The 131,043-nt window shown below is 42.3% G+C and overlaps 5 protein-coding genes and 1 long non-coding RNA gene across 14 annotated transcripts in view; 1 reads left to right on the top strand and 5 right to left on the bottom strand.

Annotated features, from left to right (window-relative positions):
* The window catches only part of arhgef1 (Rho guanine nucleotide exchange factor (GEF) 1), a 42,239-nt gene extending 33,625 nt beyond the window's left edge, over positions 1 to 8,614 (bottom strand). For all 6 annotated transcript variants that reach the window (XM_079344535.1, XM_079344537.1, XM_079344536.1 and 3 more), the window contains exon 1: positions 8,277 to 8,614. The gene's annotated coding sequence lies outside the window, so the exon portion shown is untranslated. The remainder of the gene's footprint in view (positions 1 to 8,276) is intronic.
* A 1,360-nt stretch (positions 8,615 to 9,974) lies between these two features.
* erfl1 (Ets2 repressor factor like 1) lies at positions 9,975 to 96,822 on the bottom strand. Of its 4 annotated transcripts, XM_079344551.1 has the most exons (13): positions 96,601 to 96,822; positions 96,025 to 96,108; positions 95,665 to 95,765; positions 95,251 to 95,365; positions 94,861 to 94,997; positions 77,606 to 77,656; positions 45,319 to 45,476; positions 23,672 to 23,720; positions 19,417 to 19,490; positions 18,709 to 18,943; positions 16,807 to 16,984; positions 14,250 to 14,379; positions 9,975 to 12,624 (listed from the first exon to the last, which is right to left on the bottom strand). In XM_079344551.1, exons 8-13 carry the CDS (start codon positions 23,689 to 23,691, stop codon positions 11,810 to 11,812), a joined length of 1,452 nt encoding a protein of 483 aa, XP_079200677.1. In that variant the 5' UTR covers positions 23,692 to 23,720; positions 45,319 to 45,476; positions 77,606 to 77,656; positions 94,861 to 94,997; positions 95,251 to 95,365; positions 95,665 to 95,765; positions 96,025 to 96,108; positions 96,601 to 96,822; the 3' UTR covers positions 9,975 to 11,809. The 4 variants fall into 4 exon arrangements, with proteins under 4 accessions (XP_079200677.1, XP_079200676.1, XP_079200678.1 ...); XM_079344550.1 differs by lacking the exons at positions 77,606 to 77,656; positions 94,861 to 94,997; positions 95,251 to 95,365; ... (1 more) ...; positions 96,025 to 96,108; positions 96,601 to 96,822 and adding an exon at positions 49,256 to 49,340; XM_079344552.1 differs by lacking the exons at positions 77,606 to 77,656; positions 94,861 to 94,997; positions 95,251 to 95,365; ... (1 more) ...; positions 96,025 to 96,108; positions 96,601 to 96,822 and adding an exon at positions 49,256 to 49,340 and having other exon boundaries at positions 18,709 to 18,928.
* Positions 96,823 to 97,672: 850 nt separating this feature from the next.
* LOC306823454 lies at positions 97,673 to 99,025 on the top strand. The gene is made up of 2 exons (XR_013779004.1): positions 97,673 to 97,944; positions 98,759 to 99,025. It is a non-coding gene; the product is annotated as an uncharacterized lncRNA (long non-coding RNA).
* Positions 98,775 to 102,013, bottom strand: LOC306823453 (uncharacterized protein). Its single transcript, XM_079342997.1, has 3 exons — positions 101,865 to 102,013; positions 101,142 to 101,602; positions 98,775 to 100,694 (listed from the first exon to the last, which is right to left on the bottom strand). Exons 2-3 carry the CDS (start codon positions 101,551 to 101,553, stop codon positions 99,310 to 99,312), a joined length of 1,797 nt encoding a protein of 598 aa, XP_079199123.1. The 5' UTR covers positions 101,554 to 101,602; positions 101,865 to 102,013; the 3' UTR covers positions 98,775 to 99,309.
* Positions 102,014 to 102,808: 795 nt separating this feature from the next.
* On the bottom strand, positions 102,809 to 123,604 carry megf8 (multiple EGF-like-domains 8). The gene is made up of 44 exons (XM_079344758.1): positions 123,084 to 123,604; positions 121,799 to 121,988; positions 121,531 to 121,694; positions 121,220 to 121,429; positions 120,915 to 121,095; positions 120,503 to 120,591; positions 119,449 to 119,662; positions 119,170 to 119,353; positions 118,499 to 118,644; positions 118,298 to 118,408; positions 118,029 to 118,180; positions 117,797 to 117,898; positions 117,539 to 117,686; positions 117,026 to 117,189; positions 116,510 to 116,713; positions 116,041 to 116,238; positions 115,643 to 115,903; positions 115,428 to 115,546; positions 115,179 to 115,310; positions 114,835 to 114,948; positions 114,586 to 114,669; positions 113,879 to 114,118; positions 113,088 to 113,272; positions 112,739 to 112,952; positions 112,374 to 112,614; positions 112,109 to 112,241; positions 111,554 to 111,804; positions 111,154 to 111,264; positions 110,935 to 111,053; positions 110,616 to 110,853; positions 110,334 to 110,505; positions 109,968 to 110,131; positions 109,707 to 109,842; positions 109,383 to 109,614; positions 109,176 to 109,302; positions 108,877 to 109,087; positions 108,553 to 108,767; positions 108,258 to 108,453; positions 108,007 to 108,175; positions 107,687 to 107,879; positions 107,426 to 107,596; positions 107,119 to 107,249; positions 105,984 to 106,116; positions 102,809 to 105,899 (listed from the first exon to the last, which is right to left on the bottom strand). Exons 1-44 carry the CDS (start codon positions 123,105 to 123,107, stop codon positions 104,400 to 104,402), a joined length of 8,673 nt encoding a protein of 2,890 aa, XP_079200884.1. The 5' UTR covers positions 123,108 to 123,604; the 3' UTR covers positions 102,809 to 104,399.
* A 309-nt stretch (positions 123,605 to 123,913) lies between these two features.
* trim35-28 (tripartite motif containing 35-28) lies at positions 123,914 to 127,438 on the bottom strand. The gene is made up of 6 exons (XM_079344759.1): positions 126,988 to 127,438; positions 126,131 to 126,226; positions 125,793 to 126,023; positions 125,679 to 125,701; positions 125,377 to 125,495; positions 123,914 to 125,206 (listed from the first exon to the last, which is right to left on the bottom strand). Exons 1-6 carry the CDS (start codon positions 127,405 to 127,407, stop codon positions 124,671 to 124,673), a joined length of 1,425 nt encoding a protein of 474 aa, XP_079200885.1. The 5' UTR covers positions 127,408 to 127,438; the 3' UTR covers positions 123,914 to 124,670.
* Positions 127,439 to 131,043: the final 3,605 nt, after the last annotated feature.

The following is a 131,043-nucleotide window of genomic DNA, read 5'->3' as shown; positions in this document are numbered from 1 at the left end:
AATGGAGCAAGTTTCCTCACAATAATGCTCTTACATGATCACATGATCTGTGCTGCACCAGACTGAGCAGAGCCAAGAGGGCAGCTCAGAGTGGGACACCACACACACACACACACACCACACCACACACACACCACACACACACACACACACACACACACACACACACACACACACACACACACACACACACACACACACACACACACACACACACACACACACACACACACACACACACACACACACACCCACACACACCACACACACACACACACACACACACACACACACACACACACACACACACACACACACACACACACACACACACACACACACACACACACACACACACACACACACTGTTTAAGACAGACCTGTTACCCGTCTCTTACAGCTCGTGTTTAAAAGGTAAAGAAGTGGGATGAGGTTGTTCCCTCTCTGATTGTTGGAGAAGAAGTATAGACCTGCACTGAGCGAGTGTGTGGACATCAGTATTACAGCCCTGTCTGATCCAGTGGAGTTTTGTTACCACCGTTTCTAAATCCCAGTGTAGAAAGGGCCAATAGAATGAATGATGATTTCACAGAAACTGTTCAAACGTTGCTGCCGTCTCTTCTTATTGTTTTTGCACCGCAGAGTTTGAGTAGAAATGTTCGGGAGATCTTCAATACGATGTACGACATCTCTGGTGCTTTTGGTAACTACTGTGGTGAGCTACCAAATCATGACAGCAGGCAACAGTCACACATGTAGTTACAGTACATGTTCCTGTACTGAACACTAAAGCTCCTCTCATTCATTGTGCTGAATGCACCTGGCCACAGTGTCTATTGTCTGCACACAGGTCACTGTTCTCTTCTTACGCTCAGTCACAATAGGCCGTGTCCTGTCCTCCGTATGCCATGAGGGCAGTGTCCATAAATAGCAGAGCAGCTAATGGCCTATAGCTGGCTGTGTTTGTGCTGCTGTTTATCTCTTTATCAGAGCCCGGCCTCATTAGCAGTGACAGAGGGAACCAGCAGCAGATCCCTAAAGGCTCCTGAGCACAGAACAAGGAAAAGAAGGAGGAAAAAACTGGGGGGAGTGAAAGGTGGCAAATGGGGAGGCACACAGACAGGAAGAGGGTGTAATTTCCTCAGGAAGCTATTAGAGGCATTTCTTGTATGACCTATCAGATGAAAAGAACAGGGGGGGGAGAAAGAGAAAGCGAGACAGGGAGAGGCTGAGAGAGACTGAGAGAATGGGGAAATTGTGAAAAAAAAAAAAAAAAAAAAGTATCAGAGAAAAAAACCGGTGAAGGCTTGTGTTTAAGATCACACAAGAAGCAGAAAAGGAAGTGCACGACATGAAACGTGATCAAAAAAAAGGAACACGTTGAACAGGAAAAGACAGCATGAAACACAGGAGTTCATATGCAGATTTTGATTGGGTTTTTCAGAGGGCATAAAGATGTCATTTTGGCAGCAAGATCACTTTGATGTGGAAACGAGAAAACACACATTTATTTTGGTGGGGGGCTAATTCTGATCGACAGTCCCTTCGCCAGATGTTCTTTGTCATTTTACACATTTATATTCATTCAACAGTGAAAGAAAACGACAGATATAAATGACACTTTGAATAAGGAGAACAGATCATACACACAGGACGAGCTACAGACATATTAGTCAGATTTGTCGATGTTTTAGGATCACAACATTTAGTAATGCATGTTCTCCTTCAGGGCTCACCTACATTTTGCAAAGCAGAAACTTCTAGAACAAACTAAAGGTGGTAAACATGCAAGTGTTGGCCTATATGAACAAAACAGACTCCACAGAGAGAAGAAAAAACAAGGGGCCCACGTCGAGGGAAGGAGGAGGAGGAGGAGGAGGAGGAGAGGGAGCGTGGACAAGAAATTAAAAGAGGGGACACGGTGCGGCAGGAAATGAACAAGGCAGCAAGGCAGTGGGGGAAAAAAAAAAGAAAAACAGGTTATTGAAAGGTATGTGTGAGAAAGTTTGGAAAGTCCGAGTCACACAGAGTCACCTGAAAACCGTGTTCAAACACAGACTTTCAGTTAAAAGGTTACAACCTCGACTCAATGGTTCTGAGACAACAATGACTATAATGTCACAACCTTCAGAATCCCGAGTTCAAATCCAACATGGCTGCTGTCAGAAGTCATCTTTAAGCTGTAACTGTCGTGTTTCTTATCAGCTTTTCATGTATTTACATCAATCACAACGGGGGTTTAATGCCATGTTTTTTTTTTTTGTGTGTGGACATGATGTCATGCTGTGTTTGCACACACACTATCACATGGTGCGTTGTTATCGCCTGGTATTAGCTAACAAAACACAAGAACTCCTGGATGTTTTCATCTTTCTCGTCCGACTTGTTGCCAACTTGTAACTGGAACGCGCTCAACCCGGGCGTGACATCATTCCCAGCTCTGAGTTCTGAGGGAAATGGAAACCTCTCTCTGCAGTCACTGTATGAGCCAGCTTTACTCATTCACCACACTGAGTGTTGTAAAGGGTCAGACATCTTAAAGTTGACTCAGACGGTTCTTTAAAAACTCGACTTCACGAAGAGTGTAAAGAACAACCTTCAGACGCTGTGACTTCTGGGCACATTATTCCGAGCGTCTTCAATTATTCCACAAACAAGACTCTTGATTAAAGATAAGAAGCTTTTCACTTCACCGAGATAAGATGCTTCAAGATAAAGAAAAACTTGATCAAATATTCAGCGCTGTGAAAGGGACAGAACAGTGGTCTGAACATCACTGAGGGCAAACTTATCCCAGAGATCTTGTCACAGCTCAGACAGTAAGCAAACAAGTTTGAGATACAGAAGATAGCAGGGTGTGTAGTACAAGGGAAATGACATCAGTGTGCACACGGTGGAGAATATGCTCGCTTTTTTTTTTTTTAACCGCCTGTTTTCAGCTACCACATCCTTTCTTCTTCTTCTTCTTGAAAATGATGCATCTTCTTCACTCAGTCAGCGTTTCTCTCTCTCTCTCTCTCTCTCTCTCTCTCTCTCTCTCTCTCCCTGCGTCTCCTTCTTCTTCTCCTCCTCCACCTTTAGCTTGAAATAAAACGCTCCCTTTGTACGATCGCTCCAAGACAGCCAGTGCATTCATGGCCGGCAGACAAGGCCCAATTATGTCATTTAACGACCATTACGTAGTGGCTAAAATAAGATTATGTCCAATGGCGCGGGGAGAGCACAGGCAGGTCTTTTCATTGCTTGACAGGATCCTACCTTACATGTTGTTCTTTAAAAAAAAAGAAAAAAAAAAAAAGAAAAAAAAGAAGAAGGAATCGTATCATCTCACAATTTTAAAAGGACTCTCAGCACCACATGTCCTCGGAGAGTTTTACTGCCGTGACCTTTTTCTTGAAGCTTTTATTTGGACACAGTCGCTGCAGAGAATCGTTGACCTTCTCTACATATGATCTCAGTTGAGTAGACGTTGCTCTCAGAGGTTGTTTTTTTTTTTTAATGATGCTGAAGGACCCCCTTCTCCCCCTCCCCCACTCTCAGCAGCGTTTTGATGATGATGATGATGATGATGATGTTCAACAAGCACCCGGCTGTTCTTACGCGCACGGCCGTGCATATTCGCCCGGGCTCTGCACACCTTCTCTTCATTTTCCATCGTCTCTCCTTGGAGCCAAAGTACACTTCACTTTCCTGCTCCAACAAACTGCCATCGCCACCCCCACCCCAACCCAACCAACGCCTTCCAACCTCCACTTCCCTCCCCCCCTCCCTCTCTCTCTCTCTCTCTCTCTCTCTCTGCATGTCCCCATATAGAGGTCATTCGCATCATGGAAACATTTGATAGGCTAGGGCCAATCGACTGGCATGGATCTGCAGCTCACAGTAAACCTCCAGCTTGGCCTAACTGCTTCCATGTGTGTGTGTGTGTGTGTGTGTGTGTGTGTGTGTGTGTGTGTGTGTGTGTGTGTGTGTGTGTGTGTGTGTGTGTGTGTGTGTGTGTGTGTGTGTGAGATTGGAGCAGTGATTGCCGAGGCCAAACAGAGACTTCTGATTCTGGACCAGTAAACTACGACTCCATCATCCATTGGTCCGTCGTGCTTTTTAATTGGCTGACAGTGATGATGCCCAACAAAAACATCTGATGAATTCCCCCCCCCCCCCCCCCCCCCCGTTGAATTTTATTGGACTTTAACATCCGCATAATTCCTCTCTACATTGCTTCTTCCTACTTCACACAAGAACACCATTCATGATAACGACAAGCTCATGCCAACAACAGTGAGCTATCCAGACCTACAACATTCTTACCTCTCTCAGGATGGGACGACCCAAAACGTACAGAGGGGGCACTTCTCCCTGCTGCTCAAAGTTTATTGATGTTTCAAATTTAAAATCAGTATTTTCAATTGAACGTGTGACAGGAATCGACAGCCAATACAACTTCACCATGGACGCTTCATGCGGAGACTCGGCTGTGTTATGCCATGTTGTTCCTACATCGCCTACTGCGGAGAAACTTGAATTGATCAACTGTTTCAAACTCCACACTGGACGATATCTCATTTTTATAAAACGTCTAAACGTCAGTCCAAACCGAAGCGGACTCAAGTGAGGTAACTCATCTCTGTTCATATAGCTCCCTAGAAGCAACAAAGCAAACAAATAAAACCCTTTGCTGCATGTTATCCTCACACTGTCTTCGGTTGTCCTGTTTAAGAAATGCAAAAAAGCCCCAAAAAAGATTTTAAAACATAGAAAATGTAAAAAAAAAAAAAAAAAAGAAAAGAAAAGAAATAAAAGTTAATTTTGATCTATGTCATTCTTTGCAGAAGGGTTATGATCATTATAGCAGTATGTCAGATACAAGTTCCTGAGTACTAACAAACAGTCTGCACACTCTCTGAAGGAGAGGGGAGAACCGTGCACCCCCCATCCTTCACTCCTCAAGAGTAAACATCTTCTATGGAGTCCAGTCTCGCTTTTTTCCACCCTGGCCCTCAAATGAAAGAGCTCATTCTCCGTTTCCTCCCTCGCTCTCTCTGTCACAGCAGCTTTCCAGCCATCTCTCTGTGACTCACTGACGGATGTAACTCTTTCCATTTTCTACCTTTTTTTTTTTTTCTCCCTCCGGAGTGAGAGGAACAAACTGCGGCAGCAGGGGTGACACTTGCCACCCAAAATCCTGTTATCAACAACAAGTGTGAGCGCACGTAAACACTCACACTGCGATTGGATGCAATTTGTCTTGGCCCCTGAGTGGCTGGTTCAGCTGTGGGCTTTATCCACACCTGAGTCACATGGCTCCACACACGTTGACAACACAAACGGCAAGCGTGATCTGGTGACTGAAGCGGCCCCGAGTGACAGCAGAGAGATGACGGGGATTGGCAGGTGAAGACGCTGACCTGCCTGTGGCCTACTTTCACTTTACACCACTGACCTGGGAACGAGCTGATAACACTGAATGCAGAACAGCGGCAGAAATGTTTCAGTTATGCAAAAAAAAAATTGGCTGAAAATAAATCAAGACAACAAAATGTATTTTCGAGCATATTTTGATATTTGAGAGCGTGAGCTTTTTAAACATGGCTCATTCATTTGAGAGTTTCATTCATAAAACAGAATTATACAAATGTTACCATTCACGAGACATTATTATAAATATCCTTCACGTGACAGACGCGTGACTTTGCATTTCAGAGATGGAGATGTGGTCGTGAGAGTCCCGACACCTGCTGACACTAAATGTTTGGACACTTCAACAGTGTCGTATTCAATCAATGAACAAGGACACGGCCTCGGGCCTTCATAGGTTGTTTTTTTTTAGACAGTTTGAGTTAGTGTTATACTGAAAGCACATTGTTAAACATCAACAAAGCCTCTGTTTTGTTTCAGCGTAGTGTGATGAAGCATGAGCACTCTGAACGCGCCGTGCTCTGTTCTTGTTCTGTCTTTATACGCAGCTGCCTTCAGTGGATTCTCTGAAAAGTCAGTTAAGGAGCAAATGATCGATGAAGCCGCCACGTGGTAATCTGTGTTTGTCACTTCGCCAGTCATCAATGACCTAATTGCCTCACAAAACGTTTTCTAAAGGCAACAACAGATGTAAAAAAAAATAGAAAAGGTGTAAGAAAATGTGAACAATGTGCATGTTACGATGCGTTTCGCACAGAATAACATGCTCTGTGTGTACTCGTGATCCACGCACTGAACTGCTCCACCGACAGTGTCACCTTTCTTGCTGCTGAGATTAGCTGTGTGGTTGTGCCAAGGGCACTGTGCAACATAACCATCTTCCCATGCACTATACTGAACACACACACACGCACACACACAGTTGTATCTTCAACCCACATCATCCACTGAGCTCATTCAGGAGGAATCAGTAGATTTCTCTGCTGACCCGAGGAGAGAAGCAGAGCCTGGCCGTCCTCTCTGTCTCTCATTATCTGCAGACTGTGCGTCAATCTGACTGAAGCCAGAGAAGAATACCTGTGTTCCCTTTGAAGTCAGCCCTGACTACAGTAAATTATTAGCTCTCCTGCACACAGCTCCAGGCCCTGAGGACACCCTCTGGCTGTTCCAGAGGTGGGTGCCATTACCTGTCATCACAGTTGTTGGGATTCTCTTTTAGAGGGCTAATAAAGACGGCTGTGTCTTATTGTATCTTCATCAGAGTTTATCTTCCAACCCTTACAAGGGGCTGCACATGTGGGTGAGTTAAGGTAGGCCTGTAACAACAGAGAGAAAGAGAGGAAGGGGGAGGGAGAGAGAGAGAGAGAGAGAGAGAGAGAGAAATACAGCAACTCTGATTAAATAGCCAACATTCCTTTAAAAGGAAGAGAAGGTAGCCCTTGGGCTCCACACAAGCCTGCACTCGTAAACTGTAGAGAGAGAGAGAGAGAGAGAGAGAGAGAGAGAGAGAGAGAGAGAGAGAGAGAGAGAAAGAGGGGACAAGTGCAGGGCTCCTCTCGTCTAGCAGAGCGTAACAGGAAGTGGCAGGGCCTGCTTCACATGGGGCCTCTGGGGTGAAGCGGCTGGCTGGCGAACACGTCACAGTCTCTGAAAACGGCCGCCTGAAACACCCTTTACACATTTGCAATGACAAGGAAACCTGATTGTTATGAGCATTAACCAGAAATATGGGTTTGCTTAGACAAAACTCCTATTTAAAACCTTCAGGAAAGTGAAAGTCATAAATGCAGATATAGGACAAACTGGACTGGCAACCTGGCGGCAAAACGGTTGCTTAAATAAATAGAATAGACAAACTAAAATGGGACAAATAATTGTCAACCCGCACAGTTCCTGGCTGCTTAAGTCTGTAGTTACTGACTGCAGAGTGATAATGAAGCCACATGGTAGATGTACAGTCATTTGCAGTTTCCCAAGCAGGAGAGTGTCGCCTATTCTTCACGTCCTTTGTTTCACAAGGCAATACCATCAGGGCTAATCAATTATATGTAGATACTAATTACCGAGCACTGTCTGCACTCTCAAACCCCCCCCTCACTCTATACAGGCTGATCAGATGAGTGAGGGCTATAGGGGAGAGGAGGGGAAGCTGGAAGGGTCAAACTGTGCAGCAGCCTCTGTTCATGTGTTGCAGAAACAAAGTTGATAAATAAATTGCAGAAAACCGATTACATTAATCCCTGATCACGTTGCTGAGAGTCATTGTTTAGTAAAACTACCAAAACAATTATTTAACATAAACATAAAAAACGGTATTTTCTTTAAAAGAAACGAGCACAGAGCCTCCCTGATAGATGACCAGGTGGATGCTTTCGAGTGAGGACATCAAATTCACAAGGTCACCAGCTATAAACTCCCAAAGACACAGCATAACTTCATTTGAGAATATTACAGTGATTTGCAGCTCAATATCAGACCTAAACAAGACAAATCGGGCATGACCCCCCCCCCCCAAAAAAAAATACACAGTCAAACTTTCTCTCATCTATCGGCCTCTGACACACACACAGTCACCGAACACACTTCCAGTGCTACATGTATAAGAGACAATGTCACTGAGAGTTGTTTTAATACACAGGAGGAGGTATGTATGCAGACAGCAGAGCACAGCATTCCTCTCTGTGGACTCGACCGTCTGCAGCTCGCTCAGGGGAGGGTAAAGAGGGTAAAGAGAGAGGGGGTGAGCTGTTTCTCTCGGTAAAACAAACATACTTATTAAGTTTAATTTCACCGCATAGAGAAATGGAAAGTTCAAGCTGTTAATAGTGCTCTCAGATATAGTGTTCGTATAATAGACTCACCAGTAAATACAGGAGGAACGTCAGTCGAAGCGTATGATAGATTTCCTGCTCGAAAGTTGTCGTGTGTCAGTGGGGAAAAAAACATTGTACGCGGAAGTACAGCTGCAAGCAAAAAAAAAAAAAAAAAAAAAAAAAACACACACACACACACACACACACACACACACACACACACACACACACACACACACACACACAGAGGGTTACTCGAACCTGAAACTAACCAACTAAAGATTTGACTTTCACAATTACCAACCCTTTTAACATACTAATACACTTTATTTTCTTCTGTAAAGTATATCCGTGTTTTTTTAACAGTTCGAGTGACAATATTTTTAAAAAAAGTTAAGTGTTTTAACAGCTTGTTTCCGCACTGTGTTACATTGTAATCCTTCCCCCCTCACTGACTCCTCACTCGTTTAGGTTCGGAACATTTTTTAAGCGAAATATCAACTTTTTCCCGGTTTGTGTTTTGTGCATGCAACATTAGTCTTCATGTAATATTTAGAGGAGTCATTGAAGTTTTTATTTTTTAACATTTTACAGAACCACATTACTGTGTGTCCAATATGTTGGATTATTTCTATGATGTCCTTATATCATACTTAACTGTGCATGTAACATTATCTTTTATGAAGCATAAATGTCTGCAGGGGCCCAACTACCTACTTTCCGTCCCTCTTAAAAACCAGATCTTCCGTATTAGGCATCAATTATTTTACTTCGCTGCTACAGCTCACCAGCTGTATTGTGTATTTTATTTTTTCAGTGAATAATCTGCAAACTATCAAAACAAACAGATTACAAATCTTAGAGCAACACTTAAAAAAAATGTCTATTGTTAAATCAAAGCCACTGTTTACATGGTTGATACTAAAATCAAACTTCCACTCCCCGAGTGCCTTACTGCTGCTCTCTGTCCAGCCTCCTTGCGCCACCTTGTGGAGAAACATTAACACGACACGGTTGACTCCAAGTCGCCTTTGAACTGTACTGACCAGAAAATTTGACCTGAAATAAATTTGAGCAATACCACCTCAAGATCACTTTCAAGTCCCATGATTATATGGAAATTAGTTTAAATGGATTTCAAGGTGTTCATGCTTTTTTCCAATGTTTTTAAGTCTATGTTACATTGAATTTAAGTATAGTCAAGTCAATATCAGAATTACAATTTTCATGTAGTAGTCTACATGTTTACCTGTTATCACTTCATTTAAACCCAAGCATTTTAAATTTTGCTTAAAAAAAATCTGATAACTGCAATATTGTAAAAATAGTTTGGAGGGAAACTGAAACACAATATCAATATAAAAATACACCAAATAAGGAAGTTGCAAATTTAGACTGCACAATTTAACGGAGGTTTTCAGTGATCATTTTTGCCAGCTTGCAAAATAAACAGTCTATTGTTTTTTGGTTTTCATCAAACAGCAGAAATCAAGAACAGTGACCACAATACTATGTAACCTGGTGATAGTGGTCACATATTATTTGTATTAAAATGTACTTACTACTTGTGCAGCAATCTGATGGAAAGATATAGTTTAATTCACTGAATGTACATAAAGCAAAGATTTTCAACCATGATATCTTAGTAAAAGAAAATGAGGGGAACCCTGCTCTAAATTTGACAGAAACATAATGCATCGCTGTCTGTTCAACAAACTCAGAGTCAACAACAGTCCACTATCCAGAATAATGTTTATTGCTTTGAAGATATTCATCTTTTTCTTCTTTTTTGCCACTTTCCATTTTTCCTCTTTACAGCAAAACAAAGAGATGACAGGTGAAAGCACTGCATTGTGGATTTTGGATGTGTACACACACATATACACAGAGGAAACAGTATTTACAGCTGTTGGTAAGTAAACTCCACATGAACATGACTGGAGGCCTTTTTCCTGAAGCAACTCAACAAACATAGAGCTTTACATTAACTTTACAATAGAGCTTTCACAACGATTCGTATATGGGCACTGTTTGACAAACCATCAGATATAAAGGCTATGAAGCTGTACAATATGGTTTAGTGTGCACTGTGTGCTGAGAAAGCTGTGCCGAAAAAAAGGTTGTTTCATCAGACCTGTTAGAGCAGAAAGGGAACTGTTTTTGAATAATTTTTTCGACACTGTTTAATGTCCTCAAGCAAACCAAATTGCTGTGCTGCTGGCCTGGACAAAAAGCACTGATTGAAAACTAATCAAACACACATTTAAAGGGGAGGATTTCAAAAAGAAAATGCAAAGACCAATATTATTCACATTAGACTAATTACATTACAGTTACACTTGGTGAATGCTAACTATAAAAATAAGTCTACCAGCATATTTTTGAACCCAAAGGGTTTGTACATTATTGGGCATCTGGCAAAAATGACCAAAGGGCACAATTAATTGGGGATAGAGACAATTCCCAGTGTGAACTCTGTCCTCATCATAGAAAAACATCTTCAGAGTGCAGATCTTCTGCCGTCAATAATTTAAACTTTGATACACCTAAGCTTATAATTTATCCAACATGTTTAAATACGGAATTAAATCACAACAATACAGCTAAATCTTATCATAGTGAATTATAATTAAATGTAATTTACAACATAATAAAATATATACACAGAAATATTCATACAAATTTCTAGATTGGTCCAGCTCCCTCTGCTTTCTTTTTCTTTCCTTTAAAAAAAAAAAAATAGAAAATGTGCAGAAATTACTTGAACCACAGGACAAAATAAATGTTCACACACTATCACAGTTATCACTATTAAAAATTAGGGTTTTTTTAAATGTAAATAAACCTGCAAGAAAACAATATATTTTAAAAGTAAGTGCAAATGAGACCCACAGGCAATAGATTCTACATCCACATCATAACTTCCTCTCCAAGGATTATTAGGGAGACAAGATATTTCCATTAAAGAAAAAGTTGACTAAAACGACCACAAGGTGGCAATATTGTACTATATCTCAGAGCTAGGGGTGAGTCCATATATATATGTTCCAAATCTGAAGAATTACAGGACAAATGTGTAAAATTGGATCGATCTGAGCATCATTTGTTGTTCTGTTCTGTTAGTATAGGGATGTTGTTTGTTAATGTTTGTCAGGGTAGGTGTTGCTGTGCTGTAATTTACCCCCTTGCTGCCTTCCATCACAGCTCGAGCGCAGACAGCAAATTGTTGAGACCGGCTGGCAACGCGCTTAACAAGTCAACAAAGTGTGGAGCGATCATTTGGTGTGAGAGATCAAAACAGAAAGGACAAGGTGGTGATATGGACAGCCGATACCTTAAAAACTGTACGCACAAGGCGGACACGTCTGCAGTGTAATGGTCTATGGGTGAGTTAAAAACTTGCTCAACAAACATGGAAACAGCAATTCTAGAAGTAAAGAACATAACTGCCTTTCCTTGAAAAAGGGTCCATCAAGAGTTGACAATTTAAAGCAGGAAAGTGTCTCCTTGAAAAGAAAGGAAAGAAAAAGAGAGTTATCAGAGCATAGACTGGCAAGATGGTGGACGCAGGAGAGAAAGTATTAGCTCTGGATCATTTTGAGAGTCTCTGTCTCCCTGTGTCTGTCATGCAGCGCCACGGACGGCGAGAGCGAGGGGGGCAGGGACGGGGGTGGAGGATTGAGGGGCATCAGGCTCTTTGGAGGATGTGGGGACACAGGCGGAGGGAGAGAGGAGACTGGTGGCAGCGCGCTCCCTTTTTTCCCATCCAGCAGTATCTGTGATCTGCTCGCCAGGCTGGACTCCTTCCTGATGCCGAACTCGTGCTCGTTCTCGTTGTCCGAGCTGCAGTCGCTCAGATCTGTGATCTCCAAGTCTGAGTCTGACTCCGGGTCCTGCTTTACCCCTCCTCCTCCTCCTCTCCTCTCTGTGGGACTCTGCTGGCCTGTCACAGTTCCAGCTCCCAGTCCAACCGCTCCAAGAGTCAGACCCACTCCTGTGCCTGGAGTAATTGCCTCCACCCTCTCCCCCAACACTGCCCCAATGTCCGTCCGCCCCAACGACAGGCTCCCCGGGTACGGTGGCAGGCACAGTCTGACTGGTTGACCACCCGCAGTGCCGTTTGTGCCTCCGGTTTGCCCCGCTGCCCCCCTCTCACCTCCACCTGCCTCCCCTGGGGGGAGCAGGGAAGAGAAGGGGTGAGGCAGCTGGGAAATGCTGCTCTGTAAAGGGTTGGGGTAAAACTGGGAGGGGTAAAGTGAACCAGGAGGCAGTTTTGGGCAGTTATTGAGAGAGAAGGCCCCTGGGAGGTAGGGGTTGAAGCCCCACGGGTAGTCAAAGGGTGGGTTGCGCTGGTACGGGCCCAGCAGGGACGGGGGTTTGGAGTAGCATGGGGCACCTGGGATGGAGAAAAATCCAAAGATGGAGGTTAGTGCTCAAGAGGACCAAAGGTTTCTTGACATACAACATCCAAGAATGTTCACTAATTATGCTCAGCGGTATTAGCAAGTCTAATGAGGAGCCACAGGGGCCAAATCTGGCACGGCTGCTTTCAACAAAAAGACCTGATGGTTCATTTATGCATGCCAGTACTGAGCAGTACAAACACCTCACTGTTGGAAACCCCACATGAACATCCTGATTCTACACTGAACTTAACACTGAAAATCAAACAAATACTGTATAACTACTGATCACACAGTTTTCCTGCATGTTTTTTTTATTCCTGCATGTCCAAATGGAAATATTAAAACCACTGTTCTTCACCACGGTGACAGCCACCATGATGAATAATCCAGACTTAATGAAGAATGCATTAGAGGGACAGTCCCTGCACATCCAGAGGTTAAGTGACTGACAGAAAAGAAAAAAGAAAAAACTTTGCAAATCTTTCCCCCCGAAAAGGTTCGGACTTTTCACCACATTGTTTCAGATTAAGAGCAAATTAAATATTGTATTTGAATTCAGCTCCTTGTTAGCGTTATGATAACAGAGAAAGGAGGTAAACTCGAGGTGATGTTTGAATCCAATTTTAATGAACAAACAAAAGCATTGCCGCTCGACCTACTGTACTTCCTTCCAACTGACAACCATCTCAAAGATTCTCTCCCTCCGCCTCACCCTCCACCTCTCCCCTATCTCTCTCTCTCTTTCACTCTGTTATTTACTATGCAGGGCTAATTTGACAGTGCAGAAGTCTCTGCGTGCTGGGCCAGGAGTAGCTGGCAGACACATGAATATTGAATCAGTCAGGCAGGCCTCACTTGCTTATGAAAACACAGTAATGGGCGCCCACAGGCCACAAACTGAAGCCTGCACCCTCAATTAGGGCCTTCCTGCCTGGGAAGGGATTAGGACAGCGGGGACACATGGGAGGGAGAGGAGGGTGAGAAGGGAAGAAGGGGGGGGAAAAGGACCTGAGGACAAACAGAGTGGGGAGGGAGAAAAAGGGGGAGGGAGGCCGTGTGATTAAGAAAGCATGTGCGTGTGTGTGTGTGTGTGTGCAGGGTACATCTGTTTACACGCTATCTCTGTGGCACATTGAAACACATTCTGATGCACGGATAGAGGGTGCAGGATTACAAACAAAAGCAGATGCGTTGGCGCGCACGAACAAAAATCAACACTGCATTTCCTGAGATTTTAGTGGGAAGAGACGATGAACGTGAACCACCGCATTAAAAAAAAGAGAATGATTTCTTCAGCCTTCAACTTGTTTTGTACCACCGCTGAAATGCATAATTCACAAGCTGACCTGGACTCTCTCACCTGAAGCACAGCCTCACTTCGGGCTGCAATGGGACAGCCATCTCTTTTATTTCCTTTAACAATAAATGTTCATGCCTCTCCATATCCTCATTCCTCTCCCTGCTCTCCCCTTTTCCCTCCACCATCTCTTCCTTCCTTTTTTCTGTGTATACACTGCCTATATGCCCTCTATACAAGTTGTTTTTCCCTCTCTAAGAAGCTTTTGTCCCTGGGATACTAAAAGATTCCTGCTTTCTGACTGAGTTTTCTCCTCACCTGAACTGAGGAAGGGGAAGGCGTCCAGTCTCAGCTTGTCTCCTTCAGGCCCCGGTGCCGTGGTGCCACGATCAAACAGAGAAGTCCCCCTGCCGGTGTCTGGCAAACGAGGAAACAGGGACTGTATGGCCTGAGCGACAAAAAAGATAGACAAAAGACAGAGGAAATATTAAAATCTTTTTTTTTTTTTTTTTTAAATAACTCCCAAATTGAAATAATGTCTTGCTATGTGTCTGCTCTGATGCTGCTGCTGTGTTGTGAAGCCCAAAGTCATACGTCGAGCATCGTGCAGTGTGATGCAAACAGTGACAGAGTCGCTGCAAGGACAGGATAAAAAGAAGTGTCATGGGATCCGGAGGAGAAAAAGACGCAGAGGCTCAAACACTCAAAGGCAGGAAGAGTTCAGAGTCAATTGGAGACCAGCGATTAAGATGGTGGGCGCAAAGGATAAATGACGAAGAGAGAGAAGAAGGGACACAGGACGAATAGGACTGAGATCTTAGAAAGTGAAATGCATTCAGGATGTAGAGCAGCTGTGTGTGTGTGTGTGTGTGTGTGTGTCTGACGTGAAGGAGGCAAAGGTAAAATAAATGGATCCGATGAATCTCAGGAATGAAGGGGACAAAGGGGGGATTTTTTGTTCCCAAGCAGGACTTTTGGATCAATAGTATCTGTCACCTCGCAGCCCCGCAAGTTTGAAAGGCGAGACTGTACTCCCAAGCTGCGTGATCCACGTTGCTTAACAAACCGCATTAATGACCCGCCATTGATCTGATCTGACGCGACCCCTCTGCTTTCAATTTCTTTCATTTTCAATCGATGACAGATGGATACGCCATCGGAGACGGGGATGAGAGCAGGAGGGGATAACGTCTTCTTTTGTTTTAAGGACAAGTTTAAACCGTCCCTCCTCCACCACCCTCTTCAGACTCGGTGTCGCCTTATCCCGTCTTAAGAGGAGCACAGACACATGACGGATGATTCTCTCTTACTATACTTTCAAGTTAGGAGCACTTTCTAGGACGTGGGATGTTAATTAGAAAACCATCATTAGACTGGCACTTGCATCAAAGTAAAAAAACACAATCTTTTCCAAAAGCTTCTACAAGCATCCATAATGCAGTGATGGACTTAAAACTTTGAAATTGATTTGCCCATGGTTTCCTTTTCTTCCACACATAACCTTAATAAGCAATCAGTGAAAACATCTCATTATGTTTTAACTAAATTAGGACACATTTGCTCTTTTTTTACTATCTTTCAGGATAAACAATAAGCATTCTATTATCTCACTATAAGGAAATAACAGATGGACATAATAAACACCGCCCTATTCTCTAGTAAAAAAGCAAAATAAGACACAGCAGGGGCCTGAAAATACAAGAGCAAAATCACTGCTCTGAAATAGATTTCAGCTACCTGAATTAATTCCTACGAATAAAAAACATGGAATAGAAAGCTGTGTTCCTCGTTCGCCTTCTTTTTAATTTTTTTTTTTGAAAACTCCTCTTTAAATCTACACTTGCACCAACAAAATTCTATATTGGTATGATTAACATTATTCTCTGTTTAGTGAGTCTTATTTTCTCAGATGTGTCGGACTTTACATTTTACATTTCTCTCTCTACATGTCGCTTTTTTCATTTGAGATTTTTGTTTATTTGACCTTGAAACCAAAATATCTCCTCCTCGTCTTCTTTGTCATTTATTCATTGTCTTCTCTAAAGCCCAGAGAGAGAACCTATCCGACCCCTTGCTTTAAGCCTGCACGATGTGACAGAACAGTATGGTGTCAAAATGGACAATGATTTTGAATTGGATAAATTCTGTTGCTAAATCTTGTTTCAAAAAAATCTGAGGCTTTTATCAAAGATGAATCTTGCTTTCATCTATAAATGATTTTGAGTGAATGATTCATTCTTTCATCTCAACCTCTTTGGACTACTGTAATGCTGGCATTAACCAGGCCACCCTCACATGCCTACTGAGTCCAAAATGCTGCTGCTTGTCTTTAAACAGGTGCTCCTAAGCGAGAACACATTACCCTCATCCTGGCCTCTGCCCACTGGCTCCCTGTTCATTTTAGAATTCATTTGACGATTGAGTTTGTTTTTAAATCTTTAAATGGGATGGCACGTCTGTACGTCTCAGACCTCTTGCAAGCTTTTACCCCCCTGAGGTCTTTAGTTCTGCACACCAGCTTTTTCTTTTTGTTCCAATGACCACAGCTGAAAACAAAGGCTGACTGTGACTTTTCAGCAGCATGTTGTGTTATTGTGACTATGTGTCTTCAGTTTCTTTTTGTATGTGTTGTGTTTTTCTCCATCTATTGTGTAAAATTTCTGCAGAAAACTGGTAAACTAATGATTGGTTTTTCAACACGGTATACACATACAGTGGATTGGATGGGATTTGTAACTCGCAATTACAGTACATTGTTCGGTACTGCCATGACGATGTGACGTTTGTTAATGCTTTAACATTAAGTTTAAGCCATGAGATGACTGTTTCGCCCGTACTTTATGTAAAGACTGTCCCTCCATTCTGTCTGTCGTACCTCAGGGCTGCAGTCCGGTGTTGTGGAGCCCCCGTTGAAGTGGTTCTGGGCCAGAAAGAAAGGAGAGTTTGCCATGTCGAGGATGGGGTAGTTCACCAACACCACCTTACTGAAGTTAAACTTGTAGGTGAACCGTTTTCCTTTGGTTTTGTGCAAAATGCGCTTGTTGTAGTAATACCTGTAAAGGAGGAGAGGTAGAGGGAATCAGAGGAGGGATAGGGTGAGGGGATAAAGGATAAGGAGAAGAGGAAAAGGAAGAGGAAAAGAGGAGGGAAGGATTAATATAATGCTCAAATCAAGGTTTTTGTTTTTCATCGCTAACAGAGAAGAATAAGTAAACAATATCAGCGCTGTCGGGCGAGAGCTATGCTGATTTCCCACTGTTTTTATTTATTTCCTCCCACCTCCAATCAATTCATGTCTGCCTGCCTTGATTCAATACAAGATGCTTATTCAAAGGGAAATTATATTCAGCTGTTAACAGAAAAAAAAGTCAAAAAGATGAATCCCTTCCAGCCACAGGGCCCATTTACATACAGTCAATGTTACACAACAGTAAGCAACAACCGAACAAGAGGAAATACTGTTTTCATTCTGAGCAGACCGATTTTTTATACAGTCAGAAATTATATCAGTATTATCTTAAGGTATCTATTGTGTGATTAGAAAAGATACTATTAAGACTCTGAAACTAAGCCGAAAAAAATCTAAACACTTATTTATTGGTAATTGATTACATTGATATATTAGCTGTTGTTTAAAAAGGCTTATATTCAATTTATAATATTTCATTTGAAAAATCAGATGCTGTTTCTACTCGGAAACATAATCCATGACATATGAATGTAAGCCACACAGAAAAGCTGTCAATGCTTCCACCGAGCAAAGCACATTCACAGAAGGGTGAGAAAGGCATGGCAAGTCTCCATGGCAACGACCTCAGGTGTCTCCCACTGGGCATGTCGAGCCACTGTCATGCCAGCTTCCTGTGCCACCCAGTGAGGTGTCACAGTGTACAGGAAAACATGCAGCCATCTGGTTACCAAGGTAAAGGAGCTCCGGTAGGGGGGAGAGAAGAGGAAGTTGCTGCCAATTGAAAAACTTTAAATATGGTCTGCAATTGTTTTTGTTTTCTTTAAAGGGCGCCAAATAAAGAATGCATTAGACAACCTCAGCATTAAATACTGTTGAGCAACGCCTCATTATGCAGACGCACAATATCAACACACACGATAGCATATACGGATCAGCATGTAGCTACGGTGGCTGCGCCCTGTGCAATGTTGTGTACGTGTTTTGCTTTGCGTGGCAATTGTGCCGTGGCCCTTAATTGAGCAATTAAGTGAGGCTAATTAAGAAGGCTAATTGTGGCCCCAGCCAATTCATAACAATTAGACTCTGACGACAGCCCCCATTAACAAGAGGCCAAAGGAAAGCAACGAGAGGGAGAAGGGGTGGGGGGGGGGGGGGGGGGGGGATAAGTCGGGGTAGTGTGTATTTGCATAAGAAAACTGTGTATGCAGTTTGGGGGGATGTGAACTGCTGAAGGTGTGGAGTGTGAATTGTTTAAATCACCTTTGGCAGATTCGGTACCGAAGCAGTTTCTGCACTCAGAGAGAGAAGAAGTCCAGGCAATTTTGACCCGCAGCTTTAATTTTGAAATCCCTATTGAATTTTTCATTTGGCAGCTCAATGGTGAACTTTCCATTAGGATGTCCACAGATAAGGAGAAATTGAGGGTATTGACGTTCCCAAGGAAAAAGCTCCACCTTTATCTTTCCATTAAACTGGCATTAAAAAAAAGTCAGAAGTCAGTCTGACAACAGTAAACAGTTTATGTTAACTCTGCTGTGACAACCATCTTGCTGTGTGACATCAAACACACCGTGCACTAACATTTACCTCAGTGCCCGACTCAGTTTGTCATAGTTCATGTGAGGTTTGCACTTCCTTATCCCCCACAGACGGGCCACCTCGTCTGGATCCTTGATGACGAACTCTCCATAGTCCCCCTGCCAGGCGATCACCCCATGATACTCCTCTTTCTGCAGCAGCTCCAGGATGAAGTGCCACAGCTGGATCTGCCTGGACCCGGGACTCGACTCAGGCTTGTAGGCCCAGTCTGGGAAAGCAAACCCTGGATATATAAAGCAGGAAAGACAGGAGGATGCGAGTCAGGGCCTGTCATTTGTCCCGCTGCTTGCCGAGGGGGATCGCTGTCTGAATGACTGATGAGCGATGGAGGTGAGGGATGATGTGTTTAATATCACAGCACGTGCCCTGAGCAATGTTAGTCTGCACTAATGCCCTCTAGCCTCAACAGATTGGTCAGCGGGATGATGACAGCTCGCTGGGAGAGATCTGATTGATGCAACTCAGGATTGAATTCTAAAAGGCAACTGTATGCACAACATGGACGTTGTTAAGGAGCTTTCTGACTCACCCAAAAGTAAATCTGGCAGTAACTAGCCTTGTAAACACATTAGAAATACACCCAATTACTGAATTTGTATACCAAAAAGCCAAAAAGAGTTTTGACTGAATTTCAACATGCGTTGCTGTAATTTTGATGATGATAGTTAGTTTAACTGAATCTGCTTGTTAACTGACCTGGCGTCCAGAGAGCAGGCACAGGGGGGATCAGTAGATCACTGACGCAGTTGCAGTCCATGCCTCCACAACACCTGGTATCACAGAGGGAATGGGATAATTCAGTTAACAGGGATTCACTTTAACGACTTTTCACACATAACTCCACAAGGAATATGAAGGAAAAAAAACAGAGGCAAGAAACTTCTCGGAAAATGATTTTCTACATTCAGACTTCTCTCCTCGGCAGGTTTACTTCAGCAAGTCAAAGTTGAAAAGGGTAAACTTTGTTGAAAAATTGAGGTATTGCATAAGGGTCTAAGGGCGCTGAATTAGTTCAAAATCGGACCTTAAATCGATGTGAAATATGGCAAGGTTATGTTTCATATGTCTGGAGAAGAGATCAGGTGTTTGATGGATGTGATCTTGTGTGGCCACCTGAGGCAGAGTCTGATGCAACATGGTGGACATCCCTAAAGTGCATTTATGAACAGGAGGAATTAAATAGACTGCTGAAAAATAAGTGAAAGTTGAGCCATATTGTACATTAAAGAAAAATCTGACTTTTTCCTAATATCTAATATGGCTGTTCATTGGTAGAGTTTTGGAAAACAAAAAGCTACACATGAAGTCAAAGAATTCTATGTGAAAAGTTAGACTCATGGGTGGGATCTTTAAGGATAGATTTATGGGATAAACCGGTTTATGAGATTAAGGTGATTGTTTCACCTTTTCATTTGATGATGAATGACTGAAGCTATCAATACTGACAACAACTACCGCTGCTGCTAATCATACTACTTTAATTCAAAAGGACCAGGTGGAAAATTTAGAAGTATCAGTAGCAGAAGAAGCAGATAAACTTATTGGAATATACAAAAAAACACACAGATTAAAAGCTGTAATAAAAGTTCGACTCTGGTGACTGAGGCTAAAATTTCAGTTCTCTGTTTTGATATCTCCATTGTCATTTTGCATACATGTTAAAGCAAACACAGGTGAGTGAATGCACCACAGGTGTGCACAAATGTCAAAAAACAAACAGTAGATTTTTCCATTCATTGCCAATTTAAATTTTGAGCAGGTAATCTGAGTTTATTAACAGTGTGCATGTGAAACAGAGTTGGGTTGCTCTATTAAAAAAAAAAAAAATCCCATATACTGTAGATACATGCCAACATTCTCCGACAGCAGAGAGTACAAAGATTCCAGGGTTTCCATGACGAGCGAGAGGACGAGATCTAGTTTGGGTATCACAGTTTGATCATGAGTTGTTCTACAAAGCTCAGATGGAAGAGATGCCCTGCTCGTACACTGCTATCTTTAATGCCGACCCCTCTGTCTCTCCCTTCACTCTCTGCCTCTATTTAATTATGCTCTGTGAATTTTGGATTTTCCCTCCAGCATTGAAATAGAACGTGAATTATTAAGGTGTGTTTGTATAAATTATTATTGCTAACTCCAGGCATTTCTCTCTCTCTTTCTCTCCCTCTCTATCTCTCGCTCACTCTCACCCTGCTCATAGCCTTTGGATCGTGGTCCCTTCTCTCTCTCCTCCCTCTCTTCATCTTTCTTGTTTTCAAGCAGCTCCATCTGTCTTCAAATACTGAGTGGACATTCATCCTATCTCGCTCATACGTTGTTGTTTTTTTTCCCCACATCATTCATGTTATCATTTCTTATTTTTCTCATCTTTTTCACACCCGTCTGGTGTGTCTCTGCCTACACTCACTTCCCCATGAGGAGTCAAAGTTATCACGCAGGTTCAAATAACAGTGGGAAGTTACATCTCCGCAATCACAGCACCATATTTTCACGCAGGGTTGTTCCACTAACTATAGTCTGTAACAGAGTATTCAGTAGGTTTTTCAAAACACACACTGACCGACCGAAAGGCCTCAGCAGGGAGAGCTTTGGGTCTTTAAAAAAATGAGATATTCTTTTTGTTGGAGGTAGTAATCTATAAGTTTCTTCTTCCCTGTGGGCTACAGGCCATCAGTAGTATATCATTTCTTTCATATGCAATATTCTCGTGGTGCACTGCGTGTATATGCTTGTGTCCTCTGAGGATTAGATACATATGCTCTCTTCACTGTCCGGGTTTCTCCAGTTACCTCTTATACCACCTACGCACCGCCTATATCTATATCCATCTTCTTTTTCTCAATCCGCTGTGTATGTATACAGGTGAATCCTCCTTTCCTCTTTCCCACCTCCTTTCTACTCACACACACCTATCCTCTGTCTCCTCACCCTCCCTTCCTTCCTTCCTACCACCCCACCCATCTCCTCTCTATCTCTCTCTTTTTCTCTCCTGCTCTGTGTGTTTTGCTTCGGCGCAGTAATTTTCCGTTTGATTTCGGAGGTAATGCATTTTTTACAAATCAAAGAGGAAGCAAGGCTGCCCCCCCTCCTCCTCTTCTTCTTCTTCCTCCTCCCCTCACGCTCTCCCTCCCTCTCCTCCTCCTCATCCTTCCCTCTCTCCCTCCCTAGCCTCCCGTTCTCGCCCCCCTCGGCCCCCCAGGCCAGAGAGGAGATAAAGGAGCCCCCATCATTTCCTTGTTAGTTTTGATTTGGGCAGCGCAGGGCTTTCAAGTTCCCCCCATCACCCCCAGAAACATTATAACTAGCAGCCCAGGGAATACTGTTCCTCGTACACACACACACACTCTCTGACACACAGACTGTCAGATACAGACACTCACAGATTGTAATGGACTGTACATACACAGTGAGCACACAGTCTTGAGCAGATATGCCACAAATACACAGGTATTCAGGTACCTGACGCACACACACACAAACACACACACACACACACACGCACACACACACACACACGCACACACACACACACACGCACACACACACACACACACACACACACACACACACACACAGTGAGAACAGCACACAGAATAAGACATGGAGCCCATAGATATTGACTCAATCAATATAGACACACAAACACACATCTCACTGAGCTGAAAGACAGAAAGCACTTTGTTTGCTAAAGACGCTGTGGTGCCGATAGAGCACAGAGATATACGCAGACAAAACAATCCAAATGCGTTTCATTTGAAAAGAGCAACTTTGGACCCAACAGTCGAAACAAAAGACCCTGCTCCCACAAAAGGCCACCAATAAATCCAAGGTTGGGTGATGGATCACACAGTTACCAGTGACAATGATAGAAACACACACACACACACACACACACACACACACACACACACACACACACACACACACACACACACAGAGAGAGGTAACATGTTCACACTCACATCTTGACAAAGGCACCTTCACTGTTCAAAGGAAATCTCAGCTTTGGTCCTGCACATGCTTTGGAGTGTAAGCAAACACTCGATTCATCTAACACACAGACCTACAGCTCATCCTCTGGTGTGTTGATGACTCATTGCCTTTGATAATTCAGTCAACAGTTTGAAAGAGTGTGCAGGTTTTTAGGGACACTACAATGATTGAACGACTCAAACACTTAGCACTCGATCAAAACTGAAAAAGTGCTTCTTCTGTTACCGCCTCTAAACTTTCAAACAACTTCCCACGAAGTTTCAGAGAGGCCAATTTGCTTTAAAAACTGCATTACGTGATTGTTTGGTCGCTTGGGAGCAACAGAAACAAGCTGTAAACACATCATGGAAATCTCATCACCAATAGGTTGATCTGGTGAACCAGTGAGCTCAGAGTTTCTTATTTACACGTCGGGAATACACAGAGCAGCATTAGCATTCACCATTTGGCCAATTTATGTCCAATATTTGCTCCCTTTTAACTCAGTTCTCTCAAAATCAACTCGTGGGGAAAGTTTATGACTATTTGGTGGCTAAATGTTCTACTTTCTATACAAGCTATACAGCGTCTCCATCGAATTTGTCTGCACTTTGTTGCCAGGTAGGTGTACAGATACTTTTTACGTCATAGGCACTAGTATATGGAGAGGGTGAAACAAAACAGTAAAAGACCATAGCACCAAAACAAGGAGCTGTGGATTCTGGTATTAATTCTGTTAATTTATACTACCAACTGCCATTTGACGTTTTCTCACCATAAAGAAACTGATTGTACCTTGCTTGTTTTTTCCTCCTTTTTTCCAGACTTTTTTTGGTTTACATTGTTCTCTTTGTTTTTGTGCATCTTTGTCATTTTGCTGCCTTGTTTCTCCCTTCTTTCCCCTGCAAAGCACTTGTGAATATGCCTGTTTTAAAAATGTGAAACATGAAAAGTTTGTTTTTATAAGAGTTATGCTTACATTTGTTTTCTTAGAGTCATGCTGCCCCTTTTTTCTGATTGGAATAAACCTGCAGAGATAATTGAATAACAAGAAAGGCTGGTTAAAATGTGATCATAATAAAGATTCAGCACATTGTGGAAAGTGGAAATGTTAAAAGTCAGATATATATTGAAGTCCATTTCTACAAACGTGATGCACTCCCTCAGGCTCTGCCCAATCTGCTGCTTTCATACACACATTACTTCGATTTAAAACAAATTAAAAGCTTATTTCAGTCGAATTCAAGACTAAGAATTGTATGATTTTAAGGTGTATTTGGAAAATAACATCTCCCCCTAAAACAGAAATGACTGATCCACACTGATGCAAGTTTGCAACGAGGCTGGTAATCATGTGGGCCAGGCCCTTCAGCAGAACTGTTGTGTGGATCCAGGGTTAGTGGGCCACTGACGGGAGTGAAAAGGAAACAGTGTGAGGAACATACTGTAGTAGTGACTGTGTTTTAAAATTCTGCAGAGTGACTGGGGAAGAGGGAGGAAGGGGGAGCAGGCTGACATTCAGGCAACATTATGTCTCCAGTGTTGTCTAAAGAAGGAAAGAGTGATGGGTCACGATATAAAAAGATAGAAAAATACGAGAGGCATGAAGAGTCTGGCCTCTCCCGCTTTCTTTTTCCACCAGATGAAACGGGCTCTGAACATCTGTCTCATCTTCCTTTTTTCGGTTGCCCCTGAAAAAGGCCCGACTGAACCCTCCTTCTCTCCCTTTCTCTTCACTCGCATCTCTGTCTCTCCCTCTCTCTCTGTTCCTCTCCCTGGTTAGCTCTGACACACTGGTCAGCCTCAGGGTGGAAGAACAGAGGGACTCTGCGATGGGTTTGTTAGAGGAGATGGAGAGAAGGAGAGAGGAGAAACGAGGAGGGGAGAGAGAGAAAGAGAGAGAGGAATGAAGGAGGAGGAGGGGAGAGCTGGTCAGAAAGAGGGAAAAATAATCTGTCCATCCAAATGTTAAAAAGAAAAGTCGATGCTAAATGCAATTTTACAACTGCACTAGCCTCCAAACTATCTGATTTAGCTAAACATTTTCAAACAAACGTCCAATAAGTCTTAATAAATAAATACATTAAGGATGATTAGTTCATTGGTTTATATATATAAACTGTATCTGGTTTCCACCTTCCCACAGAAAAGTCCTGTGTTTTACATAAACAAATACACATAGCACTCCCATATTAGCAGAGTGTAATTGGTCAGTTATAGGATTGTATGAAAATGTTTAGCTTTGTATACTTTCATTAAACTAAGAGATACAAGGACCAAATATCCAACCTCACATCCACCTTCAGCCAATGAATCGCCAATAAGTGTAAACAAAATTCAAAATTTCTTTAATTTCTTTTTTTTTTTTTTTAAAAAGCATGCCATACAGATATTTAAAGGGGAAATGGCAGATTAAAAATAAGATACTTTACACGTTTATAATTCAAAGATGTCATTGCATTTTCTGGACCATGTTTTTCTTTTTTTGCGTTGTAGAAATAAGTGGTCCCACTTTGTTAGCCTTTGAACTTTGTTTTGTAGATCCATTAATCAATCAAATGACTCAACGATACAGTGAAAAAAATATTGACACCATGAAAATTGTTAATTAGTCCTTTCAACAAAGAGCTGCTTTCATACAGAAACTATACTATAGCAGTCAAATTCCCACATTTCATTGTTAAACCTTCAACATTCAAATCAGAAATACGATCATCTGAAAGATTGGGAAACCAGTGTCCTCTCCAGACAGCACTGCAGGATGTGTAAGATGTATAGTTTCAAGTCTCTGTGACTCGGCTTACATGTGCTCACACAAAACAGCCAAGAGATACGCAGAGCTTCCAACAAGAATATCATTCAGTCTATCAGTGATATTCCATTTGTAGACCATTAGCTAGCATAATGAATGTGAGCTAAATGTTTCAAATGAGGAAAAGAAAGAAAGTATAAGGAGTCTGAAATTAAATTTCAAAACCTGCCATATTACAACAAAGAATTCTTCATTCCATGACTGACAATGTTGTAAAAACAACTTGTATTGTAACCTCAGGTTAACATTCTAAATGATAAGGCTGTAGTAATGTATTTCTCATATATAGCCTAACAGAAAAATGAATGCACACGACCCTACTTGAGATGGCAACTTTAATAATGGCTCATAATAACATAATTGAATAAATTAATCACAGAAAGTACTCTCACTATGCTATTTCTCCAACTGCTGAGAGCTATTCTTAGCAAACATTTCCCAGACAAAGGGAAATGCTGTATTTGCTGCGGACCATGCTACTTTTAGGTTAAGAGATTTACATAGGTGTTATACTGAAGCATATATTTATTACACACAATGTTGAGTCACAATTGAGACTTTGCTTCTTGGAAAAGCTTGATTTTGTGTAACATAACATAACTATAGTTTAGAAGGTCTCTGACTTCACAGAAGTTTCATGAGTTCAATGAGTTATTTGAGTATTTTTTGTGTATAATTTAAGGGGGCAACATTACAGCCTTGTTCTTTAAAGGCCACATTTTTAATGATTTCTACAGTCAGGTGAAGTTGAGTCGGTTCATAAATAGGATAGCCTACTGTATCTTTGATAAATGAATACACTTTTTTATGAAAGGTGGAGAACTCCAACAAGTTTGAGAAGAGGTAAGTGGAGATGAGGCTGTGAGCGCGTGAAACGGTATTAGTATGGTATGGTACGTCGGCCTTAAGAAAATAAGGAAAAGAAGGGGAAAGGGGTGAAGAAAAAAGTATCAATCGATAGGGTTAAATTATTCATCGTCATTAATTATCGATCGCTCTCCGCTGCCGGCTCGTCCGCCTCGCGCCAGAGTTGAAAGGAGGGAAAGCGCGCTTTATTAAAACCGGCTCGAGCCTCATTGTTTCATGTCCCGCGGCAAAGAAAAAGCTCGAGTTTGGCTCTGCCCGCGCCAGTAGAAAAATATACACACACGCGCGCGCACACACACATTGCTCAACCTCCCTCCTTTGCCTTCACTCCTGCTCGCTCTCGCTCTCTCTCTCTCTCTCTCTCTCTCTCTCTCCGGACGCGCGGGAGGAGCTTTGGGGAGCCTCGCGTGGTGTTCACGGGGCGGCTGTGTCTCGCGCGGATCGATGAGGGATCAATGGCTCGCGCTGACTAATAGCCAGAGAGCGCCTTTGATCTCGCGGCTGAGAGATCAAAACCTGCGCGAGAGGGAAGAGAAATAGGAAAAGAAACTGCGCCGGCGAGCTGACCTTTACACACGCACGCGCGTGGCTTTTAGGAATTTGACTGCAGGATATCCTACCAGCAAGCACCCTATGAGAGATGAATTAATAACGAAACTTCAGATGAATTTGCGTAGCAACCATTTGAATTGAAACCAATGTAGGATACAAAGATCCTCATCACTCATCTTCCTCGCGCCATAAATTGACGCCTTCACACACACATGCACGCGCGTGCAGTCCAAGTTGTTGCTCTTGATTTTGACTTCCTCAGACAAGGTGACAAGACGAAACCATCTGTTGTTTCAATGGAGCAGATGAGTGTCCTATGGGTTCAACTTCACGCCTATAAAGAAAATAGTGTGTGTGTGTCCCTAAAAGTGTATAGCCTCGTTTACGTGAATGATAGTGGAAAAAAAGGAAGGTGAGCTGGCTGAAGAAAAAAAAAGCTGTTCAAAATCGTCTTAAAAAGGAGCCTGTTTGTTTAGGTTATTGAAGCAGATCAGACTTTTGTTATGATCAGTCTTTCCTTTGAAGCAATGTTGTCACAGGTGAAGTCACTGTAACTTATACACCCTGTATGATCATTATATTAGATATTGTGTCCTGTGTTATCTCTTTTGGGGGCCCTGGTGGAGATGTGCACTACTTTTACAAGTGAAAAAAATCTATCATAAACTTTTTGAATACTTCAACTTGTCATTTTGGCTCCTGCACAGCCTGTCAAAAGTCCAAAGTGTGTCTCATAGATCCAAGGTGTAAAATAAAATTCACATTTTCTTTTCATATATGCAATATAATGCACAGGATTTTTTATTTTCTATGTTTTACTTTGACCCTAAAAAGTAAAAGATATTGCACATTTCTTTGTGAATGGCTTTCTGGCGAGAGTAGTACTAGCCTATTTGTACAAGCATACCCCATGATAAGGTCTGTATCTGCTCACATTTATGTGCAAGTCCGCGGAGGGGTCTAATATTGACAGTCTGTGTGACCCCCTTAAAACATTTCAACAAATTCAAGGGCTACTTCTATACAGCCCAAAAAACTTTTCCTTGCAAATTGTGCCTTTATTCCCACTTTTACTTGAGGAAATGCATCTCTGTCTTCTCTTTCATCCTCCTCACGCTCTCTCTATCTCTCTTTATCCTCTTACCACCACCCCCCCTCCTCCCCCCTCTGGTCAGTGAGTTACTCTCTCTATCGCTCTCACTTCCCGAATTAACCACTCAAGAAGTCACCACCGACTCAATCAATAGCTCATACATAAACCCTGCTATAATCGCTGCCCCTGCCTGTCTGTCTGCCCCCTCCCCTTTCTCTGCTCTCCTCACCCTTTACCCCCTATACTCAGTTTCCCAACTGACACTCCTCTTCCTCTCCTCTTGCGTCCCACCGTTTGTCTCTGCATTTTGTCCTTCAATAATTATCTAAAACACCGTTTTTTTCCTCCACTCAAGCACAAACCATCAAATCTCTGTCATAAAAACAAAGGAGGGCTATCAAGGTATCATTCTTTACAGAAAACTTGACCATTTAAAAAACAAACGTCTTCTCTTTTGTATATGTAAAGTTGCAGAAAACGTGAGTATGTTTTAAAGACATGGTTGTGATCTGAGCTTGGTAAATATTTCAACTTAAAAGCAGATAACTTAACAGTATTCATAGTTGTCTCGCTACTATAAAAATGTCATAAAATGTAAATATCTCCTGTTTTTAAGTACCATGAATTTTGAGTTTTTAGGAATTCTCAGTCTTTTAGCTTAATTTGATTGGTTAGTGTTTACGAATACAAGATATTTATGAATAACAACATTGAAGATCTCTGAAGAGTCTTAATAGTTTTATATGGTTTTGCAGTGCATCAATCATTATTAAGACTGAGGCAATGATAATCAAATCTAATCTGGACTTCTTGTGTGACTTGTGCAGCATACTCAGCCTAAAAGGCGACCTGATGCCACTTTAGTAGTATTTTTATCTCCTATGCTTTCACTGTATTCCTTCAGGGACTTAATATTTGTGTAGCATCCCTCTAAAATTTATTGCAGGATCACAGTAATTCTTTTAAGTGCGAGGGCACTATCGGCCCATGTTAGTGTGTCCAGCCAGAATGGGCCCAGGATTGCGTTATAGCAAAGACGAGGAGACATCAATATTGCATTATCTCATGTTTAACTGTGAGACACAGATAGTTGTTTTGGGGGCCTTAAAGATATTGTATTACCAAAGGAGATGCAGGCAGACATCCACACACACAAGGCGAGGGAGAAAAAGGAGAATAACACATAGAGAATTTTAAAATTATAAGGCCTCTACACACCCTCTGCTTGCACCCCTTCCCTCTATCTCTATCTCTCTCTCTCTCTCTCTTGCCTGACTTCTTCTCTGACTCTCTCTCCTCTCACCAAAGTCTTTGATTCGTCCGTACGGTTTGATCTGCGAGAGAGCGAGTTTTGTAAACACATTTTTCACGATCATATAGCCACGGGCAAGGGGAGCGTGAGGCGCGGAGGAAGAAGAAGAAGGAGAGGGAGAGAGACTCAGAGAGAGAGAAAGACTGTGTGCGTGTGTGTGTGTGTGTGTGTGTGTGTGTGTGTGTGTGTGTGAGGGACGTTTAATGAGCGTGCAGGAAGGAAAGACAGACTGACAGAGAATGCAAGGATGGAGCCTCACATATGACTTGCTGCTATACTGAACAGAGCAACAAAGATACACACACACACACACACACACACACACACACACACACACACACACACACTCTTGTGCCGGCTACACACACACACACACACACACATGTAGACGTGTGCATGGAGAGAGTCAAGTCTGATGGTTTTGGCACATGTAAAGCTTTACAGGGGTTGACGAAATGTGAAGCAACAATAAGAAAAAGGCAAGTTATTCAGTTTTCCTCATCATGCAGAGGGTGACACTTCAACACTGTGCTTCCCTTTATGACACTTCCTGACTGGTGCACAGAGTCAGGGACACACACAACCACACACACACACACACACACAGAAAGACAGGGGGAGAGTAAATGATGCATCTCGTTTGGGATGATGAACACAGAACACAGAGAGAAGCAACGTGTGAAAAACAGATTATAGAGCGAGCCAATAAAACGCAGAGCACAGACGGTGAACACACCGCGCTGTTAAAGCTGAACTAATAAAAGTGCGAGGCTCTCATTCCTTACATTTTTTTTTCTCTCTCTATCTGTTCGAACACTTTCTTTTTTTCCCATCTACCAGCTGCTAATCCAGTTAGCTTCGATTGGCTCCGGTAATGGCGCTAACCCGCCTCTATATACCGACTCGTCTCCACGGGACGCTGCGGGGAGGAGGCGACTCATGCTCGGTGTGATCAACAGACAAACACCGGCGGAGGAGAAGAAGAAGAACATATGTGACACATGCTCTATACTCTAGATTCATCTCATTTTCATCCAAAACTTACAAACTTTCTTTATCTGCAGGTGTAAGGATGAAGGGTATCTTCTATTTTTGACATAATAGGCCTATATGCAAATCATTATGCTACAGGGAAAAAAGACACACAAATCAATAACTGTTGTGGTTAGCCTACTTTTTGGGCGGAGGCTAATTGACGTTAAAAAAAATGGACAACTTCTTTTTTGCTTGATCTTTAAAAAACATTAAGAAAGACCAGCAATTCGGATTAATGCACGACTTAACTCATGCAATGGACGAAATTGAGTATAAGTGAAAATGCAATGTGGAGGTTTTTAGGAAAATATTTGAATAATTATGATTGGATAAATATTTGACATGTTTAAATGTGAAGAGCAATGATACATCTGCTCTTTGGACTTGATGCAGAGAAACGCAGACTGCAGGGGTTAGAAACAGGCCATCACATTTTAAGTGCGTTTCCACTCACTCGAGATTTGTTTGTTTTCCTAAAAGACGGGGAAACACTCAACAATTCTGCACAATTCCCTGGCGTCAGTCGTTAAAAAATGATTTTCTTTTCATTTTTCCTTTCCTTCCATTCTTTCTTTTTTGTACTTAGTCTGCTACTTTTAAGAAAGAAGAATAGCTGCAAGCAGTAAAGTCTGTTGTCAGAATGTACGTGTGTGTGTGTGGGTGTGTGTGTGTGTGTGTGTGTGTGTGTGTGTGTGTGTGCAGCCTATATAGTGCAGTGCAGTGTAGTGTAGCAGTTTCCTCTTCCTCTCTCTTTCTTCTCTCCGTCTTTTTCTGTCCGGGGAATTGTTCTCAACGTCCACAAACACATTGCAAATACCCGGCGGCCCAGCTGCATCGATTTCTAATTAGACGCCAGGATAATCGTTGGAGAGAGATGAAAAAAGGGAGAGAGTGATAGCGAGAGCTAGTAAATAAATATATAAACGAATTAGAGCCCAGATTAATTGAATGAATATGAGCATTAAAAAAAAGAAGAAACAAAGGTGATCTTGGCGGATAAACGTTGCGTGGAGTGAACGGGAAATGAGGCTTCTATACACAGAGGGAGACGCATGCATAGGAGTATAAGGATGGGGATTTTATTTGGAGAGGCGATAATGACTGGGAAATTAGGGCCTCCTTTTTGTATTTTATTGATCTCCAATTACTGATAGGTGCATATTAGTGGTGGAGCTATTGCTTCTGATAAATGTATGTTGAAATTATGTGACTTACTGGCTCGAGGAGACTTTCTTGGAATACAAGAGCGAGCGAAAAGTAATTAAAAAAAGAACGAATGGAACCTCTCAATATAAAACAGTCGAAGCATTAAGGCGTCTATGAACTTGCAGGCTAGACTGAGCGTAAAACGGTGACAGCGCTCAAACTTGAACTAAAGCCACAGCTGGATTACCCAACTTCTCTCCAGTTCAGTCAAATGTCCCCCATCCCCTCCTCCTCCTCCTCCGTGTCTTCCTCCCTCCCTCCTTCTGTTTCCTGACATAGTGTGACAGGAGGGTTAGCCGGGGAGCTCAGGTAGCTCGTTTACTTTAATTAACGTTTCATCATCCTCGGAGCGGGACCGCGCGCGCTGTATATGCCGCACTCTTTTCATGCTGCTCCGTCTCTCATCCCTGTTCTCTATCCATTCATCATCTCCCCTTCTCCCTCTCTTCCTCTCTCTTTCTTTCTCTCTCCTCCCCACCTTCGGGCTCACCTCTCATCTTTTTCTTCAACATCTCGCCCTCGCCTCCTCCTCCTCCCTCGTGCTCTCTGTCTCGTGTCCACTCAGGCATATACAGGATAATAATTCAAACACTTTCCTTCCTTCGTCTTCCTCCTGCTCCCTGTTTCTTTCAACTTCTTCCCCTCCCCTCAAATCTTTCCTCTCACCTACTCTGCCCAACCATTTTCTTCAACACTGTTTTTTTTTTAATATCAAATAATTAACTGCCTTGTTTAACTGACTGATCGAGAAGGAAATGCTTTTCAGTATAATTGGTTGTATAGAAATAAACTCGAAAGGCAACCTTCATGTACACAGCTATGGATCTTACATGTTCAGATTATTAAGGGGGTGTATGATAGGCCTTCAGGTTTGGAATGAATTAAGAGAATGAAGAAGGAATGAGGAGGGTTATTGATTGGTATTGACGCTCTCTGATCATATAATGGAAAATAAACCTCCAGCCGCGGAGATCATAATCAGGCAAGTATCCCCGCGATAGTATCGATTCGAGATCCCTTTCAGGAGACCTGAGAATCAATTAGTGAGCTAATGTTTGCAGTCATTTTTCTTAATGCACTCGTGTCTGTTTGTAATAATGCAACTAAATTAGGTCACTGATTTTCTATAAAGTGAAACAGTGTGACTCCCCTATCTGTCCTTGTGGTTTAGGCGATGAGTACACGCAAAGAAAAGGCAACAGCAGGTATTCAGACTGCAGAGATGAACGTGCCCGCACACTATTTCGGGTAATCAACATGTTCTCCTTTAAATTTGCAATAAATAAATGTAAACTGCAATTTAAAGGTTATTTAATTTTAAGTCCCCAAACATTATTTTCCAAAGTCGTATTTGTCTATTTCTCTACTGAGAGCTGATGGAAAAGTCGAAGGAGTTATCACGATATTTGAGAAAAAAGTATTTTTCTAAGATGACTCTGTTTTGGAAATGCAATGTAAAAGTAGAGTAAAGTTTTCACTTATGGAGTTTGGTGTCTTAGTCAGCCTGAAGATGCCTTTTTCTGTCAGGCATAAAATAATGGTATTAAACGTTTCACGAAATTCACATTTAAAACTTCCTTATGCTGATTGCAATTCTAGTTTTGTAATTATTACAGTCATCACATGTGTCATTGATGGGATTCTGATAGACAGAAAGTAATATTCGGCTTATACTCAGATCACATAAAAGTGTCTTATTCTGCCTGCTTGTTAATGAAAGAGAAAGTTAGAAATCAATCAATAAAGCAACAGTGAAAATGTGAGAGAAGCACTAACCAAATGCACTAAATCCCTTTGGAGTCAGTTCAGAGCTGGAGTGTGATAAAGCGTTCGAAATGGCAGGTGATGAAGCAAAAATGTAACAACAAGTAATGTCAAGTAAAAGCAGTTAGACTCACATGTGGTCAGGTTTTGACTTGTACGTGATCTGGGACTCAGCATAGAGCGTTCTGATAGTTTAAACAGTTTTTAACACTTACAGTGGTAACTGGATTTGGAGCCTGGTGGGGTTAAGAACATGATGAAATCCGCTGTGCCCATTGGGACCACAGAGGTGAGCGCTCTTGATAAAGAGAGAAGAGGAAGCCCCACCATCACAAACCTTAAATCCCAAAGATCCCAGACTGAAAAAAAAACACTCTTCTTCCCAGAGTGCAGTGCACCATCTGGGATACTGAGGAATGTGAGATTGATATCGCACCAAATTACTTTAGCCCTTTAATTGTTTACAACGGAGCCATTTATATTTTGACTATGGATCATCCGACACAAACATATGCAATTCATATTGTGTGGCGTGATATGTTGGAAAGTTTCAGCTATGTTGAACTCCAAACCTGCTAAATGGTGACCTTTCAAGGTGCAGAGCAGCAGGCAACTGGCACAACCGGAAGATGTCATCAATAATGGAGGTCAAACTACAAGCCTGTTAATCTAAAGGCACAATAAATATGTGGCATACAGCAGCCACAAAGAAAGCATTTCAACCCGTAAAATTAATCAAATAATCATGGTTACATTAAACAGGTATTAGGACTTAAGTATAACTCTCTGAGGCCAACAGTCCAATCTGCACGGCAACCACTAAATGTTTGTTTATATTTCTAAAAAAAAATACAATTCTGTCAAAAAATGTCTGTTCCATAGCTGAAGCTTCATCATCTAAACTGCACTTCATAATCTACTTTGAAATATTTCACGGACTTGTATACTTCAAAAAAAGCAACAAAACCCCTCCCAAACAATTCAATCAATCAATTTAATTGTGTTTATTTTTCATTAAAAGTATTGTGCACTTTCCCTGAAACACTCTCATCCCTCGAAACCAACAGTAATAGTAATATCATGTGTGTACGTGCAGGTTGTGGTATTAACAACAGCTGAAAAGAAATGTTGTCTTTTTGTGCTTTTCAATTTCATCAGAATTATGCTCTTTGGAGAAATTGATCTCAATTACGTCTGAATATTCTGTTTGTGATTCATATTCTGATCCAGTTCAAAATGTATTCGCTCTTCATTGGCTCGTCTTCCTATTGCTTCACTGAGCTTGTTACATTGTTACAGCAGTCTGCCATCCTGCTGACAGACAAACAAGCAACACCTTACACACAGTTTACATACCTGCATGTGTGTCCTTTAATGACAGGGAGATCTGATAATGTGCCTGGCCATTGTCAAATATCAAAGTGTGATCAAGACTGGATTTACAACTCAGTGTTTGAAAAGTGGATGGATTGAAATTGGAACTGTTCAAACAGTAATTTTATTCTATTTCGAATAGAAAACTGTTCACGATGACAGAAATAAATGACTGCTGCTCCTAATAGTAAGCATCGTGTTTGTCTGAGGCAGTGTGAATAACATCGGCTGGCCACATGCATATCTATCCAGCGCTATCTCATGAAACAGCTATTTTTTTAAGGTTTTCTTTTTGGGCTGATTATGCCTTTATTTTAGAGATAGAACAGTGGATGGAGTCAGAAATCGAGGAGAGAGATAATGGGGAATGGCATGGGGGAAAAGGAGCCACAGGTCAGATTCGAACAAGGACCACCGACTTGGAGGACTATAGTCTATGTACATGGGACAAGCACACTAACCACTAGACTACCAGTGCCACATCATCATTATCTAATCTAAGTCACTTCAGTTTGTTTATGTGAGAGACAAAGAAGGCTCAATATTTACAGCAACGATTCTCTCCAAACTTGAAGATCTCCTCTGCATTTCATATCTAAACATATAATCTTAAACGCAGTGAGAAGCTTTGTATTTAATGGGTGTATATGATGCTTCAGACCATAACTCTAAGGAATGCACTGGAGTACAGAAGTTGCAAGGAGCTCACCAAAGATCTCAGAGATTTCATTTTTGGACCGTGTTTGTAGATTTTGTTTTCAATACTGTGGGAAGAGTTGGAGATAATCTTGTAATGTTGTTGCTGGACCCTGATCACATGGTACACACAGACATCACAGCTTACACCTATCAAGTGACACCTCCTCTTACATGGCTTTTCTTACACAGTAAGTTTGAGTTGAGCAGTACATCTAAATGATTCCCCGTAAAGCGTCCATGTCTACATAAAGTACAGAGACTGTTGTTCCCATCTTAAGTTTGTGCCTTCAAAGATGACTACAGTGTCTTCCTTTTCCATACTTAGAAGGTTTTCCATTACCTATGTGTCTCTACTCATACTGCTCCGTCTCTTCCTATTACACACACCTCTTGGACTGAAGTATTTCTACTGAAGTCATACATCCATGTGCACACATACACACACCAAGAAATTCAATCTTTCTATCTGTATTTCCCTCTTTCTTACACACACACACACACACACACACACACACACACACACACAAATGTACAGTCCACACACTTGTGCACGCACAGCCGGCCCCCGTTGGCCCTCTCATCTGTGTGTGCGTGTCAAATCGAATCTCCACCTCAGCGCGTAGTACACCTGCTGTGGCGGCGTATAATGCGCTGCATACAGTGAGTGCACGATGACGGATTACAGAATTAGACCAATAATGACAAGTGACACTTCTGTTACCGCTCCCTGAGCCACTGCAGAGAGCAGGAGAGAGGTGTAAATAAAGAACGGAGACAGCGACAGAGCGAGGCCGAGAAACAGAGGGAGAGAGAGAGAGGGAAACAATAGAACAGAGATGGAGGAAGTCATGGAGATGGATTGGGAATTTTCAGCTTGTTCTTTGAAAATAAATAAGTTCTATTTCATTCGAGTGCAACTTCTTTGTCTGTTGTCTTGCTTTTCCCGTCTCTCTCGTCATGGACTCATGATCACAGCTCAAAATAGATTGAAGTCACGACGAAAATATCTTTTTCAGAGAATGTGTAAAAACCAAAACAGAGCTTGAAAAATAAATGCGGCTTTGCACCAAACTTGACTGGTTTGGCATCGAGAAGTCTTCTCTGAAGTTTTGCCGTGTTTTCTCGTTGAATATACATGAAATGTAGAGCAGGCTCATTTGTGAGTGTCCACCAGTGGTAGACCTGTGTGTAGTGTAACTGCAGGATGCCTTGGCCCCCCATGGACCTGGGGTCTCCGCAGGCCTGTGCTCAGGATACTAAACCATGCCAAATGAGGAAGAGGAGGTGCAATCCTCTGTGGGACCACATGAATAAATCAGCGTACCACCCGGTGCTTCTGTAGTTGGGGGAAAGACTGACTGGAGGAGTCAGAGGGAAGTGCACAAACACATGCATTCAATCATGCATGCAGAAGAGAAACTATGTATGTCTGACTATCTGTCTGCTTGTTTTGAGTGATTGGAGGCTGACTTTTTTCAGACCAACATCAATGAGAATATTTGTGTTGGCCGCCCGGTCAATGATGTCAATTTAGTTGCAATGCTCATCATCCTGCCTGCATTGTATCATCATGGCGAATCATTGGGGAACAGAAGCCAGCCAATGACCTGCAGACATTGTGCAAACATTCAAAGGCAAAAGCGACTTCCAAAACCCTCTATAGCTCCACCACCTTGATGGAGAAAACCCAAACAAAGAAGAAAAAGTGAGCACTTAACTGGGGCGAACACCCACCCAGAGAGGCAGAGGAAGCACAATTGGAGTGAGGGAGCAATAGGGGGGAGCACCGAGGAAGGAAGACAGAAAGAAATATTGACAAAGCCTAGATATACACATAAGTCACCCGACACGACCCGCCTGCTCCCTGTATTTTATAGAGCTGCTCTGCGCTGGCGGAACAGCATGACAGGCCAGTTCCTTCAACGGAAAATATGTTCCCTCTCTGCGCTCCCGCCTCTCGCTCCGCTATCACTCCTGTTTTCTGTCTATCCCACCTGATATCATTCTGTCACCTCCGTGCCACGCTCCTTTTTCCATCATCCTCCTATTTCTTTCCCTCCCCGCTCTCGTGCTTTTTTTAATTTTTTTATTGGTGCTCTACATTCCAGCCGACATGTTTCACTCCTCCGTTTCTATCCATCTTCATGTCGCTCTCTTAATCCCCTCTCATTTGCTCTCCTCGGCCCCTCATCCCTCCCCGTTTCTCTTCCTGCTCTGCTGGAACCGTTTCCGCGTGCTGTCCCATTTCCACCTACTCCTCTCTGTTTCCCTCATTCTTCCTGATTCATTTCCTCTCTGCTATCCTTTCCATTCATCCCTCTCCCCCTATTTGTGCCACATACAACCCAATCCCTCTCTTCACCCCAGGCTTTCCTGTCTCCATCTTACTCTTCTCCAACTATATTTCCTCTGACCTCGGTGGTTTTCCTCCACAGATCTGTCTATCTGTGTCTCTATCACTCCTTGAAACTCTATCCATCCACTTCTTTAAGCTTACCCTTTTACCCTTTTCTTTCCTCCAGCAGCTTTCTTTTACTTTTTTTTGTCGGCTTCTTTCTTTATAGAAGTAATGACAATGCATTCTGCACATGATACTCTATTTTCCCATTTTAACTGTTCTCTTGTTTCCCCTCTTCCTCCCCATATCCTTAATTTACTTTTTCATTGTTCTCTTTTGTCTTTCTTTGCTCTCTTTTCCCTTCCTTCTCCTCTCTCCCTCTGCATTCCAACCTGCCCTCCCTTTCTCATCCGCAGCCTGAGCACAGAGCCCCATGTGTCGGAATCAATTAGGGCTGAGAGCCGTCGCGGCCGCTCTTTCACGGAGGTAAATATTAAACTGCACCAAGCACCGAGGAGAGAGAGAGAGAGACAGAGACAGAGAGAGAGAGAGAGAGAGAGAGGAGGGGAGAGAAGGAGCCCTCCGTCCCTAATCCACCGCATCGATCAGGCGGGGATGAGGGTAATATATTATTTTGACAAGATACGATTCTCCGACGCGCACCGCTATCCCCGGCGATCGATTTCTTTTTTCTCTCCTTTTTTCTTTCCTTTTCTCCCCCTCAACGAGTGGGACATAGTTTGTGTGTTACTGTGTGTGTGTGTGTGTGTGTGAGTGTCTGACATAGGTTGATTGTGTGTGTGTGCATTTGTGTGCATGTGCACTGGAGTGTGGATGGGTGACAATAGGAACAGCATTAGGAAATGTGGAGAAGAGATGAGGATGGTGCTGCTAGTAGGTCTACGCTTTTACAAACAAGCTCCTGTCTAAACAGCTACATCACACATCCAAAGATGGATAGTTGAGAACAGAATCTGAGAATCGTATTTCGTGCTTATTTTTTCGGGGTGTATGCACAGTGTAGCACACAAGGCAGGATGTTACAGTAGTAATAGGCAGAGCTGACCTATTTGTAAAGTTAAATGTCCTCCCCTGCCTGGTCCCCTCTGCTCCTGTGACTCCCCTCCGTATCACTTTGTAAACTGTGTCTAAATGCTAAATTCCCGGATCAATTTTTTTTATTCAACCTCTCCCCCCCATCAACGCCCTCCCTGTGCCCCCGGCCTCTGTCCTCCTCACACAGCGTCACGTCTAACTGTCCTCCAGTGATGAAGGGTGTCCTACCTGCCTTGTGTGTTTATTAGGTTCTGCTTGTCTGAGCAAGACTTTCTATGTGCAACTTTTACTCCAAGTACAACAAAGACATTTGTAAATTTCTCCGCTCGTGAGATGAATAAAGGATTATCTTATCTTATCTTATTTGACAAAAACACCCAGTTTTCTGAGATTCAATTTTTTGCATAGGGTCAACTTTGCTATGTTAGTTTCATCAGAAAACTACAGAGCTGAATAAAATACCTGAAATTCTAGTGCAAAACGCACAAAATGATCAACTGTAAACTCTGCAGGGGTTCAGTCGCTTAATAAAGTAACAAGCTGTTATTTCCTTCTTGTATGTTTGGATAAGGTGAATATTTCAGTTCTAAATTCAACAAACCTTTAAAAGGAGACTTTCTCCACAACAGAAAGAATTCATAAAAAGATAATAAACACGAAACAAACAACACATGTACAACAGAAGGTACATGTGTTGTATGCAGAAAATAGAATGGCTACTCTGAAGGGTATTAAGATAAATGTTTGCTAACCTTTAAGCTGTAACAACTAGGAATGCTGCAGATATATCCAACCCAGTCATCACACAAGGTTGTTGATATTGTATCATTCAGAAAAGTCTCACGATTCATTTAGTGACATCACTTTTTTTTATGTCAAATGCCAACATCTTAATAATTCCAGATCTCTGTGGAAACCTGTGCTTTGGTAACAACAGTGGGACTAAATTTAGTGAAAAAAATCTTGTTCGTGAAGAAGCAAAAAAGCATTGCAAGTCACACCAACCCATCCCAGTGACTTCAGTAAAGTATAATGTTACATTTATAAAGTCTTTGCATAGAAAGCTGGATAGTAAACGGCTCAGAAAGCGCGACTGAGCGTACGTCACTTGGACATTCGCAGTGCTCGACACTCAACATGCAAGCACTTTTTGAGCTCAACCTCTGGAAAGCTGTTTTGATCGAATAGAGGCATGTCTCTGTCCTTAACAGGCACTCTATTGGGATTTTAGTGGGGATTGTTTTGAATCATTTCTAACCATCTAGTGTTCAGGAATGGCTTAATGCAGCATGCCTAGTTTAAATATTTTTATGAAGATAATTATGGTCAGAGTTAAGTAAATTGTCACATGCATGATGCAAATAAAACCAAAATACAAATTGTGATTGTGTGAGGAAACATTTCTCTATGCAGAAATACAGCCAAGAGGAAACTGCAGACTGCTGTAAAGCCAACCAATTCTAACTGTTATAGAGTGTATGAATGGAGTGTGTGATTTCATGTATGAATTTATATGTGAGAAGAACGTCTTTCTGTTACGATCTGCCCTTTTGTCAGCGTTGTGTTGAAACATGAGTCATGTCTTCATGCACAAATTCTGCCACCCAACCAGTTTCCTCTCCCAGAAAGCTACATCCAAACAAGCACCAAGACCCCCGCTGGTGTCTCCGACGACTCGACTCCTCTCTCTCTCTCCCTCTCTTACTTCTCGTCTCCCACTTTCTCCGTTTCTGCCCGCTGCGACTTAGTTTTCCTCTTTCTTTCTGTCCGCTCTTGCTTTTATTGTGCCATTTTCTGCCACTTTGGTCCAAGAAAGGGAGGCCGTAATGCAATCTCTCCCCCTCTCCGTCCCCTGCTGTGAGGGAGAGTAGCTTGGCCTGTGTGCTGGGCCGGGGAGAAGGGGGGAGAGACGGGGTCAAGGTGAGCTCTAATACACTATTGATCCGCCCCAATTGAAAACCTGATGGAAATTTTACCCCCCTCCTTTCTCTTCCCTTCCTCCTCATCCTTAGCCTGCACCCCTCTCTCTCTCTCTCTCTCTCTTTCTGTTTTTCTCCCCCCCCCTTCCTCTACCCCAACACCCCCCTTTTTCCTATCTCCCACTCTTCCCTTATGTCTTTTTTCCTTTCCTGTGTGTATCCTCCCTGGTGTCTGGAGTCTTCCTCCTTTTCTGTGTCTATCCCCGTTCACTCCAATCTGTTTCTCTCCCAGCTGAATGTCTCTTTCAACCGCTGACCACTTTCTCTCGCTTCTATCTTTGTGCCGGCCGCTCTCTGCTTCCATGTCTTTTAAACTGCGCCTCTAATCATTTCCTCTCGTCTCTTCTCCCCCTTTTGGTCTCGCCATCTCCCTGTTTTCAAGCTTGTTCCTCTCTCTTTCCTTTAAACCTCCCCCTCCCTGCTGTTTCTGCCTCTCTCACTCCTTTCCCCTCATCCCCCTCTCTGAGTGTGCATCAGATGGTCCATTTCTCTCTAACCCAGTGCATATTGATCCCTATGGCAGTAGCATGCAGGGTGAGAGCTGCGAGGACCACTGCTACAGTGTATTAAACGCCACAAACGCTTTGGACACGGGGCTCGAGACACGCCTCCACGGCAGGGCCCTGTCGATAGCTGCTGCCGCTTGTCAACAGCAGCCAAATGGCCTCTCAATCTGGGACCTGTGATTGGCTTCAGATTCATAGACAGAAACACAAGTGAAAAATAGACTTCATCGGAGACTGAACAGAAAAATAGAGCAGAAACGAGAAGACGTGTTTAAAGCAATTTTCACTGTAATGTTGAGCTGCTTTTGAATGACAAATATGCAACATTACAAGTCAATGAAGTCATGAAAAAAAAAAATCTTTCATTCAGAGGGAAAAGATGTTGCACAACAAAATCTATGACCTCTGCTTTCAATTTGCTCCATTCTTTCCCTTAACAGGCTTCATAATAACACAGTGTTGTCCTGTACAGCAATTATGGACGCAGCCGAGTGTGCTTTTTACTGTTTGAGCACATCAGACAAAAGAGCCACAGACACTAGAAAGGCCCGAACAATAGAGATGGCAACAACACAAGTGTAAACCTTTTTACGGCTCCCCATTAGTTTCCCACTTAACAAGACACACCACAACCTCTCTCTCTCTCTCTCTCTCTCTCTCTCTCTCTCTCTGTCTGACTCTATGCAGAGTTGGCTGCTATCACCGTGCTGCTTGAGTGGGAGATAAATGGAGTGAGCGTGCGTATGTGTGCGTTTGATTTATGTACTGTTATGTACGTGTCAGACGGCGGAGCTATCAGGACCAGTATCTCCCAATAGACACAGAAATGCAACAGCAGTGGAGGGACCCCTGTGTCGACCCGGAGACCTCTGATACACATCTGGAACAACAGAGCACAGCGAATGTGGGGCTACTTTCAGTCCTTTTTTTTTTTTTTTCATTCTTTACTTTGTCCCTCAGTCTCAGCCTCCCTCTACCTCTGTCTCTTGTCTCCGTTCTGCCGCTGCACTCTCACCTCACACTCAACTTTTACAACTTCTCCCCGCTCTCAGAGGAACGATCTTGCAGGTAGCAGAGTTCTAACACACACACACACACACACTGGAGGTCCTGGTTTATTTGCTTTCACATTAAGCTTCTGTCAACAGTGTCAGGAGTCACTTTGGGATGATCCTGATCTGAAGGGATAACCAAGAGTTTTATAGAAAAAGAAAGAAAAAAAAAAGCAGTTATTAAAAAGCTGGCAGCATGAAGGAAAAACATGAAGAGAACCTTCTATAGGATCTCTTCAGCTCTCGTCCTTACCTCTGTCTGACCTTTAACTGTGCATGAAGGTTGATCTAATTTTAACCTCTCATTTGTGCTTGTCCAAAAACAATTCAACCCCATGATTTTGACAACATCTTTAAACACTTACTGTATTGCATCGACTTCAATTTGTCCACAAAGGGGCCAACAGAGCTCGGACACCTGTTTTATTTTCCCGCTTTTCTCTTTCAATCACTCTTTTCTTCTCTGCCCTGCTGTCTCCTCTCTTTGTACCCCCCTCTCTTCACCTTCTCCATCTATTTCTTTCTCTCTAGGAAGGAATCAGTCTCACCTTAATTGCTCTTAAATCGGATTAATGACTGACCGGGGACAACTTGACTTAATCTCTCTTCTGGTAAATCTCTTCCTCTCCCCTCTTCTCGTACATCACTCTTAAACATGTTATCCTCTGTCTGCTCTCTCCTTCCCTCTCTCCTCCTCCTTCGGTTTCTCTCACCCTTTTCTTTTTCTTTACTCCCTGTCGCCTTCCTCTCCCTCATTCCCTCTCCATCGTTCCCCCCCTGCGAGTCAATCATTCTTTCATCTTTTTGGACGCACTCTGTCATGCTTCAGCTCTGCTCGCCATCCGGGTCCCTTCATCATTTTCCTTCTCTGCGTTTCACACTTTTTTTTGACTACTTTTTATCATCCTCTAACTTTGTCATCCTAAAAAAATTGTCAAAATCTTTTTTTTTTTTTGACTGGGCTGTCACTCTATCTCTCCATCCTCTACTTTCTCTTTCCTGCAAGGTTGGCCAGTCTCAGGGTGTGTGTGTGTGTGTGTGTGTGTGTGTGTGTGTTAGCGCGCGTCGATGTGGTCCTGTCATTGCCTCCTAAGTGCTTTGGCAATACTAGGGATCTGCTGTCATGCCAGTGCAACTAATCTCAATTGAATTACACTGAACTTGTATTGAGATGGAGATAAAGGACATGAGTGTGTGTGTGTGTGTGTGTGTGTGTGTGTGTGTGTGTGTGTGTGTGATCGCTCAAGCAGCTCTCTTGAAAAAACACGAGCACACATTGAAGAAATCAGTGCAACAACACCTCTTTGACACTTAAACGGAATCAAATGAATCTAAATAAAGCCACAGAAAGAGATAAAAGCTGCTTTACAGTACCATAGGGGAAAAACAGCCTCTGTGTCATACTGAGCTGATTCTTGTTAAGGGTATAGAGGCAAAAAAAATTGTGCCACCACACAAAACCCCTGCAGTTCAGAATAGCGAGAGAGAAAAAAGAAAGAGGCCAGCCTTGTGGACAAAAGCTCATTTTCCTCTTGGTTGCACACTGCTGCAGGCGGGCTAACATGCCACAGGAGAATTCAACCACTCATACACCTTTGTTTTCCTCAGGTTTTTCTCAACTTTACACATGGCAGCAGAGCCACAACTGTGGTTTCAATGTCAGCCCAGAAGGAACGTGCACAGCCTGTCCAGCTCGAGGCGAGTTCGATCATGTGAGAGCCAGAAAGTCGCCTGTTTTTCTTTTCCGACTGTGAAGAATCTATCATTTCCAAATGTTGCCACATTTGTTCACCTTCCAATTTGGCTTTGAGACACTTTTACATCCACTACTCTCATTCTTTACTTCTCTCCACTCACCAACTCCCCTTCTCAACCTTTGCATGCCCAGTGTCTGTCCCTCTCTCTCTCTCTCTCTCCGCCCTTCTCTGGCAGCGCAGTCAGGATTAAGCATTTATCTCGGTGGTCCTCCTTTCGGCCCTAAACGCCCGTGAGGATGATAAGAGTCGCTGGGATTTGTCAAATTGTGCGCCATTGATTAACTGACCTTTCACGCCTGCAAGTCTCTCAGCCACTCCACTAACTGCCGACAGGCTAGATCAAGAGATAGATGGATACATCTGGCTGTTATTATTGTGTACAAGTTTGTAGTTACCAGGTGTGGCAGCGAGAGACAACAGGGGTGTGAGAGAGGAGGGGGAGACGAGGGAAAGGAAGAAGGAGGGGGGGGGGGGGAGGCAGGACAGAAGCTTGGAGATGAGAGAGATACAGAGGAGTCCTTCAATTGCCCTATAAACCTGACAGTGTAACAGGTACAAGTGTATCTGCAACCAAACATTAATGAATAATGAATAATGAAACACACATTTTTAAGGTGTGCCGAGGGGCTAATATCAGACGGGAAGAATTAGGGAGGGGGAGCAGAGGATGCCGGAGGAAGCATATAGACATTGGCTGGCTGGAGGAGCGTGTTGCATGTGATCGGTATTGGCCAAAGGCGATTACATGGAGCATTGGACACTGTTGATTATTCACAGACAGGGCTGTTTTGCAAAGTAGAAACAAATTATCTGATTCCAAAGCGGATCAAAGAGAACATGCAATTTTTTAAACTAAAGCCACGTGATTTATGAGGATCAATATGCCTTCCATATCATGCCCCAGAATATAGGTAATTACATTTTGAAAATATATAAATTACTTTTCCATCCATAAGTGTTACAGTTTGTATCTCCAAGAGTTTAAGTTGTGGGCCCTTAATTAAAATAAAATAAAAACACATGATCCCTCCCATGGTAAAACATGGCCTTAAGGGACTTTCCTTTGAAACTATCAAAATGAGTTTTTTTTTTTTTTTTTGCACAACTCACATGGTTCAAAAGACAAATAAAGGCGAGTTTTAAACCAAAGCAGCAAGGAAAGCAAAGGGAGACTGAGATTTTTAAGAAGGTATAGTGTGATATGGGGGAGGGAGTTGAACCCACCTGAACTCCCGCGTCGCCCCGCCTCAGAGATGCACCTGAGGCCGAAGCCCGATCACCGTCTGCCGGCCTGGACTGGAGTTCGTTCGCTGTTGCGCTGGTTCCGACCCAAGAGTCAGAAGGTAGGGAGAGTGCCGCTGTCGCACTGCACAAAGACGTCACTATTGAAAACACAGATAGATAACACGTTTAAATATCAGACTGCAAAAAAAGCACATTTACAAAAAAAAAAAAAAACGAAGTTTGTTTAGAGTCCAAATGCACGAAATATTACGAAATAATCTGGAGGGCAACGAGACTCCCGCTGAGTAGAGCTGGTCTTGGTGATTGTGTTGTGTTGTTTTCCCGCAGGACAACTGCTCCACACAGACCGCAGATCAATCACCTTATGTATTCTTCACTGTCGTACAGTAACGGACACAGCGAGAGGGAGGAAGAGGTGCCAGCAGGAGTTAAATTACTCCAATACTCCTACAAAGACGGGAACTGACGCGTCTTTTAAGCACTTATTCCTGAATCCCTTCAACGAAATTGACTACAGTTAGAAAATCACTTGAAATTTAAGATTTTACGTTTTAACATTTACAATTTATGTATTGTTTGTATGAGGCTCAAGCTGTATTTTACGCACGGAATGCATCCGGGTTTCTCGGCGCACAGAGCGGATCCAGAGGCCCTGAACTCAGCTCAGCGCGAGGCTCTGTCTCCTTATCGATATGTCGAGGGAAGCTTGCTGGAAAGAATATTGACCGCACTAACTAGCCGCACTTTGATCATACGCAATTGCTTTCCAGATGACAACACATTAAGGATGAGAGCATTTTTTAAAAACCAAACGCGCCTCCCGCACCTGTCAGAAGTTTCTTTTTTCGAGTGAGATGAGATGAGATGAGATGAGAGGAGGTGAGTGAGCCCATAGGTCGACTGCCCTGATGAGAAAAAGAAAGGCAATAGTCTATTTCCAAAAGGAGGAAGTAAAAAAAAAAAAAAAACGAGGTAAGGAGGTTACATCCAAAACCTTCCTCACGAACATAGTCTGGAAAGTGAGCCAGACAAAAGAACATTTTAAATGATAACTGTGTTGAATTTTTACCTTTTTTTTCTTCCTCAAATTTAACACAAGATAACAATTCGAAAAAATATCCGAAAACAAAGTAAATAATTAATTAAAAAATAAATAATATCGATTCAAGTGACGCCAAGGGAAATACGCAAGGAAAAAGCCTAAATTACAAAATACTTTTTTTTCTTCAAGATGTCATTAAACATTAATACGCAAAAATTGAATGATAAAAAAATAGCATGACTCACATTTAATGTTAACGAAGAATAGAGGAAAAACAGAGTATCAATGATAATTCTCAATTTAGATTCATTTGATAACTCCTTAAATGCAGGTTGTTCGTTCGTAATAATAATAATCATCATAATAATAATAATAGTAATGATAATAATTTATTATATACAGTATATAGCCTATATATAGGCTCAAAGGTTGGAAGATCCGCTTTTATCCTGATTTATTAGAGCGTTCCTACTTAATGCAAACGATTGCTTTTCATGTTGTTACAATTGCAAATACAATTATTAGTATTCATGCTATAACTATGATGATAATTATGATTATTTTTATGCCTATAAATGAAGCAAAGTCTTCAGTAACCAGAGTTTATAAAGCCTGAAATCTGCCTGCAGTGTAGCCTTTACAGGTATAACCATCATCAGAGTTATTAAAGCGCTGATATAAAAACAAATGTAATTGGACGACTTCACGAGTTGAAAGGCGGCAGAGGTGAAGGATGGATGGAGGGAGGGGTTGGTGAGTGAAGTTGAGAGAAATTTCCCCGAATGCCATTTAATGTCGGAAATATTTCCACCAAGTATTGACAGCGCAGAGACGGATGAGACGGCCGGCGAGAAGACACACAAAAACAGGGAAATAATCCAATTAAACGGCCTGCACGAGCTGCGCGGAGGAGCCTGCTGAGGAGGCGTCCAACACGTTCATGGCCTTAAAGTTCACACGTAAAGACAAAAAGAAGGAAGATATCCCAGACAAGAGGCTGAAGCTGCTTAGGGTGTAGAATAACAAAACATCAAACAACCTTTTAAAGAAAAAGAAAAAAAAACCCAGCTACCAATAAATAAAAATAAAAATTTGGTATTAATTAATTCGTATGTCTATCGTCTCATCTTTTTGATCTACTTTAAAAATGTTGGTCCACTGAACAAAAATCGATACTGTTCTCATTATTATTAAAATATGTTATTATATGTCTGGTAAGTTGTTATTATTATTCTTTTTTAACTTGAAATATTTGTAAATCTTCGTTATGTTTAAGTCCAGTTTTACTGTCCGAGAAGCACACGCGCACAAGCTCAACAACTTTGCAGATGCAGGCTGCTGTTGTGTAAAGTTCCATATGAATAATTGACGACAGAAAAACAACATTGGTCGGGTTGGGGAGGATCCATTGATCGATCTCTTAATCTGCAATAGTTACATGCAAGTATTGATTTACAAACACTGTTTATCTGGAAATATACTGGCACAAATAATTGATGGAGTACACCCACGGTGCGCATAAATATGCATCAAAGTTGTGTGGGGGGTAAACACCTAAAAAGAGACGAAAAAAAAATATGAAGAGCAACCAGCGAATGCTCTTCGAAATTATTCCAAATAATATTTTTTTTTCAAGTTTGGCTCGCGCTGTATCGATGAGCTCACTTCTGAGAGAAACTCCTATGCCAGACTGAAAACATACATACACACACACATACACACAAATATCCCCGGCTACACTCCTTATGGATCCAACTTTGGTGTTTTCCTTGGATGAACACATTGATGGATGGTCAGAGAACGTTATAGCTGTCCTTTTTTTTTGGAAGTGTAAAGTTATTTTGTGAGAAACTGAAAACACAAGTTTAAAAAAAAAATAAAAGTTCATATGTTGCACCAGAGTAACCTTGGAGGTGGCTGAACTTGACACTTGCAAACTTCAAGACAATAGGCTAAACTAAAACAACTCGTTAATAATTGGGTAATCAATTAAAAATAAAGCTAAACCAACATTTTAGCACGTGGAATAAACTCCTACAGAGAGTGGAGAGAAAAAGAGAAGCATGACACGAAAGTAATCCAATCAATCCAGCTCATGTCTGTCATACACATGCTTGCTAACATATTCAGAAAGGTAAATTAAACGGGGTCAAACACACACACACACACACAGACGCGCGCGCTCGCACACGCACACACACTAGAGAGCGAGAGAGAAAGAGCGATGCACCGGCTGAGGTCTCGTGCTTCTCGCCGTGTGTGAGTGCCTGTTTAATTGACTGATTGATACAGCGGTGAAGAGGTGAGGGCTGGACGCGCTAACAAATAGAGACACTTAAAGGCTAATCCGGGCCAACGCCGACAGCTTAACGCATCAAAGTGCTCAAAGGGCTAGCCGAGACATTCACACCTGAACACGCGCCAAAAAAACAGAAAATGTACCTCTGTGCGTGTGTGTGTGTGTGTGTGTGTGTGTGTGTGTGTGTGTGTGTATGAGTGCAAAATATATACAAACTTTCAAAACGTTTACCGAAAGAATACGCGAAACAAAATCCAAAAATCCAAGCCTCCACATTAGGGTAAACTAAGAATAAGCATGCGTAAATTACGCACGGCTCAACTTTTTTTCCCCTTAAACTGATTCCAATACAAGCAAAACAGTTGTTCTTTTAAAAGCAAATAAAAGGCAATAAAATAGCTATCACACATGTAGCCTTTGTCATGACACATTTGAAACACACTTACTGGTGCAAAGCAATCGCAACTTTTGCAAGACAATTAAACAATTCACTTCTAAAATAACAATGACAACGTAAATAATAATACAAATAATAGTGTTATTTAATATCAAATTATGTAGAGAAGAAGACATACCGCCGGTTGTTCAGAAAGTGGTGTTAAAGCTCTCACTGGGTAAAGTGCGATCACTCTATCCACACGCATTCAATCTGACGGCGCACAGAGCCAGCGACCGGAGAGGCAGCACTACTACCAACCTGAACCCGGAGAGGAGAGCACAGGGAGGGAGGGAGAGTGGAGGGGGCGTGGGGGAGGAGGAGGGAGGCAGGAGAGGAGGTGTGCATCTCTCTCTCACTCTTTTGCTTGCTCTGTCTCTCCCTGTGTGTGTGCGCGTGTGTAAGTAGTTAATTAGTAAATCCCCACTCGCAGTGCCTCGGGTCGGTTTGTTTTCCCCGGTCGACAAGCCGAGAGGAAAGAGAATTTGAAGTAGGATTCGACCCGTTTCCGCTCCTGTGTCTCATATATGAGGTCTGTGTGTGCGTGTGCGTGTGTGTGTGTGTGTGTGTGTGTGCGTGTGTGTAGCGTAATGCTGGGTGTGTGGTTTGTCTTCCAGGACACCACAAAAAAGCCACTTCTCCCCTGGTTCACCTCCATGGCAAACAAGATGCCATCTACACCAAGATGTTGACCCAAGAAGTTGCTCAACTTGAATCGAGGAGCAACTCCCCAAACAGGCAATGGAAACTGTCACCAGATGCACGTTGCAAGTGTCAGACTTGAATAGTACCTCAGTGCCTGAAAACATCCACCTGAACACAAAGCTGGCCAAGACTGAAACCAGAGGGATCGTGGCAGTGTTCTGCATTTAGGTTCACTGCTACCCAAAGTCACAACAAAACACGTTTCCTTCATAAACAAAAGAAACATGAAACATTCATCCCCACAAGAGGAGCGCAACCAGTCGGTCTGGTTCAACAAATACAAAACACCATTTTTTAATCAGCTTTTTCTCCCTGCAGAACAATCAACATTAAGATGCCTTCAACTCAATAGCATCAAATCTACCATCCATCTCTATACATGCAATCCCACATACAAAGCCACCTTTGCACACACACACACACACACACACACACACACACACACACAGATAGTAGAGGAGAGCATGCCCTGCCTCTTGTGCCAGTAAATCGACCCTGCCCTTAACAAACTTTAATTATTTAATTGATCCCCAATCAGCAACTTAATAATCAATTAGGTAAACCTATGGAACCCACTGGAGTGCAGAGAGCTGGAATGTATGACAAGAGAATACAAGGAGAGGAGGAGGAGTAGATGAGGAGAGTAGGAGATGTGAGAGGAGAGAGGAGATGTGAGAGGAGAGGGGACTGAGGTTGAAGGAAGTAGAGGATGATGAAGTTACCCTGCTTTTAAAAGACTGTCAGTGGAGTAAGACCATTTTTTGAATTGCTAACATGAAAGTGCAGGAGTAGGATAAAGGGACAATTATAATTGGGACGGGATCTTTTTTGGGATGCTGACCAGGAACTAAGTAAATGACAATAAATCAATAATAAAAGCAAAAACTCATCATCTACTGGCTCCATCATATAACATGTAAAGAGCTACAGTTTTTTGGTGATACACTTGGAGGTTTGGGGGTTGCAATCTGTATTCTGCCATATTCTGTATGACCACACACGCAACCTGAATGTTTCCTTTATTTTTTACTTAAATACCACATTTATGGACAATTTATCAAACCAATGATCAACAGATTAACTGAAAATTAAAACAATAAACAGCTGCGACCCTCATTGAAAGAGAAAAGGCTAATTCATTCTTCAAGAAAATCCCATTATGTTGAGCGAAAAGGGCAATGTTGGTCCGATATGGCCATGGTCACAGCCATACATCACCACAGAGTCGGTAAGAACATGTACCTCTTTAACGCCCTCTAGTGTTGACTGCTGATCTCAGCCTTCCATCAACGCTTGTTAACTCCTCCAGCTGACATTTTTCTAACTCTGAGACCTGATTCTTGTACTTTTAGGCCCATAGCCGCACAAAGCTATACAGACAGAGAGGGTTTGTTTGCTATATGATTTTCTTTTTTTTTTTGCTTGCTGTTTGTCAAGTGTGTGTGTGTGTGTGTGTGTGTGTGTGTGTGTGTGTGTCTGGGAGTAGGGGGTTTCAGACACTCACACACTCAGCAGATGAAAGCTTTGCCAATACTTCAAGTCCCCTGAGGGTCATGGCAATATTGATGTGACCACTAGTCTGTATGTGTGTATGTAGGTGTGTGTGTGCGTGAGTATTTGTACATACATGAAGTGTCTGTTGCATTAGTCCATGTTGTCTCTAAATTTCAAAAAGGGCAAAAGCAGACGTACTGGAGCATGCCAGTAACCTCTAAACACTGGTCTCAGATCAGCTCTTAATATCGTTCACCGTCGGGTGTTTTTAGATTTTCCTCTGCTGGTCCCCGCACTCAGCAGCTGGAGCGCCTGAGCCTCTGACACCTGGGAGGTCTGTGTGACAGAGTGGGGAAGCGCTGGAAGAGGATGAATAACTGACCTATCACATCCACATTGACTGAGTTAATTAATATAAGTAGAGCAGGGGATTCTTAGCTCACTTTTCACTGTATGGATTTACTGTCTCCTCACATTTGGTATGTTTTATGTCTGTTCAATGCAAATCCAATGTCTTCTGTCCCGCGGCTCCCATCATGACAGCTAATTTTGGTATGTGAGCTGTTTTGATAGGGCCGATTTTAATTGTGGCACAACATGGGCGCTTGCTGTGACTGATTGATATAAAATCTCATGTGAATGGATGTCAAATTGCAGCAGAGTGAACTGTTAAAAGGCTCACATTGTTCCCATTGTATGTCTGCTTCAAGCTACGGCTGTATAGTTTTTGGTTCCTATTCATCCTTTATATATGATAGAAAAATGCAATATTTCAAGACAATAGGAGAAGCTGAATGAGGTGGTTGTTTGCGCAGAAATTAGGTGAGGGGAAGTAGCGAAAGCACAAGAGGACGGACAAGGAAATCCTCACAGACTATTTTACATGCAAACACTCTTTCTTCTTCTTTGTGGGTGTAAAAGACAAGAGAGGGGGGAGAGGGGGGATGACACAAGCAGGACAGACAGGAAGACAGGCAGAAGAAGGTGGGAAATGGAGAGAAAAGGAGGGGAAAGAGAGCAAGAAAGAGCTCCACTGCCTAGTCTTAATCTGAGCTGTTCTGATCAATAGCCCATTTCCCATTGTTGCCAGAGCTGTTCGATCGCTACACCACGGAATTAACACACCCACTTTAATCTAGGGGGAGAGGAGAGGGAGGAGGGGGGGGGGGAGAGGGGAAAAGGGGAAGAAGGGGGTTAAGGGGGTGAGTGGGGAGCAGCTGTGGAGGCATTCTCAAATGAAATCAAATCTAATTGTTATCACTGTAGCCGCTGCACTTATTACCACCACTGTTACAATTATCCACCCACCATATAGCTCTTTCTTCTCCAGCTCATACCTCTCGTCATGTGGTGTAAACTGGACGTAAATAATCCGAATTAGTGTTTATTTGTTTCATGTTGCCGGCTGTAGATTGGATTGGGTTTGGAGGTTGAGGGGGGAAGGGTGGGGGGAGTTGGTGTGTGAAAGGCCAGGCTCATTCCTTGGTGATGGGGAACAGGGACTGTGGTCGGGTGTATTGTACCCTCAAAACATCTGGATGTCTCAATTCAGCGTGGTTTCTTTGAGGCTGTTGCTGTATGGTTTAGTGAGATGATCCGGCTTTGTATCAAATATGTTTGCAGGATCCAACAGTTTCCTTAATCAACGTTAGAGGCTTTGTTTTGGTGGCAGCGAACCACCGTTACTTTCTGGTAGTCGTCTGAAATCGTGTGTTTTTATATTTTTCGAAACTAGAAAATATGACTTGACAACTCATACAGATAGTATTGGTTCAATATGGCCACAACTGAAGAAATCTGTTACTGACTTTTTCCCTTCTACCCCTTGACGGTGTACATAAATGGAAACTAAAGCCCTGGTTCTCACAGCAAAATAAATATTTGAGCTATAAAATTCAACCTTTCGGAAAAAAAAAGAAATTCTGGTTAATAAAAATAATAAACAACCCTCGCTGTGAATAGTATTCAGTCAAACTATTTTCCTTAGAAAGGAAGTGTAAAGAAAAGTGTTCATGGTGAGGAACTGGTTTTGGAAAATCTCAATGATTCCCTAACTTGTCCTCTAGTGCCACTAAAGGTTAATGAGGAAAGTGTGTGATTAACTAATGGATGGATTTCCAGTGTTAGTGTGTTTAAAGTCATATCCCCAACAGAATGACTCGTAATAATGACAGTCGTCCCTAATTTTTTTATCTATCATGCCGATCAGGTAACAATGAAATCAAAATAATCAAAATATAAATTAACATAAATAACTTTCCCATTAGGTTGACTTAAACTTGACGGGTGTGGAGGCAGCAATTTAGAACCTCAGCAAATGAAAACAGAACTATTTGCATTGCTAGGTTTTATTTTAATAGATAGTCATAGTTGCTACTGTAATGTTTCATCAGGGTAAACTGATCCATAAAATGTCTAGAATGTGTTGAAAAAATTCTGGTTACTTCAAACTAAAATATTTGTTCTACTGTGTGTGTTATGTCACAATTACAGCAGCGATGACATGCCTAAAATACATTATCCTCTAAGATGAGAACAGTGAGGACAATACAAGCAATTATAGTTGATACAGAGGAGCCATGAATTCAAATCTTTGAGCATGTAATCCGAGGTCACAGCAGCTAAAGGGACTTATATTTTTTCCAGTGTCGTCATAATGTACCATATATTCCTTTAGATAAGATACATGAGACGCCAATTCAGTTAAACTAACTTCATATTTTTAGATGCTATGAAAAAGAAGCGAGATTAGCTTCCATATAATTTCCCCTTTTGCAACAAAGCTTTACAGCATCCACTCTTCCATTACCAAAGTGAACACTCGTGCTTCCTCAGTACCAACACTTGAGTTTAGCTGTTGAATATTGTAGTCCACAGCTTTGGGTGATGCCGGTGGAGTCTTTGCTTACTGTCGTCCGCAGAGACAGCTCGGGGGGAAAGACAGCACAGAAGCTTCTTCCCTGCCACCCGGGGCTATACCCAACTTTTCCTCCAATCCATTCTACTTACTCTAGTCCTTTTGAAGTAATTTCATAACAGAGCAATTTTCTCGTTAGCGTTTGGCTTTAATTGTGGGTAATTAAGCGTGCTCCGGCAGTAGCGAGAGTGCTGTTCGGAAGACTGGGGGGAAATTAGCTGTAGTTCAGCTGTGAAATATGGGGTTAAGTGGGAGACGGGCTAGGGAGAGAAGAAAGGCGAGGGGGGTCAGCGACTTCAAAACAGGAGGGCACAATATCTGAAAGGAAAGCTGCTTTGGTTGCAGAAGATAGGGTGGTGCAGCTAAAAAATACAGTGAGACACAAAAAAAGGTGCTTTTAGCAAGAGACAAATCACACAGAAGCTCCACAAGGCCAAAAGAGGAGGCATTGTGAGAAGTACAAGAGAATAATGATGATTGGGAGAAGAAAGAGAGAGGAGCGGACACAAGCTTGGAAGCTTAAATTGGGCCAAGACATTGAAAAAGGAAATAAACGTGTATAGAAAGACAAATAGGGACAAGAGAAACTTCCCTTTTGACTGCAGTTGCATGTCATCAAACTGTAATCTTAACATTCTATGCATGTTTTTTTTTTTTTTACATTGGCAAGAATGCAAGTAAATAACATCACCTCACAAAGTAGTGCAGGAAGTCTGACTGTACAACGATTAGCATGCTTGTAGATCGAAAAGTGCATTGGGTCAACAGATGAAGGCTAAATGTATAATAATAAAATGCATAATTTTACACAATGAAGAACCTCAATTATGTCAAATCAAGAGTTGGGAGGAATTTACTGGCTGCCTCTCTTGAAGCAACAGTGTGTGTAACCCTGTGGTGGCACTAACTGTCACCAAGTGGATTATGGACTTTCACAGAGTGCCTGTTGATTAAATGCAGCACCCTGCTGAATAGGACCCTTGCCCTTTACATCCATTAATGCTTTTATTTTAACCCCATAACAGCTATAAATGTCGGTGTGGCCGTAAAGCAGATGAGAAATGATTGGAGCCATTGACTGTACTGTCAAACGCTTAGCGGATGGGGACATACTCCGTCGGGCCCTTTATGAGTGCTACAACCCTCCATGGAACCATCCAGACTGACAATAATGAAGCCGTAAAGCCTCTATAAATATCGGCTCTGCTGCTTAGTGATCGTTTGAATACCTCCAGAGTAGAGTGTCGTTTGTAAACTAGTGGCTGGGCGTCGGAGGTGGTGAAGCTAATACCTAATCAATGGAGGAACGCTCCCTTAGAGTTGGCCTGCAGATAGCTTTGATTCATGCAGTGTGGATATAATTTGGTTTAAAATAAGCAAAAAAAACCTATTGATTAACACATAATCAGTGTCAAAAGGAACATTTCTCACAGAAGGCGAAAAGAGATAGGGCAGTGGCATGGCCATGCAGAAAACAGCTAACAAGACTGCAGTGGGAACTAAACATTTTCACTCCAGCTCCATTGAGGAACTTAGATTTAGGAGGTTTCAGGCGGGGTCACTCTGCACAGGTAGGGTGCTGGTGTTACGGATTAGAGAAGAGTCCAGGTTCTGTGACCTCAGGAAATCCAAACATTCCCCAGCCAACAAAAGGAAGATCTCTTCACAATGAAAGGAGATATTCAGGTTTGGCTGGAGTTAACAAAGGCTACTCTGCTACATTTCAGTGAGCTAAAGGAGAACTACGCTGACTTTCAATGCGGAAGTGTCTTATTTCAGCATTTGGTCTTCTATAATATATCCAAACAAAACGTTTGTATGTTGGATTAGGTCCTTTTATCTCCTAGTGTCATTTTTGAAGTTTTGAGAAAAGGAAAAGATTGAAGAAAAAGTAAGTATGAATGTTTCTCTTTATATCATCACAAAAGGGAGGCACAATATTCAAAGAGTCTTCTCAACAAACACATTTTAAATGAGGGGAAAATATTTTTAAAAACCTTGGAAAGGTTACCTTTTAAGTAATGACCACATTTTAAACTCTGCAACTCATGCCACTTAATTCTCAATGTCATCCACACATGAGGTTTTGGAAAATATAATATTTCAGTTAAAGACAGACAATGTTTGTAGCAAATTCTCAATTTTTCACCGAGTGTTATCAAGTTAGAACGTATACTAACTCATGTGCAACTTCACTTTGTGCACAAGTTAGTATACATTCATAGACATCACGTTGGGTCTATGTGGTTAGAACGACTGTTTATTAATGTGCTTCGTTTTCTATGAGGGAAACAACTTGGTTGAGATCTTGATGTGTCTTATATTTTGTGCACTTTGCAACATATTTATCCTTTACTTACAAATCTGAACATTTAGCAACAGCAGTATCGTGTTTCAGTGTCACCACTTGACATGTTTTATCTGTGACTCCTTGGCTGGTACAAACACGTTTGTGCACATATATATCGAGTAGTTTGATTTCATGCAGTGCATTGGATTTTGATCTATAAATGAGGGAAACAGCTGGAGCCATCTCCTTTTTACAAGTGATGTGTTTGACCTTGTTTGACATGAACTTGACATCAATGAATAGGTCACACTGATGGAATAAGGAGGGGCTTTTTGGGATGCGTTGTATGTCCTGAAAGGAATAACAAGCAAGGGAGAGGATATGCTTTTTTTTAAAAATGCTTAAATAAATTAATAGTGAGCTCAGTTAGGACTTGATTAGTGCTGTCAAGGCAACATCTGAGATTTGTTTCTTTTAAAATGTGGAAAAGATGAAATAATTTTTATAGTTATAACCTATTTGACCTTTAAAAATTCGCCAGAATTAAACTGTAAATGTTAAGGTGCTTGATGGTGAAAATATCAAAAGAGAAGCCTCATTTTAAAGCTCTTATCCATACACACTGTGTGTGTGTGTGTGTGTGTGTGTGTGTGTGTGTGTGTGTGTGGGTGTGTGTGTGTGTGTGTGTGTGTGCACACAGTGATTTCATGTGCCCTTGACTTCTTAGCACTCATACTTGCTTCAAAAACCGAAACCAGGAGGAAAATCAAAACTTCTAAAGAGTGAAAACTCAGTCAAAGACAGAATGAGTTCACAAAGTCAGTCTCCCAGTCTGTATCAAAGCAGCATCACCACTGTGTGTACAGCAGGTGGACATCAAAGATTAGAGTCTCCCTTCTGTGTGTTTAGGAAAGAGTTCCTCATAACCACAAGAACTGAGCATCTAACAACATGATGCAGACATCTTAAGCTGAGAGAAATCTTCTTTCATCACATCATTCGCAACTTGAATTCTAACTACATCTGTTTTGCTTTGCAATAATAAAAAGTGACACAGGAGTTATAAAGCTGTAGTGTGCAACAGGAATCAGAATATACAACTCAGAAGATGACTTTTAGAGATTCATGAAAGTGAAATCATCTCAAGAGGTTACGAATAACTGTTCATGCTGAAGTCAGTGGAAGTGCAGACACATGTTCTGTGGTTGGTTATGGCCACATTCATAGGATATTATATTCAAAATGATTCCACTATATCTACATCATAAATAGCCATCAAGCAATACATATTTAGTTGCGTCTGCGCACAAGCATACTCAAACATTCCCGACTGTTTCGTTTTCACTTGGTTAACTTTTTTGAGTGAATAACCCAAGTCCTCAAGTTCGTATCCACCTTCCTCGGCCGCTTTCACGATCATCTCACATTTGTCCGGCATCAACGCGTATCCTCAAGCCGCTGCTAGGGGATTTTTGAATCACAAGTGTATCACACAAAACCTCTTTAATTGAAAGCAGAAACCTTTAAAGAGTTTTTTTGCCAACCAGTTTAGAAGAAAATGTATCGCGTTTGACAACTCCACGGCGCACGAGCGCACACAAGCAACATCAATCAATTTCTGCAGGAGGCGCGCATGTTTCCCCCTCAGCAAAGTGCATGATATTACTCAAGAGGATCTCATTTCTGACGCTCTTCTCAATTATTAATGCCACCCGTCACAACAGGGAAAGTATAGGATGCTTACCTTCACCGATGCACCTTCATTGACTTGTCCTGCAGCTCCCACTTTGGTTGTTGGGAATCCTGTCGACGTGCGCAGAGGACTGATGGTAATCTGGGCAGTTCAACAGATCGGACCGCGCCTCCTTCCTCCTGCATTAAACTACACTGATGAAGAGTAGCATGATCAATGGCAATGTAAGTGAAAGCTCCCGTAAGAGGGACATAAAAAAAGAGGATCAGTGAGATGGGGGAGCAGCGCGCAGGACTACAGCACAGGAGAAAAGTTGTCCTGCATTGGAGCAACAAAAAGTTGACAGGAAAAAAAAGGGGGACTCCACTGACTGCAAGCGGTTGCTGCCCGGATAAGATCTAGTTTACATGTAGGTTAAAACAAAAAAGGGAAGAAGATGCATGCAGGTGTTTGGACGGAGACAGCGCGCAGGGGGGAGAGATCCGGGCGCAGAGACGAGAACTAGAGGGAGAAAGAAGGAGAGGGGGAGGGAAAAAAAGAGAGAAGGTGCTGTGCCTGAACCCCCAACCTCCCATCAGCCTGACAGCATTTAAGTTTGTATCAGCTGCAGACTCTGTTCTGCACGTGTTCCCGTGGACGTGAGACTGAACAATTGACCTGCACAGTGAAGAGCCCGCACCAGGAAAATATATGTAGACGGGTGGTGGCCAGAAAGCGGATCGATCGGGTTATAATTTTGTCCAAAGTCGAGGGAAAATAAAGTTCATGGAGGAATGAAATTTGAAAACAGATGGCGAATCCCGTCGCCCCCTAAATAAGATTCGATCTTTGGGAATGGAGTGTAGATAATATTTGGTTGGACGTTTGATGAAAATGACGGATTTTTCATTTTGGACAGGTGGGGGTTGATGGAGTGAGGAGAGAAGGGGGCGATAGAGGAGGGTGTGTGTGTGTGTGTGTGTGTGTGTGGTGGGGGCGGGGGGGGGGGGCGCAGAGCGGAGGTGACAGAGGGTGGATATGATGTGTCTAGGGACAGAAACCAAACTTGGGAGAAGAGAACGTACGTTTTTTTTTTCTCCCTTTCAAATTTTCTCCTCATCCAAAGATCTCATCCTCCTTTCTCCACTTGCCCCACACAATACGCCCCCACCTCACCCCCGCAAAGAGGGGCGGCGGGTGAGAGGAGGAAAAGGAGAGAAAACAAGAATACCAAATAAATGAGAAATTTTCGTACAGGCCCCGCTTCCGTGCGTTCCATGCTAGCAATAACAATTAAATATCGACCGCTTTCCCGGCCGGAGAGAACCTGAGATACCCAGAGACTGCCAAGTACCGAGACCCCCCCCACCTCCCCTCCATTTCTCCCCATCTTCCACATATGCACTCCCTCACTCACTCACTCCCCTCCTCTTCTCGTCATCCCCTCCCTATACACCTCTTTTCCTTCTAATCCAAGTCCATCAAGCCAATCTCTTCTAATTTGGTGTATCTCATTTCTCTTGATTCCATCCCACTACCCATTTCAGCTCCACTTTTATCATTGCTGATTTGGGGGTGGCCCTTCGGACACACTTCCAATTTTCTCCCAATGCAAGAGGACTTCCTCACACCATGCATGGTAGTTTATCAAAATCAATTATGGGATTGAGATTCACATTGCCTTAAATCTGATGTTAGAGCACGGGCTCATTGGAGAAAATGACACTCTAAGCTTCATTTTGAGTGTTTTCAGCACATTTTCAACACAACATGCCTACGCTAGCTGACCCTGCATTGGAATTATTATCATTCACTGGGTTTCAAAAGGACACACATTGGTTGAAAATTACAGTGATATCAATTTTAATGGGTTAGGGTTTCAATGACACCCTTTTAATGACATACAAGATGGGTTACATGACTCTTTCACGTGACAAATATGGACTATAAGATAAAGGCTAATTGATAAAAGTTTCAAAAGAAGGTAACCAATGACCATGACAAATGTCATAGTTTTGTTGAATTGATGTAAAATGCTGTAAAATGAGCAAAGATATAAACGTGGCAGACTTCAGATAGATTAGTGACTTCTCTGAAAACCTCTAAGGACTCATTCCTGCATCCATTGTTGATTTTAGGTTCAACATTTCATTTCTGAATCGCACGTTTTCTGTAGAAAATGCTGATCTAGATTTGGGTAGACTGTCATTCAGAGGACACGACAGAGGCAAGACTCCTATAAGGTTCACTGATAACCATTACAGGAGCAAAAACCAAAGTCAAGCAATGACCATGACAACTTTAAGGTTTGTGGTCTTGAGTTGATAGCCTATGATGTAAAAAAAAAAAAGAACAATCATGTCAATAAGACAGGACAGCCGATAGACTGAGTCACTTTATGTTATGGGACAGTTTTCATTTAATGTGGTTGAATTTATATGTTTGCAGAGGATTTTTTTTGGCACAACCCTGAAGCCCCTACAATTCTAAAATTCAATCAGCAGACGCTTTTATCAAACGCGATGAAGATCAGAGAGTAGGTACAACACAAGCAATGATCTAGAGTGGAGGAAACAACTTCTGTGAGAGCAAACGAAGAGCTTTAAGTCAGATCCGACACAGATGCTGACAGGCAGTGCACAGAGGCTATCTGCACTCTGTTTCTCTGCTACTTCTGGGCAGGTAGCTGCAGACCGACAGAAGGTAAAACTACACTTGTGTGCAGCTAGCTTATTCAAATAGCAAGATGGCGGAGAGGACAGAATTTTCTTTTAGTGTAAATATCCCCTTTAACATAATCTTATATACTATGTTCAAGAGCCCTTGTTCTGTTGTTATCATCATGTGCCTCTGCTCAGGTAGCTGTCAGATTGTTAGTGTAATTAAGAGCAGTAGGTTATTCCATCTGTTATTCCGGTTGCCAGGCTGCACAGTTAGATCATGGGCTGTAGACTAGACTGTACAATAACGGTATAGAATCAGGACACTCAGAGGTAAATACTATGTGCTGTCTGGACAATATACTGGCTAAAAACACTAAAGCAATGAACACGACAGATGGCATGTTTCTGACTCGGATACATGAAATATGAAAGACATAAACATCAATTACTTTTGATTAACAATCACAGCAGAAGTTCTCACGACACCTGACATATCAAGCAGGTCTACATAGACGATTACATGGATGGACCCACCATTGACCTACAACTTGGCAACAGAGGCCTTCTTTTCCACATGCAGACCAAGAGAAGAACCAGACTCATTGGTGGACAGCCATCTGCTCCAACCATCTGTGCCAAAATAGGAGCGTTGGAGCAAGAGACAGAAAACAATCATGACAGATAAGATGTTGAGTGGACTCTCTGAAAACCTCTTCTTCTGTTGGTCTCCTTTTTTTTCAGCTAATGAATCGAGTTGCCTTTTGATTTTTGTAACCCATAAAGGTTCTTGTGAACTACACATGTCATGGACTTATTCAGAGGAAAAATTGACCACAAGACAAAACCACACAGATAAACATTACCAAAGCAATGCATAACTAGAGCATCACAAACGGTCATTGTTTTGGCCACATGTGAACTTGCACGACTGTGCAGTCTTAAAAATGGATTTTTGGGCATTTTATTACTGAAACCTTCAAGAATTGCCGTGTGCTGATCTTCAGTTGGTTGGGATAAAAGATGGTCTAAAAGTCCACGTCCATTAGCAGACTATCATTGTCCTTCTGGCTTCTGATTTTTTTTTTTTCTGTGTGGTAAGTGAATTCACATTTTTGTCATTTATTTGAAAAGCTATTCGGCTCCCTGTGCAAAACGATGACCTCTAATCTAGTGCTCTATATCCACAAGGGAAAAATGGAGTCTGGGGGTTTCAGACTTTCAGACCTCAAGACAAACAGGTAGACTCCATTCCTTTGCAACAACCTCCTTTTTGTTGATTGACAGGGCCCCTGGATTTGTGCAAACTCGTGACAAGACTGCCAGAGGAGTGGCATTATGTTGGACTTATAAGTCCTGAGCACGCCAATGCCAACTTTTCCAAACGAATTGCACAACTATCAAAAGTTTCTCCATCATTGTCGTTGTGTCTTCTCTCACTCCTCTTTATATTTTTTTCCGCCTCAGAACTTCTCTCTGCTCGCACCCAGGCCATTCAATTTCTATTTATTTCACCCCCCTCCTCCTCCTCGAGCTCACCCACCCCCGCCCCTCTACACCCCCTCATCCTCTTTCTCATCTCTCCTTTTCCACACCTCTCCTCGCTATTAAAACCCACTCTTCCCCCTGTTGTCGCCCTAATTCTACTCTCTCCTTCCATCCCGCCGTCTTTCCCCCTTTCCTCATAGTTCCCTCCACCTCGTTATCTCCCCCGTTTGACTTTAATTAGTTAATGCATTAATTATCTACGCCCCAATACCTGCACCATTAACATAGCCTCTCCTCCCCGTGGCTCTCTCACTGCCTCACCCTGAGGCCTCTGGGCTGGAGATGCTGCACGGACACATGCACGGCTGTAAGCGCGCACATGCTCAGACACACAAAACCGTCCTCTCTCTCTCTTCTTACCCCATGCCTCTTTTTCACTCTATTTCTCACTCTTCCACTCTTTGCCCCCTACCTATTTCCCCCCAAGTCATCTCTCTCCCCCCGTCTATCTTTCTTCTGCCCCCATATACTCTCCTCTTTTTCTCTCTGTGCCTTGCAGTCGCCTCTGCCGGCTGCTCTCTCTCCCCGGCGACGGAATTATGAAAAATGCGCCCATCGACAGAGCGCCTCAGCTTCGATTAGCCGAGATGGGACATGACAGGCCGCGATCAATACTTATACCGTCCTATAACGTGTCAACTAATGAATCAATCTCGGCTAAATTTTCCATTTTTCAAAAGCCGACGCGAGAGACTGGAATATCCTCTTTTGTAAAGATATTATTATCGATTTCGTCGGCAATTTGACATCGGGGGTAGTTAATTCCACTCTAGAATAAAATTGAAAACACTTGAGATTGAAGTGAGAGAGGGAGAGAGAGAGGGGAGGGGAGGGAGGCAAGGGCAGGCAGGAGGGGAGGGGGGAAGACGGCTGTTGACTTGATAAAAGAGAATGGGAAGACTGAAGGAAGGGAGAAAGGAGGAAAGGAAGAAGATACAGCCGACTACTGGTGGTGATGCAGAGACAGCAGCATGTGTGTGCCTATCTATCTATCTATCTATCTATCTATCTATCTATCTATCTATCTATCTATCTATCTATCTATCTATCTATCTATCTATCTATCTATCTATCTAAGAACAAACAACAAAAAGTGAAGATAGGGAAAAAATTCTATGAGCGAAATCACAAGACTGGAACATTTACTTAATGCTATGGTCTTGCAATAATATTTGGCACATTTGTGGCACTTGAGCTGCTCTATCTTTGTTGAAAATGTGTCATAAGGGGGTTAAACTGAGTCACTTTGCAGCTGTGGTTCCTTTTATTTGTTATTTTGTGGCACCACTGGATTTAGACTCACTCTTGATGAAGTGCAGACTGGATTTGTACCATTTTTACAGAGTTGAAGATTGTTGGCCAGTTTGAATGATAAAAGACATGCTTAAAAAATCTGCCTTAACCCCAAAGTTACCTAATAATAACTCAACCAATAAGAAGTTGATGAACTAGTCACAGCTTGATTGAACTTCTCGCGTGAACATGCGTCATGTTTACAAACTAGCATTTGAGTGTTCCTGTGCATGTACGTGCACGATGCAGAGAGAGAGAGAGAGAGAGAGAGAGAGAGAGAGAGAGAGAGAGAGAGAGAGAGAGAGAGGAGAGTCAGCATGTGTGTCAGAGTGAAATATAGATGGAGGAGGCCGGTGTGTGTGAGGGTCAGCGAGGTGCAGTGTAACTGTCGACAATCACAGCCTTATTTACCTGTCAAAAACACTATCATCCCACACAGCCCCAGCCAAGCAATTTCTCCTGTCTCTTCCTCCCTCCTCACCCGCTTTCTCTCCCCCTCTTTCTCTCTCTCTCTCTCTCTACCTCCAATTACAACCTAGAGGGCTATTTCTCTCCAGGACAAAAACACTCCCCGCAAGCCCTCCCTCTCTTTTCCGATGGCCCCTTCTCTCTCTTCCCATCGTTTCTGCCCTCCTCTCTCCTTTTTTCCCCCCGTTCTTTTTCCTCTGTTGAGAGTTGGAGAGTGGAAATGAACAAGCTGTAAACACACACCACTTATCGCAGTGTATGCTGTTGTGTATTTGTTGGTGGAGGCTGGACGGGGTGAAGGCTGTGGTATATGAGGCCAGAGGTGTGAGCTACTGTACCAGAGGGAGAGATGTGAAATGAAGATGCACGGTAGGTTGAAAGGCAGTTTGATCAATGCACTGCTGGTTGTTCGCTATAACCTCCCGCTCGAAAAAACTGCAACTCCTGAATTGTGCAGCGTTCTAAACCAGAGCTTTCTCTGATAAGGCTCGGTTGTTTGGTATTTAAAGAGATGGCTTTCAATATGCTGTATTATAAAATCTCAAAAACCATCAATGATTTAATCCCAGTCTGTTTAGTCAACGACAAATACGGCTTTCTCAAAAATCTCAATTGTTCCCCAAAAAATAAAAAGGCATTATACGGGTGACAAACACTGCTGCGCTGGCGGCAATTTCCTTATAAACTAAGAAAGAGCTGTTAACTTTAGGTTTATCCCACCTCACTATCAAACTAGAACAACTCAGTTAAAAAACAACTGTTCATCGATCTACAGCTAAAAACATGCAGCAAAGCCTTTTTTTCAGGCGCTTGACTTATGTATTAAAACTGGAGTTTATTACTGATCATTCTAATAAAGAAGACACTTTATTTGTGCTCTTAAACAGTTGATGTGCATCAGAATGAGAGCAGAGGCAGTAAGAAAGACAGAGTATTGAAATAAAACTTGTTATTAAGAACAATTTTGACTCCAGCTTCTCTTTTTTTAAAACCCCATTCCAAAACAATAAGACATTTTTAGGAGCGCTCACAGTGATCGGCATCTTTACACCAAATCTTCTGAAGATGTAGTCAAAATACAAAGTTATTCTGACGCTTTTTTAAAGACAGACATTATGGATAATGTTCTGAGATTTCACTATGAAAGTTGAGGACATACAGCAAGTTGTAATTTGAAAAAAGGGGATGACGCTTTTTTTCTTTAATGGAAAACACTAGAAAGTTGTTTCGGATACGTTTGATATATTATCTCTGTCCTAAAAGCAAAGTGCTGACGGTTTTGAGCATGGTGCTGTCCAAGCAGGAAGTACTGACAGGTTTTATCTCATAAAAAGAGAAAGTTACACATTGAAGTGTTCATGGTTTATAGAAGGGAATGTTTAAAGCAGACTTATGAAATATAATCAAGAGGTTAATACATAAATTACTCGTTTTGCAGTTATGATCTCTTTCAGACAGTCATTTGTCTATTCTCAAACTCCCACAGAAGGAAATGTTGATTCATGTTTACATTTGTCTCTACAGTGATATTTGAAGGTGGTAAAACAAACGCTGCGTAACAGTGAACGCTGCAGAGTTGAAGTCTGACGTATGAAATGTTTCTTCTTCAGTGTTTATCCCTTTAACTGTTACCTTTCAGGATTTTAGAAACGATCTGTTGTAAAATAACTCATCTGACAGGTTCCTATGATGGAGGCTGTATGACGGACAGTGACAGATTGGAACGTCTTCTCTGCTGCCTGACTGGAAGCCGCTCAGAGGATTTTCTGCTGATACATGACTGTAGTGGATAGTTGGGTGGCCTTTTATTTCCTGCACTGAGTCTTGATTCCTGGGACTGAAACATACACATGTACACACATGTACATACACACACACACACGCGCAGACTGATAGCAGTCCGCTGTCTGTCTTCCTGACTGGCTCTGTGAAAAGGCCATCTGACAAAGCCATTAACAGGCCGGTGTAATACCTGTGTCTGCAGTGAGCTGAGTGACACAAAAAGACATTTATGGGCACTGCCATGACAGGAGAAGCACTGTGACATCTGTCTGACGGACTGACTGACTGGATTTCAAGCTGGTTGACAGAAAAAGGCAGAGACACCAAGACACAGAGACAGTGATGGAGACAAGAGAAAGAACAGGAATAATGTCAGATATAGAGGGGATTCACATGTTCAACAAGCCTCCCTGATAGCTGCACACAAAACTATGTTAGCATAATTTCCCTGCCTGTACTGACGCTTTAGTGCCAAAGTTTTCTAAATCCACCAAAAAAAAAATAAAGATTTTACACTGCAGGGGTCAAAAAGTGCAGCTGATGGATCACTGAGTGTTGTGTTTTGAAATTTCTCCAAAAAATGAAATTTCATTATCGGTAAGTGTTGCACTCTTCTTTAAATTATGGGGAATTTAGGTGTCATTTTAGGGTATTCAGTCAAAGAATAGACGCACAACTGCAAAGAGCATGAAGAAAGAGTTATAGACTGTAAGACAAAAAGAAAGTCAGAGCATAAATGTTAAGTGGGAGACAGAGACTAGGCATGAGACCAGGAGGGAAAGAGAGGAATGATGTTGAATTGAGTGTGTGTGAGTGTGTTGTAGTAAGTGCAGCCGGGGCAGCAGGCAGAGGCAGCTAAGCAGAACCAGCCAGCCCTCACAAACCAATCAGGCCTTCATTAGGCTGGGCGGGAGGGATCGATGGCCAGCCCGCATCAATTAAACACCGCCCGCACCACACTATATATACACACACATGCACCTATTCTATACACTGCCATCACAACTGCATACATATACCGATCACACAGACAACTATTATTTTAGCGCAGCACAAAGAAAAAAATGCTAAATAACATTGAAAGGCATATCTTTTAAAACCAAAAAACACAATGTCATATCAATACCCAAAGTGAAAATAACGTGGAATAAATTCCTTTGCACCTCATCCTATAACAACTGGGTCTGTTAATAATATTTGTCAAAATTAGATGATTTTTATTCATATTTACATCATTAAACACTTTCTCTACTGCTTAAGAGTCATTCATAATTATCAAACGACTAAATAATGTAACTTAATGAGGACTTATTGAACTAATCAAGTCAATGACTCTGAAATCAAAACAAATTAAAAATCCATCATAAAGCATCCCTGCTTTGAAACCACACTAAATAAAAAAGAAAAAAAAGTGTGTACTTTTAAAAGCACTCTCCAAACTGCAATCAAACTGTAACCTGTCCGTTCTCTCTCTCAACCCTGACATACACTCACAACATCGATAACACCCAATTACACATAAGCTCACACATGGTGGGTCCTGAAAACACACAATTACATGCGCTCCGGACACACTTTTTATTAACACTCAATTACACACACGCATAAATCACTGACGAGCCGTGCGCCCACAAAAGCGTAACTGGGGGCTGCTGCGTGAGGGACGGGTCATTTTCTTTTGGCACTGCCCTACTAAAGACATAGTAAGCGGTAAGTCTTAAGACAGGTCAGGTAGGAAGGCCGGTCTCCTTTAGTTGATAGTAAAGGTATGACAGGTGTGAGTCTACACTTTTAAATGTGTAATTTTCACAGTATCTTCTGTTTTTCATGTTTTGAACAAAACCTGTGTGCAACACACGGAACCCAAAATAAATCAAAAAACTTTTGTTTCCACCACTACATAGGCAATCAATTCATCTCAGTGTAGCTAATGCCTAGCCTCGCTTCATTTAGCAACAAGCATGCGCTAAAAAACGGAGTAGCTAAATTTTCATCCTCAAAAATGAGTGCAGAGGAACATTCAGTCAGGTTTCGATTGACTTGGATTTTCAACCGTAACTATAAGAGCCCGTCTGAATGAAGAAATCTGTCTGAACATACTCTGACGTTTGCTGATATTGATCAATAGGATTTAGTCAAATATATGATGTAACATTTGTACTGTATGCAGAGCAGGCATCAGATCTGAGCGGTCTGAGCGGTACGCTTCATATATTTAAGTAACTGTGTGTCTGTATCTGCATCTTTCTGAAATATGAGTCCAGTTTCTTGTATGTGCCAATAACTTGGCCAGTGAGGTGGAATTATTTAAAGCCTATAATTGATCAGTCAAACAACAGCAAATGTGTTCTTTTATAATGCAAAGTTTACCGCTTTAACAGAAAGTCCAGAACCTATCCTGCCTTATTTACCTCCATTTGTATGATTTACAGACACATATGAATTAATTAAAAAGCCCATTCGAGAGCAGCTTTGATTTTATTGTAAAATTGAAAACTCCTGAGAAAAAGTGAAAGTATCATTTTTTATTTTAAAAACGGATTCATACTATCTAGTTATTCATTTGGTGTAATGTCTCTTTCCTGACTGATGAAGAGACTCAAGTTTCAACCAAAACAGCTGCTGCTGGTGGGGCAGAAGCTGTGTGGTGAAATTTATTCAACTCCAAAATAAATGTGTCTGTATTGGGCGATTACCGGGCCATGCTTCCTGAGCCCTGCGCGTCACCTGCTCGCCGTGGCATTGACACATCAGTCTCCCACGGCTAACGCAATGTGACAGTGTTGAGATTATAATATCTGGCCCGTATTACCGGGCATTAACGCCATTACTGCACCCCGTCCGCTCAGGTGGGCCACTCCAGGACTGAGAGGTCGGGAAATTGAGAGAAGGTAGTGTGGAAAAGGAGGTAGGTGGGATAGATGAATGAATTTGAAAAAAATGGTAGACGCAGTTTATCTCCAGTTACAGACCGGTGCAGTCGAAGAAAATTACACATTTGACAATCAAATAGGAAAGATGTGGCGTTTCTGTCTGATTTTATGGCATTTCAGGAGGATGCATTCAACGAGGCTGTGGCTTATTACGATGTTGCAAGTAAACCATTCACTGAATAATGATGATGAAATCTGCCATCTATCCAAATCACCAGAGCACAAGTGTGTGTGTGTGTGTGGCTGCGTTGTGATATAAACAAAGAAAAGGGGGTAAGAGGGGGCAGCACAATTGGATAAAGCTATTCTAATAATGAACAGCTGAACAAGCGCCATCACTTCACATGATTTACTGTTTACACCGTGCTACGCCTGGTTTCATATTCGTTTTCCAGGGCCTTCATTTGTTTCACCCAAAGAAAACACTTCTATTCCACAGCCTTGTTGTTTTAATGAGGAAAATTAATAAATAAGAATAAATTAATGTGGCCTCCTCGCCTTCTCCTGAACCCCCCTAGAAGAGTGGCTTGCCTCCCTGCTCGCTTGCCTGCATGGGATGTATTTGCGTGCCATAATTAACGCTTAATAAGTAAGTGATTCATTATGATTAGCGTGCGGATTCGCCGTAATGGCCCCTCTCTGTGCTAGCAATCAACCTCACTCTGTTTATCTGCACAGAAGCCCCCCTGATCCATCTCTGTCTGTGCCCCAAGATCTACATATCTGCCACTGTGCTCCATTCCTCTGGTCCTGATGTGGGGCCATTTGTTGGGCTGCTGTTGGAGGCCTCTCTATCAATCTGAGTGTCATTAGGGAAGTCGTGAGGATGGAAAGTAGGGGCCTCATTGTCATCAAAAAAAGGGGGGATTGTCACGAGAAAGGAGGATTGCTCATTTGGTGATGAGGTTGGGATGTAGTGAAAGATTTGTTTATCTGGAAAACGAATTGATAGGTTTGCCAAGAGCAATGATAAGTCTGTGCTTAGAAGGCTTCATGTGTCTAAGGATCACTCATTATCACCCATCAAATAAGAACATTGATGGGTACTTAGAACAAACCCCATGAGTGGAGAACATTCGTCATTACTGCTAGATTTTAAGGGTGGAGTAGGGGAATGCTTAAGTGCTGTGACTCTTGTAATGTAAGAGAAGCTCATTTAGTTAAGGCCTCCTGGGGGTAGTTTGTTTGTTGTTGTGCACTCACTCATACCCTCATGAGGTTGGTGTTTAATGCACCGTTGGTGGAGTTAGTTGAGAAGCAATGTTTGGGATGAGACAGAGGCCTCTATGTTAGGAACCATTGATGACAGATGGAGTGGAGTCAGAGTTTAAGGATTACAACCTTGTTCTATAGATGTTTGGGTTGAAATGCCTAATCGAGTGAAACCATGAGACTGTTTTGGAGATGAAGGAACTCAATGTCCATTTCTTTCATGTCAATCTTAAAAGAGTAATTCTCTTAATAAGCCATACGTACTTTATCATTCCTCTCATCCGAACAGCAGGCGAGGACTTTCTTTCCTAGCTTTGCTAAATGGCAGGGGCGTGCTGAAGTTCATGTGTTGTCCAACTAGTGTTTATAGCTTGCAACAAAAGACCTTATTGTTTGAGCCTTGCTGTCACAGAGAGGGAAAACAGTAATGGTTCTATTGTGAATATTAAGAGATCTTTTGAGATTATAACCTGTTCTTTTGTATGTGCTCATCTCTGCAGACTGACACAATCACTGTGTTACCTCAGTGTGTCAGGATTTGGGGCTTAGGTTTTGTTTTAGGTCCATGAAACATTAGATGTTAATAAGTTATTAATACAGTTTACTTCTTGAGTCGAACTCAACAGACTCAACACTTAAAGAAACTTGGTGGTATAGTGCTGCATACCTCCTTGGCTACCAAGTAGTAGCCAATATTATCTGTTGATGAGGTGAAACCACCACTTTTTGTATTACAGGTGAACTTTGTTTTTTGTTAGAGAAATGAGAAAGTTGGAGAAATGTTCCGATTCTGTGGTAAATAACTCGATAAAACAACTTCCCTCGGAGGAAAATGTGTTCCCTGTAACTGTGTGTGAAGATGAAATACTACACGAGAAGTGATGGTGGGAGCCCGCAACAGTTACTCTCCTGGTATAGCTTTTTAGATCCAGGCAGCGTTCCAGGAACCACATTTTTATTTGAGTAAATTCTCTGAATACAGTTCAGAGAATAAAGCATATATGCTCCAACTTTTATATTTCACTACCATATAGGGCTTCTTTAAGGTATAATCACCTATATGGGGAGCAAAGGAATGATTTTGAAAAGAAGACGGTAGTCACGAGATGACAGTGTAAAATGTAAAATCGCAAGATGGTTTTCACCTCAAAGAGCAATATTTTCTCCTTTTAATATTTTGAGATGTGGCACGAAGTCTTGTCACACATATTTTAACATCTTTTAATATCCTCAAAGTAAGGCATTTTTGTTTCTTTTTTCAGACACAAAGTATTAAGAGTAGATGTAGCTCTTTACCTGACAGTTTCGGCGGATGTCTCTCGCCTTCCTCAGAGTGTCTCACTGACATCGTGTGACGGGTGAGCTGGCAGATCTTGACAGCTGGCACCTGCGGCACACGCCCAGCAGGGCTGTCAGAGCCACCGGTCGGACCACGTCCCCGCCAAAACTGCGGGGTCGTGGTCAGCCGAATAGACCTGATCACCCCACCAGGCATGCCGCGGCCCCCCGCCAACAAGAAGACATGATGAACGTTTTTGAGTTATCCTCGAAGTAAAACGTGTAACAGACAGCACGATGATTTCTCAAAACATAACCAAGTAGTTTCTGTGTCTCAACCTTATGGTATTGCATCCTGTTTGGCAACAATAACCATATGTTTATTATCGCTCCCATGATAGAAAAGGTCTGTTAACATGCAGGAATGACATGAATACAGACGTATAAACCTATTCATGCACAAGGAGTCAGCCCGTTAGGCACGGATCTACCTGAGAATCAACTCAATGATCTTTCACCAACAACTCCACTTGACAGCAGTTTGCTTGAGCCATTTTGTACCCTGTGAGAAAGGTTTGCACTTTCTCTCAGCCCCCACCTCCCCCCATACCTCCTAGAATGTTCATTGCCCAGAAAATAATTTCTCTAGTCATTTCAGCGCCTTTGTGAGCGGCAATCAATTTCTCTTCTCTTCATGATGGTCCCGCGTGTGGGCACAGAAGTTTGACCTTCTCTAAAAGATCTATCAATTTATCCGTCCATCCTGCAACCTATCCATTAATGTTTCATCTTCCTCTTGTTGTCTTTTTTTCTCCTCTCTGGCTGCTGACTGTTAGGTGGTAAAGTGGGTTTAAGCTTATGTGCTCTTCAAGATCTAGCTGGTGTCTGCTCATGCAATTATACCTCAGTCTTAGAGCTGGACCAAAATCAGCTGGGGGTGAAAATGATGGTCATTTTGACTGACGAGAATATGCACTTGAGACAAAGGGAAGGGAAGCCCATTTTGAGCATGGTGACGGCTGTGAACCCTGTGAGGGGACGGGGTCGGCCTAAGGCTAAATGACATATCACATTACCAGCTAGGGGTCAGACAATTTCTACCAATCTACTACCAGCCATTCTGTGGACACAGCTCTGATAAAAGCTAACCTATTGTTTATCTGTCTACTTGTTTCTTACTCTCCTTCTGGCTTCTGCATCAATCTCCTGAGCTATGAAAAATAAAACCAAACTGAATGTATTTGTCTCTGTACAGTTATGTCATTGAAAATGGTGGTGACTTTCTATATAAAAATAACAAATCTGATATGACCTGTATTAATATTCATGGGGTATTCTTTTTTTTTTTTTTTAACTTTGAATCTTGTAATAGTTTTGTTAAATCCATGCGTTGACTGGCATTAATAATATCCTGCTACATATTGTTAGGTCTAAGAGATGAACATACATCATTATGTTAGTTGTTGTTTTTTGGGACTCTTTATGCTTTACTCTGTGACTCTGCAGGACACTTTATGTTGTTATTCCTATCAGGGACACGCACAATGAGTGCTACATAAATAGGAATACTCATTATGGTGGTTTAGTCATTTTGCATCTCCAAACATTGAGAAATTAAGGACCGAGTGCTTCTGCTTGCAAGAGTAACAACGTGAAATAACACAGAGAAAGGTAAGAACTTATGGGAATCAGTGCTTACATTTGAATGCAAAAGTTAACTCTTTTTTTATACATGGAAAACTATACTGAAAAATGTGTGGAAAGGATTTTGCACTGCATCTTCAGCCCGTTGCTTGCAATCTGTCTGCATGTGGGGTATGTGTATGCATGCATGCAACTGTTCCCATAATATCAACATGTAAAGCTGTTAAACAGGAGACAACGATGACACCTATAACTATACAGCCTAATGTTACATCAAAATCTGATAGGAATGATCTCTGCAGGGATGTTTCTAACTGTCTTAACAAGTTAGTGTGCTATAATTAAATCAACCTTTGAATCGACTTTTTAAAGGTTACATATTGTTGGTCATAAATATCTGCACAATACCTGGAGCATCCTTATCATCGTTCAAATATCAAACATGTAAGGCTTTCTCTGGCTGAGGATCCACTTCCACATAGAATTAAGGACGACTCTATCAAGGATGCCCGTCACCTATGAGCACATAGAGAAGGAGCCTGAAAGACTGCGCCTTGCTTTCTGTGTCAGTCCCAAAGGGAGAGAGCTGGCTGTCTAAGGTGGATCCAGGCTCTGCGAGAGGGGTCGTGGCACTAGGAAGATAAACCAGGTAATGAAATAGTGACAACTGCCTCCTTTCTTCCTGTCAGATACATAGAATCAGAGGCAAAGGCTTTTTGGAACTTCTTTAGACCCTCATAGAGAGATTTGTTCTAGCTTAATCTGTGTGAGGTTCAAAAAGGGACAAATTGTGTTAATTGTTAAAGTCTATTTCTCTTTATAATAACAGCAAAATCCGTTCCAACTGATGCTGTTTAATCTTTGCTTTTAGTCTCTTTTGGACTGTCAGCTAAAAAGAACTTTGTCTCTGCAGGGCGTCTCTCTATGGGCCTATTCTCGTGTATCCTCTACATCTCACTGATCCCTTTCTCTCTCTTTCCCCCGGCTAACCCTCCTCTCCTCTCACCCCCCGAACCTACCCAGAGCCTTTCCATTCTCATCTCTCTTCCTCACTTGTTTTCTCTTTCCCTCATTCACACTCCTCTCTCTGTCCCTTCCAATCTCTCTCCTCCTCTGGCTCCCCTCTCTCCAGCTCACAGGACAGTATTATATATTCCAGTCTCATGCTTTGCATGATTTGGGCAATAGATGAAGCCATATCCCTCTCTCCTCTTCGGGCTCTCCCCTCCCTCTCTCTCTCGCCTTGTTGTTTAATGTTTCAATTTGGAGGAAGCAAACATTCAATCAGACAGATTAACTGTTTAATGCATGTCATCAGTCAAACTGTCTACGAGAGGGGGGCCCCTCGGCCAGGCGCTGCCTCTCCCCCCTAACTGCCGCTACGTCCTTCTCACTCCCTTGCTCTCCACGCGCACACTGTCTACTCTCATATAGACGGGCCCATCCAGGCTGCAGCCCAGACGCGGAGGCGTCTCTGCACACACACACATAAGTGCAAAAAACACATGTATTTACTCATGCACAAACACCCAAAACACAGACATATACACGAAAGCTATACACAAGCTTGAGCACACAATTGTATACTTAGACAACCATAAATGTATGCATGAAAACCCTCGCGCTGGTATCCATATAAATATAGTTGAAACAAAGCAGAGAATGTATTTGACACCTGCAACCAAAGCCAAAAGGAGTGTGCGTATTCAGAGGGTGCACGGATTACATGCGACACTCCATGTAATTCCAATGCCACATACACTGATGTGCTAAAGGACACATCCACTGATTCACTTACAGCGATTGTGAAACTGCTTTACACAATTAAGTCATGCACTTTTAACAGACAACAGACATGCTCACATATACATTCTTACTCTCCCTCAAACACACACACACACACACACACACACAATCACACATCCCACAGGCCAGTGGATAGGGAAATCAAAGTGACACGGAGGTAGAGCAAGGGGGAGTGAGAGATTAGAGGAAATGAAAAGAGTAAAGAGGAAAGAGGGAAAGAGGGAATGGGAGGCTGAGCATGCTGCAGATGGAGTAGACTGTAAAATAGGGAGTGACGCTCACACTGAGTTTATAAATGATACTGTATGAATTTCAGATGAGCATGTACACAATGACATTTAGTATGACAGCCTGTAAAACCATTTAGGTTATCACATCTGATGATTTTTTCTATTAACCCGAAAGAACATTGTAAGTCACAATATATTTATCTCAATCAATCAATAAATAAGAACATATATAAAGCTGTTAGCATACTAATTCCAAACCTGATATCATGCACGCTGACTTCCTTTTCTATGTAAAGATTTCCTTTAACTTTTCCTTCTGATGCAAATCCTCTCCCTTTTGTACTTTTCTCACCTTAATGTTTAACAGCAAAAATAAACATCCACAAAAATCCCCATTACCCTTCCAAATGTTCCCCCAAAACATGAGCACAACCCGTTGGTTAACACTGAAAGTGAGTTTTACATTGAAAGCTCTCTGAAACAATAAATACAAGGGATCTGTAAGATACAAAAGTCTAGGTCCTGACAGCACTAGATCTAACAAAAAAATGGTGGAACAAAGGTGTAGTCTGTATGAGTCAATTTGCAAAAATCAAGATGATGTTATTGAAAAATTGACACAATTTGGGGTTAATCATAATGGCTTGATTAATCTCTGATGACAGTCGTCGTACTTGATATAGTATTTGCAGGTGTGTTTTTATTCTATATGTATGGAAGACATTGCAGATTTTGCTGTTATTGTAGCGTCTTTCTGTCCTTCACTGTTAGATTTCTCACAGTATTGATTTTGAGGTGCATTTTATTTTATTTGAGGAGTTGAAACTCCTGCCAAAGACTGCAGTGAGACTTAGCTGACTGGCAAACACTTGCATATTTAAAGCAACGATGGTTGATGTGCATCGACCACGTCAATAAATAAATGAAAAGCAACAGAAAAGGTTGGACCTACTCGGATAAAAAAACATCATGCGCCATCAAAATGATTTTGCAAAACCAGCTGTGATGTACACTAAAAAGAAAGAGATAGATAACCCTCGCAGTTAAGATTTATGCGTTTTACTTTTATGCAACGCATTCAATTAACAGCATAGAATGCCTTTTTGTTTTACCCCACTAAGTCCTATAACTATGAAAAATACAATCCAAAACTTTTTGTCTCAACTTGCCATTTCTCAAAGTTCAATCAAGTAAAAAAAAAAAAGGGAAAAAAAGAAAGAAAGAAGAGGTAGACACACAGATTGTTAAAACTGAAGAATTGTATTCGACGGCTGCAGATATCTGGGGAATCTAATGGTGGTATAACAATGTTCTTGAGCTCATACACTGTAAAGCTTCAAATGTCAAAAACCAAGAAGGCTCTACTAAAGTGTAACAACCTTATAAGGTTTCTGACCAGCTCAGCTGCTTCACACACTGCCTCCCTTCATCATTTTCTTCTCCATCCCTTTTTGTTTTACTCTCCCTCTCATTCATTTTTGTTTTATCTCCCGGTGCTGTGGAGCATCTCGTGTATCTCCCTCTCTCCCCCACTCTCCGACCACAGCGCAGAGGGTGGCCAAACCTGGTAAGTATTGACAGGGAGCTCCAGTGACACGGAGAGAGCCAGTCAATGCCCAGACACCCAGGGTAGGGGTCAGGGACAAAAGGTAGGCCGCCTAGAAAGAGGGAGCTCGGGGAAGGAGGGAGTGATGCAGAGAACAAGAAGGGGAAGGTGGTTGATAGATGGCGAGGCATGGGAGATATGCGGTGAGATAGTAAAACTCAGAGGTAAGATAAATACAAGGTGAAAGTATAAAGAACAGGCCAAACAGAGGAACAAAGACAGATGAAGATGAAAGGTAGTTCATATTTCAAAGATGGTTTCTCACAGATCAAACAAGAAGATATTAACGATTGTTTGGTTGTGAACTTAAATGCACTCGGCTAATGATTATGTGAAAAGGAGTAAAACACTTTTTTTTAGATAAATCGGTTCAAATCTTATAAGCGCAACAAGAAACTATGGGATGCAACATCGAAGTTCAAGATGAACTGTGATGCAGGGAATGAGACCGATTGACATGAAAGCTCCTCTGAGACTGTGGATGGGACATTAGAAGCTAGACTAGCATTAACAGACCTGTATAAGCACACACACATGGGGACACACAGTGTGTTTGTGTATTGACACAGAGAGAGAGTGTCAGTATGTATTGAACGGCGGGCGGTAACAGAACCCTCCTCTCCCGCCCATCCCCTCCTCCATCTCTCCTTCTCTCTATCGGATATCAGTCCCTTCTCCTCTAATCATTTCCTTCCTTTTGGCCCTCTCTTCTTTCTAATGCAATTATCCCTCATTCCTCCTTTCCTGCCTCTTTCCGTCTCTACCCTTCTGTTTCCCCTGCCTCAATCCTTCGCTTCTCGATGGTACTTTTCTGTTTTACTTTCAAAGATTTTTTCTTTTCTTTATTTCTTTTCTCCTGCTTTTTTATTATCTCACAAGTCATGTTCAGGCTAACAATGCTGTGTCTACCATTGTCAGTTGTGCTTATTGTTCCTCCTTGTTTGCTCTTACCTGGCTTTCTCCTTTGTTTTGATCTTTAGTGATCAGTCTCCCGTAGCCTCTCTGTGTGACAAAAAGGTTCTCATTAATCAATATCATTCTCCAAATGTGATAACATTCTTCTTCTCCAAGTCTGCAAAATGGCAAAGAGAAAGCTACTTAAAACTTGTGGATAAATACAGGGGGAAAAAAACACATCAAAGACTTTGCAGTAAAAAGGGGAGGTGATATCAGGAAGCCTGGTCATAAGCTGCGTTTGTCGAATCTGTATTAACAATTTCTGTTTAGCTTGTGGCTATCATTCATATTTGTCAATTAAATAGTTTGGGGTATATTTTGTCTATAGTTTCCTTCAAAGCAATTCTATAATTATGCTGTTTTCACAACTTGCCTTCTTTCGAGTTCTGTTAGTTGCTTCATGTTACTTTGAAAACTCACAGATCAAAGTGGCAATTATTGCACCTGTTTTAGGGTTGATGATTTCTGCTAATTGACATTGCATCAAACACCTTTCTATCAGTTTCTGTAATCGTGATCAAGTTGTTTAAAGTTGTTTTCCATTATGATATTTGTCAATTTTTAAGATCAGAGAAGAAATAAAACATTGGAGAAATCTGCTTTTTGTAACAGATTAAAAATTTCCCCCAAAAGTTTTGTCAATTCTAAACTATTTGTTATCTTTAATTCTGTCCTGTCCAACAGTGTTCAGGGATCTAAATGTTTATACTATCAAGTAAGATAGAAATTCATTTTTTTATGGTTCATCTTCACTACAATCCGTTACATTAACAGAATGAAAAAACAACGTAATATAAAAGAGAAAACTGTACATGTGAAAGTAGGCTTCTTGTTCACACATGAAAAGAGAACTCTTTCCTCTGCCCCCAGGCGAGGATCCTGTTAACACTTTAAACACACTGTGAAGTATCTGCAAGTTACTTTGGTCTCAGGTGATGGATCTGCAGGCCCCATCATCTCACCTTTTCGAGGGTTTAGTAGATAGCATGCCCCTTATAGTGGGAGCAAGAGGGGATGTCATATTTTTGGATCAGTCCCAAGCACACCAACAGTATCCCACTGCTAATGGCAACACTCTTAAAGAACATTTAAATGAACATGTAACAAAATTAGAACTGGACAAAAGAGGGATTTTATCATATTTAAATTAAATGAGACGATTAAATGTTTTCATGGTTCCTGTATTAAACCCTTCACTGAAAATGCCCAAGGCACTTCTCATCAGAGAGGTGGAAATTAGTTTGTGCCTTTGCCAACATCAACTCTTTTCGCTCCCTCTTTTTTTTTGACACGTGCATACACACTTCCCATAACACTTGTTGTGCACCCGCCCTAACTGTCATTAATAGTGGGAAATGTGTTTGTATTTACAGGTAAACTTAATTGTACCACAACCCGTTTCTCAACCCCTTTCATCGGTGATATATCTCTACAAATACGCTAATTTGACACCCTCACGTCGTGCACGATTATTGAGTTGGTGTTCTGTTCTGTCTGCAACACTTCATTTCTCCTGTTAGGTGTACAGCACAGCAGACAGACAGGAATTCAAGTGGAAGGGGGGGAGGGCAATATTTCACAACAAGCACATTGGCAGACAACCACCTTTCCTCGCGAATTTTTGAGCCCCGCTTCCTGCATGCCCCGCGTGCGCAGCTCTGCCGGAAACAGATGGTTCCCGGAATGTCCTCGAGCAGAGTTTCGAAGAGCTGCTAGTCGCCCGAGAGGCGCGTGAAGAAGGGAGGGAGGGGCGCGCGCGCGGTATCTCAGCCACAGACGTAACTTCATCTGACTCCTACGTCGTAACTCTCTGCCTTGCTGCTTTACTTAATAATAGTTCAATGTAAATATGTTACTCGGTAAAACTCTTTAACAGTAGTTACCGTAGCTTAATTTGAATGTCATTGTATACAATCGTGTGATTATGATAGCAAATGGCCCTTTGTCCAATGTATTGATAAGTGTAATAGGTGTTGTTTTATTATTGTGCAATTCGGAACGTAAACTAATTCGAGGCATGTCTTCACACAAAGTTGCAGCGTTGCCTCCCGTTTGCAGGGTAGCAGGTTATGGTACAGCTCTGAGTGATTTCAGCACCGAGGACAGAAATTGTGACCACCACAACTGATGACTGCAGGGCCTGAAAAATACAATTCAGTACCACAGACAGCGACTTACAGGACGTATAGGGCAATGTGCTCAGGCTACTTTTTAAAACCGCACTGAGGGGGTTTGTTCAAAGCCTATTTAAGGCCACATCCGAACGTATGACATGTTCATGTGTTTGATGCAAATAAATCATATGACTTTGATTAAACGGCAACATAACGTTAGAAGACGATCGTGGGACAAATTGAATCATTTGTGGAGTTCATAAAAATGTTCAGACTGTGAGAGGGAGAATGCAGTTTCAAGTACTCTTAAAGACGTGTACCGAAACTTAATTTCCTGATACTTTTAATATTCAGAACCACATTCATTAAGCAGCTTAAGTGACTTTTACAAAAAGATTGATCTCAAAACACAGGAGCAATTTATCCAGAAAGACCTCAAACAATAATCTGTGGCCGTATTGTAGGCTAAATGAATGTGATATTCAACATGTCAGTTCTTTTAAATAGTTATATTCTTAATATGGAAGACTTTCACTAGATGTGTTATTATTGTGGCATTTCAAGATTCACCTCAACGTTTTTTTTTCGCCACGTTTCCTTCTTGAAGAGAAAATTTAGCTGAAACGTAAAAAACAAAACAAAACAGGAACAAGTCCAGAAAGTCTGGCCTAGTTTTGAGCCCCTCCATTAATGGACTGGACGTATCCGTTCCAATTAGCCCACTGTAATCCTCAGATCATCCCTGTCTTACGCCCCACTTGTCCTACACACCCGATACTTTGATCCAGACTCTGCGGCACTTGACGATCCGGCCCTTTGTTCGAGAGCATGCCGGGGCTAATCCCACTGACCCGGCGCAACCTTGACCACCTACTCCCACTCGGCCTTGGGTTTGGTTCATCGCCGCACCGGACATACAACACTTCCCGGGAGAAAGAGGGGGGAGAGGGAGGGAGCCTCCTTGATCGTTTCATCACACGCGTCCCCGCTGCGAGAGCACGCGCGCGGCCGACCTCCCACTCGTGCGGGGATGAGGAGGAAGTCGATGCAACAGCGCCAACACAGTCAACGACCCATAAAGAGGAGCAAATAGCCGAGTGGGTAATGAGGGACTTCATTTGAACTTTATGTAAACAATAAGGAGCGGGGCAGATCTGAAGGTTGTAACCCAGATGGATGGACAACGAAAGCAAAAAATGAACGTATGTCGTGTTTTTACTCCTTGGGAGATGTGCTATTGATTAGTATTACGCTGTTGCCTCATTTGGTTGTGAAAGCAAAAAAAAACTGCATCTATAACAATAAACCTCCAATATAAAAGCATGCATTTACTTTGAGTCCAAAGCAATGGGCGATAAAATACACACAAAAACACTTAAAGTCAAACAGAGAGGGAGAGAGAGAGAGAGAGAGAGAAGCACCATTCACCGCACCCCCCCTCCCCCCCTTCTATCTCTCGTTTTCACCCCCCCCCCCCCCCCCCCCCCCCCTCTCTCTTTCTCTCTGGAAAAAAAACGGCAAGGAGGCGCGACTCGCAGGGCCGCACATAGCTGATCAATATTCGATTTAGTTGCTAATTTAGGGCCTTTCTATAGCTGTCATCCCGTGATGTATGAGTCCTAACCCGAGGTCGCCGTGGAAAAGAAGAAGAAGAAAAAAAAGAGAGAAAAAAATCAAACACCAGTCAACTTTTCACTTAACAATAGAGCGACTTGAATATTATTTATGGGCGAAAGACCCACTTTATGGGTGAATTGCTCCTATCGCTGGTGGGATGATGAAGCGCCTTGTAAGTACATGCCACACAGGCTCTGACACCGGCGTAAACAGACATGCAGGCAGGGGAGAAACATGTAAACACGCTGCTTTAAAAACAAAAGCAAAGCCCTGCAAAGAGGGGAAATATTCACATCAACAGACGTCAATATCTCGGTCTCTTGGAGTCCACAATGCAATTTGAATGCACACATTTGATTAATGGCGTTCGAGTGATAAAGAGATCCACCCTCCCCTCTCTGTTACCCCTCAGTGCACACGCACGAGCCACGGACTCGCACGTGCACACGTGAAAGTTTGGAATGACATAAAAGATATCCTATTTGTCATGCGGGCTAATATTATGTATTATGGACCTAATTGTTTTTGCACGTACACCCGCGCGCGCAGCACCACCCATCAAATGTGAACGCAGCTGCTTTATTTTGCCACTTAATGTCTTCCCGATCGATCACTGTTCTAAGGATGTTATCAATAATTTGAGAGCTTGATTAACTTCAACGTTTCCATAACAATTCCACCGCGTTTATCCTCTCTTGAATTTTTAATTAACGCTTGCTTAATTAGTTCGAGATCGTTTGTGAGAGAGATACTTTATTTTAAAGGGGAGGGAGGGAGGAAATTAACATACAAATCTCTGCTGATAAATTGATATATTATCAGGAAAGAAATGTTGTAGGAATTTCAAGGCGGAACGAGTCATAAACAGACATCCATCAAAACAAGACGGCTTGAGACATTGTATAATTCTTTGGCAGTTTTTTTAATTCTAATTATTTAATGACTGCACTATTCTAGTTTCTTCAAGTAATGAGGGTGTAAATTCTTTCTGCCTGAATCATTCATAGACAAAAAAAGAGCAATTTATAACATGCAGCATGCACAGGAAACCAATTTCCTCAGGTGACAAAGTATTTTCAGGAGCAGCAGTCTTGGCTACACGTACTGTTTACATAAAGGCCTTGAACTTCCACAAAGTAGTATCATCTTGCTAGATTAAAGTGGGAGGAGATCGAGAAAAATGTAAAGCAAAGATCTGATATTATTGGGAGAATTCTATGTATATTTGTGTGGCAATTTAACCTTAAATGCAAGTACAGTGCTGCCATGTAAACCATTAGATGAAAAAAAAGGCCTTTTAATTAGAGTGATTAGTTAAGGAATCAATGAGCTGGCACTAGCAGCGCTCACAGGGAGACCTGAGATCAGCTAATGGAGCGGTTGAACTCGAAGCTTTCACACCCCTGCTTTGACTACAACTTCTTTTGTTATTGAGTGGTCTCTGCAAGAGTAAACTTCAAAATTTGGAAGTTAGGGATGTTCTTTGAAATAAAAAAAAAAACAATTCAAGTGCCTTTTAATATGATCAATAATGGACGAGGTCCTGTAGTCTTTTTAGATTCCTCTCTCTTATTTGACTAACAGATTAGTTTGTGCTAAAGTAGCTAGATGTGTGATTCTCACTGAATTTAGATGTTTTATGCAGGCCATACATCACAGATCCAGTGTGTTTAGGAGTCTCTTTGCATATAAACTAGGATATAGGGAGTGGGAGTGTGTATTGGCTGCTGCCAGCTGCCATGCAGCCTCCAGGTTGTTTGGTGAAAGTGAGAGTGTGATTTCCCCAGACCCTGCTCTCCAGGGACGCCTGGCTCCCCCTGCCATCTCCCCAGAACCCCAACGGTTAAACGGACAGGTCACTGATACACGCATACACAAACACACACACACACACACACACACACACACACACACACACACACACACAACCTCTCATCCTGCCTTTCCATCTCCTCTCATTCAGTGACCCTCCACTGCCGTATAAGGGCCGCATTTCCCTGGTCATTACTGACAAGTCACAGAGAATCTCTCACCTCACTGTATGCAGGATAATCAGATCAAACCTGGAATTACAGTCATTAGAAATATTGCAGGTGGCGAGTCATAAGGAAACGACCTGGTGAAAAATGGCTCGCACTACCAATGAGAGCTGTAATTGTAAATCTGATCGTATCCCTCAACCCCATGCTGTAATGAGCACACGGCATTGTTTAAATGACTCAAATGAAATTGATGCTGATTCACCAAGCATGAATGGCAGCTCATATGAAGATGTGTGCAGGGAATGAGAGATGATGTGTGATTTGTGTGTGTGTGTGTGTGTGTGTGTGTGTGACTGTGTGGATGGTGGCAGCCCTTCAATGGGGTGTTTAACAGTGGTATTAATAATCTCCATGATCTATGAGCTCGTCTGGTGTCACTCAGCCATTAGGGAGACAGTCTCTCTGTGTTCTCCACACCTCGTTTCCTCCCCCTCATCCCTGTCGACCCCCCCAAAATAATTGTGTGTTAATGGGTGAGGAGGAGGGGTGGGTACGGCGGGGAGGATTAGAGCCCTAGGAAGGAGGATAGAGGGATTATCGTGGGGACGGGTCACAGCTAACTGAGGAGATGATGAGGTAGGATGACTGACCCTTGTTGGTCGCTGAGAGAGTGGAGGAAATATGTAGAAAAAAATGTGCACATATGGCAAAAAAAAAGGTTAATAAACAAACAAAAAGTGGACAGAGGAGACTTTTAAGGAAAAGATACATCTGAGTGTGTGATAATGAGAGTAAAAAGACATTCTGTGTCTGTGAGATGAGGAGATCCAAAGCCAGGTGAGGCAGCCTAAAGCCATTTGCTGGTCCTAATCTGAGTGGAATGAGCCGTGAGAGGAAGAAGGAACTAAAGTACACTGACTAACAGGTCTCCCCTGACCCCTCTCCAACTCCCACTCTCCCGCCTCTACTTTTCTTCTCCCTCGTTTCCTCTCTCCTTCCAACCCTGCTTTCCACCACTTCCATCTACAAAACAAAGTTGCCTGGCATTGACGGGACCCTGGAGACTGTCAGCGGGGAGAGGTGGGAGTCACCCTAGGCCGAGAGAAAGAGGCACGTAAGCGAATGAGGGGGAGCGAGAGAGAGAGAGGGAAGGAAACGAATGAGGGGGGGAGTGAGGAGATTGAAGCGTTTCTAATTTAAATAAACCCTTTTGTAGACTGAAACTGGCAGCGAGCTTCCCCTCTTTGCGAGGAAAAAAGGAAGAAGAAAGGGAAAAGGGGAAAAGAGGGAGAGCAAAAGGGAAAGTAGAGATAGATAGATGGATATAGAGATGTCTCCATGCTGGTTTGCTTATCCGCATGGGAGCGTTAGAGGCCAGATTATGGGGAATGGGGGGTATAGAGGGTGAAGTTGAATTATATAGGGAGCGAGATGGAGGAGAAAGAGAGGGGACACAAATAATGGGGGAAAACACTGACAAGATACAGAGGGTTAGGAAAGAGCTGTGAAAGTTAGGTAATAGAGTGTTGTGTGTGTGAATAGATGGAGGTGCGATCCGTCTATTGGAAAGAGTTCATCCGTCTTCACCTGTGGAAGAAACACACACACACACACACAGAATGGGAAAAAAAGTAAAACAGGGCCTTCTCAGCAGTGGGTCTGATCAGTCTCATCTCATCAAAACTTGGCTGAAGTTTTTTGGATGGAACCCAGCACCAATCTACTCAAGCCGCCACACTCTTCTCCGTCACACTGTCTCCCCCTGTCTGTCCCTTTGGCTCGTCACAGCAGCAGGCCTGCTCACCGGGCTATACACACCTAATGGGCTGCTGTGGAGAGAGGAGCTGCAGCGATACGGGCTGTAATCTAAAGTCTCACCACTGAACGCCAGAGGATGCCTATTTTGTTTGTTTGCTGGTTGTTACGTTGGGTGGCTAAGATGTGACAACAGACGAACCGGTACAGCTCAGAGATTTAGGAGGAGTTGCACTTGGTGGCACCGAAAAACTACAAAATAAGAAATCCAAAGATGTAATCAGGCTTGTAAGGAGAGGACACCCTTATAGTTATATATGATTTAAAATCAAGAGATTATGCGTTAAATCACTGGAAATATTATACATGTTGAAGGTCTTTAAAAAAAAAAAAAAGGTGACAATCATTTCATTTATAAATTAAACAGTTTGTTTGTGGATTGGCCTGTGCTGTCTGAAGGTCATGTAAAATCTTTTTATTTCCCACCACATCACTTGAAATAATGTTTGATTAACTGCTCATGCTCATATGCATGCAGATCAGCTTTTACTGGTTTATTACTCAATCAACACAAGAAACAGGGCTTGTCACGCCGGCTGACCAAAAATGACAAAATGGGATTACACAGTCTCCGGATTAAAGGGGTGTGTGTGTGTGTGTGTGTGTGTGTGTGTGTGTGTGTGTGTGTGTGTGTGCGTAAAGCAAGACGTGCATGTTGTGTTCAGGCCTACAGGTAGGAGCAAAGTCTCTGGGATGGATAGAGAGAGGAAAGAGGGAAAAGGAGAAGAGAGAGAGATAGAGAGAGAGAGAGAGAGAGAGAGAGAGAGAGAGAGAGAGAGAGAGAAGGAGGTTGGGTGGGGGGGAGACTCCCGACCCCCTCCTTCAAACATACACACAGAGAACTGGCTTTGGCTCCGGCTTCGCTGGAGTGGAGAACCATAAATCTTCATATAGCGGCTGTTTTGATTAATGCAGCCGAGTCGAGCTAGGGGGCTGGACCTATCCCATTACGGCCTAATGGAAGATGGAGCGGCGCTGTCTCCACCACTAGGCCCCTGTCATTTGTTCCACTTTGCAGTCCATTTGGCCGAGAGACTACAAGCCACTCCATCAAAAATATTTTCAGAGTTAATTTCCGCCCGCTTAATTCGCCTTGATTCGGATTGCGTATCGAATGGCAGGATCGATTTTCGCCTGGCGTCTAAATTAAATAAAAGAGAGGGGGGTATACTTTAAGTCTACGTTTTCTTTCTTTTCTCTTTTCCATTCCATTCTTCCACCTCTTTTCTAGACATCCTTTACTGTGAGCCGGCTCGTTCTTTTTCCACGATGCATCTCATTTCCTTCTTTCCCTCAGATTTTGATAGACCAATGTTTGCAGGACGAGGAGGAGGAGGGAGGAGAAAGAGGAGGAGGAGGATGAGGCACAAATCTGATTGTAGTTACACATGAAGGAAAACCTATTGTAAGGGGAGTGCAGGTGGATGGATTTATGGATTTGTCATAAAATACAAACAGACACATAAAGGCCTGGACATGTGGGAAACACCTTTAATACAGGTAGAGAGACGGAGGGGGGGGGGGGACTATATCCTCACATGACAGCTCTACAATTCTTAGATTCTGAAGAATACATTTGGAAACCATGGAGTAAAAAAAGAATTGGACAGGCCTACATGGGAAAAGTGGGGTAAATTAGGGGCATCGGGGTATTGAGGGGGTGAAAAATAATAGGGGGGAAAAGTACCAAAAAGAAATGAAAAGAGGCAAAAAGCACAGTGACAAATTGGTCGAGTGTGTCGCGAATTCCCTTTTAGATTTAAAGCCGCGTGTAGCCTATCGTCATATCTTTCCAGAGTAATTTATTTTCTCATTTCTCTCTCTCCCCTCACTACCCTTCCCTCTCTCTGTGTGAATTTATCTGGTAGTCACGTGGACAGAGGAGGGGGGGAAAAAGTCAATAAAAGTCTCTGGCGACAACTGTTTCCCCCATTGGTCTCTTGTCTCCTTCTTGCATTATCTCTCCTGCTTTGCCTTCTATTTGTTTATGCGCTGGAGTTTCTTCGCTCCTCCCTATTTCCTCCTCCATTCGCTGTGTTTCCTGTTTCAGATCCTCTCTTCATATCATACGACTACAAGCTATACCTACTCCTCTCCAGAGAGGCCTATTGATTTTATCCTCCCACTAACAGCAAGCCCCACGCTTTGAAATTACAAAATCAGGAAGCTGTAGGATCCATCTCTTGTATCCACCTCAGAAATGTTTCGATAAGAGGCAGAAAGTTCTCAGCGGCTTACAAGTTGGAGATGAAGGCCGGTGAGCTTTGGCTCGCAGACATGGAGCCACTTGTAGATTGTTCAAATCAACAAAGGAATTAGATTTGAATCAATCTGATTTAATTATTTTCTGCCGACTCTATGAGTCCATTAGGCCCTAACAGGAACATAAAGACAATAAAGCGATGGAGGAATAGGGAAGATCATGCAATATAGAGAACGTTGTAATACCTGACAGAGGAATAAATATTGAAACCTGGCCTTCACACTCAGCACAACCAGTTTCTTGTTGAAAAGGAGTTAAATGGCAGATTGAAGGCTACATTTTCTACAATATTATTATATTCCAAATCCTGTCAGAAAATGGCCTCTGACAAAATTTGATTTCATATGTGTTAAAAGATGTGAAAATGAAGAGGAAAAAGTGTTCGTTTTCAGTAAGGCTGCTAAAAATGGTTTTTTTTTTTTAAACCTTGTGTCCTAACATCTGATGGGGGACCGGGCTCTCAGACTATGTCTGAGTAAGTGACAGTAGTACGTGCATCAGGAAACCGTCTCTCCCTCTCACTCATCTATCGCCCTCTACCTCTCTTTATCTCCATGCATTAGAGCTACGGTATGTGTGCACAGAAATACAGGGCCATGTCTGTATATTCTGTAAGATAGAATGAATTTATCAATACGGAACGATCCAGGACTGACGGCTGCACGAGTCATTCTGTGATCAGCAAGTAGTTTTTGAGTCTTACAACCCAGCGCAGTGAAGACACAGATGATTAATAGGAGAAAGGTACAGACACAATAAAGATCTATCAGTCTGTCTATCTGTCAAGTCCTGTCCCAAATATGATACAGGACGTATTCTCCCCATATGGCTGTCCCCTTTAACATGAACACAGCGTTTAGATGTTGTTAGCTATGGCCGGTTACTCACCACCTGTACAGTTCTCCCCTCGTTCTCGTCACAAAACAACTCAATTTTACTCCTGTGGCTGTTATTTCTCTAGATCCATGTTTATTCATGTTAAACATCAGGGCTACTCCCTCATGTTGAGGCGACAGGAGTTTGTTTTAAATGAAACGCAAATGTAGAAAAATGATTCCTGAAGTACCAGTAGAGTATTTAACCATGAAAATATAAACCTTCTGAACCACTTTACTACACATAGATTCACTGAGGTAAAAGAAGTTTGTTTAAATCATTGTCTTCAGCCGATGCCCAGGCCCATTGATTCTTCAGTATGACTAAATGATGTTGGGTTTAAGCAGTGGTTATTCCTTAAATGGAAGATGGTGATGCAATCTACTCTTGTCTATAATCCCTGCTAGGTTGGCAGTATAGTCACTATGGCCGAACAAAGAAAAGATTGGATTACTTCAGACTATGACACTTAAAAAAAACAACACACGTCATGTTCCGATAAGGACTGACAGCCAAAACTGTTTGGATCAAAAACACATTTTATGTCATGCTAATGCTATGAGTTCCACCAAAAAGAGCACAAGAGGAATTTAAGACATCAGAGGAAAATCAATAAACGATCTGATTTTTGGTTATTATCGATCCATTATCGATGAGCGTCATTTGTCCAACATGGTGACTGAAATGTTACATTTGACTATAAAGAGTCCTGCTGAGTTGGTTGAAGGAGGACCTTCCCAAATAGCAATCTCAACCTCTAAAAAAGAAAGAATCAGCTTCGCTTTACATTCATTATTTGAAATCTATTTCCTTTTTTATGCATAACCTTTATGAATTCTTATTTTACAAGAAATTGTTAGTGTTTTTTTTTTTTCTGAATCAGAAATCAAGGTTGCGTTTTGACAACAATATCTTTATCAAAAACGTCTGAAAGTTGAACTCGAGTAGAAAAAAGGAAATGAAATGAAATGAAAGCTGTCTCGAAGTGACCTTTAGCAAACGACCTCTCCATGACAATAATGTCATACTGGTAGACAAACTCTTACCGAAGCACAAACAGATGCACGAGTTAACATCAACCACTCCATGTGCGGCAGATTACGTCCCATGCTACCGTCGAGCTGAAGAGGTTGATAAAAGGGTCACTGTGCTGCGGGTCTCCTTGGGGGGTTCACACTTTTACAGCAAACAGGACTGATGGCCAAGCACCCGGCAATATGACTTGTTCACTCAGCCCCTCCAATATCAGAGTCTCTATTTCAGTCGCCACATCTGTTATTGTCTGATTCTTAAGAAAAAAGTGGCTGAGCAGAGGATAATGAAATCAAAGCCCAACACACACAGCCAAGAAGCCCCTGGTAAGAAACACTGTGTCAATATTAATCTCCCTGACAGAAAGTCGAAATATGGCATCTGTCACACATCATCTTCCCTCTCTGCTGTCTCTCTGCAGAGTGGAAAAAGAGGGAGAGGTGGTTTTGGTGGGAGTGAAGAGGGGGAAGTTGTTGGAAATTGAGGACATGGACTGGAAAGGGCAAAGGACTAAAGGATTCGAAAAAATAATTCTATGTTTTTCGCATATCGGTCTGGTAGCAGGCGTTTCAAATCAGCGAAAAAATAACATTGAGGACTTGTAATGGCATGTCAAGGCCACGTCTCACAAAACATACTGTTATAAACCACTTTACAAAGTGACACAGGAAAGAGGTCCGCTTACGTTTGAATTTGAGAAAAGGACAAACATGACCAAACGTACGCTTTAGGGTCATAAAACAGAAGTCGCAACTTTTGCGACTGACGCCGACAAAAGCTAAATTGATTTGCTCGCCACTGGGGGGTGAGCCAATGATCAATACATAAATGGCTACTGTATGTATCTCAGCAACCAAATACATCTTGTACATTGCTGTGGGCAGTCTTGCGGATCTCCCACTGACATGGCAAGAGACCTGCTGTTTAAAAAATCTAAAATAGTTTGGTTAAAATATGTGAAAAATAAAATCTAACAGTTGGACTCATACTGTAGGATACACGTGTTTGTGTATTTGACAGTGATTACTTTTAGAAGAAGCGGTTCTTTTTGTCCAGTAATGTGTTGGATTCACGTAATAAAAAGATTTTTCTTTATTTGTGTCATTCCCAACAAATCCCTGAACTAACCAAAACAATGGATTTACTTTTCTCACTATTATGACCAATGTAGCACAGCAGGATGTAGTTGTTATCAAAACTGTTCAAAGATATAATCCAGCCATATTGTTTCCCTGGAGTGACATGTTCCTCCATTACATTAAGACATCAACATTGATTTTAGTGTGATGTAGTGAATCTCTGATTCACAGACTAACTGCCATAAACAGTCACAGAGCAGTGATTCTCAATCAGTGGTAAGAAGACTTCTGGGGCCGAGAAGCATTTCTTAAAAGACAACAGGTGAGAAGAGAGTTAGATCTAATTACATTAACCGCTGACATATTTATATGCTAATATAAAACAAATCTAAATCATTTGACTGGTTTGTATTTACATTTTGCATGTGCACAGCAAAGAAAGGAGGATATTATTAGATGTACAACACGAATTGACCGTTGGTTAAATATAGTAGGATTCAATCTCTCCCAGTTCGGTTTCTACACTTCAAATTCACCGTCTGAATAAATCCTCCTGATGAGTTTGTCTTTCTAAAACGTCATTAAAAATGTAGTCGTCAGTGGAAACGAACAGACCTGAGGCTGAGTGAAGTTTGATAGTTTACCAGGCAATTTAACACCTTGTTGGATGTTAATTCTAGTCATTGAAATTATGGACAAACAATATATAATACACAGTACTCTGACAGCTTATTGCTTTGATTATGTCAGCATTAAACATTACATACGTTTATACAACTATTTACATGTTCTCATCTTATCCCTAACTTGTACTTAACTGTGATATTCTTGAAAACGCATCGTGACCTTCTCATGGAAGTGCATAAAACAAAGAGTTAATAACGAAGGTCAAAATGTTAAAAGCAACAAGTGAGAATTGATCTCCCTCGCTACAGGGCAGAAAAACTGAAGTCAGTCTTATAACAGGACGCTTAAAGGCAGCTTTCACAAAAACAAGATCTCTTGGTGATGATATAAAATGTCCTCAGATATTTAATCAGTTTCCCCAGGCTTGAGGTTTCTGCTCCCCATGCACATCCATGCTGTCCTTTATACATCCTTCAATCATCCAGGACTTTTCAGCCTGTTATCTTTTTCTCCCACTCGTTTCACCCAGAACATTTTCCTGTCTTTCATCCTTTTTCCATCTGCTTCCTACTCCTCCCACCTCTCTTCTTCCTCCCTCTGTCTCTCCGTCTTTTGGACATTTCTCTTGGTCCTTCCTTTATGCCTCCACTCTACCTCTCCACCCCCCCCCTCCCCCCTTTCCCCCCACCCCTCTTTCCCCTGTGATGAATGAGTCTGTCTGCTGGGTGCAGTTCATATTTACTGAGCAGGGGAGCGCACACTGTCAGTCTCCCTCGCCCTCCACATCTCTATCCCTCCACTAAAGAGACAGAGGGAGCAAGAGGTTACAGTGGGAAGAGAGGACGAGGGAGGCCGTGGTCAAGAGATCCACTCCCGGAGTCACTACGACAGCAGCCGGCTTGGTGGGGAACACATTAGTCCTGAGCAGCGTAGTTTCTCACTGTTATCATTAGAGGTGGTTGAGAGAGAGAGAAATCTTCCTTAGCCTTTGACCAACCTGTCAATGTGGTGATACTAATAGGGAATAAACAGCGTCTTTCCATCCCTCCGTGTGTAACTCGGCAGTCTACTCTCAGCACTCAATGCAACACAATTTAATCTTTTTCCATCCTTTGTGTGAGCCATGCTTTTAGGCACATTTGGACTTGAGAGGGAGAGAAGTAAGAGCCGCTACCAGCTGCAGCTTACCAAAGGCCCACAAAATACCCAGTTTCATCTACACCCACACACACCAGTGTGTTGCGGGGAGTCAAACGGTGTGTTTTGACCCGTGTGTTGACCTCTTCATGAATAAGAGGAGTGGATGCGGGCCTGCCGCAGCCCAAAGGGACAGGCCAAGAGCCGCTGCAAAGCCCTGCAGAGCCACCATCTCTTCCCACACAGTGACCTCCGAGGCCAGCCAACACCAAAACCACCGTAGCGTGATGACACCGGTGACACCCAGCGCCAACGCACAAAATGTGTTCCTCTGCCAAATTGACAAAAATATAGACAGTAAATACAAGGAAAATTGGATGGCTCAAATTACATCACAAAAAGAAAATCCCCTCAACTGGGTTTTTATAAGATCCAATATGAGGTAATTTAATCCTCAGACTGCAACCTAACGCTCGACCAACTGTCTGTCAAAGGGGCAGATTGAAAATGTTTTTGCTATTTGGTTTTGGAGAAGGGAAGGCCAAATAAATGTAAGGATTTATGTTTCGATTTGTGGATGATTTGCAGCAGACACTCAGCCCTCTCTGTGCATCTATATCTGCGCTGATTAAAAGTAATTTCACTGTAAACATTCATCTCATTTTGCTGTATGTCAGAAATCTGAGGAGGAGAGTGGAAGAGAATCAGGGGAAAATAGGAGCAGGAGGGGAAAATAGTGGAACGCTGAAAGGAGGAAAGGAAAGCATCATGCCATAATCAGCTGAATATTAGGGAAAATTGGTGACGGGAAAGGCAAAAAATTGGATACAGGAGAAAGATTTCTGAGGAGTAGAGAAAAGCCTGAATGCATCAAATGTGGAAGCAATGACGGGTATCAAAACGGATGAAACAAATGCAGGCTCCTCTCTGGATAAATCACGGCTGTAAAATATCCTTTAGGAGGTTCTAAAAGCCGTCGTCAGCCGACAAATGAAAGGGTCAGAGGTCTAACACAGGGAGCACTATCTGCTGGAACAACACGGTCTATGATGGAGGAGGTAGTATAGTGCTTTACAACAGGACATAAAAGATATTTTCTATATGCAATGACGACCGCTGGCTTTCTCCACGTCGTAGTTCTCTAAAACTTCTTCTGAGTGAGGAGCATTTCCTGAGCTCGCCTTGTCCCTGAAGCATCCTTACCACAGCTTTCCATTTCCCCCTGGTGCCTCAAGAGAGGAACTACTGCTGCTTCACTGCGGCCTCTCAGGGAAGATTCATCGGCCGGCTCCTCTGCTCTACAGCTGATGCAGGCCTCAAACTGGGATGTATCCGGCTTATGCGTTTAACTTATCCAGATGATAAGTTAAACGCACACAACATGGAAAAGGGTACACAGCATTTGTCAGGATGCATCCTCTACCACCTCATGTTAATGCTCTGCAGCGAACCCCCCCATACCCCACCCACACCTCCTTGTCCCCGGGTCATATTTGTCCATCTGCCTGCCACGCCAATGGAACATTCCAGAAACGGCTGCTGTGCAATCTATCTCAATTTTCCAAATCTATTAACTTTCTTTGTGCAGCCTGCCTCTCCTCGAGCCCGATCTTTAAAAACCGTGGTTGTTCAACAATTATGATAACTGCAACAGGGGGAATTAGAGAATCCACCCATTCATCTCTCTGCCCCTCCTCCGCACAGACATGACGCGGCTAAATGAAAAATGGACACACTTTAAGAAGTATTGATTCCAGCTTTAAACAAAGGTACAGTCAATATTATTTACTACTAAATATATCTTTGTTATCTGTGCCGGAGTCGTAGTTACTGCTCTGTCCTCGTAATTGCGGACATAAAAATAATAGACCAATTCCCACTGAATTGACCGAGACAGGTTGGGTTGTGGCCCTTGTCCGGGTGATGCATATCCTGGGTGTAAATAAATGTGTGAGCTAGGTTTTCCTCTGATGACTGTCTATTTGATCCACACAGGAAATATAAAGCGAAAGAGACAGAGTGAGACAGGGGGGGAAACATTCTTAAGATAAATCGCAAAGCATGAAAAAAGGCAAAGTCATCTTCTAGCCATGATTGTTTTTCACATGTTCTTTTCTCTTGTTATTGTGTTTCCTCCTCAAAGAGCCTTTGACGTATTCAGTTTGGGGATTTTTTTTTTTTTTTAAGGCATTTCTTTTTTTGTGTGCATTTCCTCAGCTTACTGCTGTTTCTTTTGTCATGCGGAAAATTAAACTTTGCTTTGATTTTTTTTTGTCCAGAGTACATCACTTTTGTGGAATCTCACCACAACACATCTGGCAAAACAGCATCTCTTATTCGAGTCCGGCGTTTCTTGCAGAAAAAAAAAAAAGTCATAAAATGCTGAGAAATAAAATTTCCTTTCTTGACAATTTTTAGAATTTAACTTGGTTTTAAAAATATTCTGCCAGTTGCTTCATCCGCATGTGAGTGATCTCAGTATTAAAACGCAGCATTTAATTTATCTAACAGGTCATGTTTTTTTTCCCTATATTCTTAAACTATCAAAAAATAAATGTTACATCTTTTGTAGGTAGTGTTGTGTGAACAGTTAGCGCCAGTAATAAGGCGTCAATCTTTTTTACCTGTGTGCTTCCATAGATATGTCGAGGTTCACAAATATCATGTTACACCCCTGACAATGACTACTATTAAAATTGATTCTTACCAAAGCACAGACAAGGACTTCCAGGATCTGCGAGCAGCCGAGGTAGAGTCCAAGTGTCAGAGGATCCCATGAAGCAACAAAGTGATGTTTTGTAGACTCTGACGGGTGATTTCTTCACGACCTCCAGGTAACCAAAGCTGTTTACAGGAACAGGGCCGGTGTGCACTGTCCGAGGTCACTGCAGGAAGGCCTTCTTTCTTATGGACTGTGGATCAAAGTCAGAAAAGTGCAAATTTAATGAGGACATTTAAGGGATGTACCCAGGAAATACTGTACCAAAAAGAACTCTATTAAGGTCGAGGCTAATTTTTTTACTTTTCAAATTGACAGACCCAAACCAGCAGACAAAAGAGAATGTTAAAACCCCCTCAATAAAACAAATGATTTTACCATTGTGGTAATCCAGGTGATGATACTGGACATGGCATGCTGCTGCAGGAAGCCCGGCTCAGTTAACTGTATGGAGGATGCAGCTGTAAATCTCAGGAGTCTCTGAGAGACGAAGCTGAGAAGAGTCAACGTAATAAGTATTTAACTTGGTATTTAGTTACTTTCAATAAAAACATAATAAAAGGCAGATAATAATTGATTCATTTATGACAGGTAAGAAATAAATAAAAGAACAAATGTCCAATAAAAAAAGATTCAAACACTGATTTGCTGATCTTAATAGTTGATTAGAATTATTATCCCACAGATTACTGCGCTGAAAAAATACAATTCTTACAATTATAAAATATCACTATGCATATGACTTGATACTCAGTGGAAGTGATGGTACATAGTACTTGCCTCTAGACGTACTTGCATAATGATGTTATGCCTGATAAAAACAAAGATCGTCTCTCCTGCTCAATGAAAGGTCTTCTCTTCGTCACATCTTATTCCTCTAGCATCGTTGCCCTCTATGAAAAGATGTTTTATTATTATTATTATTAGTATTATTATTATTATAAGCCTACTACAATGGTCTGTGAAGTATTCCCTTCTCCAGAAGAAATTCCTCCCTAATGAAGCTCTCATTTTCAGAAGTCTTCTTCTCTTATGTTGGTCATGATAGTCAGTCAATTACAATTCAATTTGAGAGTGACCACATAAGTGTGTTTTCAGTCTTCTTGGGGCTACACAATCTCCTTCTGAACGAAGGGATCTTTAATATCTTACCTATCATAGGTTTTGTGTCCTTTGTGCATCTCACAGACTGGGTCATCTCACCTGCTGCCTTCCTGTTAGTATTGAGGAAGTTATCTATAGAAAGAGAAGGAAGGCACGTGAAATTGTACACACAGAGAATTAAACCCGTACCTGCTTAATTTTGACCTCAAAAGCTCTTACTTAATCCTCATTAATGTGACTAGAAGAAAAGACCATACTGCCACAAGAGGTCACTGTGTCTGACTTTTAACTCTGTTTTGCAGCAACACAAATGTTTACTATCTCTGTAAACACGTGTTCTTCGGTATATTAAGTACACCCTAAACTCTTTAAATCTATATAATCTGTGTTTAAAATACGAGTATGGATACTGCTCACTCTCAAGTGTGTGAAGGTTGTTTTGAGAATAAATGTCATTTTACACGTGATTTTTAGCATCTCTACTGCGAGTGAAAGAACAGTAAGTTTCATGAAATACTTCCCTTGTCATGTCACACAAAAATGTAAAGCCTTACACACTCAAACTAAATATATATTTAGTTTTGTAATGTAATAAATCATGTCATTACAAAATCACGAGCTCACCTGGAAGCAGCCGTACAGGCGCGTGAAGTTGGGGCGAGTCAGAGGTAGATTAATGTTCATGCTTAACTTTCGGTGTAAAGTTTTAAATATTCAAGGCCAGAGAAGATACCACTTATTTAATGTAAGTATGATATGGTTATAAGCATTTACGTATGCTAACCAAAACGTATTGTTTTAAACGCTTTGAAACCATTACATTAGAGTTGTTTGGGGAACCGTCTACTACCTTTAAATGAGGATGTTTTGTGTATTCACCTTCACCGCGTGACTCGTGTGCGGGGCTTCTGCACTGAACAAAAGTTGGACACCTCCCCGCCGGGATGAACCGGGTTACTCTACTTCAACTCTTAGTGAACTGTGTGACAGACAGGCACTTCATATTTCAGATGAAGGAAGCTCACTTTATCATGACTTCTAAATGTTTTCAAAGAGCATTGACGTTTCTATATGTCCTTTTCTAAATTTAAGAGTATGTTTTTACAATCTGTATCCAAGAAATTATCTTTTTTTTGTAAACACTGTTTAGTGAAATCTGCTTTCTGGAAAATGTAGAGTCCCATGTAAAATAAAACAATTATGGGGTGCTGGTGGTACAGTGGGTCAAGCATCCCCATGTATGGAGGCTATGGTCCATGACCATGGGCATGTCAATCCGCTCTCTCTTTCCCCGAGTTTCATCTCTATACACCGTCCTATATCTCCAATAAAGGCACAAAAGCCCAGAAATAAATCTTCAATGAAAACAATTATTGAAGGAACTATGACAGAGAATAAAAATGTGAAAAATCATAGCTGAAAATCCATCAAACACCAATTGGCTTTGCAGCGTTAAAGGAGGTAGTTATACGAACATCACATAAGTGCAGGGCTCTGCAAGAACAACAGACTGAGGAAGAAGATAGGCTTGCTCAAATGTCTCAAAAAAGTTTCTTATTAATCATATTTTAAAACCTTTTTTTGTGGCATTTAAGCAAGTGTGCGAGCCTATGTTCTTCCTCAGTCTCCAATGTTAAATACATATCAGTTTATGGTAAATGGAGTAACTATCATAGTTCATATAAATAAAGCAGACACTGGCAAAAAACGTCTCCCCTTTCTCGTAAATTACTATTTATTTATAGCAGTAATAATCTTTTCAGAATTTTCCAGTTTTTATTTTGATTGTCCTCATTGTGCACAAATGCTTGAGATTATTTTCCTTGACACTAATTAGCATCAAACACCCTGTTTGTGCACTAACCATTTTATTTATTAATTTTTTTACAAACCTTACAGCAAAGATCTCTGGAGAAACAAAACAATTCACAACAAGCATATCTGATGACACACTGGCTACGTTTACATGTGCACAATTTCTTCAATCTGGTTGAAATTATTCCGATTTCACTGTTTGCATGGATGCCAAATAACATGGTCAGATTGTGTCATATCTGCCGGAAACGTCAGAAGAAGCGACTTCAGCCTTGTTTTGTTATAAACACTGAAAATGGCAGACATATTTCCGCATAGTTTAAAAATAATGTCAACTTTGTAATATACACACCTTTCAGACATGTGAACCTTTTCTTGCAGCATTGTTTGACTTTCTAACTTTAAGGCTTTACTGTCTAAACATTATCTTATTGGTTAGATCATAGAATGAAACTGTCGACTGGCATTAAGGATAAATCGACATGCTGCCACTTGTCGACCTGACTTTAAAATCAGGCTGTATTAGTTCTTCTGAATTCACTTTTATTCTTATAATTCTTATTTTAACACTATTATCATTTGTCTCACCTGACCTTAAAAAATGTTTTTAGGCAGACGAAGCCGAATACAACTTTCAATTTTAAATTGGTTTTCGCTCCAAAGTGGACTATTTTTTACTGCAATGTTATATTGTTATAAAAGAATGTAGTATGAAATCTTATCTATGAGAGGCATAAAAAGATACATTCATACATAAAACACAAATATGATCTAAACGAGACAGGTGGGTGAGAGTCATGGATCAAGAGTGGAGACTTTCAAATGACATGGCAATCATTCGTGAAGTTTTGCACTCTGATCATAGACTGTAAACATCAGGCTCTGATGGAAACACGTCAACTTTACTAAGCAGACATGCGCAGTCAGGACCATTTAACCCCAGTCAGGCAGACAGGCTCAGGTGGAGCGTGTACATGAATCCTGATCCGAACAACGATCAACAAAAACAACCCATCTGGATCCGAATGAAATCTCTTTCCGAATGAGCTTGATCGGATCAGTCTGTTCTGATGGACCTGTTTATATGCAGCGTTTATATTCTGATCATGCTATTATTCTGATTATTTGTGTCCATGTAAATACAGCCAGTGACTCATACCGCAAAAACAAACCTTGGATACCATAGTGTCCTGCAAAAAACAGTTCATCTAACCTGGAAACTAAAATAAAATAATGCCTTTGGTAGGGCTGTAAGGAGATCTGTGCAATAACATTATGATAACGTGTTCAATCCACTTTTCACAATAGATGAAAACAGTCACCTGGGCCAAGTGGTTCCATAAAGTTTTTTTTTTTTTAAATAGTTGTATACAGATATTAGTTTAGACTTAAACACATGAAAAAGTCTATTAGAATTCCCCCATGGCGACAAATAAAGTTTTTGGAATTTAATTGTTCTCAGAGTGACCACTTGAAATCAGGCAAGCTTATTTACAGTCTTCTTCATGCTCTTAATGCTCAACGACATTTAGCTACGTGCCCAGAAAGATGGTGAGAGCGAGCAAACCTGCGGAGGCAGTTAGGACAGGAAAATGGCTTCTCCCCTGTGTGTGTTAACATGTGAGTTTTCAAGTGGCCTGACAAGCGAAAGCTTTTTTCGCATTCTGAGCACGTGTAGGGACGCAGGTTAGTGTGACTCCTACGATGCTTGCCCAGGTCACCAGAGGAGGTGTAGCAGCGATGGCAGTCTGGACATTCGAAGGGCTTTTCTCCGGAGTGTATCCTCTTGTGCTTCACCAGGTCACCAGACTGGGTGAAACTCTTGTTACATTCATCACATTTGTAGGGTCTCTCACCAGTGTGAGTGCGTTGGTGGTTTCTTAAATGTGCAAGGCGAATGAACCTATTGCCACAGACTGTGCAGTGGTAGGGTCTCTCTCCAGTGTGTGTCCGCAGGTGTATTTTCAAAGCACCTAGATCTCCGATCTTCAGTCCACAGTCCCCGCACTGGTGAGCTTTCTCGCTGTTGTGGAGCTTGCTGTGAACCCTCAAGTTTTTCCTGGTGTTAAAGTTTTTCCCACACACGTTGCAGTGAAAAGGTTTCTCACTGGAATGTGTCCTCAAGTGAAGATTCAGACTCGCCTTCAAGCCAAACTCCTTTCCACATACAGAGCAAGAATACTCCTTCTTGCTGGAGTGCGTCGTCAAGTGGCAGTTAAGGTGATGCGATCGCAAGAAGGCTTTCCCACAAACCTGACATTTGTACGGCTTCTCCCCCGTGTGAATTTTCATGTGTTGCCGCCAACCACTGCGCTCCACAAACCTCCTGCCACAGTCTCTGCAGACGAACGGCCGGTCCCCCGTGTGGGTACGCATGTGATCTTCCAGGCTTTGAGGTGTGCGTAGGATTTTACCGCACTCAGGACACGGCACACCAATATCCAGACAGATTGGCTTATCCTCCGGTTCTGTGTTATCTGGTTTATGACACAAATGAGGCCCTTGGCCCCAGGTAGCTTTGAAACTCTTTCCACAGTCAGCACAGCTTAGATGCCCCCCTCTGGTTACCACAGACATATTGTGCCACCGCTGACAGTGATTCTTGAGGTTCTTTAGATACTGAAAGCTGCGTGCACAGGTTGGACAGGGGTAGAGCCTTCGTGGAGGGGCGGCTGGATGGGCTTCATGTGCATGAACCCTCAGCTTCACTTTGGAAGTGAAGGTGCTACTGCAGACTGTGCAGGTGTGTTTGGGGAGAAGGTTCTGTGTGCTGCTTGAGAGGCATTTTTTCAGACTTGCGAGATACTGCTTCTGATGGACCCACTTGACATGCTTCTCTAAGAACTCCAAGTCAGTGAAGGAGACAGAGCAGTGGGGACATGGAAAGAAGTCAGATGATGACTCTAAGAAAAAGCAGAAACAATGAGAATGCAGAGAACATTAAATGTAAGAAAGAATTGGCATTAAAAACAAACCTAACACACTGACCTTTAAAGAAACATACTGATTTTAAGATAATACATGCAGGCTGTTGCATTTCCTAGATTCACCTTTAGAGGCTGTTAGCATCATAAAATCTAAAGTTTTTTTTTTACCATACTTGACACTGATATTTTGATTGATAAATGTTAGTAACTAAGTACTGAAGCAAAAAAAGAAATTATACTAAAAAAAATATTAAGTAACAAAATACATATCCAAAAACTGCTAAATAGTGTCTGCTAGGCTTTAATACAGAATGACAATTTACATTATTTAAAATCAAATGGTACTTGCATGAAATATGCATACAAAAAACACAATAATCCAACATAACATCCTAGTAAAGGGTGTTTTAAAGTGTTTCTTACCTGTGCAGAGCTGCTCATCCTCTCCACAGTCGTCCTGAATATTGTCCACATCCTCTTCTGCGTCTCCCTCCTCTTTTATCCTCACCTCTGACTCCTCCTTGACAGCTTCAGTATATTCACAATCTGGCTGCTCAAACTCGTCCTTTACAAAAACATCTGGGTTGGGAACATCAGTCCAGGGTGTCAGGTTTGTGTCTGAGCAGCTTAATGAGTTTAAACTGAGCTCTCCACTGATCTCCTGTGGATGTGCTTCCTCTTTAATTTGCACATTGAGGCCTTCTCCATGACTGCAAATTTCACTGGAGTCCTCTTCGGGTTTGTATTCAGTCTGAACTTCGACCACATTGTGTGGTGTCTTCACGTCAGCTGCTTTGTTTTGCAAAGACTTCTTCTTGGCAGCTTTCATCTTCATCTTGTCACCTTTAATGGGGGATTAGGATTTGGTCTCTGGTTTTAGTGTGCTGTGGACCAGAGGAATGCTGCATTATTATTGCTGAATATATATCAAGGCAAAGTTACCGATATACAAGGAAATGACAGCAATGCAAACACGAAAATAAGCGTTTGTATTCCTGTTAAATGTTAGCATCCTGCTAATATATATATGTTATCCTACGATAACAGCAGCTTTAGCCTAGCAGCATTGAGCTGCGGTTGATTTTCTATTAACTCATCCACCGTCTGTGTCATCCTGCTTTTCACGGCTGAAAGGTCCAAACTTACCTTTGCAAACTCTGAAATTCAACAAAAACATATTATAGAAAAACCAAGCACGCGTTTACGAAGCGTCAACATTACACGCGAATGTGTAGTGATAATAAGATATTAACAGAGAACCGGACTTCCTGTGGTTCCGTCCAATCAGCTTCTGATCAGTGACGTCCACAATGCAATTAAAGGGACAGGAGCATCACAGGACACTCAGCAGCTGTTCAACTCTGACTCAATCAGAGATTAGATTGACCTTCATCAAATGTATGTTGTTCTGTCTGGGATACTTCATCCGAAATATCTGACTTCAATTACATTTACAAGAGTAGAAATTACGATGTTTTATTTTATTTTAATGTTATTATACATTATTTAGAAGGATCTTGATATAAAGTAATGGCTTTCCTAACATACACAGACATAATTTGACATGTATTATTTACTCAATAAGACTACAGTCTGGTAAATATTACGTTTCCATGATATCCAAAAAGACTTTTGTTTTTTAATTATTTGTTAAATATTTATTTTATAATATTTTTTTCTTTTCGCCTTTCATCTAGTCATTTTAGTTTAATAAAAAAACGGTATTTGTATTTTCCTAGTTTCTTTTTGCAGTGTTCAGTTGATGTTGATTTAGTTACACAATAGTTTTTAAGTGTGTGATTAGAGATAGATAAAATAAGCACAGACTGTGTGTTGAATACAGGACTACTGTTTGCAAAAAAAAAAACCCTAGTTCATCTGGGTAGATCTCAAACTTCTTTTTAAAACCCAGACAAAATGATCTAACTTAAAGTTGTTATTATGCTGTCAAAATGAAACATGTACTTGGTGAATCATGTCTATTTTGAGTGTCTCCAATTTGAGATTTTTGGGAATAATAACAATATAAGCCTTTCAATAATAATAGTTCAAACTGCATATTTTCTTCTTGATAGAAAACAAACCCAAACTCAAGTTCCACAGACTTTATTTCAGCTGACTCAGGCCAGACAATCTTGACGCAATCTTCTGTTCAACACTGTTCCCTTCTTTAAAACAAGAAAAAAAAACAATTATGTACAAAAATAAAGTATGGTCACAAAAAAAACATAAAAAAGGATACAAGACAGAAAACAGATTTAATGCTTATTTGTGGAGGGCTGCTGTAAATAGCGACAGTATTTATTTGAGCTTTACTTGTACTTAATTTTAATGTATAGAGCTCAAATAGTCTCTAATGCTTTTGTAAGTTTGATAAGAAGCCAGTTGTTCATCCATGACACACCGTGCCACCTGAGGCTGGACGACTTCCCCCTTAGGGTTTCACATGAATAATGGAGGCTCAATGCCTCCATGCAGTGCAAAAAGATAAAACAAAAATATGAACATTGACACCAACCAGTGAATAAGTTATTCAGTCTCATCACAAATAGTAATGCTGACAAGTCTTCCCAAATCTCTCACCAGGAGAACTTTCAAATGAAACTTTTTTTCTACTGTATTTTTTTCCACATCCAATTTCATCTTGCTGAAATTGTAGCTATGACTGGCGAATACAATCATCTAAGCAGACACATTGCCTGAAAATAGCAGTCCAGCAAAACTAGCCAAACACTAGCGTACATTTTATGTCAACAAAACGTTTGAAAAGGGACACAAAACTCTTTCATTTTTACGGACAAGTTCTGTAGTGTTTCACGATGTAACAGGGTCAAGAAATAAAAAATGACACTGAAAATCCTTCTTTTTTTTTTTTTTGTACAAAATCTATTCATGACTGAAAATGTAACATATGCTTTAGTTTTTGTGTTCCCCAGGAGCCACACATTTCCATCAACACAAGTTTTAAGTGTAAGCCCATTGACTCACAGACAAGGCAAGAAGTGAAGGCAGATGAGCAGAATAACAAACAACAATGTAACAGAGCAGGTGAATGAGTCTGTTTAACAAAAACATGAAGCTTAAAAGCCTGCCATTCGCTGTGTTACAATTATAAATCACTCATATTGACTATGATTTAAAAAAAACAAAAAAAAACAGTATTTTTCCTGCGCTGAGCTGACAATCAAAATCTTATACCTTATGCTAAGCCTATTGAAGTCTTTTGTTCTTAATGGCAATTTTGATTGTCACTTTTGGGGGTATAAAGCACATGTTGGTTCTAAAGAGAGCAGATGCTTCTGTTGGTCAATGAGAAGAATTTTAAGTGTCCAGCTTCATTGTTTGTGTGCTCACACCTCTTTAGTGATCACAGACGGGTGGAAACATTGCTTCGTTGATGATACGTATAGCAGTTGTAGTGCATTCTAGAGAGACAGTTGGCTTGGTCATGTGACACACTAAAATGCAGTAAAGCAATACAGAATACAATAAAAGACACTTAATAATTCATTATACAGTGTATGTACAACTCTGTTCAAAATGCTCACGTTAACCTACTCTGACTTTCTCTGCCTTATTCTTTTGAAAAATTAATTTATTATATATCAAATATTTTACAGGTTTATCCCATCTTTTCAACTCGTATCCCTGCTTCCTTCTGTCATTTATATCTTTGCTTTCTTACATAGCCATAGTGGTCAGGTGTTGGTTCCCTAGCAACCCCTTGCGTCCTCCACCCGCCCCTTGGTGCCCTCCTCCGTTGCCATGGCCACAGTACTCTTGCAGGTTCTGGCGCAAAGTCACCAAAGCGGAGCCTAGGCACGCTCGATTTGGAGCCAAGACACCCCCGGGTAACTGGAAGAGGACAGTGGCCACCCCGGCCATGCCATCGTCTGTGGGTTCCAGGGTGATGGGCCCAACCTTAAAGGTGGAGTAGGAAAAGCCCATGAGCTGAGAGAGGAAGGGGTCAGACCGGCAAAAGTGCTGGTAGCCGCTGTATGTGGATGGGTGATGATGGTGCGAGCCTTGGGTTCCAGCTGTAGTGCTAGCATAGTGGTGGGTGTTCAGGTAGTGCAGAGGCAGGTGCTGGCCGCCATTGCCCCCTCCACCCAGGGCGAGGTGGTGGTGGTGGTGGGCTGTGGGTCCTGATCCTGGGTCATGTTTGTAGGAGACGGCTCCTGCCCTGCCCCTCTGGCCCACCACCACTCCTCCTAACTTGCCCGTGCGGGCATGAGCAAGTGACACGGTGCTGCCCCCCACCCCTCCCCCAGCTGAAGGCAGGTAGATGAGCTGAGGCTCCTCTGGCTCAAGGTAAATGGTGAGTTTAGCAAAGGGCCTTGACGCCATCTTGGTCATCTCCTGGATGTGTCGGCGCTGCTCCCGACGGAAGTCCAGGAACTGTTTCACCTTCCACAGGAGAACGCAGACGGACAAGAAGAGGAAAAAGCAGGAAAAGAAAACGGAGAAGAAGACAAACAGGTCAATGTGGGCTTGGTCCTGTCGCAGAAACAGCAGACCTTGGGACTCTCCTTGTTGCTGGTTTGTCCCCACACCTCTCAGAGCGATGTAAAAGCGGCTGGATTTGAGGGAGTGCACCTCATGGGGGAAGGTGATGACCACACGATCTCGAACGGCTCGAACAATCAGCACTGTCTGTGGTTTCCATACAGTGATATAGGTGATAAGTCCTTCTGCCCGCTCCTCTCTTATTTCTCGCTCTGATCCTGGAGCCTTTGCTTGCAGCTGCAGTGGATTGTGGGAAAGCACAGGACCTCCGAGACTGGATGAAGAATTGGCAAACACCTTTATAGGGGACGGGGCTGAATCCTTCTCTGTGCCAGTCGTTGTCCCTCGGGTTGCAGATTCCTCCTCGATCTTAATGGTGTGAATCCCTGAGAAGCGGTCTACATCCACAATGAAGGTGTCGTGAGAGTTGGACACATACACCTCCACTTCACCAAAGGTAACATCAATGGTAACCCGAATGTCCACATTGGTGAACTTTGGCTGGGCGGCAAAAAAGACAGTGCGCCCCTTCGGAAGGTTTCGAATGGTGGGATCATGGAAGCAGTTGGTCTGGGATGTTGGGTCAAAGCAGCACTCAGTGTCCACGTTGAACTGACGGTAGCACTGACGCCCATTCACAGGTGTGCCATTAAAGGAGTCTTTACACTTTGCACACTAGATAGAGAGAGAAACAATACAAATGTGAGACAAACCATGTTGTGTAGATTTCAATGTTTGAGATCTTTAGCACGTGCGTACCTGTTGTCTGTAGCAGTCTTTCCTGTCACTCTGGGGGCTGCTGAGACAGGAAGAGGTCTCTGTGTTGTTTTGACAAGGGCAACCTGTACCATCGTGTTCGTTACACGTGTCTGCATGGCCATTACACTGACACCTGAAACAAAGGAGGAAATAGAAAGAGTGGTGAGGAGAGAGGAAGGGGTTTACCCTTTTTTAAAGCGATAAGAGAACCACATTACCTTCTGTGTTATGATGAGTTTAAATAGAAGGCATCGTTTGATGCAGAATACATCTGAAAATCTCAGCATTAATCCAACCACAAACAATGTTTATATGGAAAACTGCCAAAATGAAAAGTACACTGTTGTGTATTTAATTTATTAAGATATTCATATAGCAGCATTTTTCTCAGGGACCACCTAACATGAACTGTAATAGTTAATTAATCTCACATCAGATAAGTGAATCCTTTGCGGATTAATGAAGTAAATATCAAAGAGAATAATCTATGACTTTAATAACGAAAACAAACGGTAGTATGATGTTGAAATGTAATAGTTTGATTTAATTGATCTTATATGGTGGCTTTATAGATCCTGAAATAACAAATGAAACGGCGATTGGTTTTGTAATGTAATGTTCTGTTAGGAGAGGATAATATAACTTAGAACAGATGTGTTGGACAACAACGTCTCTCTCTCCTTGAATGAGTTCGGGGAGTCCTCCTGACTCCAGCTCGACACCAAAACTTTTTACTTTTAAGCAGCAGTGTCAAGATCCTCTATCGGGTTAACGAGTTGCTGGATGATAGCCGGAATCTAAGCTTGGTGGAGACTAATGCTAGCGGCGGTTAGAGACTCGTCCTTGCGGTGGCTGGTCTGAGTTGATTAAAAACTAATTAACTCGAGATAAACTTGTCGGCCATTACAAATTAGCTCGAGTCAGGTAAAAGGAGTTGTTTATGAATGAAAATACTTTGAAAAACGACACATGACAGAAAAAAGACCAAAAGGTAAAAAGCTGAAAGTAAAAGACCTGCTGATCACACTCTCTTAAGAAAAAGAAGTCTTAACGGATCAGTAACAAACAGTGATTATTATTATTCTCATAAACATAGTTTAAGATTTGTAATGTTGCTACAGAAAATATTTCTTACTTATCACATTTCCCTTGTAGCAGGAAGTAGCCACTGAGGCAGCTCTCACACTTGTCCCCCACGCTGTTATTCTGGCAGTTCACACACACGGCGTTCTCTTCTGTGGGACCCTCAGACACCCAGTCCTGAATCTGACAAAGGGAGCGAGAGAGAGAGAGAGACTGTAAGTGAAACTAGATAACAAGGTAGAACTAAGACAGCGGCAAAAACATGCGAATAAGCACATCATGGTGGTGGTATTCGTTTTCTCCTACGATATAATATACAATGTAATCAGAAGGAAGCAATAAGGACGACAGACACTCACACTGTTGGGATCCAGGGGGAAGAGCCGTGGGTTCTCTAGAGCCTTCTTATGTTCATCTCGAGATAAACACACGCCGCTGTTTCCTCGGCAAAACTCCCGACAAGGACGACAAGTACCACCACCCTTCGCAGAGCCCACAAACAGCGGCTTACACTTCTCACAGTGTTTACCCTGGAAATGGGGGAAAGGATAAATCATCAGCAGTGGATAAGGAGAACCTGTATTTACAGTATGTGTTTGTGTTTCGCCAGAGGCACTTACAATGGTGTTATTGTGACACTCGAGGCAAACGTCGGGTTTGCTAACGCCGGCACAGTTGCTGTGTTTGTTGCAACTGCACTGAGAGGAGCAGTTATCCCCAACAAATCCAAAGTGACACTGGCAAACTCCTGGGGACACACACGTGCCGTTCACACAGCCTTGTGCACACACGGGCTCACACTGACCAGAAACACTGGACAGAAGGGAAAAAACAAGATAGGAAGACTTTTGGTGAACTCGTGTTGCTATAAAAAAAAAAAAAACTATACATTATTCTTTTTTTAAATGCTGAGAGCATAAACACTGATTCCTGATCCAACCTGCTGAGTATGTAGCCGTGTTTGCAGGTGCAGTGGTATCCCTGGGTCAGGTCGTGGCAGTCCTGTGTGCTGTTGCAGTGGTGATGACCGTTGGCACATTCATCTTCCTCTGGACAGTGGAGGAAGGACCAGCTGCTGTTTCTCAGCGGGCAGACACCTTCACTAACACCTGTGAGAACAGACAGCAAGATGGTGAAAATCAGAATGAGAAGTAGTATACACTGAGTAAGAAAAAAGCAAGCTCATCTCACCATCAAGTCCTCCCTGCAGACAGCGTCCGGCCCCATTTCCTCCACGTGAAGCACACCAACCACACTGCGGCCTTGCAATGCACTGGGAGCACTGGCTTAGCTGAGAGCACTGGGGGGAGCAGGAGTCCCCCCCAGAGAGCAGGCGACCACACTGACCCGCCTCACATCGCAGGGGCATGAACGAGGGGCTCATGCACTAAAAGACAGTCAGAGAGATCAGCTATGAAGAAACATGTTTTGGTACAAAAAAAAAAGTCACAAACAGTTTGTCAAGTTATAGCCAGTGCAGTGTTACCTGCTGCAAAGCCATGCTCCACACGCAGTGCTGCCAGCCCCCATCAGAGCCTCGGGAGCCCAGACAGAGGCTGCAGTTATGGAGGCTGTGGCAGGGTGGAGGGCATGGCATTGGGGGGGAAGACTCCACCTGCATCGGGGAGACGTTGAGCAGGGCGTAGCTGAAACAAGTCCAGTCATAGGTGGGGTTGACACTCAGTATGCGCCTTGTTTCACCTGGAGAAATAACAGCAAGTCCACATATTCAGTCGAACGCGCAACAAGAACAACGCGGATTCTGAATCGAGGTGAATAAACCCAGCTTTTTACTTTCTATCCAACGTACCTGTGCGTTTGAACTGGCGAGTCCACATGCATTTTCCAGATGCTGTACACTTCGGGCAGTCAGAAGCCTCACAGCTGGTCTCAGTGCAGTTGCTGGACAGGAAGATCTCTCTCTGGTTGATCCGGCAGTCATGTTCAGACGTACAGCTGACAGAGCTGCTGATGCAGGCCCCTTCTGGACAATTTGTGCACCACTTGCACTGTAGAGCAGCCTGGGAAATTCAGTGAAGATCAGATTGAAGCTGACAGACGGTAGCAGGTTTACTTGGACTTTGTTAGAGAAAGGGTGTTGTGGGTTACCTGTGTTGGACTGGAGAATGTTTTAGGGTGTCTTGCGAGGCATTCACTGCAGGTCTTCAGTCTGCGACACTGGTCTGGCTGACGAGGGGTCGGGGAGCAGTGAGACTGGCCAGTGAAGCAGCCCAATCTAAAGAGAGCGAAGGACACATTTTGTTTAGTTGCTTCGATAACCATCGACAAAAGGGTCCCAATTTTTTCACACATTACCTCTCAGCAGTATCAGAGGATGCACACGTTCCCATGCACCAGAGGCAGCTGCCTGTAGTGGTGTTGCAGGCTTCAGGTGTTTGCATGAGTGAACAGGGGTCAGAGGGAACAGTCAGGGTTAGGAGTCTGCCTAGGGTGACACCATTGAAGCCTCCTGACAGGAAGAGACGACCCCCCCAGCTCGTCATGGCAAGAGACACTGAACGATTTACTGGGTCTCCTATCACTGAAGCTGATGGAAAGACAGGAAAAGTGGTTTCATTACAAAATGGCAAGCTTTGATGTGATCACATAAATCTGCAGAAATGCCATTTAGACAGTCACCTGGTTGTATCCATGTATTACAGTTGATTTGGTAAAGAGACACTGAGTTACTGTAGTCTTCGTCTTCTGTCCTTCCCCCGACAATGACCATGGTGTCTTTGATCAGCGCTGCAGCGTGGAAGAAACGGGACAGGGGCTGCATAGCATAGAGGTAATAGCATAAAAACAGAAGTTAACTTTATGCTGAAGTAGGGCAAACATGCATGGTTTTGTATTTACTGGCCTGTCATGAGAGATAATTGGACGTGTGTGATATCTGACCTTGTTTCCCTGTGAGGGGACCAGCAGAGACCAGGTAAGGTTGGGGTAGTACAGACTGTACAGCTCTCCTGAGGGCTCCACAGTCTCCACATGAAAGCGGTAGCCTCCAAATACATAGATGGCATCGGTCTGCTCATGGTACACTGCTGAGTGTCCGTATAAACCTAAAGGAAATCTCAGGTTAATACAAGGTTATGGTTTTTTTTAATTTTTTTTTTTAATACATTTCTGTTGCATTCTTTCCTTAAGCTCTGTTTTAATGTTTTATGTCTGTAAAGCACTGTGAATTGCCTTGTGTCTGAACAGTGCTATATAAATAAACTTCCCTTGCCTAGAAAGGGAAAATTTATAGATTTATATAAGAACCTGTGGGGGGTGTGCCAGTATGGGGGGTGATGGTCCAGTTTCCAGAATGAGGGCTAAACTCCAGGAGATGGTGGTTGAAGCCGTTCTCTGGTGAGTAACCTCCAATCAGCAGCACAGAGGAGTCTCTGCGTACAGTTAAAGTGTGGCCCGCCACAGGTGGATGAAGTGCGCTCTGCCAAAGAGGGAGAACATTTTCAATTGTTAGAGATTTTTTTTTTAAGATACAAAAACAGAAAAGACCTTTATTTAGATATGTTGTTCTCTACTAAATCAAGTCCAAACCTTGTGTTCTCTCCACACTAAACTGCTGAGATTGAGACTCCAAGTATCCATGGCAACGCCACTTTGAGTCACACCACCCACCACCAACATGAAGTTGTGACTGGCTAAGATGCTTCCTGAGCCAGACTCATGACTGGTCAGCAGTGCAGCAGCATGGTGATAGCGAGGGTCTGGAGTGGAGCCTTCTTCCACAGAGCTCGTCAACATCTGCGTCCATCGGTGCTCTGACACAGAATATCTAAACCAACCAGGGACAATAACCTTCAGTTTGCTGTATATAGATGCAGCCATTAGAAAGTCACATCAACTCTGCCCTTACCTGTAGACATTTCCCAAAATGCCCTCTGCCAGAGAGAGCCCTCCATACATCCAGAGGTAGCCCTGTGGTCCAGACACCAGCGTGTGGCCCATCCTGTGGAGGAACCTGTGGGCCTGGTTCTGTGGAGCAGAAATGCACATGTGTTTTAATAATAAAACTTCAGAAGTTGTGCAAACTGAAGCAGGTGTTCCTCCTGGTTCTGTTATGTTCTGCCCTCACCACAGTCAGCTGAGTGTCCAGCAGTGTTTCCCAGATCAAGCTGTTGGAATCCCGAGGAACAGAGCAGTCTGAGCCGGCCCAGCCATCTGTGCACACACACACTCCCAGAGACTGGCGAAAAGGACAAAAAAACATGGTGGTTAGAAAACTAGCGACCATTGTCAGTAAAACAAGATGTTTCCAAACTGTCATTTTATCTTTTTATATCACCAAAAATCTATGGTTGATGTAAACAACTTCAAACAAGAATCTGCTATTTTAAGTGCTTTCTTACTATTTACTTGCTTTATTAAATCCCCAAAGGTTCTACCCCAAGATATAAGGGAAACTTGTGCCAATAGGGAAAGTGAAATTTAAAAAAATAAATAAATAAAATCGGGATAATTGCCACAAATCTTACCGTATTACAAGCCCCTCTCCCTTCTGCTATTCCACAATCCTGAGGACACATGGGCCGGTCGCAGTGCGGTCCAGCGTATCCACGAGGGCACTGACAGAGGCCGCCTTGGCACTGGGCTCCGCCTGGACACACGGGTGATCCGTCTTCACCATCATCTGAGCTGTGGCGACAACGCCGCACCCAGAAAGATGCGTTGAAGCCTTGAGGTTTGTTTGAGGTGACGTTGGCCTCGAAGTAAACTGAGATCACACCTGGTTGTGGAAGGGAAAACACAACATTGCATCTTTTAACTCTTCGTGCCTCAATAAAAGATAGTATGAAGAATGGAAGGCGCAACTCCTCGCCTCAAGTGAAGCCACCAGATTCAGAGCTCCCTCTACTGACTGGCTGCAGTATAGGTTATAATGTTGTACATTAACTGCTGCAAAGTTTGGAGTTCATGTGTTGTGAAGGATGTACGGTAGCCCAAAAGGACCAATTTAAATCACATTTTATTACTTAACTCTTGCAGTGCACCTGGCTAAAACTGTTAAATACTCGATTATCGCTGGATACCTGAGGTGGCCTCCACAGTGATAGGCTGAGTCCTTGTGGTGCCACAAAATGCCCCAATCAGGTTGTGATCGGAATGTACCACGCCGTTGCTGAGGAAACGGGGAAGGCCATCAAACACATAGACAAAAGAGCTCTGCAAAACAAAACAGAAGAGATGCAACACAGAAAGTTAAACAGAGAAAAAACTGACAGTGTTGATGCTATAGCGGTTAACGTTGTCATTTCAATGCGGGCGAGTGTGTACAAGGGTCAAGTTTGTACTCACTTTACAATGGGTGTGGGAGTCTGGATGTAGTGTGAGGGCTATAGGGGGGCACAGCTGTCTGGGCAGACAGGGAGCCAGGTTCTCAGACACAGAGAGGACCCAGAGGCAATGAGAAAGTCCTCCTTTCCCTTCAGTGCCACTTCGCCATCCAAGAGAAGAGGACAGAGGAATGGCATTGGATGAAGTAGAGGAGAGCAGCACTGAACGGCCCTGACACTGCCGGTAACATGTGCCATTGTTCCTGTTAGACAGGCAAAGATAAACAAGTTGTGAGGAGGACAATTCAAATTACAAATAACATTAATATTTAAACTGTTTTTACTGTTATCAATATGAAAGTCCATTTCAAGGCACACTGTTCTTACCTAGGGTCTCCATAGTAACCAGGCAGGCAGGACTCGCAGTGTGGTCCATGAGTATTGTGTGTACAGTAGCACTGGCCTGTCTGGTTGTGACAGTATCCTCGTAAAGGGTCGCCGTGGCCGTTACACTCACATTGCACACAGCCCCCGCCACCAGACAGAGCTGAACCGAAGCTACCGGGCCTGCAGTGCTCACAGTGGGGGCCTGTAGTCCAATCTGGAGGACAGAGGAAGGACGTAAGCAGAGCCAAAACGTATGTGCAACTCTTTCAACTTCTCCTGCATCAGTACGAGTTAGATAACGAAGATGCCTTGAGAACAAACTGAAAAGAACCACTCATCAAGTTCTCACCCTGGCATTCATCACAGATCCCTGGTGCTGTAATGCAGGTGGAATGGAAGTTGCATCCGCAGTCCACATCACACTCAACACCACTGAGAACCAGAGTAGCAGGGTCAGACGTCCACCCCAGCGAGCATTCACACTCAAACCGTGGGCTACCACTGCACTGGCCCTCACGGCACTCATTGTAGCACCTGTAGGACAAACACAGGAAAAAACAGACTGCATAACACACGGACGTAGTCTCAGTGATTCATCGATTTCTGAAGAGGCGTGATGAAGCACAAGGAGGGCAGCTGTGGAACTGGAAATACGATCTCCTCATACCTTTCCATTATCCACAAATGGGCTATAACACTCCTGGCAAATGGTTACAACCCCCCCCCCCCTTAACTTTATGTAAGCCACACCCCTATAAATGTTTTTATGCATCTATAAGTCGTAATATAATCAAATAGATGCATTCAAAAACTCAATTTGCAGAGCTTGAAAATAAAAAAATGAGCTACCGAGACTGAAACTGTCTTATATATTAGTCTGTAAACATTTTATTTTTGCTGTAAAAGTGGACATTTTAATATCAGATCTAAAGGGGATTCCTCGCTTTTTTTTCTGCAAGGCTCTAGTGGACACTCAAGGAACTGCAGAATGATGTACTCCATAATGGCTTCATTTTTCAAGCTTGCCGTTTGGGGTAGAATGATTGGAGTGTGGAGTACAAACATTATTATCTCAAGATCAAAATAACGCCACTCTGCTGACCAAAGAGTGACTTTAAGGATGTAAACATAGACCCTTACGTCTGGTTACAGTGCAGTGTGCCATCCCCTGTGTATCCTCTCTCGCAGTGGCACTCGTAGGACGTGGGAGTGTTGATACAGGTGGCGTAGGGGTGACAGTTGTGCAGACCCAGCCTACATTCCTCTACATCAGGGCAGGTGGGATAGGACCAGATGGCGTCTTGCTCCTCATCTTCCAAGTGCTCCAGCTCCATCTCCATGTCCAGGGGTCGAGGCGGGGCCGAGGTCTGGGGCTCGGGGCTGGAGGAGCAGGACAATGATTAGAAGGCTGATAGGGATACACCCTCCGTTTATCATATCGAAGCTATGTGTGTAGAAGCTCTGTTTCAGTTTGAAGGTGTTCTACTGTATCTGCATGTTTTAAAAAGAAACTCCCGACATCATCAAGAAATGCAATCTATTAAAATGATGCATTTTTAATGTGAATGTTAATTACCACAATAAACATGTGAGAGCTTGGTTGAAACAGGAAGCCATTGTTTTAGGTAAAAGTCATATCTAAAAGATGATCGTCCCATAAAACAATTCTACTGGTCGGAAACAACCCAAGCACAATATTTAGTGTTTGATTGATTCTTGAATTTCCCTCAGGATCAATAAACTATCTATCTATCTATCTATCTATCTATCTATCTATCTTGTTCATATTTGATAGATTTAGTCTTAAGATGGCAGCGTAAAGCATCAGCTTATTTCTGTTTTCTTACTTTGCAGCCCGAGCTTCATCAACAGCAACACTACAGTTATAGACCAACGAGTCGTCCATTCCGGCCCAGTCTCCCCTCAGACATCTGAAAAATGATGGATGGAAAAGTTCAATAAAACCAGAGAGAATACAACAATTATTCTATCAGCTGTTTGATAAAGCAGGTATCATGTTATAAGTTCAACACATCAGGTGTGTGTGTACTGTGTGCATGTGTTTCTCTTTAAAGTAATATATTTGCTGTACTTACTTTCCAATAGTGGGGTTGTTATAATCACCACACCAGCCGCACTGGAACGTCCGTAAGCAGTCTGTGCACGTGCTTAGAGCTGAACATTGCTTACACTGGGGAACCGAATGAACGCTGACGAAGTAAAAGAATAAAGGATCATTTAAATGATTGACTGAAAGTTCATTTCAACTCACTGGCAGAAAAAAAAATATTGATAATTTATCACAACCTTTATACTTCGAATTAAGCCAGTTCTTTGTTTCACATTTGTTTAAGAAACATGAATGTTTATTTGTGATCAGAAAGAAGTTAACTCTCATAATCATAAAAAAGAAAAAGGCGTAGAAATCTCCTGATTTTACCTGTCGTACCAGTCCCTGCACTCTCCATAGGGGTATTTTGTGAGGTAGGCAGCAAAATAGAAGCAGGCCTGGGCAGACTCACACCATGCACACTGGCTGGAGTTTGAGAGGCACTCACCACAAGTCTTCCTCCTATGCAGCACAGAGAAAAGACAAAAAAGAGAGCAGACATTTTGGGTTGGGTGTAGGTTCTTGTTAAAATGATTTCAAATCTGAGTTTTGGTTTGAAAATATTGTTTTTTGACTCACTGGTTGCAGACTTTAGGGCACCCACTCGGGTCACGTATCGAACCATCTAGTCTTCCTCGGCGACTACATTGGTAGTCTCCTTTCTTGCTGGAGTTTATCTGCCACTCACAATAAGGGTCCTGTTGGGCCAAATGTAGCTTTGTATCAATCAGATCAATCAGATAACAGCTTACATCTATTTAAACTGTCATATATGTATACAAATGTTTAAGTACCTGAGTACAAGCAGAGCAGTCTCTGTATTCTTCACACAAGGTGCAGTGTTGCGGTGCCAACAGCAGATGGCGCTGACCGTCTCCCTTGCCTTCCCATTTCTCTCCCTCAGGGCAGGGCACCAGGTCTGGGCTGTCCCGCAGTAAGCAGCGGGACAGAGAGGGGCACCATCCACACGACTGATCAGACAGACAGGCCAGACATGACATGTACCCCGAGCAGGAACCTGAGCGGTACGGCTCCAAAAACAAGAAGGAGATCTCCTGGAAAGAGGGGAAATAATGAGGGGAGAAAGGAAGGTATGAGGTCAGCTGATTTCTTCCACTGAAGGAGACTCATTGTGTAGAAAAATGAAACAGTTATAGCTCTTTCGTTTTGTAGAGAAGGTTCTAGTACTCACACTCCCTCCAGGTAGGGTTCTGTTCCAGGTCAGGGCCATCTCACTGGTCTGTCCGGAGCCTGAGTTGTTAAGGTAGCCCTCAGCCTGAACGAGGTAATGATTTCCTCTCGTCAGGTTAGAGAACAACTTGCTCCCATCGGATCGAGCCAGCGGCTTCAACTCTTTCTCCTGCTGGGCTGCCCAACGTCCCACCACCTCCTGCTCAGGTTGCATCGAGGTGCATAGAGAGATTGACAGAAAGACAAAGTTACAAAAGTGGCATTAAATAAGTACTGCTGGTCTTAAAAATCTCTCATTAGTTACATTTCACAATGAACATGGACAAATTTTTCACACTGCACGATGACTCCAGATATGTAAGGTTACAGTATGTTATAGTATTGACTTCTGAGGCTGTGATTTGAAAAGATACAAAAAAAAGTGAAATACACTGCATTGCACATTTTGATTGATGTGTACTTTCCCTTACCAGTTGACTCGAGTTCGGCCCCGTCGCCATCCGGGCCTCAAAGTGGAGCCTCTGAATGCGAGCCCACATGGAGACAGTGTCCGTGGGAGGAGGAGCAGGCGGAGGGGCTCCCCACAGCGGGTGGATGAAGCCCCTGAACTGTAAGGCTACGTCCATTTCTGTGGTGGGACTGAGGATGATGGTGGTGCTGCGGAGGATGGAGACCTGACGAAAGGGGAGAGGAGGATGGAGGGAAGTGGAGACACATCAACTGAAGCACTGTTCTCTTCAAACTGCTGCACAAGTCTGACTACACCAATAAGGTATCTACTCAATGAGCACATTGTAAAGGTTGCAAGGTCTTAGATAGCCAGGAGAACAAGGTAGAAAACAGAAAAAGACTATATTCAACAGGGATAACTACAGTGGATTGTTAGGGCAATGTTGGAGGAAGGAAGGAGGTTTAAGTATTAGCAGAGAGGGGGTCAGGTACATCCACAGCTAGCACAGTTAGCACTTGAGATTTGGACTCCGTACCTTGTCAGGCTGGGAGTCGTTGCGCGGGTGCTGGAAGGTGAGCAGGTGCAGTCCCGGGACATAGTTCTCGGTGCGACAGGAGTGGAGGGAGGTTAGGAAAAGGGTACGCTCCCCCCACCAGCCGTACGCGCCTGAGATCTGGTCCACACGGCACGCACTTCGCTCTGTGAGACCGAGAGGGAGAGGTCAGCACACAAAGAACACATCTGACCTCTTTAAATCTCATCATACAGCAGTTTCCTGAAGTGGGGCCTGATTTCGGACCTTTGTGTGACGTGTTCTCAAAAAGAGTAAAACCACATGACCTAACTTCACCGAAGGTAAGACGGGATCGGACAAGCAAGTCAAACCACGGTCTGAGTAGCTTGTCCGCTCGCAGCATGGTGTAGTGAAGTCAATGTTGTCGGTTTTTGAGAGACGCCAAACAAGAGTCTAGTCCCTCCCATGTCAGCACCAAACATATGTTTTCAAACTCTTCTCTTGCGCCCTCCTTCCTCCCTCCCGGGGTCTCACCTGACACTGGTAGGCAGGACTCATTCTGAACACACCAACCGAACTCCCCAGGGGCGCGAGCGAGTGAGGCCGGAGTGCCGCTGAACACCAGACAGGACTGGCAGTCAGACAGGAAGCGAGCCAGGCCCAGGCAACCAGTGCTGCCACACTGCGAGAAACAAAACAAGGATTTATGAATTCCAGCAGAAAACAAGGATGTGTCATGAAGTAGGAATACATAACGAGTGAATGGCTAAATCGTGCAAAGAGAAGCGTTACCGGATTAGTGGGCTGGTACTCTCGACAGCGGCCTTCACACCAGCTGCACTCGGGATTTTTCAGGCACATACTTTCGTCAAGCGCCTCAGCACACACTGCATCCTGGTAAAACACACACACACACACACTCATACTGTATAACAATACATCTTTTCCTCTCTCATCTTCTCTCTCCTTCCACCTGCAGAGCATCTTCCCAATATGTCTTTCTGTTGTCTTGTACTTCACTCACCCTGTCCCCTTGATCACTACTGACAAACAGTGGTACTTTGTAAGCCACCAGGTCTCCACGGGCAACACCACTATAACCCCCGGCAACCAGCAGAACTTGTCCCTCCATCACAGCGGCAACGTGCGAGTAACGCCCTCTCACAGCATCGCCCCCTAATACAAAAGGAAACTTTTTTTTTTAACCCTATAACTGCATTTGTACAGGTAACAACCACACAGAAAAAGAATCTGGGGACCAACACTGGACTGTGTGTGTGAATTTAAACTCACTGAGTGACCATTTCTCCCCAGCAGACACCCACTGGTGACAGCCCAGGTGGTAAAAGAAGATCTCCTCATCGTAGCACTTCTCCTCTTGGTAGTGAATATGGACATTACCTCCTTTGAGAGTCGCGCATGAAGAAAACAGATCAGTACAGAAAAGCACTGGTGAAAGTGGATGTCATATTTTCTACATTTCTCTGTGCTCACCGTAGACCACCATGTAGTTGCCGATGACGGTGGCCGAGTGAAAAGCTCGCTCTCTGGGGCCTGTTGCCGGGAAACGGGAACGGAAGGAGGTCCAAAAGCGTCGGTCCACGTGGAACACATCGGTGTTGTTCACCCTCACACTGAATCTAAGAAGAGAAGACAGTGGATTTCAGTATCTATACAGATGAGCTTCAGACCCCACAACAAATAGGGACGTCACCATACACTTAACCCACAAGACGATAAGCATTATGATACTGGATTCACGATTTATAAATTAATATCAACATTTAAAAGCCAAATATCCCGTTTCTTTTTTTTTTTCTTTACAAACAAACAACTATTCATTTTAAAGTTGTATTGTTACTAATAAATGAATACAATTTAAAATTGATATAATGTGACACTGATCATATCTGATAGTCTCTTGCTCATTCTAACCCTCAAAATCTTCACCTGCTTTGGCCTTGACTGTACAAGAACAGCCAGAATCAGACACTGAGACACCGTTACACCCCCCCCCCCCCCCCCCAAAAAAAAAAACAAAACAAACCAAACTAGGCTTCTAGCTCTTCTACCTCCTCAACAATCACATAAAAGACAAGCGTGCGCAAAATGTGGACATCCTGCATGTGGATCTAAAGTAGACCCATGAAAAAGAGGGTGTGTACCTGGCAGTAGTCGGTCGATGGCCTCCATACACCAGCAGAGTCCTGGATGGGCTGTGGAACACCATGGAGTGTCCTGCAGTGGCCGGGGGCTTCCCACCAGTGGGCTGAACGGGCTCCCAACGTCCAGAGCCATGCAGGCCGAACCGATACAGAGAGGAGGAAAACATATCCTCCTCAGTGCGACCTTGGATTTAGAAAGACAATAAAATACATTCCATTCATTTGGATTTATTTATTTATACATAAACGCACAAACGAAGCACAAAACTTAAACCGCACCTCCAAATACATAGAGATAATTGTCCACTACAGCTGCAGCGTGATTGGCCAGTTTGGGAGCGCCGAGTGAATTTGAAAAGCCAAGCTGTTGCCAGTCATCATGGAGTGGACGGTACATCCACACGTCACTTGCCAAAGAACCATTTGCTAGCTCTCCTCCGAAGATCACCATGTTACCCATCCACTCTACAGCAGTGTGGGAGTGGCGAGCCACCTGACAAAATAGGAGAGGACAACAGTGATGAAACAGAAATGTTAAATAATCAACATGAACACTTGTTGTGTTAACACGTGCAAAAAAAACAGGCTGAAGCATGCAACACGATAACATGCTAAATATCAAAATTACATTTACACTCTAGAAATCCAATTATTTCCTGCCAATTTATTTTAAACGCATTTGACCTATTTTGTGTGTAAACATACACACACTAAAAACACTAACAATATACTTTACATTCGAGTGTGTTTTTATACTAATGAGTTCCTGTTAAGCTTAAACAGGACCTCAAAGAATAGCAGAGCAGCACGGTTCCTTAATCAAGCAGAACAGCAAACAGGTGCGCTGATACGCTCTCAGGATGGAAAGATAAAATGAAAAACTGGCTTGATCCGTTGATCAATTGAGTGAAAAAAAAAATCCTCTGAGGCTGAAGAGTAAAGTAAGGAAACACAAAAAGATGTCCAAGACACTCAGCTCCATCACAAAAGTTTAAAAGCCTTTACTGATTCATGGCTACAGGTAAAGTTAAAAATGTGTCAGACCTGGTCTGCCACAGTAGGACAGAGTGCCTGGATATATTTTTGCGTTTGCCTACTTTACTCTTCAGACTCAAGGGGATTTTTTTTACTCAAGAAACAAACAGATCAGGATCATTTTTTCAACCCACTCTCGCTTGTGCTTGTGTTTACATGCAAAAGCTAAATATTAGTCTTCACAACTCTACCATCAAAAGAGGTTTCTTTTAAACAGTTTGAGTTGGTCTTTATAGTGTGTGTGTGTGTGTGTGTGTGTGTGTGTGTGTGTGTGTGTGTGTGTGTGTGTGTCGCTTACAGGAGAATGACCATAAGACCTGCTGTCCCACTGGTTGGATGTGAAGTTATACTTGATCAGGTCACCAAGAGCTCTGTTCAGGTCAAACCCTGACAGAAAACAAGTACATTCATTAACACACACTTATATATATATTAATAGTTATAATACCATCAGGCAGTAGGTAACATTAGGGTGAACTGGGATAAAACTGCAAAAAACAACAACAATATTGTAAGATAAAATTCAACCCTGATCTAATCTACTTAATAAACCATGATAGAAGTTTGAATTTCACTATCACACCATTGAATGAGGTATTACTTGCTTACTTACTTGTTTACAACACAGTCATGTTTCATATTTAGTCTAAATGTGTATCTGTAGATGAAATAATACAAATGAGATCTGTTTAATAGTGAGCAGCTCTTACCTCCAAACAAGTACATGGCTCCAGTGGTCGACAGGTACACACCAGCAGAACCTGTCCTGGGAGGTGTGTAGGGGTTGCTCTCACTCACACGCCACCACTGCCCAGCCCCACTATCGTCACGGAAACCAAGCTGGCAGCTGTGACCCAAGAAGCCTGGGTTACACAGACAACGTTCTCCTTTCTAATGCAAAACACAGAGAATAAGATGAAGTTAAATCAATGTCACAAATGCTGCACAACTGATGGACATAATAAAGTTTTACTGTCTGTTTTTTTTATTTACGTTCATCTTCCCCTAGTCTTACCTTGTCACACTGGCCATTCACTGAACAGGCCTGGGAGCACAGAGGGGTTGTACAAGAATTTCCCCCCCAACCTTGATGGCAGTGGCACTTTAATGTCGAGGGATCACAGCGGCCATGACCGCCACATGCACCAGGGCAAAGAGAGAAGGTGTAGGTCGCATTAAAGCCCAGCAGGTTGTAATTAGCATCACTGAAGAGGTGAAGCAGCATCTGAAAAAGAAAAGGCAAAAACAGAGAACAGAGAAATTAGCATTTTCTATCATTAAAATACAATGTGAAAATGTTTTCACATCTATTCCTGATTACGTTACCTTTCCAGACTTGGCCTCGATTGTTTGAGGCAGAGTGTTTCCACTTAGACTAGCTAGGAGAGGGCTCTGGTAGGAGTCTCCATCGTACACAAAAAGGTAGTCATAAGTACACTCTGTGTCCATGAAGGTGAAATTTAGGACAATGCGGTGACTGTTGCTGGGAGCTAAAAGATAAAAAAAATAATAGTGAAACAGCCTGCAAGTAGATTTTTTTACATACATGCACATGTTCCTGTTGACATGATGACAGATTCATCGCTCATTATACCTTTGATAAGCCACTCGCAGTTCCCATTGACAGAGTAGTTTCCTGGCCCATCTGTGATGTAGCCAGGTGGTCCCCTCAACACCTGTCTGTGGCCCTTGCAGTCCCCTGCCTGACACACTGGTGACTCCGCCAACAACAGAACCACCAGGATGAAGCAGACAGGGAGGGGGAAGGCCATTACTGGCACAGCCTGTTAGTTTGGAAGATAATGTGAAAGACAATCATTGAGTCTAAATCCTTATGACCATATCACCAACAAAAACATGCAGTGTAGTTTGTCTGTTTACTCATCAGTATAGTCAATAGTTTCAGCTGCTAACTTGTCTATTCTCACTATTGCACTTTAATATATTTATCACTGTTTTGGCACGTTTATCTACTCCAGCATGTGTTTAGTATGTTTACATTCAGTTAGACATGACTTACAAATGTCCCCGTTAATTTCTCTTAAGTTCATATTTTTGAATGGTTGGAATGATTAAGTAAAATCCTGGTGTTTATATTATTATTCTTAGCTCTTATACATTGTACATTTTTAGTGCTTTTCTAATTTGTATTCCATGTCATGTTGTTTTGTTACTAACATTGTGTGTTTGATGTCCTGCTGCTGTAATACCCCAGCTTGGGATCAATAAAGTGCATCCATCCATCTCATTGTAAAGCAAATGTAGACAAACCTAAACAATTCAGGACAGTGATCTAACACACTTGAAAAAAAATAAATAAAAACAATACAAAAAGTTAATCATTCTCCACTTTTCCCCCCTCCCCATTATTCTGTGTAAAGCTAAAAGTCATCGTGGCTTTTGCATTACCTGCCTGTGAGTTTATTTACAGACCCTCAAACCTCCAGATGAAATATGCATAAACCCTTATGTTTGCAACTCTACTCTTTAATTCTGTTACAGACTGATTAAAAACAGCTCAATAGTCTGATTTAGCGTTGATTCGTTTGATTTTGTGCATTTCCAGAATAGGGGGGGCAGCCTCTGTAAAATAATCTGCTCTGATAGAGCTAACAACAGTTAGCCCTACTGTAGCTAACCACTGCACCAATCACACAGACGGCACAAACACTAAGTTATTAAAAAGGGAAGCGTTATAAATAAGAAAAACTGGACGGCAGAATTGCATCTGTTAAATATATTTCTCAAACCTGTATAAAAAAGAAATAGGCCCGCTTGTTTCTGTAACTAGGGGCTCTCCGCAGGCTATATAAACAGAGCTAATGTTGCTAAGCTAACGTAGCGTTAACAGACGGAGGCCGTTAGCTGCTCGTACTCACCAGTTCCCGTCTCTTTGCTCCCATGGCGATTTACATTTTCGGAGACCCTTTAACGCTAGCTACCACATGAGCTAACTTCACCTTATTGAATGCTCAAGACTGGCAGCTAGCTGAATAAACTGGTAGCTTCTGATTTGTAGTCATAGGACAGTCCCTGGATGGGACTACAACTCAGCTGTCTGCTCGAAAGCTAACCGGAGATCCAGATGCGTAATCGTAAACGGCTGCAAATTGTACCCGTATAAGTCATTATTTAAATGTGCCCGTTTAAGTCATCATTTAAAGTAACTAGACGTCAGGAGATCACGGTATCACAATGATACAGCTCCTTCTTTGGTTGGAAAAGCTACAGACTAAGAGTCAGAGAAACCCAGCGGATTTCTGCAGAGCATCTTAAAGGACAGATGCAGCTCGTTGTTTTGGTGCCTTCTGCAGGCGAGCAGAACCAGAGGTTGCAAACACAAAAGGCTGTGCAGCAAGTGTCAAAGCACAACACTGCCCTCCAGTGGAGAAGGGGGAAAAAACACGTCAACATCTGGGCATATAATCCACCAAAGACAATGAACCAGGGAGATCTCAAAAGGGAGTCAGTTTAACTACCTGTAATCATTTTCTTTTTTTACATTTAAAAAAAATCTATTTTAATGTTTTGCACTGTGTGGTTTTCTTCTGCGATCCTGCTTTGCTACTGTAAATTTCTCCGCTTGTGAGATAAAGGAGCATCTTATCTTACCTCTTTTCCCTACTTGCAGCACTTTCCTTCCTTTGCAAAAAGCTATTACCAGTTTCTGATTTCCTGTTGTATATCTTATATTAAACACATATCAAACTTGATTTAAATGTCTTTTATTGAGAGTTAATCTACAGACAGCATACAGATTAAAGGCAGTAGTAGAGTATAATCGTGCTCAAAGCACTGCTGACAATAACAGCAGAATCAGCATCTCAACAAAGTGTTCAAACGATGTAAAGTCAGTCCACTTTTTTTAACCCTTACTGAACTTTAATAATCTAATGTATGTGACAGCCATGTAAGCCCAAAAAGCAAAGCAAAGCAACCCTTAATAGTGTATTCCCTGTTAGTTGTTTTTTTTTGTATAAAAGAGGATGTTGCTTAATAACATTATGTATGTTAATAACTGAAGGGGCACTGATTAGTGATAAGTCAAAGCCTTCACAACTTTTAAGTTATTTTAGCAGTGTGGGAGCCACCTGACAAAAAAGATTACTAAAGTGAATAAACGGAAATGTAAAATAACAAACATGAGCAGTTTTAACTTTCATTGACTGCGTGAACACATACACAAATACATGCTGAAGCTATTTCTTTTTTTTATTTTGGTCTATCTGCTTTATCAAGTAACAAATAGATGAATACTTGTTCCCAGCTAATTTTATTTCATGTGTTCTCTTCCATAGATAAATATTTTATTTATCCAAAACATTTTTATTAATTAATCCCTTAAAAAAACAGCACAGTGTGGGGCCTGGACCTAATGTGAGTGCACCCTAAGAGGGATGTTGTCTTCTGAATTAGGTACAATCTTAAACCCTACAGCGCTGAAGCTTTTTCACTATAAAGGCATGTTACGAAGTGTGTACAGCCATTTTTCCTGGAGCCAGGATCATAGGCGCACTGTGGAGCCCAGGGCCAAACATGGGGAATATCTTCTCCTCAAACTTATGTGTTAAAGTGACCAGGTGCTTAGCCGTTCCCCCATCAAAAAATGACACCTCTCCTTTATCGATATTAAGCTTAACTCTGATCACTTCCAGACGCTGCTGCACATTCAGTTCTGTACGCTCAGGTGTTAAGGCAGTGTACACCCCTTTGCTCAGTGATATGGACCACACGCCGCGGCTTGTGGAGACTGTGAACTTCTTTTTACGAGCCACTGACTCTTTGCACACTCCCACAACCCACTTTGGGCAGTCACCAACAATGACGTCCCATCTGTGTTTCCCTGAGGTGTAACCTTCAACACCCAGGACGAAGATGCAGGAATCGAAGCGCTCCGGGTTGTCAGGGGTGGTCAGCCGCTCTTGGCTCTCCTTCACACTGGTCAGGTCTGCATTCAAAGACAGCCATGGAGAGGCTGTGTTTGGGTTCAAAACCACAGGATCTGCACACAGGATGTAATGTCAGCTAATTCCAATTTGCAAACAACGTTCATAGTCGAGAAGGCGACAATGTTCAAGTAACTGTTCCCCAAAACACAAATTGGTCACACTGAAATAAAGTCTCCCAGTCATTAAAACCTCATTCTGCGTTCCTACAGTGTTATCTACTCACTGTATTTGACTTGGGCCTGCATGTTTTTCCAGATTTTGAAGCTCAGAGCGCCAACATGCTTGCCAATATTCAAAAGACAGTCTTTACCAAGGCAACGGTCTTCACCATTCCACTGGGTTCTAGAGCGAAGATGGCAAGATGGGATTAGTAAGAGACATTAAATTCACCCAAAAATGTATCAAGATTCATGATAAATACATGGTATAATATACTTCACAGTTTAATTTTCAGTTGATGTTAACCTTTATATTACCAAACACACAATATTTTTTGAGGCTGCAGTAAGATTTACCATTACTTACTTTCTTTTTAAATTCCGGAAATTCTGAAAAGACAAAAGAGAATAACCAAGATTAGTTAGAGCTCACAGACAAAACTCATTCTCAGGAGTGTGTGGACGGGCCTCCTTCTCTCACCTGCAGGAGGGGAAGATCCTCATTTCCCATCTCTTTCTTCAAAGAGTCAATGAGCTCTTTCAGGGCAACAATGTCTTTTTTGGTTTGGTCATTCAGTTCCAGTAAGGCAGCAATCTTCTCCTCCTCCTCTGAAGCAAGGGCTTTCAGACGCAGAGCTTCCTCTGTGTAAAGCACCTGATGGAGCCTCTCAAACTCCGCCTTGATCTGCTCCTCCGCCTGCCCAGCTTGTTGCTGCAGAGGGGAGTGCACAAAGTGAGCGTATAGGCATGAAATGTAGCGTTCTGTGTGACACTTTAAGACTGTTGCAGGACATGTTGAGTGACCAACAAAGACTTTACCTTGATGTATTCCACTGCAGAGTTGATTTTATGTGTCGTTTTCTTGTATGATTCCACTTTCTTTTCAAAGATCTGGACTCTGTACCCCAGCTCCTTCTGCAGGGAAAAAAAAAGAGTTAACCATGAGCAAAGAATGTCAAGTAAAAGAAAATAGGCTACTATAACAAGGATTCACACTGTGACAGGTGGATAACAATTACAATTAAGTCAAATATTGATATCTGACACCAACAATTCAATCATACAAGTCAGGATGATGATATAGGGCAGTGGTGTCCAAACTTTTCGCTCACGGGCCACAGGGTTTTTTGTTTAGTTTTTTTCAATATTGGAAGGAAGTTTTTGTATTTTGACCTCTTCAAAAAATAATGTAAATACACAATAACTAATTGCAGTTGGAAACTGTTGTGTTCTAATTTTTTGGAAAGAATAGTCAGGCTTTTATAGGTCTCCCTCGCTAACATGAAAAAGAAAAAAAAAAAAGAACGAAATATGCCATCTGATGCAAAATCTTCTGATTCTTCGATTTGAAGTCAAGGGCCACAAAAAAATCCACTGAAGGGCCACAAATGGCCCCCGGGCCGCACTTTGGACACCCCTGATATAGGGCGATCATTTATTTGAATATTCTGTCAGAGAATTAGGCGGAGGTCTTTCATTTAGCAGAGCGATGGGAGGGTATTTTGTTAAAATAAAACTCTAAATGAGAGCATAAAGAGTGTAATGAATTAAGTCAGCTATGGTTTAACTGCAGAGGAAAAAATGTGTAACTGCATGAATTGTGCAGTCTGAGTTTTTGTTTTGGTTCAGTCAGATCATTATTAAACATGATCTTCATCCAGGTGAAAACACGTTACCTTGCATATTGGTGCTCCATCTCTCAGTGACCACAGTCTGTGTGTGCTGTGCAGAGACACACACTCCACACACACTGGCTCCTCGTCCTTCTCGCAGTAGAGCTCCAGGGGCCTCAGGTGAAGGTTGCAGACGTCTCCACTGACGACTTTCTGGTTCAGCCGCAGGTTTGAGTGTTTCAGAAAGGTGTCACAGGCGTCGCTGAGCGCACGGTTGGAAACGTCCTGTCCTTCCTGAAACTCCGCCCTGCAAACGGGACACTTTTTGTTCACCTGGGAACTTCTCTGGAGACACTCCCGACAGAAACTGTGACTGCACGGGAGCAGCACGGGGTCCCGAAAGATGGCCTGACACACGGGGCAGGTCAGGTCCTGCTGCAGAGGAAACGTCTCCTCCATGTCTTCATCCATATTGTCAGCCATGATTTCCTCGGGCCCTGTTCAGTTTACTTTCGTTATTGACAAAACTCTGAACTAACACATCAACAAAGACAAATAATATTTACTGGGCTCTGTGCGAGAAGTTATCGTTTTACCAATCAGCCGAACTTACTGGAAAAGAAAACGTAATACCGACCAGTACAGACAGGAGACTGTTTAGGATTACTCTACCGCTTGTCCCTGCCTGTGTTTCAAACTCCTTCCGTGTTTTAGAGACAGACAGCGAAGCACAGAGCAGAGTTTAAACAAGACTGCCCTCTAGCGGATCTTAAGCGTCTTCCCTTTGTTGCAGCCAACACAAACCTTTAAACATTGACGTTGTAAAAGGGTGTTTAGACTGTACGTGGAGAGAAAAAAAACCCATTAACAATTCAAATAAATAAGTCTATTCAAGATGAAAGGATGTGAAAAAACCTCAGAACAAGAAGGCATGAGGGTCATAATGAAGCAGCACAAACAGTTAGCCACAAAGAAACTTGAAAGTTGAGTTCCTTCTTCAATTTAGCCAATACGAGATTTGGGTTAAAAATGACACATGTTAATAAATTGGGTAACTAAATAAATAAATCACTTTGAGGATGTAAGAACATATCGTTGGATTACAAGTCAACTCTGAAATATAAAAACTCCTGAAAAGGTTCACATTGGGGGGGAGGGGGGGGGGCAGCTCACATGTTAGAAGTGATGGGTTATGGGAGGTTTGTCTGTCTGTTGTCTCCACATAGCCTAACCCATAGTTATTTATAGTTCTTCTTGTTGCTCTGTTTGTCTCCATTCTGTTTTTTTATTTTTTATTATTTTTATTTATGTATTTTTTTGCTTCTCCCTCTTTTCATCTTTATATTTTGTTCAACTTCAACCCTGTGTTCAACCCAACACAGTTTCAGCAGATTGCTGTTCAACAGGAATGTTTTAAAAGGCAGTTTTTCCTCTCCACTGTTTCCTTGCTTTATGTTGCCAAGTTCTGTGCATGGGTCTCTATAAATAATGTAATAAAGAGTAGACTTTACAGTCTAGACCTGCTGTTTTTGCAAAGTGTCTTGAGATAAAATGTGTAATCAATTGGCTAATAAAGATTGATTGTGTGCATTTTAGAAATAAAATTAAAACGTGAGCCTAACCTTTGCAAAGGTTGTTTTTTTCTACACAGAAGAGGCAGCGTCAGTTTGTCCTCCTGCAGGTCTCAGATAACTTAAAAGTTGCTGTGTCATTACACTGTGTCATAGGTATATTGAAGACTCGCGAGACGAGGCTGGCTTGTGTTGGAAGGCATGGCTACTTTTATTTTATAAAATTTTGTTATTTAATTTTTTTTTTAAATAACACTTTCTGTGATAAGTTTGAAGTTTATTTTGAATCATGTGTACAGAACAGAGTATTCACACAAGAAAACAATCAAAAATGTACATATATGTTCGTTTGTAGAAATAAAATTAAATGAAAAGAACAATGTATGTCATATGTCACATATTTATATACATTTATGTATTTAACTAAATTATAAGTTAAGTTGTAAGTTTTCTCGGTTTCTTTTTTAGATAACTTAATAAAAGCACAACAATTACTTTAGATAAAATAATATTAGAGGTAGTTAAACACATCTGATCTTTTTTTTATCTTTTATTATCTTCAACTTTTCTTCCTCACTAGTTTTGGGTGTCAGGGCGCCCCCCTATGGAAGGCCGGCACTCTATACTGCGTCCTGCCCACGTGCCTGCCCTGATCTACCCACAAGAGAGGCACTTGATCAATAGGCACGTCAATCCATGTCGGCCTATTGAATGCTCGTTCAATTGCGAACAAGTCTCATTCACTAAACAATCTTTTTACAAGAGAAAACCTGGATATTATGTGTCTTTCAGAGACATGGCAGAGAAATGAAGAGTTCATTCATTTAAATGATCTCTGTCCACCTGGCTGCTCTGCTGTCGGGAAGCCCCGCCCCTGTCGCCGTGGTGGTGGCCTGGCCATTGTTCACAGGGAGGTCCAAAAATGCAAACTGATCCAGTCCCAAGATTTCTCTTCGTTTGAATCACAGATGGTTAAGATGGGTTCCTCATCCCCTTTTTACTGTGTGTTGATCTACCGTCCTCCTGGCCCTGCCGCTGTCTTCTTAAAGGATTTTAGTGACTTCTTGTCCTCTATTATAAAGCTGGACTCTGTTTTAATCCTTGGGGATTTTAACCTTCATGTTGATGACAGCTCATCTTCCCCTGCAATGGAACTTCTAACATTGACTGAAACTTTTAATTTTGAACAGCATGTTTCTGAGCCCACTCACCAAAAAGGCCATATTTTAGACTTAGTTTTTACGCTTGGCCTAGACATTTTAAACCTGTCTGTAAATGATGTTCATTTGAGTGATCATAGTCTTGTTCTGTTTGATCTGCACTTTTGTCCTGAGCCCAAGCCTTCAACAGTCAGGTCTCAGAGGCGTGTTATCACTGCTAATACTGCAGATAGTTTCTCTCATTTATTTGATCCTGTCTTGGTCATGAACTGTCTCGATGTGGATGATCTCACTCACTGTTTTAACAATCACTGTGTAGAAATTCTGAACCAGGTGGCTCCTGTTAAAACAAACTCCTCTACCAGGGAAAAAGCTCGCCCGTGGACTAATGAAGACATCCTAAATCTAAAGAGACTATGTCGAAAGACTGAACGCCTGTGGAAATCCACTAACCTTGAGGTGCACAGGCTCTACCTCAAGGACCTTGTGTCTTCATACAATGTGATGGTCGAAAATGCCAGATCCGAGTATATCCACCAACTGGTAGCACTAAATAAGAAAAACCCCAAAGTGTTATTTGAAACGATAAACTCACTTGTATGTCCTGCTGCCCCAGTTACCCCCGTGTTTTGTGAAGCTGACAGCAATGCCTTTTTGAGATTCTTCACAAACAAGATAAAGATAATCAAGGACAACATCCCACACCCTCTTCGTGTTACCCCTGCTGTTTCTGAGCCTGTCTCCAGCTTGTGGTCCTTGTTTAGGACTGTGACGGTTGCTGATATTTCAGCAGTGGTGTCTAAGATGAAGCCCTCCTCTTGCTCATCTGACGTCCTTCCCTGTAGGCTTTTTAAAAAAGTGTTTGGGGAAATCGGCCCGTGTGTGACCAAAATGGTTAACCTGTCTTTGTCCACTGGTGTGTTTCCTACTGCATTCAAACATGCCATAGTGGAGCCATTACTAAAAAAAGCAGGCCTAGACCAAACAGATCTTAATAGCTTTAGGCCTATTTCTAAGCTCCCTTTCATGTCAAAGATCCTTGAGAAGGTGGTCTGTAATCAGTTGACCCTTTTCCTGGATCAAAGCAGCATCCATGAACCGCTTCAGTCCGGTTTCCGTAAGCAACACTCCACGGAAACGGCCTTACTGAAAGTGTCCAGCGACATTATGATGGCTGCTGACTCTGGAAAGTTCACGGTCCTGGTTCTCTTGGACCTGTCCGCAGCTTTCGACACTGTAGACCATCAGATACTGCTGAGAAGACTGAGGGATCAAGTTGGACTGTCGGGTTCAGTTCTAAAATGGTTCTCTTCTTATCTAACTGGACGAAGCTTCAATGTAACAGCCAACCAAATAAGGTCGGAGTCTGCGGACCTGCTGTGTGGTGT

Source organism: Symphodus melops, assembly GCF_947650265.1.
Source record: "Symphodus melops genome assembly, chromosome: 5".
NCBI lineage: Eukaryota > Metazoa > Chordata > Actinopteri > Labriformes > Labridae > Symphodus > Symphodus melops.
The sequence above is the reverse complement of the archived record's forward strand: the minus strand, read 5'-3'. Positions and strand labels throughout refer to the sequence as shown.

Bases quoted from the DNA above. Each gene is read 5' to 3' on its own strand.
- erfl1 (XM_079344551.1), bottom strand. From the start codon at position 23,691: ATGACTCTAAGAAAACAAAT. The intron at 19,491-23,671 runs GTAAGCATAACT...CTGTGATACCAG, and splicing joins ATGACTCTAAGAAAACAAAT to GTGTTGTGGAGGCATGGACT. The intron at 12,625-14,249 runs GTGAGGAGAAAA...TCTCCATCCCAG, and splicing joins CTTCCCCTTCCTCAGTTCAG to GTGCCCCATGCTACTCCAAA.
- trim35-28 (XM_079344759.1), bottom strand. From the start codon at position 127,407: ATGGCTGACAATATGGATGAAGACATGGAGGAGACGTTTCCTCTGCAG. The intron at 126,227-126,987 runs GTAACGTGTTTT...TTTTCCCTGCAG, and splicing joins ATGGAGCACCAATATGCAAG to AAGGAGCTGGGGTACAGAGT. The intron at 125,702-125,792 runs GTGAGAGAAGGA...TTGTCTTTTCAG, and splicing joins AGGATCTTCCCCTCCTGCAG to AATTTCCGGAATTTAAAAAG.
- megf8 (XM_079344758.1), bottom strand. From the start codon at position 123,107: ATGGGAGCAAAGAGACGGGAACTG. The intron at 116,714-117,025 runs GTACGGAGTCCA...CCCTTTCGTCAG, and splicing joins ACGACTCCCAGCCTGACAAG to GTCTCCATCCTCCGCAGCAC. The intron at 111,054-111,153 runs GTGAGGGCAGAA...TCTGCTCCACAG, and splicing joins TGGACACTCAGCTGACTGTG to AACCAGGCCCACAGGTTCCT.
- LOC306823453 (XM_079342997.1), bottom strand. From the start codon at position 101,553: ATGAAGATGAAAGCTGCCAAGAAGAAGTCTTTGCAAAACAAAGCAGCT. The intron at 100,695-101,141 runs GTAAGAAACACT...GCTTTTTCTTAG, and splicing joins GGATGAGCAGCTCTGCACAG to AGTCATCATCTGACTTCTTT.